The sequence below is a fragment of the Melospiza melodia genome, chromosome 3 (assembly GCF_035770615.1).
Source record: "Melospiza melodia melodia isolate bMelMel2 chromosome 3, bMelMel2.pri, whole genome shotgun sequence".
NCBI lineage: Eukaryota > Metazoa > Chordata > Aves > Passeriformes > Passerellidae > Melospiza > Melospiza melodia.
The window spans coordinates 46,832,149-46,969,605 of NC_086196.1; the positions used below are offsets into that span (position 1 = coordinate 46,832,149).

At 40.8% G+C, this 137,457-nt stretch overlaps 2 protein-coding genes across 2 annotated transcripts; one reads left to right on the forward strand and one right to left on the reverse strand.

Moving 5' to 3' along the window:
* Window positions 1-335: 335 nt before the first annotated feature.
* Window positions 336-25,630, reverse strand: GPR137B (G protein-coupled receptor 137B). The gene is made up of 7 exons (XM_063151601.1): window positions 25,123-25,630; window positions 16,400-16,449; window positions 11,375-11,597; window positions 7,403-7,556; window positions 5,343-5,467; window positions 2,423-2,547; window positions 336-940 (listed from the first exon to the last, which is right to left on the reverse strand). Exons 1-7 carry the CDS (start codon window positions 25,489-25,491, stop codon window positions 829-831), a joined length of 1,158 nt encoding a protein of 385 aa, XP_063007671.1. The 5' UTR covers window positions 25,492-25,630; the 3' UTR covers window positions 336-828.
* A 23,720-nt stretch (window positions 25,631-49,350) lies between these two features.
* On the forward strand, window positions 49,351-92,371 carry NID1 (nidogen 1). Its single transcript, XM_063151603.1, has 20 exons — window positions 49,351-49,557; window positions 56,015-56,314; window positions 57,436-57,665; window positions 58,308-58,735; window positions 59,622-59,771; window positions 61,011-61,262; window positions 62,389-62,589; window positions 64,428-64,673; window positions 65,637-65,780; window positions 66,841-66,969; window positions 69,775-69,918; window positions 70,674-70,796; window positions 78,453-78,677; window positions 79,305-79,477; window positions 81,455-81,581; window positions 84,871-85,042; window positions 85,816-85,973; window positions 87,268-87,391; window positions 88,598-88,710; window positions 90,158-92,371. The coding sequence occupies exons 1-20, from the start codon at window positions 49,351-49,353 to the stop codon at window positions 90,277-90,279; spliced, it is 3,768 nt and encodes a 1,255-aa protein (XP_063007673.1). The 3' UTR covers window positions 90,280-92,371.
* Window positions 92,372-137,457: the final 45,086 nt, after the last annotated feature.

The window sequence follows — 137,457 nt, forward strand, 5'->3', positions numbered from 1 at the left end:
GTTTATTTATACTGTTCTATGTATCCCTCCCTGGTGGGGTATTTGACTGACTCTTCCATGTAATATATGTAGCTCTGATTCATGGACATGATTGCATAGCTTTACTTTTTCAAGCATACAAATTTTCAGCTTGCTTTGCAGTTCACAGTGTTCCAGCTGGAGCAGATGCTCACCTCCACTCTTATGAGACTGTCCCTAAAGCTGCTGAGAAGATAAAATTTTCTTACTTTCTTAGAAGAATATAGGGTACAGATAACTTTTAGCCTCCAACTATCACACCACACTGAGTAAGCAGTGACATCCAAAGAGTAAATTGTGCTCTGAGGACATAGCAGTAACTTGAAAAGAAGTATTTAATTGGGTTGATATTGTTTTCTTACAGGCTTTTATGTGCACATAAAAATTGCAACTGTCATGCATTTGAAAAATCTATTCATGTGTTTACAGTATATTGATCGTAATAATGTATTTCTAACTATACACAGTGTAAAAATAAAAATACTTAGAAAATAATTATGCCATTTCACTTCATGAAATTTGCTCTTTTAAAATGAGCATAAAAATGGTTAAATTATACCTTCTAACAACTCTATTCAAAGCCAAAATACCATGGCTTAGAACAAGGTATTAATTGGAACAGTCTTCAAAGTTTAAATCATTAGCTTATACTTCTCCTTGAACTATGAAAAGCTCATGGCAAGGTTCTTCATTTATGTGTGCATAGGAAAATTTCTAAAAACCAAAAGGTGAAGAAAAGTTGCTAAGCTTTGTTTTTTGGAACATTGGCTGTAACATTGGAATGTCCTAGAATGCTGTACTTGATTGAAGTTAAATAGGGCTCGGCCGGTCTGTGTCCAGCGCTGGATCTTGTTGGAGGGATCCTATGTAAGCCATGAAGCTGTTGTTCTGATGGCTCCAGTCATAGTAGTCTGGAGAGAAACTGAGAAAGAAAATAGAAGAATTAGTGACTGTCAGATTGGTTCTTTAAGCATCTAGTTAGAGAACATGGGGGAAATGCAGTTATGTAGAGATAGTTCTCATGCTGAAGTGCAAAAATAAAATAAACCCCCAACCAGGGGTACAGTCAGCTATTTATTTTTCCAATCTGTCAATTATTTTGGCCCAAATGTTCATTATCTATTTCCTGATTCTCTCAACTCACTGAAGACCCCCCCCCTTTCTGATTTGCTGTTCAGGAAGGTGTTGGAAAATCCCAGAAATGGTGCTGCTCATCCCTGCCAAGTCCTGGCACTGCAAGGGCCTGTCAGAGATCTAAACCTCCTGTGTCTGGGTCCCAGAGCCCAGGACACGGTTTGCAGCTCTGCCATGCTGTCTTTTCTCCCAATGCATGTGGCTGGTTTGGCTTCCAATGGGAGCTGTGCATGTGTTACCAGTGTGGCTGGCTCCCTGATGGCTCAGTGTGGAGGACAGGGTGATACCAGGCTGGCTCAAAACCACCTCTAGCATCCTCCATGGGCTTAGTTACTATGTGAAAAAATAATTAATGCAGGAATAGGATGACTGATAACTGTAAATAGCGAGTGTGCAACTTCACTGAGCCATGGTCTGGGCTCACAGACAGTGACTACACTGTCTCATCTGAATGAGTGACAAGAACTAGATCTGGGTTACATTAATATATTCGTATCATAGTGTAGCTAAAGCAACAGCAAAGGGATAACACAACTGAGACTCCTTTCAGGGCAGGATAGAGTCCTGTCAGTGCCTTTCCTTCTCTGAATTGGGTGCTACCATTTTTCATGTGAACTGCTCCTTCCTGGACTGGAATCCTTTCCCAAACATCACACCTGAGCAGAGAAGACAGAATTTTTGTGCCAGTTCTGGGTTGTGTGGGATTTCAGCAGTTTGATGGACTTTTCTAATCTTTCACCATGTGGGAATGTTGATGGTCACTTCATTTCAGGTCACCTTCCAGATATTTAGCTATGTTACAGGGCAACCTAAGTTGAAAGGCCTCTCGCTACAACCATCACAAGATGCTGCCTGTGCTGTCCAGCTTTTCCCTGCTCTGCCTGAGCAGGGAGACAGCTGTTTTTCTAGGCAGTCTTTTTTTTCACATTTGAATGAGTAAATGGAATTTCTGAAGCCATTCTTGGAAGAAATAGAGGATGAAACAAAGTTCTGACCTGAGTTTTTCAATGAGCAGTACGTTGGTACAATTCTTAAATTATGTAACGATTTTCATTCTTGTGTCTTTATGGTGTCTACAGTGCCCTTGGACCCCCAGAGTCACTCAGTGCTGCCTGTCCACTTCAGCTTCCCCTTTTGCTTCCCCTCACCCTGTTGGGATTTACACAGCAATTGCAGCTAGACAATTCACATCCATCTTCTGTGGTGTGTCAGAGTTCCTGCTCCTCCAGTTTCTGTTTTGGGCAGCAAGAAGTTCACTCTTGTGTCTTACCTGCCCTGTGCCCCCTGTGGTGCAATATTCCAGGCCAGATCATCGTCACTGTCGTATCTGCGGGGATTGTCAAAGAAGTAAGACCTGGGACTGAAGCCGTGGCTTGGGACCATTCCTGCATTGGCCTGAGGGAAGGGAAACCTCAGTCAGGATTTGCAACATCTATCAAATAGCTGTTTATCAATTGCCTGGTGCCTGACTTCCAGAAGAAGTTGCTGCCAACTTACCTCACGGTTTCCAAAATAAAACATGCAGTTTTGCATTTGCTGAAGACAACTGAAATAGTTTTGCATTTACTGTTCATGTCTGCCAGCATAGTGATATTCATCTCAACAGCTATTTATTATCCTTATTTCTCAGCTAACACCTGACCTTCTTCTGAAGCCACCAGTCTGCATTCAACCTTTCTGCTGAATTCCTGTCCATCCAGGATACTTCATGCTTTCAGGCAGCTGACTTGAAGTGAGCAGTAGGAAGCAGCTGAGGAGCTGAAGGAAAGGTATGAAACATCTAAAGAGATTTGATTTTTACCTCCCACATTGCTAACACTCTCTTCTGGTTCCTTACCTCCCTTACCACAGGAACTGATCATGTTGAAGCTTGGCATCCTGTTTAGTGAACCCACATGTGAAAAGTCCCTTAGGCCCTCACCAAGCAATTTCAATATCTAATCTACAGTGAGGGTCAATTGTGCTGTGAGGGTCAAATCCTGAGGTCAGGTCCTTTGACAAAACAGGGAAAGGAGTGTACATATAACACTTTCATTTACAAAGCATTTCCCTGTGAATCAGAACAGAAAACATACAAGATGCAAGAAATCAGTTTGATTTCAGAAACAGCACAGAGGGACATCTAAGAACCCACTGAGCCTCAACCACTGATCCACTGCTCCCATCCCCAGGGAAGAGGGGTGCCTGTGGATAAGCCAGGATGACATCTTCTCCCTGGCCTTAAAAAGGACAGCAGTTTGATCTCTCCCTTTATTTTATGTGTTAAATAACTTTGACAAAGATGGAAAGAGGATTAAGTGCATCTCTGTCATGTCCCCATTTTGCCACATGCTGCTGTAAACCTGTGTCAGCACCAGAGCCAACAGACAGCTCATTCCAGGCTATAAGCACTTATTATTTCAGTGAATTGTTTAATATTCACTGAATTATTTAATATTTGAGTAATGCTGAATGCAGGATGCCTCTATTCAAACTTTTTGTTTCTGACGTCCCAAATGAACCATTAAACCAAAGAACTATTTCTCAGGATTGTTTATTAAAAATTAAAGAATAATTTTGATTTTTACCTAATCAGACTTGTTGTTATGATTTTTTTAACTAAAGGAGGGTTAGCTTTAATTCTAACCCCGAGCTTTCTAGCCAAGTAGCAGCCTACTGAATGCATTAGCCTAAAATCCTGCGGCCCTTGGTCTCCCTCTTGTGGCAACCTCACACTGAAGTTCAGCTTTCTTTTGCTACAATCTCTTCATTTTTTGGTTCAGTTCTACTTATTTCTGGTCTCCCAATAAATATTTGTCCTATGTGAAAAAAAAAAAAATCTATATATGACCTAAACCATGTGACAAATACTGTTTACACTAAAAAAAGATATCCATAAAAGAAGTGATACTGATTGCAGTACACAATTGCAGATACTGAGGCAGTATCACTGATTGCCTCTTCTGAATTGCATCTTTATGGAGATTTAAGGCTTTCTGCAAATTACAATGCAAAAATATGTTATACATGTTACTGCCATGCTCTTGTGAGAGAATGCTGCCTGTTTGACTCCATTTGAGCTCTTGTTTGCTTAGGATTCCAAACCTTCATGGGATTAGCTTTTCAAAATGAGCGATTAGATTACTTCCATTATTTTCATTCTCTCTGAATCTCCCCACACTATCCAAACTTGGCTACCAGGTCTAGTCTTATTAAGCCCACTTTAAATTAAATGAGATCTCTCTGTGGTCACTTTTTAGAAGAGCAGGACCTCTGGCCTATACTTAAAAACATTTCTTCTCTTTGCAGTTGTCCTGGTTAACAACTCCTAACCAGGAGTGAGTCTGAGATGGTTTTGTCATAGGCACTGGGATCCATCAGGTTTTCTAGTGCAATGTCAGGTACTGCTTCCTTGTTCATCTCTGCTTTATCATTGTCTCTGAAATGTGCACATGAGGATAAAACCCATCCCCTTATCTAGGTTATTCTGTTGTTTCTTTTACTTGTGTATTTACCATTTACATCCCTTTTGAATAATATTAGCTTTGGTTTAATTTGGCCTACAGAAACAGAGACATTACCTCAGTAATCCTAGTGAGGGCTGGTATTGCCTGTGTGCCTTTCAACCACCTCACCTGGAGACATTGCCTACAGCTACAAAAAATGCTTGTCCATCTATTAACTACTTAGATATCAAGGACATTTATGGAGAATTATCCTTACAACTCACACCTTAATTTCTGGTCCTCTGAAATAGCCTACAAGTCAGCAAGTGCTTATTATGGCCACTGGTCTTTGACTTGGAAAAACTTCAACTATTATTTCATAACCTTGTTGAGCTGTTAGCACACAAGCATTTTCACTGCTGTGTGATGAAAGATGCCAAGTTTGGATAACAAACTCCTTTTCCACCGATTCCAGTAAAATGCTGCATTATCTCAAAGGGAAGTTGTCCCTACACTTCAGAAATTTCCTGATTTTTTTAGATAACCTGCCTGAGAACCTGGCCTTTCTTTCTGGATAAACCTGATGAGTTTCTTTCAAGAGGAGTTAGCATAAAGAAGCAGGAAGTTTTGGTTGCTCTTATTCTGCCAAGGACACATTGAAAAAGAGAAGTCAGAACATAAAGAAGCAAAAGATCCCTGAGCAGCTGAGCCCCTCAGAACTGCCTGGACATTACACTAGCAAACACACTGACAAATTCCACTTACTAGGTCTTTTGTAGGGTTTCGGACACGGAAGAAATACACAACCAAGGAAGTAGGCAGGAGCTCCCAGATGAAAAGGATCACTCCAAACACTATGTAACCTGCATCTCCCAGCTGACATTTCAGATCTGCCTGTTGAAAAGTAAAAGAGTAAAGTGTTTAAAAATAAAGATGGCAGCTCATTTGAAGGTGCAGGAGGCAATGCCAGAAATTCCATTCTGTAGAGCCAGATCAATCTGGCTAATGATTAAAGAAAGGCATAGTAAAAAATCAATATGCTATCTTGGGGACATGATTTCCCTTTCCTCCTCCTGCTATCTTTCCTTCAGAAATATCAGTTTAATACAGAGGTCTTCCCAGCTTAAAAGCCTGGGAAGCAATCACTTGATGAAGTGATAAAATTCAGGTGATGAGAAACTAGTTTTCCAATCCCTTTCCTGCTGGAAATAATTGTAAAGGAACAGTCAACGGTCAAGGGCATTGCTTTTAAAAATGAAAGGCTTGGGTCTGTTCAAATTGGTGCACATTCTCAGGCTGAATAACTGCTGGCACTGCAGCATTAGCTGTGATCTTCTCTCTAGACCTCCAGCACTGCCCATAGCTACAGAGGGCAAATCTTGTCCTTTCATGTGTTTGGTAAAGAAGAGAAAAGGGTGCTTCTGACCTGAGCAATACTACAGTACATTTATTGGGCTGTAATTCTAAAAGTGTCTTTTGAGTCTGGTACCAGATTAAGTACCCACTCCTTCATTCCAGGCTCTTTACATATAGTTCAAATAACTTACCCCAAAATCCATGCAACCCTAATGTCACAAGCCAGAATAGATGTTCAAAAAATGTAGTAGTAACTCAAGGGCTGAAAAGCATTCCAGTGAGCTCCCAGTGAACAACCTCTGCCTCCAGAGGGCAAACAGGACCAAGTTAAGTCCGGCCATACCAGCCCCTGTTACTCCAGACTATAGGACTGAGAGAACAAGTTGTTTGTCCCCTGCAAAGGGTCACCAGGACCAGCAGCAACTCCTCACGGCTTAACAAGAGGGAAATTGTTTGATTTAGGAGAAAGTCAGAGCCTAATGCCCTTCTGCCTAAACCTCTGTGCTCTGATTCCGCTGGCAACACCTGCAGTCCTCTTCTCTGCACTGCAGCAGGGTTGATTAAAGGTCCCTTGACAGACCCTACTCAACTTACTCATAACAAGATCCTCAGGGCAATCCTATCCTACTCTTTACCTACTTCTTAATTAGAGTTTTACCTATTGCTCAACAGAAATTTGTTAATGGCTGCAGGTTTGCTTGGCCACCTGGGCAATACAAGGTCCTTGCATGGCTGGGAACACTGCTCTGGGTCTGCAGGTGCTTGCTGGTTGCAGGGGAGACAAGGGATTTTGAGACCAAAATAAAAGATACACATGATCCAGATCCTGGCCCAGAGCTGGAAAAATACTGGGACATAAATACACTCTTCAAAGCAAAGAAAGGGGCTAGATACTGAAATTTATTAGAATTCAACAAAGAATCTCCTGCTATTTCCTTTAGAGTTTTTATTACTGTTAGTTTGCAGTGTAAATTGTTGCTTGCAATTAAAGGTTGGGAAGAGTCATAGCCTTATCCTCAAACAACAGAAATTATCATGCTAATTCCAGAATTAAAGTAAATAACCCCACAGTCCTGGATGGTAGTGGGAGGTGTTATGATGTCTTAGAGCTGAGCATTTCAGTGGAATCAAGTACTTTTTTTCTGATTCTCTAAGTACATTACAGTGGACACAATACATGTTTTAAGAAAAGGTGCTCTTTCTTTTGACAACAAAATCAATGTAAACAAAAGATTGATTTTTAAATTTATTTGTCTTGTGGTTACTTTTTTCCTTTTAGGACAGAACTGGAATTTTTATCCTTATGCCGAAATGATCAGATATTTGTATTTCTGGAGCAAAACAATCTTAGTGCGTTGAATAAAAGAAATAAATAGGGTTTCAATATATTTATTCCTCCTGTGATAGCATTTAGGAAGTCAATCATCAGCTAGAGAATTAGGTTTTCTCATTAGCAAATATTTTCATACTTGCCTGATCTGACACGTTGTACCAATCGTAATCAAAAGAGTTGACTTTCTTGGTTTGGGAAAACGATAAGATGAACAAGTTGTAGCAGGCTCGTGAGGTATAAAGTAGTATAACAGTCACTCCTATGCTTGTCACCTGACAGACAGATGAGCCCTGGAAGAGATTTAAGCACAGGTTATTATTCATAGGGGAAGCTGAGAATAACTTTGCTTTGCATGGACTTCGAGAGTTGTCATGCTAGTCTGTCTCATGCAATTGACTTTTTGTCTTTCCTTCTTTGGCTAACATATCCTGTTTTATGTATATTCCTATATTTTATCAGCACAGTGGTTTCCAGGCAACAGTAGCAGTTCCAACCCTTAGCAAGATGGGCTGTGACTAATTTTTACATTTTATTGAACAAGTGCTATTTTCAGAGCAGTGAAAACACAGAAGACCCACACTTGGCATGCGGTGGAGCAACAGAATTCAGCCTTCAGCTCTGCACTAGCTACAGAGCATCCTGTATCAGATGCTGGCTAGCATGATGCAACCTTGCATCTTTTTACAACTGCTTGCTTTGCACCAATTTCACAAGTACAGAGCAGGTCATAACAGTCAGCACTTAAACACAGCACAGACAGGAACAGAACATCCTGCCTCAGCTAATGTCAACACAGAGGAGACAAAGTGGCAGCACAGCCTATGAGCTGAGTGACCATGGCAGGGCAGTCAGAGTGGCAGCTTGAGCACAAGGAGAGGAATGAGACTGCAGGGTGAAATTGGAACAGTTCCTAAGCCATGGAGAGAAGACTGGACAAAGCAGGGGAAAGACCTTGATCCAGTGGGAGGATTAAGTGTCTGACTTGCCACTATGTCAAGTGGACCGGGTCACTGAGAGGGGCTGAGACATCAGCACAGGAGTTGTAGCAGGAAGGAAGCATGGAAGGAAGGAATCCAGGAGCCATGGCTGCAGGGATCTGTGTGAGTCTGATCAGAGAGGCAGGCACATGTACAAAAATGGGACTGGCTTTGAAAGAAACTCCAAGTAAATTCTTTGTTGATGGCTCTGGAATAGTGCTTTGCGCAACTAAAGGAGGAGAGATGGGTAAATGTGCTGTGTCCATTTAGAGGTAAGTTGCCTTGCAGTCATTTGCTTCTCTAGCCCTGCCCTCTCCCTCTCCTGGCAGAGACTCACACCAGGAGGATGATTTCCTTTCATCTATGTGAGAGAGACAGGCTGAGAGAGAAGCTGCTTTTCCCTGCCACAGGACCTTTTAAATCAGTGCAGGAGACTGGAAAGTCTGCATCTTATTCTCTCTGCCCACACACTGCTTCCAGGTTTGCAGCTGAGGGTCAGAGGTTCAAAGCACTGTGGTTGGCAGAGTAGACACAGCAGAAGGACTAAAGTAGTATCAGGGGAAGTCATCAAGCCACCATGTCCTGAATTCCTGGATTTCAGGAGACTACCAGGGCTGCAGGGCTGCTCACCCACGCTGTTGAGTGTTAGCCCTGCAGCTTTATTGACCCAGCTCCTCAGTCTGCCCTCCCCAGTGAGCATAAGTTAAGAGAAGCTCAGGGAGTATTTGAAAAAGTCTGTGGAAAACAAGCTTGCCTGTCTTCCCAGTAAAATAACATTGGTTCAGTGAACAGCCAGGCTCTGAAAATACCCAATGCAATGTCTCTGAATTCCAGCTGATAACAGCCTGCAAACACCGCCGTTCACCAGGCCATAACCTGCAGCCATGTCAGGAGTGAGCCAAGAGACTGCAGCTACTCAGGAACTGAAGCCAGATCCATAGCAGGCAGGGGTGAAAGCTGTGGCAATACCAGCAAGCAGGAAATGCTTTAAAGAGGAAATGTTTGCTAGGCACTTCTCTGTTCTCCTTCGATACCAACAAGTCAGTGGTGCTGTCATGGAAACCGAGGGAGAGAGAGCAGAGAGAAGCTGCTGACTGGCACATACCATGTCCCAGCTCGGTGGCATTTATAGATTGCAGATAGCAGAAGCAAAGAGCAGAACGGGGCTGGTTTTTCCCTGTGTAGATTTCCCTACATAGCTGTCATTCTTTAACAGTTAATAGTTAAATGTGTGGAGATTTAACAAATTACCATCCCAAATACAAAAAAGCAGATAAAAGTGTCCTGGGTTTTGCTTCCATTCACTTCAAATACTTTAAATGAACTTAGTGGATCGGTGAAGGGAGAAAGAAGCAGTGAAAATAAATCTAGAGGAACAGTTTTTCTGTCACAGACCCCTGCAGAAAAGAAGGGGAGCCCCAAGCTGGTAGTGTGTCCCAGCAGAGAACCAGCCCAAGCCAGCACCTAAGGGCAGGGCTGAGGACCTCCTTGGTCCTGGCACAGCCCTGGCACAGAGCACCACGATGGTTCCCCATGCCAGGCCACGGAGATGAATGTGTTTTCACGTGTGGTTGGAAGATATGTACCAGCAAATGGGAAATGCAAATAAAAGGCTGCCAGTACTGGTGCCTTCCTACATGCACCACAGAGACTGCATTATCTCCAACAGTATTCTGTCATATCACTGCAGAGAATGGATTTTTCTTGTCTGGATAGCTTTTTGGCTTAACAGTAGCAGATAAAACCAGGATGTTTTAGTCACAGATAGTTTCAGTCATCTGTATCCCTAAATTATGTGCAGTCAAACCCTGCTGGAAGTCCTCAGAGGAACTCCCATCTCAGGTCAGCAGAGAGGAGCAAAACACTCTTAAATTCCCATTTCCACACTCAAATTTTCATCAGCTGAGTGTTCTGTCCTTTCCTGTCTGCAGTAATGTTAGAGAACCTTAGGGCTTTGTGAAATAGTTTGGAGTAAGGAAGGTTGGGTTTCCCACAGAAGTAGAAAACACAACAAAACCAAAACCAAACTGAAACAGACCCAAAGCCTCCTTTAGGTTAACACTGCTTTGTTACAGAGATTTATGCCTCTCTGATTTGCAGCACAAGAAAAACTTTTCTTACTAATAAAAATAATCCATTGCCAGTGCCCTTTGGTCAGCAAATGACAGGCTTGAAAGAAACAAAACTGAGCTGTGTTTTTAAATCTTCTATTCAGTCCTGAACTTTTAGTTGTTGTGCAGCATGGCCGGATTTGATTAAACAGGAAATGTACTTATTTCATCTGATTAGGTAAATGTAGAGAGGAATTCCATGGTAAGGTTTTCTTAATAGCAGTTGAACCTTAGATTTTAAAGGCTTTGTGTGGTAACAGCAATATGTTATTGGTTAAACTCATAATTCAAGATTAAACTGTCTTCTGCAAGTGCAAGGACTTTTTAAAGCCCTGTTTCATTATTTATAGATAGAAAACATCATCACTGATTTTATAATCAACACAGCGTTCTTACTTGATGCCACCCAGCTCCTTGACCACTGAATGCGTCCAAAGATATAAACCTACCAATATTTCTTTAAAGAACATCCTGTAGAATAATAGGAGACACCTTTTAATCCTTTCCCCCAGCTGGCTAAGTTATAATAGATTATCTTTTAAAACACATTCTCATTATCTATAGGAATATATACAAGAATATGCAAGTATATAAAGGGAGATTCATATTTCTCTGTCTGGCTTATCTTCAGCATGCTGCTACCTTAAACAGTTAACTTAGTCAATGATTTGACAAGCTGAAGGATTTTGAAGTACAGGCCACTTCTACATTGCAGTACTGAAATTAAGTGGTCGTCAGACAAGGGACCCAGAGAAAGCATTGTCTGCTTGAAAAGAGCTGTGAGAAACTCCAGCCAAAAAGTTATGCAAAATCTGTCTCAAAACCACATATTTTGGATCATTGGTTTTAACCAAAAGCTCCCTTGGTAACATTTAATATTTAATTCATGTACTAAGCACGATGGCCAGCCTAGCGCAGACTGTGAAGTTTAAGGCCTCCAGCTCTCAGGCTTTGTGGCTTTGCCTTGCACTGCCCTTGTATCTTAGAAGATACTTGAAAAGAACTGAAAATGTACCTTACCTTGGACTCCAAGTAAATGTTGGCTAAAGACATCTTGGAGATCTTATACAGGCAGATGGAGAGTGAAACAGCGCACAGCACAAACAATGTGTCATTAATTGCCACCCGGACAGAGACAATGATTTTTCTCTCTGAATTCTGTGTCCTCACCAATACTGCACATGTTAAATTCACCAATAGGAAGAGGAGACTTATGAAAAGAGAAGCCAGGTAGAGGGGCAACCTGGGAGAGTGAGAAGAAAACAGTTTTAGCAATATTGTTCAGCAAGTGTCAATCATGAGCTGGAAGTTGCACTTTGGGAAATGAAATCTGCCTCTGTTGGGCTGCCACAGCTGACAGAGTAACCAGCTGCCTGAGCCAAAATCAAAGTGCTCCAGATTGCTGGAGAGATTAACCTAGCCCATTTCAAACCTGTTTTTACAGTTACACAACAAGCTGTAAGTAAAGCAACTAATATCAAGCAGCAAAACACAGAGGACTGCTGCAGAAATTGAACAGCACAGTTCTCAAAAACTACTTAAAAAATACATGCAACTTTTTAGACTGTGCACTTCATACACAGCACAAACCCTCTGCCTAATCACTCCCAGAAAAAAACCTCTGCCTGGAATGGACTGGTTTTGACCCTGGTTTTACTATACCACCACTGCCATGTAAAGCATCACTGACTGTTAATGTTTGTCATCAGATATCAAACTAGGGAAGTGTCTAACAGCAGAAAAAATCTCCAGGTTATTGGTTCCCTAGCTTCCTTCTCTGTCTCTTTTTCTAAACAATTTGGTCATGGTCAACCTCTTAAAAGAAACATCAAGAAATTTAACTATGCATCTTGATTCTGGGTTGGCATCTTGCCATCTAGGCCAGGAAAAATGTGTGTTTACACCACCACAGAAGCAGACCTGGAACTGAAATGTGACAGACATAAGCCCAGGAGTTGGACTGTTTTTATCCAGCTGGTTTTTTTCCAACCTACCCAGCACTGATACTTAGAATATAAGCATACCATGTAATCAAGGTATTACATGGTATGTAATTTTTAAATTTATTATTGGTTGTAATTCTTCCTTATGCCTACACAAACCCGTGGGGCTTTCCATTAGGAAAAAAAAAAAAAAAAGAGCATGCTTCCATTTAAAGCATTTGCTTAGTTCATTATCATTGCTGACCAAGGAAATTACTGATAAGATTCATAATCTGCAGTCACTGAACAAGAGGTTTTGGCCCCAGCTTTTCATGCCTGTTGGGAACTTTGAATTTGGCATACAACAAACATACAGACTGTCCCTGAGGAATCCGGTTCCAATTGTTTAACAATACTTTACCCAATGAGGATCTTTTCCTTTCACACATTCATATTCTTTTGGGTTAGCATCAATGCAGTTACAAAGCTGAAGCATAGCTGGCTTCCTTTCAGAGGGCAGGAAAGGAGGAGATACACCTTTGAGATAGTTTAACTGTGTTACAGGGAGAACTGAAAGCCTACAAGCTTGTGAATCAGTGCCTTTCTTTCCAGCTATATCTGGCAGCGAGCAAGGATGCTGTTTTTTCCTTGCCAGGCACGGAAATTCCCTCTCAGCAGGAAGATTGTGCTCATTCTTAACTTCCCAGGGCAGGGCTCTGTTTTTAGGATAAGCAGCTGGAGGTAGTTCCTTTAAACCTCATAGTCTAATGCAGGAAGCACTGCACTCCTGAAGCTCCCCTCTCACACGGTTTTCTCTGTAATGGTGGTACATTTACAGCTTTTATTAGTAGCTCAGAAGTCTTTAAATAGTGGTCACATGTCTTCCTTTCCTTCCCCTCCCAAAGTCCCATCTCTAGTCCCCTTGTGGGGGCTTGTGAGGAAGGGCACACTCTTACATCTGCCTTGCTTCTGGGACGGCAAGTACATGCTCTCCTCTTGCTCACCTTACCCAGAAGGACCTTCTGCTGCAGCACAGCCTGCATGCTGGCATGCAGCATCAAGCTGGCTTGCAACCAGCAAGGCTGAGAAGCTTTCAGGACAGGCTCCTCCTCTGCAGACTTCAGCAAAAAAAACCCCCCAAACTAAAAAACAACAACAAAAAAAAATCCCAGTGCTTTCACACTCCCATGCCCACACACTCCCATATGTGCCAGGGTGAGCTGTCGTGGCCACTCAGCTGTGCAGCTCCTCACAGGAGGATCTTCCAGCCCCCTTCTAAACATGATGTGGCTGGGGAAATGGCTGCCTGATTTGCAATGCAATAGAAGCATTGTTGCTGAATTTATGGAAAAGCACTGATATAGATGCAGACTGTTTCTCTAGGGGAAGGGTTTTAGGGTCTCAGCAGATTAAAGGCAGAAAGTATCTTTACAATTCAACTACAAGTGCACCTACAAGGCATGAAGAAGCACATGGAATTTTATAGAAAACAGGAAAGCAGGGCAGGAGAGGCGTTTCCAGATTGCATCAGTGAAAGTGCAAGTGAAAGTTCAAAGGTGTATTGTGCCTAATCCCCACTTTGGGACCGTCTTTAAAGGAGCCTTGTGTAATCTGCTTTGGCTGGGGAAGACACACACCAGGCTGTTCTGTTCCTTCTCTGTCAGGCTGAATGCACCCATAAGTTTTTCTTTGAGCTGAAAACAAAACCTTAGATAAATGCAGTGAGATCTGCCTCATTTAACAAGAAAATCTGTTTGAAATTACTGTATTTTGTATGCAGTGCTTGAGGCTTGTGTGTAACAAGACATGCACACACAGCACAGTAAGCCTCATCCAAAAACCTGGTGACAGTAAGACATGCCCAAGTCCAGGGAGACAGGCAGAAGGACTGTTTAAATATGAAATTGGACAGAGACTTTTCCTAATATTATAAAGGCTGTTCTGAATAAAGTTTGCTTAAGATTCTGGATCCCCAATAGGATTTATAGGAACTTTTTTTTTGGCATCTGAAATTATTCCGATTTCTGAGACCTGTGTCAGTACCTCTCAGTTGCCCCATTTATGTTGCCATCATCTGTTGCAAAAATGGCAATACCGGGCAATAGGGTCTCACACTTAAAAAAGAAAATGGAGGGAAAAAATGAAAAAGTGAACATTCAGTAATGAAGAAAAATCGGATTCAGTAGGTGCAGATTAGTCCTGTAGGCCTTTAATCTTTCCATCATTTATCTCTCCCTCAGGATCTAAGCAACCTGATCTAATGAAAGATGTCCCTGCCCATGGGACATGGGATGGACTAGATAATCTTTAAAAGTCCTTCCCAGCACAAGCCACTATGTAAGTCTGTGCTCTTCCACTAGCTTGTTACAATTAAGTCATCTGTGGTTGTGCACATATTACATAATTTCAATTGCCCTGTGTAAGATAGGAAATTAGGTCAGCTTTATTAATATAGCTCTCTTAGACAAACTAACCACACTCCTGCTGCAATTGAGATGTTAAAATACAACTGAAATCCCTTACCAACATAGCTGAACAAGAAAGAAAAAAACTGGGCCAGATCCAAGAGTGATTTGTATTAGAAATCCAGTGGGGAAGAGTCAGGGTGGACATGGAACTCTCATGAGGAGGGTAGGCTGTGCATGAGTAATTCTAGCCACAGTACATTTGTATTTAGGAACAAAATGCTCCAAAAGCTACATGCAGGTCGCTAATGCAGTCACTTCACAGGCATTGACTAAATATCACGAGCTCCTGTGCTTCAAGAAAGACATTTTCAAGCAGTGTTCAGGAATAAAGCCTTGCCACAAGCATCACTAAGAGATGAGGTTCAAAGCTTCTAGCTCTCACCTCTAAAGCCATGCAGGGACCTGTCCACAGCCAGCCCTCCACCACCCTGAGCTGGCCCTGTGCACAGCAATCCTCTCTGTCTCTCTTGCCCATGTGCCCATCAGGGGCAGCCTCGTCTGCTCTGGGGGACCTGCCTGGGGTGTGCTCTGCCTGTCTGCCAGCCCATACTCCTGGATTTTCTTCTCACAGGAACCAGAGTGCAAAAGGGGGGTACAAAGCTGCAGTTCAGCCTGGAGTCCAGATTCCTGAATCAGCCATCACACTCTGCATTTCCCATGCTCTCCCCAGCCCACCTCAAGCCTGCTCTCACTGTACTGCCCTTATCCCAAACATAGTTCCCAAAACACTTGGTGCAGATGATTGCCTCACAAGCTGTATGAAAAACCAGTAGGATAACAAATTTCTAGAGAAGGACAGTGATAATATTTGCCCTGTTCATACAGTACTATGTTCTCCTAACAGTCAGCAAGTGACAATTCAGATTGCAGTTTAAATTATTCTGTTTTCCTATCCTGAATTCATATTGTAAATTCTTTCTTTAGAATGGAGACAGTCACTCTCTCTCTCCTCCTTCTAAACAGCATTGCCCAACTGAGGCTTTTAAGCATTGGCACAACAAACATTAATTTATTGAGTTCTTCCTAAGCTTTCTGGACATTACTGCCCTTTGGGGTTCCTTCAAATACATCCTGACAGCTTCTCCTTCACAACAAGATGCCAAATGAATCTCTCCACCTAAATGTAAATCTACCATAACCTCAGCTCTGTGGAGTCAGGGGAGGTTATCTATAAGCTACCAAACACATAATGAAATTGAACCCATTCTCCCTAGCTCTTTCTCTTCACAATTTGTCAGTCATCTTCCCAAAACTTTTAAGACTTCTATTACATTGACCTCACAGGTTAAAACATACCCACTCCCACTCATTCCGGTCAAAAAAACAAAACATCACTCTGCTTCTTCAGCACTGGATCTGAATTTACCTAGTAATACAATGTTAAGAACCAATACGCAAATCCCCAGGGTAGGTGTTTTCCACTTGCATTTGAAATATTTGCTTTTGAAATATGTGACTGTCTAAAAATGATCCCTGTGTTGAGAAAGGACACAGTCCCCTAAAGGTCATAGGAAGAAGGTGGCTTCAGAACCATCATCATCAAACATTGGTATACAAATATGAAGAGCTGAAATATGAGCATCACAAATTAGAAACTATATTTCTCAAGCAGTAGGCTTCTTCCCTCCCACATTGAATGCTTGCAAAGTTCTTACCTGTATTTCAGTAGCTCTGGGGAATATTTTGACTTAGCTTTGAAAATTACCTGCAAAACAAAAAAATATTGCATCAAACATAGTATACATGTCAGCAAAGAAAGACAGTGTGAGTCACAGCAATTCTATTTCTCAGGCCACAAGATATGCCACGACAGGTTTCATTACATAACAGATTTGCATGGGTTGCTTGCCCATGGCAGGCAAACTCTAAGCAAAGTACTAGAACCACTCAGCAGGTGATCAGATGCACTTGTACACAAACTGCCTACACTATTATTTTCCCTTACTCTGGTTTAGGAATAAGGTCCTTTATATCAGTATTAACAAAAGGATCAATGCCAGCATAACCATGCAGGGAAACTATTGTAGGCTCTTACATGACCTGACAGTACATGTCTCTCACACAGACCAGCTCACACCAGGCCAAATGTTCCCATGAAGAGCCTATCACAGTAACCTGGCCTGAAATTAGATATATACTTTCACATTCTTGTTGCATTGCCAAAGAGATACCATTGAGAGCCAAACTCATTATTTGACTCTGAGGTTGGCTTCTGCTGACTGTCTCTTCTCTGTACAACAATATGTGCTTTTACAGAGGGAGAGCTCATGCCCAGCAGCTGGCTTGCTGTACCAGAAAAGATAAAATACTGACAAAGTTTTCTGTAATGTAGCTAGGAGCCATCAGTCATAGTTGTTTAACCATCATCAGAAATTATACAAAAATATATTACCATGTTTTGTATCTTATTTATTAAAAAATCACTTGAAAGTACCACTGCTTTTTTATAAGCTAACATGGTTTCCAAACAACAACTTAGTTTACAAATGCTCCAAAACAAAAACTTAGTTTACAAATGTTCATTTAAACCAACAACAAAGCACACTGGTTACAAGTATTATAAAAACCTCATGATGTATGACTTATTCTGGGTAGTTTCCCAATCATTTTCTCCTCAAGTTTTGCTATCTTATCCATTTATCTTGGTTTTGCATGCCCTTTAGTTATGTTTGCATAATATTTGCTATAATTATTATGCTTTCCCAAGGAAACAGGACTTAAATGATCACAATGTGACTGTAGAAATGTGTCTGCCTGTCAGTCTCTTTATCTGGCCTCTACTAATCTTAAAATACTTCAGAAAACTGATGGGAAAATGTTTGAAGTATCCTTTATCATCCTTCTAAAAATCAATGACTTAAAGGGAAAAAGGAACTCTATCAATGTATCTAATATATGTCCTCTGTGAGGAGAAGCCTACATAATGATTCTACGCATCACCTAACAGGAGAGACTCTGCATAGCAAAATATTGTAAAAAATTCTCCAGTTATGGGAACAACTGAGAGTCAATCATGAGACATAGATCTGGAGAAAATCAGGCTCAACTTGTTCCAGATCTCCTGGAACAACTTGTCATTTAACTCCTATTCACCATAAACAGCTGCCTTGACATGGAAATTATTTTTGTGATGCTTCATCTTGCTTAGCACTAGCTGAAGCAGCAGAGAACACTGAGTTTTTCAGCAAACTGAGAATAAAATTGAAAGCTTGGGAGAAAAAACTCTGTAAAAATATTCTGCAACCATTGATACTGTTTTCAAATAGATAACATCTCTGATAGTATCCCTTAATGAGGAGTTTTGTGATTCATTCTCCAAATTCCTGGATCATGAAATCTCACAGAAGTTCAGGAAGAAGTTTTAGGTTGTTTTATTTACTTGCTTTTGAAAGGAAAGGTACAAGGGGCTTGCAGATGTTCTGCACTTCTGCTGTGCATAAAGAGTAGCTGTCACTTTCAGAGAAGGGATGAGGTTCAAAATACTTCTCAGATACATTTTGTACAAGATTTATTGCCTACCCTGCTTATTCTGAAAGGGAGGGAGGAAGCAGATTCCTGATCTCAATGAAACTAAACGAGTAATCCTCGTCTCTAGGGTCATTCCACAATCCTCACCTATTGTGAGTATCACTTATACACATTCTACCATTAATTATGACATCTTTCATGAGCTGCACTGAACATAAGAGTTCAGAGCCTCTGCAAAGAACTTCACATGACAAGCAATTTCCAGTGGGCAATGAGTTGTTCTGGTTTCACGAAACCTAGCAAATATCAAGTTCCTAAATACCATCTCCAGTGGTTCCCCAAAAATTTTCTACTCATCCCTCTTAAGTCACAAGGTACTTGTGACCAATCCAAAACCACTGCCCAACAAAATCTCCATGGATAACCTGGGTAAAACCAAATGTGATGCTCCTGCTGCAGATCCAACGGGATCTCAAGATTCAAGATCACCAAAGCAGCTGTTACTGTGGTTCTGCATTTGGTGAACCTGTCCCAGGTGATACATGTTCTGAAATTTTCAGAGCAAAATGACCATTAAGAAAGAAAATAAGTACTGTATCAAAAAAAAAAACAAAACAAAAAACAACACCCAAACAAAAGAAAAAAAAACAAACAAAACAAACCAAACACCAAAACTAAAGATAAAACCAACCCACCAAACGAAAAGGATGCTATATAGAATGAAAGCTACACTTTAAGGCATGGAGAATTCTTACCAATTCACTGCTAGGCAGGAGCACAGGCAGCCAGATTCTGCCACTTTTGCCTAAAAACTGATGGGGCTTTAGCTCATGAGTAGCCCTGCTGTAAGCAATGGGATTGTCACAGAATAAAGGGTTGTTCAGTGGGAGTAAGGATGTCAGGAGCTGATCTCAATATACCTCACATGTGTGGGTGCAGCTTTTTGCTTTTAGCATTTAGCTCAAGAGCCTGGTTGCTCAATGGCCCCTCCTCGCAGCAGTGTTGAGAAAACTTCCAGTCAATATCTGAGTCATCTAAGTAAGTCTTCCAGCAAACCAGAGCAAACCAGACTATTCCTAAGAATAGACTAAACAGCAAACAGAGAGCAGGCTGTTTTAAAAAGATCTTTCAGAGAGGCCCAAGATGAGCATGGAAAACGCAGTGAAAGTCCTTGCTAATTTTCTTATGTCTAAAGGGTTACTTTTTAGACGTAAAAGTATTTCCCCTTCTGCTTGTTCTTTGAAGGAGAAATATCCTGTTTTGACTCTCTGTTTCTGCCAAAGGGTTGGAAACCTCAAATGAGATTCTCACACTCCCTCCTCCACTCCCCTGAGGTATATGTCTGGCATATAAAACTGCAGCAGTTCAAAAGGACTCCAAAAATCTCTTCATACAGCCAGAGAAAATTCCCATTGCACGAACTGATGTAAACAGCTGACCTTAGAGACATGTTAGCAGGCCCCAGGAGTGGGGATGGCATGCAAACAGCTCTGGAGAGCTGCTGGGCAGCAGAGCAGGCAGACAGGGCCAGGCTGTTGTAGCTGATGGGGGTTCCAGCTAATCAGGAGCCACTTTGGCTCTATAGGTATCAGTGAAACAGCTGTCAAAGCCAAGACAGATATTCCCAAAGCAAAAGAAAAATAAAATCTCCCTGGAGCAATTTTCGTGTCCACGCTCTGATTTAGATGAACTGATGTGATGACTGGCACAAATCTCCCCTGTGCTAGCTGATTAATTCACTTTTACAGGAGCTACAGCTCAGCTCACCAAAAAGCCTCAGATATGTGGTAAATGCTTGCGTATGTCTCAAGCTGGCCCTCGGCACAGGAACAAGTTCAGCTTTATTTACCACTTCTCACGTCACAAACCCTATAAGAACAATAGCATGCATTTTCCCTTCCCAGTTCCTTTCATCACAGTCTCTCTCTTCCTCTGTCACACTCCATGCAAACTTCCCTTTGAAACCTGAAAATAATGCCACAATCTCATCATCAGCACATGTACCTTTCTTCAGCTGTGTATCTTTCAGTCCCAGGCCCACCTTCCCCTTCCTCTCCTTCTTCCATGTTCATTCTTTTATTTGGATCAGATTTCCCAAAACAGGCAGGTTTTCCTTCTACTCTCTAAATTCTACACAGCTTGTAAGGCCTACAGACATGGGCAATGTGACTCACTACCATCCTCAGTCTTCCACAAATTGGGAAAAATAGTCCTAAAAGGACAGGGATGATTCTGGGGGCTGACAGCCACAGTAAACTTCCAAGAGCAGCTTTCCTATCAAATTATTTTCTAAGTCAAATGACCTCATCCTTCATGTCAGATGCTGACAGCCAGCCAATCTGCAATTGCAATTTGTCTTCTGTAGATACAATAGTAAGGGCAACATTTTACAGCAAACATATTTGCTGATGCTTTACCATATGTAGTTAGACTCCTGTGTAGTTCTATATACATCTAAATATTGTTATAAATGAATAATAAGCTTTATAATATATGATTTATTAATTTCTACTAAAAAGAATTATCCAAAATAAAAAGCCCTCTCTGTTCTCTCACTGGTGAGAACTTTTGAAATGCTATCCTCAGTAATTAGAGAATGAGGAATTTTCTTAATTCTCCTCCCAGAGCTACCATTTACTCTGGTTCCACTGAAATCCATGAAAAGTTTCTGAAAGCCTTGTGCTGTTTTTACCTCACCCTGCCAGGCATGGCCAGCTCCCCTCAGAACTGCCTTACTCTGTACAACTTCTCTTCATTTGAAAGTCCCTGATTTTATCAGCACTGCCTGGGAGGCAGGGTAAGTTTCTCAATCCAGATGCCAAAGAAAAGGGAAGGTGGTTAGGGAGGAGGAAGGAGAGGCAAAATCTGCCTACCAGCCTTCTCCACCCATACTGTCTGACAGCTCTTTAGCTCAGCACTACTTTCCCTCCCTCCTGGAGAAGTTCCCAACCTGATGACAAAACCTAGAGCCCACCCAACTGTTTTCTGTGCCTGGCCACAGGGGAGGCCTGGGATTTTGAGGGAAATTTATAGCTCACGGTCTTTGGCCCTGACCTTGTTCTTTGAGCCTGTAACCCTCCATCCTAGCCTCTCTCCTGCTTCATTTGTTTTCCGTTCCCCAGGGAAATGCAAAGCCTCAGCAAACAGGACAAAGTGAAGCAAGTGCTTCTCTGCCCACCCCTCACATGCACCAGAAAAGGCAACTTATTTTTTTTCCCAGAGACTCTTTAGTCTTTTACTCACAGCACTAACTGTAAAGCCTGAGGACTCATTTCAGTGTCCCCTTGTCAGGGACAGGGAAGATTTGAGGACATAAATAAAGGAGTATCCAAGTCCTGAAATCCTCACATTTTTCATTAGCCTGGGATGCCTCACTGCAGGATCCTCCACTTCTTTCCCTTTAAAATGGAAAATATGTCATTTATCAGAAAATAAAACATAGGAAGCTGCATGTGTGAGGCAAATATCTCTATGAGATTTTTGGTCTGGAGGTGGAAATACACCTTGGCTCCCCATGTGGTGGATTAGGATCAGGGGGCTATCTTGGTGCAGAGCTGTTACTTGCTGGCGTTGTACTATTGTTTTACAAAAGTGCCACTGGATCTCATCTTCATTTGAGATTTATTTTGATGATCTCCAAGTAGCAGAGGGCCTCCCCTCCTGAGAGCATAGATCACTATTTTTCTTTAGAAGGAAATCAATACAGACACAGGATTAATAAATTCTAATACATTTACTTATTCCATTAAAAATCATATTCATTTTCTCCAGTGTGGAATCTCTGAGAGTAACCCATATTCTATAAGCCTTATCTGCAGCACCCTTTCTACATGCCCTAAGTAGGGCATTACAACTCTATCAAAGGACCCTGAACTTGGCTCTTAACCCAAAGATCCCATTTTGAGTCAAAACTATTTTGATTCTAACTTCTCTTTTGTTCATAGTTCCCCTCCTTTAGCAACCTGCTCCAACACACTAGAGGTTCTTCTGCTGCAGCTGCTGATGCTCAGGTCTGGGGACAAAACTCTGCTGTGCTGATGTCATCAGGGCTCATTTGTCCTGCTACACATAAAACACATCTGAAATTTCCTATGGCTTTGGGATATCTATTAAAAAAGAGAATAGTTGTGGCTAACTTTCCATCAAGTTCAAAGGTGCTTATTATTTGAAAAATGCCCTCTGGCACTTGCCAAATGAGTTATTTGTTTTGCCAGGAGGATTTGCAATATTTTTTAACCACTTTTTTTCCTCTCACATCAACATTTATCAAGTGCTTTCCTAGCAGTGCTACATTTAGGAATGGTAGGTGCTCTACAGCAGATAATAAAAACCTACAAATTCCAGAGATCCCATGGGATCTCCTCCAGTGCTCTGTACCTATACTATACACAGATCACTTCTTTCCCTCTAGCTAAGCACCAGTGAAATAGCAGGAGTTTCATGCAATGAGACAAAGCTGCAGACCCTTCTTGCCTGTCTTCTAGAGAACAAAAGGATAAAAGCTGTTTCTAAACAGGTCTGTGAAGTTTTAAGCCATTACTGAAAACAAAATTTTCTCTCTCCACCCCTTCCACACTAGTTCTTGCTTGTCTACTGTGGAAAGCTAGATGTACATTATATACAAGATGCTGAATTTCAAGCCAAACCACCTTTTAATGGTTAGAAGTAAAGAATTAATAACAGTGAATTAAAAATACATGCACTTATTTTGTCATGCATTCGTAAAATGGCTGTGCATGTATTTCTTAACCCTTTGTTTCAGCTGGGGAGATATTTGAGATTAAATTTCACTGACTGCAACTAGCTCTAGAGCAAACAACAATACTATTCTTAAGTCTGTCTACAGTGGCCCAAGGTATTTGAAGATTATGACGCACATCACAAACTCTGAAAGTCCCTTGCAAATATTGTTTCAAAAGCCTCACAGCAGGTCTTCAAGCCAGGTAACTATTCCACTCTTTCTCAGAGGGGCTCAGAGGAAGATCAGGAGAACTCAGGATGACAAAGCAGGAATTCTGTCTCAAAGGCAGAACCAACAGCCTTAGCTTTTTTTCTGTTTCCAACCACTGACTTGTACTTCCTGCACGCTATCAGACAACAACGCTAAAAATAAGTGAAAAGGACAAATGTCTGCATTCTGTGTGCTGCCTTTTCAGATCTTCTTCAGACAAAAGGAATGTTACATGGAGCACTAAGCCTCCTGAGTGCTGACACTACTGCACAGACTGCTGTGCCCCCCCTGTGCTCGCTCCAGCCCAGGCTCCTCTTGGCCAAGAGCCAGGATGCTGCATTTTGCCTCCAGGCTTCCACAGCAGCCCCACATGCGTGTCTGAGGGAAGAGTCTGACCCCAGGCTGTGACTTAGCCCCAGCACTGTGATGGGCTGGACTGTGTGCTGATGGACATTTGACCCTGAAAGCAGCACAGTTATCAAATGACCCTCACCATAGCTATGGGATAAAGCATAGGTAACCACATGCCTGAGTTGGATTTGAGTAGTATGCAGATGAAAGGTTCCTGTAATCCCTTAATATATCTCAAGTACCAGGGAGTGGAGCAGGATGAGTTAGCAGACATTTCAGACACTGAATCCATGAAAGCAAACCTAAGCACAAAACTGGGCATGTGGTTCTAAGTATTTAATACCCTCTACAACTCAAGTGATCTTCTTACAGCTGTCATGCTTACCATTGCTGCTTTTCCAGCTCTGGGATAGCAGCCCTTGCATGCAGCCTGATGTCTCCAGTCAGGCTGTTCAGAATTGATAAGGCTGTCATCCCTACAGAGCACTGTTACACACCATGGGGACTACAGAAGCACCAGCCCCAGGCACACAGCTGGTTCCAAGTGGGGCACACAGCAACACCCAAAGCATCCAGAGCACTGCCTGGTGTGCTCCAGGGCTGGCTGATGCTCTCCTAACTAACTGCTCCTGCACTGGGAAAGTGGACTTTGATCAGGGCCACATGAGTGCAGGCTTGGTATCCTGCTCCAGGCACTACAGTGGGAATGAGGAGGTAAAGAATTCAGTATCTGCCCTCCTGCAAGTTTCCTGTGAGATCTTAGGCAAGCCCAGCAGCCTTTCTTTGTCTCAGCATGCCAACATCCCGTCCTTCAGCCAAGTGCAAGATCACCACGCTCACCATAAATATTTCCAAGCAATTCTAGCTGCAGCAACCTGGAGCCCTGTGCAGCTTAACTTATCTGACTTCTTAGATGTCCATGGCACAGATACGCTCTAAAGACCTCTTCCTGAAATGGAGACACTGTTTCCTTTACTCCAATATACAGTGAATTTACCTTTACATCAGAGAGTCCTTGAAATAGAGGGTGTATCTGTGCACAACACTCAGCAGTTACTGAAAAGAGTCAAAGCTGTTTGTAATACAGATCCTAACAGGAATTTAGGCCCACAGTAGGATTCCATCAACAGTTTCGATTGTTATACACATAATAGAAACCTCACTGAGAAACGTCAGCCAACTTATGAAAAAACTGGGACTGGGGGTTTGTTGCTGGCAAAATTAGACAGTACAATTCTGACTGCACACAAAGATCAAGTCTGGTAAGACAGGAGGTTTTTAAAGTCTAACAACAATAATAGGGCATAATAATAAAAAGACATTTTGGGTGTCCAAATTCCAAGCTCTCCTATACATTTTTTCTCCGGTCTCTGAATTATTTTTATAGACAGTAGACGTGTTAATTGATATTCTCGCAGTGATCACTTCAGGCTCTGGTTTCATGGTAACACTGATCACTGGCATATAGACCAGAAGTTAAAATACCCAAATAAACAACTGAAATTTGCTTTTTGCATTGCCAAGGTACATTTGTAAATTACATTTTTCTCATGATGTTCACATAATAAGGCTTTACCATTCAGCTAGATTTAAATATCTGTTGCTTACCTGTGTGAAGTAAAGATTCATCAGGGTCAGGGTGAAAAACTGGAGGCAGACTGGGAAGCAATAAAGAAGCCAGAAGATGAAGGGGCTGAGAGAATTTGCTGTGACAAAGTCTTTGAAGTAAAATGAAAAGAGCACTGTCCTAAGAGAGGCCCAAAACAGGCACAGAAACAGAAAGACAGTTTGGTAACTGAACCTCTTGTGCCTGTAGTGAAGGACCAGCCAGAGCTGGACGTAGATGAACACAAAAAGCAGTGAATAAAAAACAGTATATACAATGGTCAGGCCCAGCTTCACATACGGAGGGACAGCTGGCGTCAGGGTCGGCGGAAGGGTGTCGTTTTTCAGTGGGTCCCACTCAGGGGCCTCCATTTGATATCGGGAATCGTCAGAATTATTTAAGTTTGGCTGCCGCTGTTGCCTCCTCCTCCTTCTCCTTTCATCTTCCTACAGCATAGGAATCAAGAAAATGAAAGAAAACAAGCTGCACTTCCTCTTTGGCAGCTCACTGTGGGCTGGTAGCACATGATCACAATTCAGAATGATTCATTAGGACTGCCTTTGTCAGCAATTGGCAGGGAACAGCTCAGAAAGCTGCTCTTTGCTGATGTCTCTGCACAAATCTTTGCCATCCTTAAGAAACAAAGAAATCCACCAGCCCCTGAACGGTTTGCTGCTAATTTTTTTCCTAAGGAAAATTATCTGGATTTTAAATTAGTTAAGTAATGTTCTATTTTTTACAAGAAACAAGTACCTGACACTTTTCCAGTGGCAGACAATAATATCTTCGTAGGATTTTTTTTTCTTGTTTCCTGTTTAACAAGTACTTCATTTAGCTGCATTTTGTTAGAAATCATTTTAAACACCTTCAGGTACTCTTGAAACTCAAAGTGCTGTATTAAGCTGCAACAGCTCAGCTTGCCATTGCAGAAAGCTTTGTGTTTATAAAGAGTTACACAATTGGCACAGCAAATCTAATATATTCAGTTTGTTATTTTTCTTATAAGATGCTTCATTAGAATAGGAGAAAAGGTACATCAGGACTTCCAAACCTAGCATATATAGGAACAAAATAAAACCTCTTAGACATCTAAATTCACCAAAGCATGCATGCAGTTACAGGTTCTTTTCTTCTTGGTTGCTTTTGTGCCATCACTCTGGAAACAGCTGACCGGCCACACCTTCTCACAAGTGTGCAGATATGCCCTTGGGATGAAATCTATAAATTAATAGGTGCTATGGCAGGCTGATGGGTTTGACTCATGGGGGTGAGAACTGAGAACTGAAACTGAGTGGTTTAGACATTTGAAGTGTGGTCAAAATGCTTCATATATCTCTAGGTCATGTAGAGCACCATGTACCGTACAAGAACAAGATTTTAAAAGCTACTTTGGTTATGGCTGGAGCACTGACACATTTTTCTCTATCATTTATTGTAAGCTGATTGCAAGGAGTGCTTATTACATGGACCAATCCCCAGGGAAGACCCCACATGTCTGGTGAGAAATTAAAAAAAGATTTCTGTAGTGGAAGGGTCCATGTAATGAACTAACACATTGTACATGATATGCAGAAATTGACACTATCAATGAAAATAGGGATTTCCATTATTAATGCCTTGCACTAAGAGGAGTTCAAAACTACTATTTTGTTGAAAAAGACAATTATCATAATTGTGCTTATTAATATAATAAAATATACAAAAGTTTGCATATCTATTTAAAAATATCTCAAAGTGAACCCCATTCTGCCCCAGAAATAGCCACCCTCAACCCTTAAAGCTCTGTTCTAAAATCCAAGGTTAGGTACTGAAACTTCAGCAGTTTGATTTTCAAGGTGCTGAGTAAACTCAGGTCTCATTGACTGCAAAAGGACTTGTGGGTTCCCAATGCTCCTGTAAATCTGGTCATTGATAAAAGTTTCTAGATATGATTTTAAGACTCTTAACAGGAGCAGGCAGCCTTGAAAATCCCAGAAAAACAGCCTACAGAAGCAGGGTGATACTCAGCACTGGGTGATGGTTGATTTGACTACATACAGAAATGTACAGAGCACAGAGTGAATATGGGAGAGATGAGAGAGGATAAGAAATGCCTAGGCACTAAAAATCTTGTACATCTACAGAGATATGTTAGAGCTTGCAGAAAAAGAATTATATGGCTTCAGTGCAAATAAACTTGGACTTAATTTTGAACTAGCACATACTCCTAGATCCTGCGTAATTCCTGGGGAAAAAAAATAAAAAGGAAAGGAAAGGAAAGGAAAGGAAAGGAAAGGAAAGGAAAGGAAAGGAAAGGAAAGGAAAGGAAAGGAAAGGAAAGGAAAGGAAAGGAAAGGAAAGGAAAGGAAAGGAAAGGAAAGGAAAGGAAAGGAAAGGAAAGGAAAGGAAAGGAAAGGAAAGGAAAGGAAAGGAAAGGAAAGGAAAGGAAAGGGAAAAAAGAGTAAAATAAAGAGTAAAATTTACTCAATACCAGGGTAGGACACAGAAAACTGACAGTTGCTGAAGCAAGTTTTTCAGAGAAGCTGTCTGTACTCAGGCTGTAATGACTCAAGTCATTAAGAATAGATGGCGGGAGGTAAAAGACCTGAACAGGAGTTTAGAAAATATGTAAAATATTTATAACAAATAAGACACAATAAATGATGTTTCAATACATACTACAGAATGCTCCATCTCCCAGATCAGGAAAAACATCTCCCATATATTGAAACATACTTCCTCCTAGCAGACAAGGAAAACAACTTCCTAGCCTTCCTAGTTCCACAGGTAGGCTAGCCTTGTATGTCTGTCAGTCCTTACAACCCCAGTGCACACATACACTATTGAGAGGCCAGAGTAGCAATAACAAATTAAGTGGGTTACACACCATGTCTCTGCTCTCAGCACAAGCTTTCTGACTGTGCTTGTGGCCATCATTAACCCAGAGTGGCCAGAAGCACTCTACTGCTTTTTATCAGTGACCTATAACAGCTCTTCACAGCTTGTGCTGTAGGACTTTAACCTGCTGTATGGGGTAAAGGCTTCCATTGCATTCCTTCAGCAAGAGCCACTAGGATTTTAACACTGCCACATGCCTGAACTATTCTATAAAATGTACAGAGGAGCAGGAAACCATTTCCACTCAACAGTCTGCTGGTTTAGTGCCCTTTGGATGTGATTGCCAGCTCATGCTTTGTGTGTTGTAAACAGCTAAAGAAGAAGCTGCTGCCTCAGTCAGGTGTTGCCAAGGGACAGCAAAAACAGTGGTCTCACAGACTGTGCCCCAGACAAGTGTCCTTGACATAGGTGAGCAAAGGTTGGTTGTGCAACTCTGCATTGCAGCATTATAAGAAACTTCTTAATGGACCCATCTTCCCATGCAGCTCTTCAGTGCTTAGGAAGTTCAGCCACTTCTTGGTCTTCAGCAGCCCTGCTGCTGTCTGTGGATGTTGGGCAATTCCAAATGATCTGTTTGTGTTATTATTTTCTTTCTAAGAGCCATTGGTCAAAGAAAGAAACTTCACTGAACTGCCAGTGTTCAAAAAGTTGCTTATCTAGGCGGTCCCACTGCTCTTTGACTTGAAATGAACAAAAGTAATTTACATAAAGTGTCTGGGTTCTGCAAGTTGAACTGCTGCCCCTGCTCCTGTGCAGAGGTCTGAGCTCTCACCTATGATGTCACTTGCAGTTAATGAATTTGCTGGCAAGACTGTTAGCACTCTACAACTATAGACTCTCATTACTGTGTAGTTCTAAAAATCTTTTAGAAAGGGTTTTCCAGAAAAATGCACTTCTGAGAAGGGAAGAAAATAAAGGAATTTAAGATTTTGTTAGATATGGAAGCATCTTAATATTTTATTTTATACTATGGTGTCCAGAAAACTTGTCCTTAGTTACATGGGCAAGTTTTTAAATTCTTTTGAGGCTTCATGACTTCTTGGAAGGCTTGTGTTTCTTATAACTACCAGGCTCTCATGGTTCAAACCTGGACCTCAAAGTCTGTCCTTCCTCAAAAGTTGCTTTCTCCCAAAGTTATCTGCAAAATTGTGAGGACTGTCTATTCAGTTCTACCCCAGCTGAGATATACCAGTAGAGGTTGTCAGATAGACAGGCCTCTTGCCAAACCAAACAAAAATAAACTGGTATTCTTGTTCAACATTTTCTTTTGCTCTGCACCCCATGAGGCCTATGATTACAAAACTCAACAACAACATTTTGAAGCAAATAATTCTTCCTATTTCTACACAAAAAAAATCCCAAAACAGACAGAAATCTGATGCTGAACAAGATCTGCCAAGTATCTGGTGGGGAGTGGGAGTATTAATTAGGCAAAGGGTAGAGATACCATGGAATTCATGATTATTTAATTCTCCCAAGTTTGTCACAACACTTACACCTCCTCTTTTTTCATTTTGTGACCCACAAAATTATGAGCTCAATTCCATGCACTCCACTCATTTCACTTGAAATAATCTTTTGAATAGACAAATTCCTCTGAAGCCTTGTGTAATGTGACCATTAGAACAGAGAAATTTAACTATGTGGTGTAAGCACACACCTTCTGCATCTAATGCCTAGGCCAATGCAATGTGCTGCATTACATGACAAGATGTCACATTTCTTGATGAGACATGGTGGCCAGGATGCTGAAAAAAATGGACATTTTCTTTGGACGGGTTCAGCAATCTGATTTAACTACAGGGCAAGCACCTAAACCAGTGCCTGCTCAACATGACGGATGAATTAGCTAATAAATCCTGAACCTGTAATTTCTCGTTTGTCTTTGGTTTCTGAGAACCTTGTTGGAAGCTTTTTCACTGCTACTGCATTGCAGAGCATACGTAGTTAGGCTTGCAAAATACTGCTGATGGGATACTTCTGTCCTTCATTTGGAATGGGCTCATCTCCAAGTCATGGTCTACGTCACCATCTTTGGGATCCAGCGTCTCTCTGCCATTCAACATTTAGTAACTCTGTTAAAAGCCAAACAGAGGGCTGGGAACCAGTTTTCTCAAGGGAAAAAAATGTCCTTTCATTGCTGGGCTTTCTCTGTGCCTGGGCATGTTACATTTCACTATTAATCCTGACACAGACCTCATACTCAAAACATGTCTAAATAAAACCCTCATAAAAAATCAGGATTTATTATTCTAATCTCATTTAGGTCATACAGTGGCGTAAAACAGTACAAATTCAGGGCCTTAACCCATAATCCTTGGGGCAGCCAAAGCTTCCATTGGCTTCACATAAAGTAATACTTACGCTTTGAGGGCAGGAGCTCACCACACAAACTAATCAGAGTAATGCAAATACCTTTAAAGCAAGAAAAGTGGTTTCATAATTTCAGCCCATACTTGACCAGAAGAAAGTTTTCCAAAATACGTTACTCAGTGAATAGAAGATTGAAAGGGACAAATTCTGAAAACAGAAGCATCTGGATACAAGTGCCTGTGTCTCATTTTTGAGCTTTTTTTTTGTCTCTATTAGGCTGATTGAATGTTGATTTCAGGCTGTCCTGCAGACTTCTCCATTGTGCAATATGCAATAGGAGCAGTGTGAAGCTTGGAGTTGTAGTTTGGATTCTAGACTGGTAAGAAAGTCCTGGACACCCTGAAATTTCTGTCTGTGTTGCTTGTTCCTTGAGATTTAAAGCAAGACTCAGCAAACTGAGATCTAAGATTAAAAAGAATCAAAAATGATTTGTTGCTTTTCACTGTTTAAATCATTCCTTGCAGCTTTCAGTTTCCTGGATGTCTCCATAACCCAGAAAGACACTTTGAATCCTTGTTAGCTCAAGCAGAATATATCCTCTCCTTTGCTAGCCTTCTTCTGCTTTCCTTGACTCACAGTTTACACTGTACTTACTCATTTGCACCCATTCCCAGCCTCCAGTGGAAAAACCCATCAAAAGGGAACTAAAGCAGTTGGGCATTTCCCTTCACTGGGGATTCCCTTAGACAGATCCGTCAGTTGTGTATGAGCTGGCTGGGAAAAAGATGTGGATTAGATGTGTACTGATAAAAGAGGAAGGGAGATTTGAGTGCTAAAGTTTACTTGGCCCAGTGCTGGGCATTTCATACTACCTGTGACATTTCCTAGCAGGGAACATGTCCTCTTTCTTCTTTTCACAAGAATCTTGACAGGTAAATAACAAAAGTCCATTTGAAAAGGGATTATTTTAGCCACATCCAGGAAAGTGAGTTAATTAATTTTCTTCCCTTGGCTTCTGATACTTAGACAATATGAAGCCTCTGGCTCACAGCTAACAAACCCCTCCATGTTAGAAATCACCTGATTCAGCTCTGATTATCTGTTCATTCAAGCAGCTTAGAATTCAGCTGTGGAAGCAAAAGTCCAGAATCTCGATTACGCCTTCTCAGTTTAAAGCCTCAAGAGGGTTTTTAACTCCAGTGTCCTAAATCTATGCCAGTTAGTGCTGACACCCAGGCTAGCTCAGAGGAAGATGAGGGTTATGTTGGGAAGTGTGCTCACAGACAGGCCTGAGCAGCTTGGTGCTCCCTCAGTTTCTGAAACTGCGTTACCACGGCTGTGCTCTGAATGTGGCCGCTGCAGAAATGGCCTGTCTGTGGACAGCCAGAAAGGCTGTCCTTGGAGCATTGATGAAGACAGTTTTGTTGGTGAAGGACTCCAGTCTAGCCTTTCTGGGATATAAAAACTGGGTGGAGAGGGATAGCTACTGTAGCTGGAAGCAAAGGATCTTGTCTGCCACTGTAAGGTGATGTAACTGAGCAGAAGAACAGAATTCCTGAGATATGTGTCAAATTCACAGCTCAAGAGATGCATTCCTACAAGATGAGCTTTCTTTGATCACTAGTGAATCTGTACTTAAGCACATCTGGGAAGACCCGAGATACATTTGTGTTTCCTGGGCTAAAACCAAGTAGTAAACAAACCTTTTGCAAGCAAATTTGCTTCAACTTTCGACAAGTCAGATTGAGCCAAGTGCCCTTCCTTGCCCTGCACATGGATCCCTTGGATGCCGTATCCCATGTGTGACCCTCGGGTGTTTGTGCTGGGACCTCCCTGCTGGCAGGGGACTTGTCCGAGCTGTCAGTGCACACCTGAGGGCAGAGCGCTCCGGCAGCACCTCCAGTTCCGATTAGAGGAGCGAGACAGAGCTGGCACCTAATCTGCCACAGGCTGCCATCTGCTGCCCCCAGGTCTGCTGTGTCTCCACCCGCTCCGAGGGGCATCTCTGTCAGCGGAGAGGAGGTGAGGACACTACGGAGGAGGCTCTCGCCTCAAGCCACCGTCCCTCTGTCCCCGTCTGCCAACAGGAAGGGACAGGGAGGGCTGGCTCAGAGCCCCCCACTCTGGGAGCCGCTCCGTGTGGCCCGGAGCCGTGGGAACAGGGCCAGGGGTGGCGGCAGGAGGGCAGTCCCTGCCTCAGGAGCGGGACAGGGAATGCGGGGAGCGGTGGGGCGGCTCCTGCGCACCCCTTTCCTCACAGCGGGGCAGGCGCAGCCACTGCCCTCCCGGGGCCCGCCCCAGGCCCTCCCGGGGCCCGCCCCAGGCCCTCCCGGGGCCCTCCTCCGGCCCGCCCGGGGCCCTCCCGGGGCCCTCTCCCGGCCCGCCGGCGCCACCGCGCCCCCTCGTGGGCCATGAGAGACGGGAAGAGCTTCATCGGCTGCTCGGCGATGGGCTTGAATTCCGGCTCTGTTAGGGTGGGGCTTTCTGGTTTGGGGTTTTTAGTTAGTTGATTTTTTTCTTTCTCTTTTCCCTTCTCCTTCTTCTTCTTCTGTCCACCTGAGATGGACACAGAGATTGCAGCTGCTTGCTTTCCCCTCCAGCTCAGCGTGTGCTGAGGGCAGCGGCTTTTCCGCAGTGCCAGCCTGTTTTCTCCATAAAGCTCCCCTGCAAGAGGAATAGAGGTTCTCACACAGGTTCATGTCCCCCAGCCAGCTGCATTTAGCCAGGCGGTTTCCTGTCCCGACCGGCAGCTTTTCCTTATTTATCCCTGTTGCACAGCAGTAACCAGCATTGTCCTGATTTATTCTGCAGTGTTTACTTGCTTGTGGACTGTGCCTCAGTGGCAGAAATAGACTGAGGTTTATCTCCTCGTCCTTAACATCATTAAAATACATTTATGTGAAAAAAATAGTATCTGGCTTAAAAAAATGTTGGTTTTCCTGGGGGAAAAACGCCAAGGTTGTATTGTATGTCCATAAACGGAACTGCATTTGTTTCAAACACTGTAAAATAAAAGATGATCTTTTCATGAGTGCAATAATCATGCCAGCAATTTATGTTTGTTTTATCATGCAGAACATTGGGTGCGTTAGACTTCAAATGGCCCAGCTGAAAAAATTGCCCTAGTGGGTGGAGTAGAGCGGTAAAAGTGTAAAAAAGAGAAAATAAAGAAAAGTAAAAAAAAAAAGAAAAGAGAAAGGAGAACGTTTGAAGAAACAGAGTTGCAGATGTTTTTACAGGAACGACATGAAAGAGAAATTCTGCTTGGAGACAGTAAGTGACATTTTGTAACCTCTGGGGTTTTTTGTAAAATTCTCACGAGCAAGTTGTTTGATGATACCATCATGTGGATAGCAAAAACTCTGTCTTTTTCATTTCTTTTCATAAAACTACGTCTATGTAAGTTTATTATATTAAATAAGCATCTTGGCGATTATTGTGGCTTAACCCCAGCAAACAATTAATCATCATTTTTGTACTAAATCCAAAACATAGCACTCTATCAGCTGAGAAGAAAATGTACTCCATCCCAGCCAAAACCAGCACTACCACAATTATAATTTCTTAATAATAATATTTGACAATAAATTTATAATAAATGATAATTATAAAAGAAAAACACATTATATAGCTATATTAATGTTATCCTTGATATATTACTAAATATAATTTAAATTATAATTAGGTAATAATTTATAATGTCTTAGCATTAAGTAACAAGATATTAACTACTTAAATATTAGGGCATGATGGAATTAAGGTTGTTGCTGTGAGGTTTTGGACACCTTTGCAAGTGTTTTGTAGTTTTACCTTAGTGAAAGTTTTTCCTGCAGGGTCTTTACTTAGGAGGACAAAATGGTAACACAATGAATGTTTTAGGAAGAGCCAGAATTATTAAAATGTGATATGGTTGGCTGTAAGGTTTAACATATATGTGAGCTGAGGTTTGGTAAAATGAGGGTTTGCATCAAATCTCTTTGTAAGTACAGGGAGAGCTGAGAAATTCTGGAGAGAGGAGAGGTTAGAAACTATCCAGTGGTACATGCTGTGAAAGGAGAGATTTAACAGCTGGGATGGAGAGCAGGCAGTATTTGGCCTGGACATACTTCTATCACCTCCAGCTGTGCTGACTGTGGTTTATTTTTGAGTAAAATACAGAATATCACAATGGCAAATTTCCAATCCTTTTATAGAATGGACAACTTTGCAGTAAAATGACTTCAATCGTGTTTGCTATTAAAATGTTCTAAGAGGTGTGTTCCTGCATGCAGCTGTATTTGCTTCATCTTAACTATGTCATTGCAGAGAATGTTTCATCAGAAACTGCTGGGTTTGGGGCTATTTTCCACATTTTGTTGCCCCATATTTTTTTAAGAAGTAATGACAATCTCAGCTAAGGAAAGGTGGTATAGCCATATGATTAATTAATAGAAAAAATATACAGAATTTCAATCTACCTTAATGAAAGAAGCTGAGCAGCTGAATTTGAGTTTTACTAACTGGTATGAAATGTTTTCAGATTTGCATAACATAATCTATAGTTTTAAATGCAAGAGATGCACTAAAGAGGCCTCAGCCAACAGCGTCAGTGACAGCTAAAATCAAAAGCTGGGACAAAAGTGATTGGCAGTTCTTGGGACTGCTTGTCCCAGCATATATCCTGCTAAGTATTGGGGGTTTTGAGAACTACAGGTATAAAATTGTAGTCCTTCAAGGTATATGGCACTTGGCCATTTATTTTACATTGCTGTGTGTCCTGTTGTTCTGTGCTAAAAAAATTTTAAAGACATGAAGGAGAGAAAGAGAAAGAAAGAAAGAAAGAAGGAAAGAAAGAAAGGAAGGTTGGTTCATATCCAGGACTGCATCTTCAAAGGTAGCCTATGCAAGCCTCTGTCTCTCAACAGGCAGCTTTGGTTATAATTTGGTTACAATCGTACCAAATCTGTTTTATTACATTTCTCAATAATTGTTAATTAAGGGTAGCAAAATACAAATGTCACAGATAATTTGCATTAAAAAAGAGTGTAATTTGGTAGCCAGAAGACAGTAGGGAAGATGCATGGTCAGTTTCCCCCACAGGGCTCTGTAAGTGAGTAACACAAGAAAAATTCAGTCTTCCAAGTATTTTCAGAAGACAGACTAAATCTAAATAGTTTTTATTTATTAAGTTTACAGAACTTAATAAAAAAAAAGTAATTTCTATTTAAAGCAAAATGAAAACATGAAGCTAGTTTTCACACTGCATCCTCTTTACAAAACCCTTATAGCAGTATATAAAAAATTATTTAAATGGTAGAAGGCATGATATATATTTTGGAAAAAAACCCAAAATTTGCTTTCTGTGCTTTCTCCTGAAAGACAGAGAACATGGAAAAATATCAGCCTTTTAAAATTCACCATAAAACCTGAGATTACTAAGGACATATAAATGTTTCTATTAATTTTTGAGATAGATAGCTATATATGCAAAGTAATTGAAAATCCAGAACACTCAGTACTAACAAATTCTAACCTTTCAGAGGGATTTCACTGATATAAACTTAGCAGTCTGAGTGTGTTAGCTTTCATTATATATTCTTTGCTCCTATTACCATCAACCTAATTTTTAACATTTTTAAATTTAAGCAATTTTATGAGGAGCTTTTAAAAATTTGCCTTGCTAATACTAGATCAGTACATTTTTAAACTCCTAGGAACCCACACGCTGACAATTTGTTAAAAAAAAGCTTGAACATTACCAGAATTGGAGTAAGTAACTTTACTAACAGTGCCACCACTTGTCTTTTTGAGCAGAGACGCTTAATGTTGATTTTCTCCCCCCACTTAGGGGAGAAAATATGACTCCTATCTTTGTTGAAGTCACTATATACACATCTCAGTCGTTTTTCTATGATATACTGGCTAAAGATCTAATCCAATGAGAATTCTTACACATGGTTAGGGTGTCCAGATATTTGTGCTAAGAATTACTCCAGTCACTGCAGATGTATTCAGTATCTAGCTACTTACATGAACTTGGAGAGGGTATTTCAAATGCTGTCTATCCATTTAAATTCCATATAAATATCCACATCCATGTAGTTACAGTAAGGAAATATTAATGACCTTTCCCAGTTTCAGTCAAGGTGGTTTTGGTTACACAATTGTGTAAGAGTAATCAGAATCAAATATCCATATCAGCCAGCTCTTGGAACCACTGCTGCTCTGCATGAATGCACATATGCTAAACAGAAAGCAAATATCCCTCTCACCCCCTCAAATTATGTCACCTGATTATGAACTGATTTAGGTAGACCATAATTTTCAACCTGGACCGTTACGGTTTTATTATTGGACACCTCAATATAAGTAGAGTTTCTGTAATTGCACAGAATAAATGTTTTTAAATCACTAATGTGATTGCAAGGTGATCTTAAAAGAAAAAGAGAACAAGTTAAAATATTTTGAATGTGCTTAATCAGTCACTACTTCTAAAGACATTTTTTGCAAGCTGCCATGCACACAGACACCAGGCCTTCCTCAGTGCACTGGCATAGGTTGTGCCTTTATTTTGTTTCATTGAATTTTGCACATATCCAATGTCCAGAAATCTTGGAGGAAAATAAATGGCAATAGTTTATAATAATTTTAATAATTAAATTAAAAAAATTAAAGATATTAACTTTTAATTACAAGCTCCAAAATAAGATTGGTAATTTAACTAAAGTTCTAATTAAGATTAGTCTGTTTAGGGAATACATATTTTCATATATTATAACACTGTTTATGGGTCTTGTAATTAGCACTAAAATTAAGCATTCTTTCTGTGCATAAGGTTTACAGTCCCTGACCTTGCTTTTACGTCGTGTGTGTGCCTAGTGACTGGAGGGAGCTGGGGGCCGCTTACAGAGGGCATGACCTATTAATAAGTCTAGTAAAAAGGCGTGTTTCTCTAGATTTACCGTAACAGGTCTAGCAGCAGCTCCGATCAGCCCCTTCCCTGCGGGTGCCTTCACGGCAGGGCCAGCGGAGGGTGCTGCTGTTACTGTTCTGCACCGAGCACGATGGAAAAACCACAAAGCCGAGGGCAGCGTTGCGCTGGGAGTACCGTGTGCCAGCGTGGGGTCCTGTGGCTCCCTCCCAGCACGGCCTGTGCCAGCTGCCACCCGCCACAGCCCCGAAAATCTGTGAAATGGTCAATGATGAGTGACGGTGAGCACCGTCTGTGACCGCAGGGGGTTGGGAGCGTGAGGGGAACAGCTTCCCTAGAGAAGGAGCCTGCAGCACAGGGCTCCAAAAGGCTGGGGTAGGCTGTGGTTGTCTCACTTTCAAAGTGTAAGGCTTGACACGCTGGCAGGCACAGCCACTGCACTCAGTCTGTCATGGCAGGGGGTTCAGTTTTCTTGTTTCTATTTTGAAATATCTTTGTGGAACTGCACAACAGAGGTTTACATCCTTTAGCATAGAGCCATAGAACATGCTGAGTTGAAAGGGGCCTATCAGGATCATCAAGTCCAACTCCTGGCCCTGCACAGGAAATCCCAATAATCACATTGTGTTCCCGAGAATGTTGCTCAAATGCTTCTTGGACTGTGTGAGGCTGGTGCTGTGACCACTTTCTTGGGGAGCCTTTTCCAGTGCCAAACACCCTTTGGGTGAAAAAGTTTTTCCTGATATGTAACCTAACCTTCCCTGACTCAGCTTCATCCTGTTTCCTTGGGTGCTGTCACTGATCACCAGAGTGAGGAGATTGGTCCCTGCCCCTCCTCTTTCCCTCATGAGAATGTTGAAGACCACAATGAGATTTCCACTCAGTCTCCTCCAGGCTTTGGCTGGATAGTGCATCCTTTGTGGTGAATTTTCACTTCCCCTGTGATACTATAGATTCTTGGCTGTTCACAAGCAATCTTGATGCCAACTTTTCAAAGTCACCTTTTGGAGGTTGCAAAGTATAACAGTGAGAAAAGTGTCCTGTACTGTATCCCACTCGTGTTGAACAGCATATGCTTGAATCTTTACTGGTTGGCTTTACAGTAGGAGACCTCTGCCAGGGAAAAAGCTGCTGAAGCCTTCAGCTTCTGCTTTGCTATAGCTGCAGTTTACCAGCTGTGAAAGTCTGCCACACCAAGTCTTTAACCCTCACTGAATAGAGTCTGAAGACAGAAATAAACTACTAGACATAGGAAGCAGGAGTCAAGCTCGACAAGGGATAACTTCTAAACACAGTGTTTAATCCTTTTAGCATCTGTGCTGTTCTTGTGCTGTTCTCTTTTTGGTTGGAACTAACTTCACCCAGTTTTTGCTCCTTGCACCAGTACCAGGGCCCTTCTTGTGCTTAGCAAGACAGGCCTGACTATTCCTTTCATCTCTTCAAGCGTCCTTCGTTATTACTGAGTGGCAGCATTTCTCTTTTATTTAAAACCAGCAGATGCTCATTTAGAGAGTTCACTTGTCTTAGCCGAGCACTGCTGGAGGTAAGAGAAATCTTTGATCCATTAGAGAGATCCATTTTATCCTGCAGGGTGCCAAGACCAGCAGGATCAGCAGACCCTGGCTTTCATTTGGCATGGCTGGGAGTGCACACATGGTTAGGCAGCAGTCCATGTCTTGCTTCTTTGCCTGCAGGACTGGATAGCCCAAGTTGTGCTTTTCTTCATTACCAGCCCCCTTCTTTAAGTCATCGGGGCAACTTGCACAAACAAATGCTGGTTGTGACAGGCCTAATACTTGTATCCTCTCACTTGAAAGACTCAAATTCTCTTTTGCTTTCCCACCATCCTGCTCTCATTTGACTCCTTTCTGACGTACAGGTTTTATTCTCCCTGGTTGTTCCTTCTTAATTGAAAAAAGACCTGAAAGTATGGGATAAGATTACTGAGTCCAACAGGCTTCCTCTTAGTCTTGGGTCTGGCTCTGCCACAGCAGGAGCAGCTGAGAGCAGCTGGTTCAGATATTGGGACAGTAACTGAGTTGTTACTCTGCTGAAGCAGCACATGCAACAAATATTTATGTCTGGTACCAAGAGGGGAAAAGCATGTTCAGAGAAGATCGGCTGTTTGGAAATGAAAAATGTCCTGACCTCAGGCAAGGCTGAGCAATCTGGAGGGATTGCTGTTTAAGTCAGTCTGAAAACTGTAATACACTGTAGGGAATGTTCAGAAATCGTAGAAAGTAGAAAAGTTATTACCATTAATGGCAGTGAAATAATAAGGATAATGCACTTGTAAGTTCTTCTGTACATGTAACTTATGTGCAGTTGAATATAAGCCCCAAGGCTGCAAATACTCAGGCAGAAATGTTCCCAAGTTTTGGACAACACTTAGATGCATGAAGCATGCAGGGCATGCTGATGAATACCTGGGAAGAAGCATCAGCAAGGAAGAAAACTAATTTAGTCTTGGTTGTACTTTGCCAAGCAAAATGGACACGATGCTCTGGAAACTTCAAAGGTAAGGTTTTATTCAGACGAGAATCATACAAAACAGAATTTCCTCTCTAATTGTCCTACCTTTGTATTTTGCTGTCCTTGAAGAAGACGGTTGTTTGAACAATACTGCGCTGTCAGGGGTGGCTTTATGCTCTTGAATTAATCTGTTTGTTTTACTTTACTCTGAAGCATACATCCTGTTTTCAAAGTAATGGCACAATTTACAGAGAACAGAAACAGCTTGCAGATAATTCCTCTACCACACAGAATGAAAATTGTTTCATAAGTGTTTGTATCTTTCCCTGCTTACTAAGCTGTAATTTGTCAGTCATATCCTCCCCAATGGGGCTGAATTTGGCAGCCAGCAACAGAATCCTTTGTTACATATTCACTGTAAAAAATTTGACTCCTAATTTTTCTTTGGGATGGTTTTTTCATTAATTTTTGCCATGTGGTAGCCCACAGAGAATCTCAAGTTGGTGAGCTTTTTCTGAGGCTTGTGAGCTTTAGGAATAACTGCACAACTTCACACTCTGCATACTCATAGAGTGGATAATTAGCTGAAATTGGATTTTCTTGGGTAGAAACATGATCTGCTCCACTTTAGAAAGCTGCTTCTGATTGCTAGGAAACCTTCACTGAGTTTCCTATGTGTCTTCTGATTTGCCAGGTGGACGAACTGTATTTCTTTGATACCTGAATTTTTCTCTTTGGAAAGTGGAATAACAATAAATGTTTCTTAAATCATATAAAAAGGTCTTGAAATTTGGAAGGGTGGAGACAAATGGAAAATGCTGTTGAAACTCTTACATCATGATTTTGAGAATATTGTATCGTGATTGCTGTGTGAAAATCTGCTTTATGTTTTATCACTATTGCAGGGAATAAGCCACAGGAAAAAAAATTATTTTGGAAAAGACAAAATCCTGGTCTGAGTACTTAAAAAACTGAATTTTATTTACTAAATGGAAGAAACAAGAACAGCAGATTTCCCTCAGAAAGAGCACAATACTCTTGTTTGTTCAAATGCTGTGGTTCATTCTTCAGAAGTTATTTTTCCTCCTCAGATGATAAAAAGGTTAATATCCACCAGAAAATCAATAATTTTGTTAAAACTTCTGTTCAATGTAGTACATATTTTTTCCCAATTATTTGTTTTCAACAATTTATTCTCTAATTATTTTTGGACTATACAAGCTGTGACAAGTTGAATAAGGGTGTCTAAATGAGAATTTTGTATTGTATTTAATGGCTCTAAGGATGGATGTGTTGCTGGATAGGATGAGCACTTTAAGGCACAAATGCATTAAATGCATAAAATCATAATCAACAATTATTATCTATTTCAAATAAAAATAGAGAATTAAGGACCAGACAGTTTTGTTTTGGATAATACCTTTTCTTTCCTAAGTTATTTCCTCAAGTTTAGCGGCCTTACTTGTAAATAAGTACAACCCATGCTGGCAGAACTGTGCAACTGAGTAACTTTGAAAGATCTTCGCTGCTGGAAAACATTCAGATGTTTTTCATGCAGGAAGTTTGAGGGAATCATAAAAGATTTACAACTAAAGGGAAACGGGCGTGAGTTTCTCTGAGAAAGAACTCAAGGAATGAGAACTGGTCAATGAGCCATAAAGAGGGTCAGCCTTAAGATCCCATAAGGTTAATAAAAAGACTCTTCTGAAAAAAGATAAAGAAGGAAACTAAGATACAGATAACCAGTACAGTGTTAAAGGCCCTTGTGGGGAAAAGGTAAAGGAGAAGGAAGTTCAGGGAGCTCAAGGGAGAGAAGGCGGGACAGGTGAGGTCGTCTAGTTGGAGGTCCAATAATGACTGCAGAGCAAGAACCAGTAATTGCCTGAAAAGGCTTTGGTAACTTTTCATTTGCTAGTGTAGCTTTTACATTTTTTGCTGGTTTGATGTAGCTGTTACCTTTCTTTTGTAACAGTCTGCTGTCTCTCCCCCTTGACAAGGTTAGAAACCCACCTCTGACGCAGGTGCACAGGTACCTCTGTACTCCTAAATGAGAGATGGCCAAGGATCTCCCTCATGCACTGAACACCTGAATATCTGCCCAAGTGCTAGCTGATCTCCTGCCCACCCCAAAAGGCTCTTCCCATGACAAAACACAGAGTGGTCTGGCAACAGTTTGCTCCAAGGATCACACTCAAAAGGCAGACACAATCCGCAACCAGACTTTGTTCTTGTCCTTTCTCATCCTCCAGAGCTAGCTCAGAGGCTTTGCGACTTCAGATACCTGCACATTCCCTCATGTCACAGGCTTTGGTATGTGACACACCCTTAGTTTTGTGCTTTAACTAAACCACTGCTGGTCTCTGTAATGGTTCATTTTATTTCAGACACACTGAACACGAGTGGGCGAGAGGGGGAAGAATGAAAAAAGACGTGTCTTAGGGCTGCAGTAGCCCAGCAGATGTTGAGGGCTAAATGCTCTGCAGGGTGGACACTCCAGTGAGGTCTGGGGTTAGTAGCTTGGACACAATCCAGTCCTTGCTACTTGGCCTCAGGGAGCACCCTCTGTCCCTCTCTCAGCTGGGAATGTATATACATAAGGACTTTGTTTCTAGCAACCTCTTGTAGAAAAGACTTTTCGTGCTCTCACCCTGTCACTTCTCCAGTGAATGAGTTATTGCATCAATCCCAGGGTTTGCAAATCAAGCCTGTTTTTTTCCCTAGGGCAATGCAATTGTTTCTGTGCTGAGTGACTTTAGTGCAGATCCCCGTGTTTTATTGTTGCTTTGTGGCAAAACTATAGTGTTACATCCTACTCTAAAACACTAAACTCTGGGAAGAAGTGAGTGGGCCATTGCTTCTATTAGTCTGCAGATTCCAAGTGAAGTGAACAGCAATATAAATCCTTGGGTCAGAAAGGATAAATAGCTGTAATTCATGGAATTACTCCTGGGTCTTTTTGAATCTGGACTGTTTCAAGTCAGGGTAAAGTTCACAGCCTTTACACAGTTTAAAAAAGGAGCAAAAAAAAAAATATCTTCTTTCAGCATTGAAATGTTTGGTGTGTTACAACCATCTACATGTTCTGTGTCCAATATTTTAAACATAACTTGCCCCCAAGCACACAAATTAGGTCTTCAGGTTGAAAATGTACAGTCAGTTCTTGAATTCACACATGTCTAATCTAAGAATAAGTTATTATACTTATGTCACCTCATAGCTAAAATTTCAATTCAAGACACTGGAAAACCTATGAAGAATTAAAAAAGAAGAAAAATAATTAAAAAAATAAACTATGAAACTACTGAATTGATATCCATCAATTTTTTAACATTTTGTGTGGAGTGATTGGCAGAATTGTCACTCCAAAATTTTGCCTGTTGACAATGTTCTTGGAGTCAAAGGTTATGATTCAGCCATTCTCAGGCAAGTTTTACCTTTAAGCACACACATCCACCCCCTCACCCCACCCCCTCCCCCCAGAAAATTATGATTTATTATCACAGCTAAATTTCAGTAACTTATAAGAAGCTTTGGGGTGTGCTGACTGGATTCCAGAAGGCAAAAAGCCTTTGGTGTAGCCAACCTTGAGCAGCTGACCAGGAGACATAGGCAATGTTTACATCCTCTTTTTTGGATGAAGGAATATTCTTTCCCAGTAGACCTTAACAAAAAATGAAAACATTTACAAGCAGCCTCATTAAAGGAAATATGAATACCTAGTGTTCATCTAGCCAAGCATGGAATTAGGGGGAACTTTGTTCTTCCTTTCTGCAGGGCTTTCACAAATACATCTACATGTAAGGATAAACCACAACCTAATTTTGAGACCATGCAGTTTATGAGAATAGGTGTTATATTGATTAAATATTTCTTCCCTAATTTGGTCCTTTTGTAAAAAGCAGTAATTAAAACTGTTGGCCTTGGTTGCACCACTGCACCACCTATCCTGAATGAAAGTCAATTTCTGTGTTTTACTCACAGTCACTTAAGGTAATGATAGATTCTCCTGAGTGAATTTCACAAACTTGGGCAATGGTTTCCACTCCAGAAAGATCAGTTTCACATATAAGATGTTTTCCTTGTAAAAAACATCATTCAATAATCATGGGGGAAAACAGGTTGTCTTGTCTGAATTGTTGTGAACATTTAGACCCATCTGAGAAATCATATACTCTTTCTGAATGACAATTGTTGCAAGATATATTATTCTAGCAGGCAGAGAATCCAGGCAGAGCCAGGCTCTGTGAGGCTGGCTGGCTGCTCTGCAGACACAAGAAGCTGATGTGAGAGAGTTGCTTGGCTGTCACAGGAAAGACTGTGTCAGTGTTTCAGACTTTACTAGCCTTTCTGAATGTTTGTAGAAAAGCTGAGGATGTAACCATTTGTTAGAGAATTTTCAGCCTCCACAAGCATCAGATCTGTGCTTGGCCTCTCTTTACTTTCTGATTGTCATCTAGAAGCTTTGCTGTTGATACTCAATGGGCATTTATTTTTTATGTGTTACATCTGCACCTGAAATTCACAGTAAAAATCTGGATGCCACATAAAAGAGAACACAACATTTATCGTTGCCTTTGGTTTGGGTGCACATTCAATCTGAAACAATGGTTTAACTTGAGAAGTACTAAATACTAGTACAATACTAAATACTTTGCCAGACTACAAGGATATGTATTTTACCTGTGTGTAATATCTCTGTTCCGAAATCTGACACAATTATCAGTGGGTCAGAGTGATTATTTCCTTAGTCTTGGAGAAGATAGGTGGCAAATGATACCTTTTCCATAGCTGTCTTCCTGTTCCATTCAAACTGGTTTTCCACATCCCATTCCCATTGTTTGAAAAACAATGTTCCTACATATTGTAACTGGTTTTTATGTGTATGAGAAAATGATTGTACATTTTGTCTTCCTGTCTTCGCTGCATTTTTTAAAACTCTGAAGTGATTTTTATTGTCTGTTTGGAGATTTTTATGGCATAAAGCAAAAACCTTTAGATAATAACAGAACAGTAAGAGTTGAAGTAGATGTAGTAGTTACTGCCGAGCTGAATATTTAAATAGGAGACTAATTATATATTCTCTGGCCCCGTTACAATTCTCTCTTACTACAGAGAAGTTCTGGAATTCTTACTGGATTAGAGAATCTGTTCTGGAAAGAGATCAAACATTAGGATGTAAGAAGGATATTTTGAAAATATATATATTAAAAAGTCATATTTTACATATGACTACATGTCAGGTGGGAGGATTGTAAGGCTGGTTTTTTTTGTCTAGCCATTTTACAGTGCTGATATTTTTCTGTTCCATTTTCCATCTAATTTTTCCTAGATATTAAATTGGGATGAAAAAAGTGTTCATAACTCTGTACAAGTATTACTTCTTCTTTGAGGTTTTTTCTGTCCCCTATTAAGATAGTTACCAGCTCTAATAATGAGAGATAGAAATAAATTAAGAGAACCCCAGAAATACAAAGTATCTCCTTGCACCAGACCTAGGAAGGGTCTAAGAACTTCTGTTTCTCCTTGCCCTGCTCCAGGGCAGGAATCTGCTGCTGCCGTGTACCATTGTGTTACAGCAGCATAGCTCTCCTGGGCTGACCAGGTCACTGGCCAAGGGTTAACACATTCCCGTTCTTGCCCAGCTCTTCTCCAGAACAGGATATGAGTTTCCAAGAAGATTGTCCTGCAGATTTGCTGCCCTTTTGTTGCCCTGCAATAGTTCTGCATGAGAGAAAAAGAAGGGACTCTACAATCTGCTATATTCTGCTCTAATGCAGAGGCCAAGAATTAATATCGCCATTCATGTGAACCTCTTCTCAAAAGCATCTAAGAGTGCCTCAGAATTAGTTTCTTTCTGTAGAGACTTCTGCTACAAAATGCATTTTTTTTGAAGATGCTCAAGAGTTATGTGCCCTGCCTGGTGATAGGGGCTCATGTAGAGTTACAGAAGGAGTCTCATTGTGTTCCACTCTAGTGAACAATGAACATTAAGTTCTAAAACAGAGTGATTTAAATTTATGATGTGCACTCCATGATCTTCCTGTGAGCTTTGCCTTTGCTTGTGACTCTCTGATTCCCATGACCTTGTCTCTCTAAAAAATGCTCCTTCTCAGCAGACCTCAGTACTATTCTTTCCTGCCAGTATCCCAAATACTCAGTTGTCTCCAGTTTATGACCACATGGTTACCCTGTCCTTTGATCCATCCACTAAAATGCTTTGTTGTCATTGGACAGCAGAATATCATCGTGGGAGGCCCAGGGCATTACTTTCCTTACTCCAGTCATGCCAGCAAATGGAAGGCTAGCTCTGTTTTCTCTGTTAATGAAACCTGGGGAGGGGCTTGAGAAGGTCAGGCTTCTCCATATCTTTACCCTCTTTTCCAAATCTCCTCACATTTAGACAGTGAAGCGCTCAAACATACGTGTGCATGTGTGGATGGATAGAATGTAGGAAAATATAGTGCAGAAAGTAGCCTCACACCTGAGGAGTTGCAGCTGTACTAATCACCAAAGATTAGGAGCAGCCCTGCCCTTAATAGGCCACAGCTGTGTCCAGTAAGAAGATGAGTGCTACAAAAGAGTGGGTTAGCTGGGTGAGGAGAGTTGGAGTGTGTTGGCTGTGCTGTGAGGAGTTGTCAATGAGAAATCACTGGGGAGTTATGGAACTTTTGCAATATGATGATGTCATGTGTGTATATCTGTGAGCTATTTTAGCATTGTATGAACATAGAACCTCAAGTCAGATCTGTTGGACTGTCTCAATTTGTTGTTAAATGCAGGATTATTCCTTAAGGTCTATTGCTTAGTGATCTGATCAACCTAGTGTGGACTTCTCAAAGATTTCTATCATTCTGCTTCCACTATGCCTCATCCATGATTTACCTGAAAATAGACCCCATGGTAAGGAAGCATTTGCTGACAGATGGTTTCTTTAGTTATTTCAGTGTCCTAGTCACCTTTAATAGTCAAACTCACCCATTTAATTCCTCCATCTGTTTGGTACCCCTCTTCAGATATTTGAGTTGAAGATGATATGTATCTTTGAAGCATGATCTCAATCAAGTACATATGTTCAGTTCTTTAGCAATTTCCTTTTGTCCCCTGATCTTTATTTTTGGTTTCAGTCTGAATTCTTTCCAGTGGTGAATTTTCTGCGACACCTCTGATCTCACAAGCAATCTCTGGAAAAGCAGTGTCATTATACACCTTCAGAAAAAGTCACCTCCTTGTAACAAAATGAACCCAGGTTTGTTGTGCAGGTTCTCAGTGGCTGCTCAGGGAGTACTGTTGCTTTGTAAACTGCTGCCATATTGATTTAATATCCAATGGAAATATGGAGTTCTTGGTTTTTACCAGCTATGAAAGACTTTCTGGAAGGTCTTCCTCAATTGGAACATTCCAGTTTGCATTTAAATACTTTCCCTCTATTTTTAAATCTTGCTGGAGTCTTTTGCATTCTCCACTCTGTTTGGCGTTACCAACCAATATCTCGCAATTAATTACAATATAAGCAAACGTGCTTTTCCATCCCCTTTTTAGGTCCTTACTGAAGATGCTAGAAAGGACAACGGGAAGTTTATTTACTTGTCTTAGAACTAACAGTGTTTAAAACTCCTCACAGTGGAAGCTGTATAGAAGGTAAACTTGCAATTACAACAGAAACATTGCAATCCTCTTAAGGTAAGTATAGACTAAACAATCTCAATATGCTGACTAATGGACAAAGGGTTTACCCTAACATGGCTATTACCCCATGTTTTAAACATGCAGATGAAGATACTTAACTCTTGAGCCTTCAAATCTATTTCACATTTACTACACTAAGCTTCTAGATTCTCAGTAGTCCCTGCCCTTCATCTTCTGGATATAATACTAGGAAATCATATAAATTTGACAGGAAAATGTTACCCCCTCAGGATTTTCTTCTTGTTTTGGTTATGTTTTCCTTTTGTTGAGTCTCACTGTTCTAGTAAATGTGGATGTGGAAAACATCAAGCCAAATAGAAATTATTCTCTTGTGAATGTGCATATGTTACCGTGGGGGTTAATTAAGGCTTTCTCTTTGCTATGGAACTGTGTTGCACAAGAACTGGTTCTGCAAATTTGGAAATAGGCTTATGATGGGGGGCAGGTTTGTAATAGGAAGATGATTTTGTAGTGAAGGCAGCTGGTGGTATGCCAGGGCACACAAACAATGTAAGAACTTAGAGTTGTCTTGTGGTTGAGCATTGATTTGTCAGATGAGGAGAAAGATACCTTAGCTGGATGTTGAGTCATCTTTGTCTGTACGTCTGTGCTCAGATATGGAGGTGATCCAGCCAAAAGGCTGCTCTTGTGGCAGTGGTTAGCCACATATTCCTGGATATATAAAGCCATGGATTCCATGAATCCACCGGTTACTGTCTTAGAGGCTCTGAAAATCTGGAAGGATGTTGCAGGTGAAAGTACAGCGAGTATCTCAAGGAGAGCAGACTCATCTTCCTCCTGGACCTGCATGCTACTTTGTCTCAGTGACTGTTTTCACTGACATACAGAACCCTAGTAAATAGATGTTAGTAATAATGGTGACTAGATGTGTTTCCCCTTTAGGCTGGCATGGTTATAGCTCTACCCAGGAATGTCTTGTGCTGTTGCAATTTGCCAAATGCAAAATCACGCTTTCTTACAAGGAAAATAAGAAGCGCAAGCATTTAAAGTAAAAAGCCATGCAAAAAGTATGTGGGTAACATTTCAGCTGCCTTTCTTAGATGGTTATCTGTTGTAAACCTTCTATGGACATATCACAGCATATTCTTGACTAGCCAAGATTTAATCCCTAAATACTGCTGTCCTCGCTTGGTAGCTTTAGGAAAAATATATGAAATATAACCATTCTTCACTTGCTTCTGAGTGTTCCAAGGAAGCAGGACTACACTATAAAACAAGAAGACATAGTCAGAAGTAAAATAATTACATATACCATATTTTTTCTCCGTATTTCATATCATCAGCAATTTTTTTTTGTTTGTAGATTTATTTTACTTGTTTTTTAGTTTTGTTTTACAACCAATGCAATTCTGACATGGATGGTGTAAATTTATGAAACACGTTCCAATTCATTTATTCATTTACCCCCGACAATGAGCACCTGGTATCATAATTATTTCAGAAGACAGCATGGGGATTCATATTTTTATTTCATGTTGATTTTGGTATTTGGTCTCGGTGCTCTGGCTGTTGGGAAGTACTGCGGCGGCTTGAGTCCCTTTGAGCAGACATTTTCCAAGCTAACGCAGAAACCCCACTGGCTCTGGCGGAGAGCCGCGGTGCTTTGAAAGCATCTGCCGGATGCCTACGACCCCGCACCGACTTAGCGCCGCGAGTTTCGCGCCCCAGAGGCGACACTGATCCCGAGAGCGGCCGAGCGTCCCCATCCCCGCGCCCCCGGAGCGCTCCGAGGGTCGGTCCCGGCGGGCTGCCGGACCCCGCTCTGCTCCCGCGGGCCAAGCCCCGGGCCGGGAGCGCTCCCCGTGGCGGATCCCGCTGCTGAGCCCCGCTCGGGGTGCCGGGGCCGCCGCTCCGCCCGCCCCGCGCAGCCATTGGCCGCGGCCCCCCCGCTCCGCCGGCCCCGCTGCCCGCGCTTATAGCGGAGCTGCCGCGGGCGCCGGGAGCCGCCGGGATGCGCGCCCCGCCGAGCTGCCCGCGCTGGGCGCTGCTGGCCCTGGCGCTGCCCCTCCTGGCGCTGCCCGCAGAGCCGCTGCAGCTGCTGCCCCACGGCGAGGAGAGCGGCGATGCCGCGCTGGAGCCCGGGGACGATGTGCGCTCGGCGGCGCTGGAGCTGAGCGCGGCGCTGCACTTCTACGGCGCGGCCGTGCGCTCCCTCTATGTGAGTGTGGGGCCCCCTTTGGCTGCCCGCGGGTCGGAACCGCTCCTGGGCACTCCTCGGGGAGCTTTGGGTGGGTGCGCGGTGGTGCTTGTGGGTTGCGTGAGTGCCGAGGTCAGAGGTCGGTCCAAAGAGCTTAATTGTTCCAGTTGTGTTCAGTCAGATATCGGGCCGTGTTAATTCCCTTCTCACACTATGGCCGGGGCAGATTTTTCTAGGTGCACAGCCTCCGCTGGGAGACAATGCAACAGATAGTAGGAGCGCAAAGAAAATGCAATCGATTAGCCGGAGTGAATGCCATCCCCAGGCGCTTTCTGCACTTATGCAGAGTGTTCAGCGCAGAAACGTCCTCGTTGTGGTCTGCTTTGTGTGTTTCAGCATGCCAGAGTCACAAAACTGAAATAGGGTGTCCAACCAGCAGCCTAACCTGTTGGAGACTTGCACCTCTAAGCGCTGGGAGACCTTTCTGTTCCGCAATGTCTTGGGCACTCTCAGGTGTTCGTTGCTTTGATTCTCTTAAAGCATCCTTGATGGTCTTGCACAGGCCATAATTTCTCTGTGAAGAATATGTGTGGCCTCCTTGTTTACAAATTTATAGAGTGGAAAAGGTTGAGGAAATATGTGGAGACAATAAGAGTGATCAAAGAGGAGGAAGTCCATATCCACAGTAATTGCAGGCTTTGGGCTGCAAGCACATTTCAGCCTGTGTGCGTGTCTCACAGCTGGATCTGCATCCCAGAGTGCTATGTGCATGTGTATAGCTGATGGAGGGTGTTCAGTATTTGAAGGTGGGATTGATTTAAAACAGATTGTCTGGGGCAGAGCTGCTCAAAAGCAGCCATAAGGAGAACAGTTTAAAATGGCAGCATGTCTTCTGAACACTGCAAGGGTACTGCACACTTTATCACTGCCTCTTTCCCCTTAAGCCCCACCTAGGTTAGCAATTGAACATGCTGAGTAGCATGTTTAGAAAAGTTTTGGTAGGGAAGGCACAATGTGTTTAGTGTATTAATCTGATAAATGTCATCTCACCTCCCTGGCCAGATAAAGCAGTGTGGTTTAGTATCATGGATCTAAGAGACAATTCAGTGGATTAACCTACATGGAGACACTTGGGAAACTAGAGCTCCATGTGATTGCAGTCATTCAAAATTTGATGTAGTTCCCATGCACTTGAATCTGTTTCATGGGTACTCACTCAAGCTATAACTTGCTTGTGCTACGCTGAGGTGTATTAGTGCTGACACTTAAGTTACACTCCTTTTCTTTGTCCATACTGCCACTACTTAGATAAATCCTGACATCATATCTGAAATCTAAAATTTTGAGGGATTTGTGTGGAAAATGGATGTTGTTCACTGAAGCTGACTGAAATAAAATATTAGGCGGAGTTCAGACTTCAGTTTGACCCTTAGTTCATTGTCTTGCCTTCTATACTCTAATTTGGTCACTGATTAGTCAAACCACATAAAAAATACACTTTTAAAAGCACAAAAATATTGTTGAAACATAGTGGACTGTATACTCAGCCACAGAGAAGCAAAGATAACAAGTATCATGTCAGGTAAGCCACAGAGACAGGACAGAGTTTTCTAAGAGCAGTAAATTGACTTACCAGTCTAGGTTTCTTTAGTTTAATGACCCTGTTACTTGCCCCGCCCTCAAACAGGAACAGTTCTAATTAGTTTTTGCCTGAAAGAATAGCCATGCAGTGTCTATTTCCAAATCACTTCCAGGACTCTGCCAGCATCTCTCAGTACTGAGAATGGGCAGTTTTAATGAATGGCATTTCAGTATCGGTCTATACACTATGCAGAGGCTTTTTCTTGCACTGAACTTTGTGCAGGCATTGCAGAACAGAAGCACAGTACAGACTTCATGGGGATAGGGAGAGGAGAAGCATACCTGTTAAGGAAATGTACTGAGCAGTTGTTAATGCATTTTCACAATACACGTCTTTATTGTATATTTGCAATGTGTATTTATGAAGCTCTACAATCTTGCTTGGCTGGAGTATCCAATGTATTGCTAGTTGGTAGTAAATATTATCAAGCTGATACAATTGACATTTAGTGCACATAATTTTCTGTAGAAATTTTATGTGGATTCTTTTTCTACCTTTTTTAACAGTTGAGAAGCTGAGTTGTTTAAGGTGGCTGCACACATGAATAGAAAGGCAAGGCATTCTGTGAAGTGATTGTTTAGTACCAAGTTGTCATAAAATCCCTGGCAACAAAATCTTCTCTCACAGACAAAAGAGAGCACTTTTATTTCAGATAAGTGGAAACAGACTTTCACATATTGTAATCTTCAATATGGTGCTTTTGTCTGTAGGATTTATAGCGTTGAACTCTATCACTAACCCGTACTATTCCATTTGTTTTAATAGCACACTTCTATCAAGGCTTTTTCAGTTTACACTAAAACTTACTGGTGCGGAAAAATTGAAGGATTAGGGGTTACTACCATGAGAAAAGAATTGAGAAACCTCTAATGCAAGCTTGGTTCAATTTTTTTAATCCTTACTTTTATTAACTCCTTAAATTAATAGTTGGTCATGTTTGTATGGAAAGATTTGTTGCTTTAAGTAACTTCACTTTATTATAAAAATAAATTCAAATTTTCTAAACATTTTTTTATGCAGAAATAGTCAAGTCCATAAAACGCCTAGTCATTGAACAGGGAAAAAGTGCCTCATTTTTTAGAAACTTTAATTTTTTTGTTGTACATACAGAGATACAATTTTTCTTTTAACAGAAATACTCCTTACTTTGAATTCTTCTTCTCACTTGGTTTTCAAGGTGGACCTATAATTGTGTGTGTGCATTATTGGTTCTGCTACAAACCACAAATGTATGTTAACTATGTGTGTAATCCAGAAGTTTAACATGCTAAAAATACATCTATGTTAGTTCCTGTCAATTTAAATAGTGTTATACCCTAAAAGGAAAGACTACTCTATAGCTTGTCTTTAGACAACGCCCACCTGAGGCCTCTTTTCCCCCCTTTCCCTTTTGACAGGAATGATGCTTTGATGGAACACAGTACTTACCCCAAATTACTTCTCTTTATTTTGGGATTCACACTTAATCCTATGTTTGTGACCTTGAAAGAAGCAGGGTGAAGTTAAAGGAGTATTCACTGTCTTTGTCAATATAAATGTGTTGTTGAATCTGAAAGCTAAAAACATTTTTTTCATTATTCATGAATATCTTTTTTTGCTTTAAAAATCTCTGCACAAATTGAGAAGCTTGTTTATTTATTTTCATGTGATGGCTTGCAAATGTTTTCTGGGTTATAGAAACATTGCCTTAAAGCTGAACTGTGTCACTTAAAAACTTCCTTTAAAAATGAGGTTTGCATTTCCTTAATAAATTTACTTTTTACATTAAATTTTTTAGCAAATAGGAAAGATATAGCTAGATGCATGTCACTAAGAGGTGAAAAGAGGAGGGCCATTTCTTCTGGCTTCTTCTTTATTCTGCAGTCTTAACTATTCCTGATTGTATTTTTTCTTAATGCTATTTTAATCCCTGCCATAAATGGGGGATCATGAAGCTGCAAAATCTACACACACCAGATCTGATGAACACCATGGAATTTGTTTAAAATACCTCAAACTCCAGTCATCTCTCACAAGAGGATTTAGGAGAGGGCAGGGCTGTTTGTGTACAAAAAAAAAAAAAAAAAAAAAAGTAAGAAAGCAGAAGGAAAACTTTAAACTTCTACTAAATTTATGACTTTAAAGAGGGAGTGCATCTCTTTGCTAGAAGTTCTTAGCAAGCAGACTGTAATGTCCACCACTCTCCATCCTGTCTTCCAGTGGTATAGTATAATTGGTGGGTTTTTATGTTCAGGTCATGTTTTAGCTTTGCTTTACAGGAATATGAAGCCTTTTCTAGTGTGTACAGATGTTGTAGGAGTTCTGGGAACTTTTCTGGACTAGATTTCTCTTATAGATCCAACTCCAGTTGTAGGGTCTATAATTAGGCAACCCATGCTGTCTTTTTAGTTTTTTATTCCTCAGATCTATAGCTCACCTATAGGGTCTGTGGCCACTGTCAAGTCATGAATGAGTAGTATAAAAATTTTCACATTCAGCTTCTTCTCCCCCTTTCTAACATGACCTGCTTGCCCAACATGTTTGCACAGATTATTTACTGCTTTTATATACATTAGATATACTGTTCATGCATAAAGCCAACTCACCTATTTTTTTACATGATCTTAACTTTTTAATATTTTACACTCTAGCTACAAATGAAATTGTACATCTGCAGAAAATACAGTCAGCATATGTCGAGCCACTTTTAAAATAAATTCTCATCTACTGTGGGAACTATTTGCCAAGTTTAGCTAAGGGTTTGTGATAAGCATTATCCAGTTATACACCAAGCTGACTGACCAATGGTCTGTGACATGCTCTGACCCTCTGGATAGCCAAAGGAGAGTTCAAGGTACAGGTGTTTCTTGTGTCTGGAGGAGTGCTCTGTACCATGATCATACTACACTTTTTCTGATTTACTGTGTGTAGCAGCAGTGGTGGTCCAGATTTTAAAGATGTTGCCAAGGCGCAAGTAGCCAGCATCCTTGATGAGCTTGCACAGACCACAATTTCTCTGTGAAGAATATGTGTGGGCTCCCACTGGCCTCCTTGTTTACCAAATTGAGTGGAAAAGGTTGAAGAAATATGTGGAGACAATAAAGAGTGATTCAAGACAGAGAGCAGCTCTTAGCCAGGGAGTGCATGAGTAGACTGGGGGTCTTCATTCTGGAGGAGAAATTACATAGTGGGAGAGACTGGGTGGGATTTTTGTATGTCCCAATACAAAAATTAGGGCCATCAAATGAAGGTGGAAGCCAGACTGAAAACAAACAAAAGTAGGAGACCTGAGTCACAAATTCGTGGAGTTCCTTTTTATGGATTTTGTGGATGCACAGAGTTTGTATGTGTTAAGGGAAGACTCAACAAATATGAGAAAGACATCCACTGAGGAAAAAGAGTCAAAGCACAGGGAATCCCTGGATGTGGATGCAGTTGGAGGCACACTGGAGAAATATGTGCATGTCTTCTTTTGCTGAATCTCTAAGTGGCAGGCTACTAGGCTAGGTGGCCTTGGAGTTTGAGTCAGCAGCCGTTCTGACCCACTTCTAGGCATTTGTAAAGATTTTATCATGTTGACAGTATCTTGACTGTGCAAAGAGATCCAGCAACAGTTTGTTCTTCTTGGACTTACAAGAATCCTTTCTGTGGGAGATTGCAGTTTTAATTTCATAGCTTATAGTGACAGTTCTGGGACCTCTGTCCCATTTTGAGTCCCTTGTGTATGTGGCAGCAGCTCTAGAGTGAGCACCTGGCTGCCTGCAGGTGTGTCCTGTTAGCAGGTAGTCCAAGACTTGGAGGTGGATTTGTATGTGTCTGAGTCAGTGCCAAGCACAGCTGGTGGAAGGGCCAGGCACAAAAAGCTGTGTGTGAGCGCTTTGTGCAGACCCTCAAGGCCTGACACCTGCAGTCTTGCTCACTGCTGGTGTGTGTGTGTGTGAGAGCCAGCTCTGGTTTGCCAGTGGAGTTTGGCTGTCACACTTGGATGTGCCCTAGCACCTATGTATGTATGTATTTGTCTCTGTTTTAGTCAGAGGTGGCTGACTGTGAATCCTCATCTCAATAATGGGTTCCATCTCTCTGAGTCAGTACCTATGCATTTGCAGACCAAGAGTTTCACTTACATATGTAAATTCCTTCCCCCAAACCCCTTCAAGTATTAGACCCATTTTCCTATCAGAGTGTGTCAGGGCACTCAGCTGTAAAGGAATTTAGAGTGTGGCCTATATCTGCTGTGGAAATTCTGTCTCTTGGGCTCTATAGCCTCTGGTATAAGAGCTGTGCTCTGTGCTCGCAGCATGTCTTCAGAGGGAGCAGCAGCTTGTAATCCTTGCAGAGTAGCAGAGAAGTTCCTAGGAGGATGGCTGTGGTGAAGTGAAAACCAAAGCAGCCTTGGCCAGGCAAAGAGAAATCTGTGTGTCTTCCCAAAAGACTTCCACCCAGGCTATTACAATACGTAAGCATGGAGCAGTTTTTTTGGGTTGGCATTTATGTGTGAATTGATTCTTGGCTCAGAAATTCTATCAGCTTCTGAAGCATTGGTGGGAGGGTTATGTATGTCCCTGTTAGAAGAGACAATAGGTGTCTGAAATTTAAATAGCTAAAATCTTTATCTAGGTAAAAAAGGCTGTTCTATCTGTACAGTTGACCTCTGTTTTTGGGCAACTGAAATCTCAGGACTCCCGGCATGGGATAAAAAACACACAAGCTTAAAAAACCACAGTGACTTTTTAAATACAAAACTGACTTTTGATTCAATTTCTGTTGGAATTAAAATTAAAATAATGTGATCTAGAGCACGTGTGGGAGGCAATTGTATGAACAGTATTCGTGTTATAATTTTCATCTTTTTGTTAGATTACCACTAATGGGATTATTGCAGTGAATGAACCCGCAAGTGAAGAAAAATACCTTGGTCAATTCCCAGTGAGTTTTGGGGCTATTGCTCCTTTTATGGCTGACCTGGACACAACAGATGGACGTGGAAATGTGTACTACAGAGAAGATTCATCCTCGGATGTCTTGCAACTCGCATCAGACTATATCAAAAGAGGTTTTCCTGAGGCTGCTTTTGATCCCAGCAGTGTTGTTATTGTTACCTGGAAGCATGTGGCTCCTTCCCAGGCAGCGGGAGAAGATCATGCTTTGGAAGAAAAGGTGAATGTTAATCAGAGCTTTAAGTCATGTTGGACACATGCTCAGCTAAAGTGTTACAGTGTTGTAATGCTAACCTTTTGCTTTGAAGACTTGAAGTTCTGTGTGTTTAAATTAATTCTGCAGACCTAATAATGTATATCATTGTCAGAAAAGCTGCAGCAAAATAGAAGTTTCCACAACTTTTACTTGAGATTTATTTTAATAATGTTTTATTAATTCAAAAGGTAATGCTTGAAACTACATAGCTGATTTAGTTGTGTTTCCTAATGACTATTACTTTGAATGTTAAATGTGTTGTGATAATAACTGAACCAGAATATCCTGACCTCTCTCTGTGAAATATAATCCTGCTGGCTTGTATTTTTCAGAAGACTTTAGTAATTTTGACACCAAACTATGTAAAATCAGGTAACTGTATGGACTAGTAGGATCTTAAACCCATTTGAATAGATGATATTGCATTTAGCAAAAGTTCATGTTTTGTAGCTAGTATTGCCTTAAGAAACAGCTAAAGGTCATTTTTATTATTACTCACAAATCATTTTCCCCTTTTTAAGCCATGCAGGTACTATCCTGCAAGGACATGTAACTTTGTATACCATTATCAAAGTTGATTATAAAGTTTGTATTATAGTTATCAAAGTTGATGAGAACATTACTTAGCACATCTTTTTATGTCAACATCTAATTTTTTTTTGCTGAACTTGGCACAAGCATTGCGTTTATAGTAACAATACTGTACCCTGATAGCAATGAACAGCTGATGTCTGAGGTGCTGTCCCAGTGGTTCCTACAGCAGGCAGGAGTGTTCCTGTGGGAAATTACTTGAGCAACATGAAACTTGAACTTCAAACATTCTGTTTACAGAATTTTTTATTTAGTCTAGCACATCACTTCTGTTATTTTAAGGAAATGAAATAGCATCCTATAGCACTACAGAAGTTAAAATTGTTATGCTTTGGGCAGCCTATCTGACTATTTCCTACAGATTTAATTTGCTTTTGATAACTTTTTCTTTTTAATGAAAATTCTGATTTTCATTTTGCATTTAAAAAGAAAAAATTACTTTTTCTTAACTATTTTGATGTGAGTAAAGGTGTGTTAATTTTTTTTTTCCACAGAGAAACACATTCCAGGCTGTCTTAGCCTCTTCTGATTCCAGTTCCTATGCTATTTTCCTTTATCCAGAAGATAGCTTGCAGTTCTATAGCACATACTCCAAGAATGACAATGAAAATACTCCTGCTATCGTTGGCTTTAGTCAAGCCTCTACAAACTACTATTTTTGGGAAAAGCCAGGATCCTACAATGTCATTGCTGAAGATGAAGACAGCATTAGAAACCTTGTCAAGTATGCTTTTTTCTTTGTTTAAACTCCTCAAGAAAACATCAGAGTTCCATGGTTTTCTTAATTGTAGCATGAATCAATGAGAACTAATAAGATCCCATTAGCCATTGCATGAGAAGTCACAAGATCTGCCACTGATAAATATCCACCCTGTTGAGGACTTTGGTGTAATTTGTTAAAATCCATATTCCCATTGTTACTGGTAGGAATTCCAGTATACTTAGTTCTTCTGTAAGTAGTACCACTTAGACTTCAGCTCTTCATAATCTATCCAGGGCAGGTTGTTTTTGTGAGTGGTGTTTGTGAAAGAAAGAGTGAACTAGCAAGAAAGGGAATGAGCTAGAAAGTTTTAGTAAGTGGTAGCAAGATCTTTGTGGCCCTAAAATCTCCTTCTGATCTCGTCCTCCTTGGAGACAAGAAAGTTAGAAATTCTCAACAGAGCTCTGGTTGAGGAGAAAAAAAAGTGTTACCCAAACTGTCAGGGGTTTTCCACAGCTGAATAAACTGTACCTGTAGGTAAGTATGTAATGTAGGTAAGATCATTAGACAGTTTTGTCCTGACACTTTTCAGTGAAGGATAACATTGTGTGTAGGCTAGAAATACCACACAGATTGTTTTATTTGGCCTGTGCTTCTATTTGACAGAAGCAGCAATGCTGGGAAGCAGGGCATCTGGGTGTTTGAGATTGGCAGCTCATCTGACAGTATCGTGCCTGCCAAAATCAGCAATATTTTGGAGAGCGTAGAGCCCAGCGAAGAAGACCAGGAGATGACTTCTAAGCCCTTTATGTCTGACTATGGTTCCACTGAAATAACACAGCAGTACATCACAAGTAGCACGGACAGCACTGAAGAGGATCAGCACCTTGTCACATACAGTGTTCCTCAGCTCGCTGCAGAAGACTTTCTGACTTCATACCAAGATGTAACAGGAACACCTTCAACTGAGTCTTTTTACAGTCCTCAAAATTTCCCAACAGCAAAAGCTCCACCTCGCCACTTTCGCATCCAGCAGTTCCCCCCACAGCCACCTCAAGTCATAGATGTGGAAGAATTTGATGAAACTGGAATAGGTAAGGTCTTTTGTGCAGTTGAGCTCCTTCTAACCTGGACAGGTTGCAAAAAAGACATGTGAAGGAAATTGAATTACCAAAAAACCAATGTTTCCTTTGCATTCGCTTAATATCTGAAAATCTGGACACATCATAAGTTTGTGTTATTTATTGAGGTGGTTAATTTGGATGTCACCTCAGATGCAGTTTTTGCCAGTCTAGTAAACTAGTTCCCTAGTCAAGCTCACAGACCTTTCTCAGATGTGTTACTGAATACAGATGATTTAATAAAGGTTGGGAATAGAAGCTGTTGTAATTTTTTTTTTTGCTAGGGTTTCATGGCCTCAAGTCTTAGAAAGGTGGAACTAGCAGTTCCGAGTTCTAATAAGGCATTTTTAGAAATTTCAGAGGAGTGTAACTGACAGCCCAGATGTTAATTGTTTCCTGAAGCAGGTGTGAGAATTGTGATCTTCACTAAAAAACAGGGTAAAACAGTTAGGATTATAGGGTGCATCAGTTGCTGCATGGTCCTGGGTACTGTACTGTTATGTTTTGTTCTAAAGTCCCCTTTTTGTTTTGATTCAGAAACAAGGACAAAATAAAATTGTGTTTAGCTTTGACAGGAATTTTAACTGATCTGTGTTAATGTAGATCTGCTGAAGTCAGAATTAAACAATTTTCCAACTAAATAATTCAACAGCTGATGCCCTGAGGTTTACTACAAAATAGTAGGTAGTTTTCTGCGTATTGTGAGGTTAACCAATACCAATTGCAGTAGTTTGCTTTCCTTACAGAGAAAATAAAAATCTGGTCAAGTGAACACAGAGATACTTTTAAACTAGTCCAGCGATATGTGAATACCACAGTAACTGCGTGAAATATAAATGTCTGGTCTTATTTTCCACAGTGTTTCGCTACCACACAGATGTCCAAGAGACCTGTGCTAACAACCGTCACCAGTGCTCTGTTCACGCTATTTGCAAGGATTATCCCAACGGGTTTTGTTGCAGTTGTATTGCTGGCTACAAAGGAAATGGCAGACAGTGTGTAGCAGAAGGTAACTGCTTTGAAATTTAGAAACATAAGCAACAATTACGTAGGGAGCTCTTGAATGAGGTGACCTGTATTCAGTTCCAGAAAAGACCTGATAAAAACTTTTTGAAAGACTTATCACTGGGATATAGTGAAAGGCATTTGAATCAGTGAGCTCTACTTTTTAAAATGGTTTTTTGAGTGAAGCAAATTATTTTCAGTGGTCAATTATAGGCTTTATGCATTTTAATGTGACTTTTGAAAAAATAAACTTCTGTAACTGACATAATTTAAAAGAAAACATAGCGTCCAGTGGTATTTCCTAGAATTAGTAATGAAGTTCCAACGTGTTATAATCTGATATGGTCCTCACTCTAGAAATGGACAGTTCAAAGTGATGAACGAATTAACTTTGATCATTGAACCAAAGAGCATGGCTCCTCTTTGATTCTTAAGCTGCTTTACTAAAGGGTGATCTGCCTGATTTCTGTTAAATACCCATTTAAACTTTGTTCCCGTGTAAAATCCATAAAGGAATTTCTTATGTATACACTTGTAATCCTCATAGTGATTTGGCTCAGAGCACAGATGCATTTCAGCAACTCAAATAGTTTACTGCAAGACTGTGGTTTATAAACCAGGAAAGCAAAACCTAATACTTAATCCAGTTTTATGAATTGAAAGCTTTCCGTAGAAAGAAAAGAAGGATCTGGTGATAATGAAATTAAAACTTCCATGTAGGAAATTATAAACAGGAGAAAATTAGCAATCCAAAATAGCTACTTCTGTATAACACTGACAGTCTTCAAAATGGCCAGTAGTTCAGAGCCAAGAAATGTAATAGATTAGAATAACAGGTAAATTATTCTAATGCCTAATGGCATTAGTCTCTTAATAGGGAATAAACAAATTTGCGTTCAGTGTGTATTGATATGAAGTGTGATCTTAAGGAGTTTGTCTGCCACTTATTGCCAGATAACTTCATAACACTGTTACAGTGTATCTTTGCAGACAGAATTTTCAACGAGGATAAAGAGCATCTCTTCAGGCAAATTTGACCATTTAATCATCCACATAAGACAAGACACTTGCATGTGTCTACATAAGCAAGTGAGCACATGGCAATTTCTTGTCTGAACTCTGAGTATTTGTTTGCTGTTTATTTCAACACTAAGCACTGAACATTGCAAACACTCTGGACATGTTCCTTGAAGAGTATGAGAATGCTGTTATTTGGTTCTGATGTGTTGTATTGATTTGCCAGGTTCTCCTCAGAGAGTCAACGGCAAGGTCAGAGGAAGAATCTTTGTAGGAAACAACCCTGTCCCAGTTGTGTTTGAGAACACTGACCTCCACTCCTATGTTGTGATGAACCAAGGGCGTGCCTACACTGCTATCAGCACAATCCCAGAGACTTTGGGGTATTCTTTACTACCTCTCGCCTCTATTGGAGGTATCATAGGATGGATGTTTGCTGTGGAACAGCAAGGATATAAAAATGGATTCAGCATTACTGGTAACTTCTAAATTAAAATAATGTTCAAAATTACTATGCTTTCCTCTATCTTGATAGAAAAGAAATCTGTATTTAGAATCAATATAGGGTGAAAACACACATCTATTCTGAGCTGCAAAATGTTTTTTTTGTAATCAAATTTCTCACTGTTTTTTCTTGTTTACAATATATAGACAGTGGCCCTTTTAATTTACTGTCAGTGTACAACAACTAAGTGTGTTAGAGAGAAGATTGACTTCAGTTTCTCTTCAAGAAAGTGATTTTTAAAAAGATCTGTTGGGGGAATTGTTACTAGAGTGTACATAGCTACTATAAAAAGCTTCTCCTACATCTTCAAGAGCTTTAACTGGTTAAATCTCTGATTGTACCAACAGAGCAAAAGAGAAACAGTATCCTGACCTCCTGAGGGTCTGAAGCACTTTACAGAAACAGCTGCTGCATGACATGCAAATGACTCTGTTAGCTAGTTTGAGGGAAACCCCTGCTCACAATTCGAGCTTTTCATAAGAGATTAAGGCCAAATCTGGTTGGTTATGCTGCTGTGAATTCAAGCTGTAGATTCAATCTGTCCTAGCAGAACATGTGTTTCTCTTGAAAATTTGATCCTTTACAGACTTGTAATATGAATTCAGTTGAACACAACTTTTTGGTTTGGGATTTTCTTGGATTTGGTATGTTTGAAGCTTGTTCTGGAATTTACAACATACATTCCACTTGGTTTTGATTTTCAAACAGATGTACTGGATTTTGATTTTTTTTTTTTTTAACTCTCTGGGCTCCTAATGGAAATTTTCTCTAAAATGTCCTTTTAAATGGTAGGATAAAGCCTACTGCTATTAGCTTAGTCAGAACTTCTTTTTAGTTTTATTAAAAAGAATGCCTCAGGGCAAGGATTTATGATTTATTATGTGCAGTGCTTAAAAAAAATTTGCTTGCAGTATCCAAGTATATTATCAGTATCCCCCTGAAAGTTATTTCATTAGAAAAACAAGATATTAGCAATTATGCTACATCAACATTTGCAGACTGTAGTAATTTATATTTTATCTATTAGAAGCAATATTTGGAATAGAAGGAATTGGAAACCTCTATTAAGTTTAGTGTTAAACCAATTGTCTTTCTTTAGGTGGTGAGTTTACACGGCAAACAGAAGTAACTTTTCTTGGCAACAATGAGAAGCTGGTTGTAAAGCAGAAGTTCAGTGGCATTGATGAACATGGTCACCTCACCATCAGCACAGAAATGGAGGGCAGAATACCTGAGATCCCATCTGGGGCATCAGTCCATATAGAGCCCTACACCGAACTCTACCACACCTCTAGTTCTGGTAAGGTTCCATAAGAATGAAATGATGAGAAAGTGCATAAAGCAGAGATTAGGACAATCTGAAAAACATTCTTTTATTACCTTTTTAACAAGTGTATTTAGGACCCTTTGACTTTTAGGAAGTTGCATTTTGTCCCTTAGGAAAAGGTTTCAAAAGAAGGTGGATTTTGAGTGGGACAATGCAAATATTTCTAATATTTTCATCAAAAAAATACAGATTTAATTTTCTCTGAACTGTTGTTTGCAAAACACGCTTGATTTCCCTTTTTGCTGACCTTTTATTAATGCTGTTGATGGCAGTGTACAAGGGGTACACTTGGGGTAAAGGTTTTTTCTCTAAGTCCACAGCCCTTTAGCCCTGTACTGGCATATAGCTTTTTGTGGTAATGTCATTAAGTGACATTACCTGTGATCTTTGTGACATTAGCTGTGATCTTTGATGAGACTAAACCCATTGTTTACCACTATGTCTCTCATGAACTTCGTTACAATGACTCTGGCAAGCATTTATCAGTGTTATTTGAGCTGAATTTTAACAACCAATTGGAAATTACCTCTCAATTCCCTTATCAGTTTCCCACATTGGCTCTTCAGTAGTCCTCTCTCAATTCCTTTATCACAGATCCTAGGTTTCCTAAGAGAACCATTCTTCATTCACTATTTACTGGGCAATCTTGTTTTGCTTATTTTGCTTTCCTCTTCCTGGATAAAATGATGGGTGTTTCAATACAGAAAGTGGAGAAGTGAGGTTGGAGTGTTGCTGTTGGTCAACCAGCCCAGCTGTCAAAAAGATGAATACTACAGATGAAGCAGCCTGTGGTGCACCCACATGCACATGAATTCTGGAGATACTGCACTTTTTTCCAAGGGTGCATTTTGGTTGCTAGAGCTAGAAAATAGTGTGGTTACATCATCACTGCCTTATTCTCACTAATATCTGAGTTTGGTACCCAGTGATGAACCTGCTTGTGCTTTGCCTGTTGTTTTGGACTGGGAGGAGGAGGAAGTGGAAGCAGCAGGAAGCTTCTGCTTTGTGCTGAACAACTTGAGAGTTTGGGCAGTATCTGCTTTACAGAACAGTTGTCTACTTGGCAGAAATGCTGTTCCCATGGAGGTAAAGTCAGAGGCTGGAGGGAGATTTCCTTCAGGCTGGATTTGGTTTACCAGGACTCGAACAGCTGCAAATCTGCTGTCCTGTGGCATATCTAATGGACTTAGCAGAAATCCAGCTTTAGCCAGCTGCTGCAAGTGAATTGATATAGGTGTGTTCTGGTGTCCAAACAAAAAATACTGGTGTTCTGAGGACCTTTCCTACAGTGGGAAGATCCACAAGCCCAGATCTTTTTGAAGAGTTTTGTTCACAATTTTTCCTAGTATAGAAAACTGTTGTGAAGCATGCAGGAGCTCTCAGACATGCAGCTTCTTCTGGTCTCTGTTAAAATCCAAGGCTAGTAGCCTACAATAAACTAAAAAGTGGGTGTAGTTTAGGCTAGTGAGATCAGTCTCCTTAGCTTGGAGATCTAAAAAGAACCTAAAGCAATCTGAGTTTGCTGAGTTGAATTTTCCTTTCATTACTTAGAAATCCACAAAGTAAAGTTGAAATTTTTAAATATGTCAAAATATATCAAATTACTCATTTCTAAAAACTGTGAGCCCTGAGAACAGAGTAAGTATACTCCAATGCTTGTTCCTTGTCATGGAAATACGTCCCCTTTTGCAGCTTCTAGCCTTTGAATTTCCCATTTGCACTACACAGACTGCATCCCAAGTCTACAGATAGCATTTGACAGGGTGCTTTTGGTCTCTGCTCTGATGAGTGTGTTTGCTGTCATGTCACAGTGATCACTTCATCGTCCTCAAGGGAGTACACGGTGACAGAGCCAGAAAGGGATGGAGTGGCTGCCACCTACACGGGTGCCTACCAGTGGCGCCAGACCATCTCCTTTGATGAATGCATCCATGATGACACCCCCCATTCTGCTCCTGCCACTCAGCAGCTCTCGGTGGACAGTGTGTTTGTCCTGTACAACAGGGACGAGCAGATCCTGCGATACGCCATGAGCAATTCCATCGGCCCCATCAGTGGTACGTATTTTATATGGGTATACAAATTTTGCTTTTTCTCTTTTGTAAGCAATTAAGAGCAGTCATCAATTTTTTAGCCTGCCCTAGATGGGTGTTAATGAGTTACATGAATTAATTTCATTATTTAGTAGCAGTCCAGATCCACCAGTGAAGGAGAGAAATGGAATTGTTGAAAATTTGTATTTTTACTTGAGAATTTAAGTGATGCTGTGTTGTTGAAATTCACTGGGGTTTATGTCTAATTCCTTGAAATACTCTCAATACACCACCTTGAATCTATTCACACTTGGATGCATGGAGAGTGTTGTTCATCTTTACCTAATTTGTAGTTCCTTTATTCATTTTTTAGGGCGGGACATTGTCCCCCCAAAAAGAGAGAAGAGGGCAAAAGAGGGGAATGAGATTTACCATGGATGAGTTTCTATAATTTATCTTGAAACATAGCATTTGTCTTTGAATTGTAGGCTGCTTTTGAAAGGTATTTTTTAGATGAGCTGTCCAAGCTTCCACTAATAACAGAAAGAAAGCAAAGAGATTATTTGAAAATGCACACCAGATGAGTATAAAACCAGGCTGTGTTCACTTTTGTTTGTTACAAAATGAAGTTCCGCTAATTAAATGAATAAACCAAGCTGTTAGGAATCGTGTTTTGAGTCTTGTGTCAGTGACTGCAAAATGAATTTTCTTTCTATCTTGTTCTTTAGAGAGGTTTTTGTGGCTCTTTTTTAACTCACTAGTCCTCTGTACAAGTAACAAGGAATACAGGTGCTATTAAATACATATCTGAGATATCACCTGCAAGGCCCTTTCTTCCTGGTGCAAAAAATGTGTTTCCTTGTTTAATGTGCATTATGAGCACATTAAACCTGGAAATGCATTAAACCTGGAACCTCATTCCTGGCCTTAGCTGGGTGCTATTACTTGGACAGAGTCATCAGGGCTAAATATGGTCTCTCTTGGCAGATGGTTCTGCTGATATTAACCGGAATCCTTGCTACACTGGCACTCATAACTGTGACACCAACGCCGTGTGCCGTCCAGGAACTGGGAATCGTTTTTTCTGCGAATGTTCGATTGGCTTCCGCGGAGACGGAAACGTTTGTTACGGTATCAAAGCACTTCAATACATTGCAAAATGAAAGCTAGTGTAGAATTTATATTACTTGAGGTATATTGATCCTCAGGACTAGCCATTCCAGCAAAATGAACTGCCCTGAGAGGCTGATTTTAAGGTTAGAGGGTTGCTGGGCTATGTATCTCAATAATCAAAGTAAGCAGGTTTGACTGTCTTGAAGAGTATGTTTTCCTATCTTGCAAAGCATCTTTCCCACCCAGTTCATCTTTTTATAAAATATGTGGGAACTTAGTTGTGAGAACTTTACTGTAATGCAAGTTTTGGTTAAAATGAGTCAACTGGGTTAAAAGTTCTCAAGGGAGATGAGAAATAGGAAATACACATGCAGAGAGAGCAATTCATTGAAATAATCTTTTTTACAATCTACTTTGAAAATCCATTTCTGTTCCAAAAGACTCATATTTCCCAGTTCATTCTACTCTGTATTCCTAGTGTATTTGGTTTTTGCCTTGCAATCAAATCACAGCACTAATATGTATTTTCAAGAAAAACGTGCATTAATGAAACGTATTATCCCTATTACCTAAAAAAGTTGGGGGGGGCTTTTAAAACCCAAAGCACAACTCTCCTTCCACTCCAAACTTTTAATCAACTTGCTAGTGAAAACGATGGCATCACTCTGTCCTTTCCAGTCCTCTGATGCTGTGAGCTGGGCAGCAGTGGATTAGAGATGTCTATGGATAATGAAGCCTTTCCTAGAGTTCATGCTAGTAGTTATCATTGCTTCTGCTCACCTAAGGTTGCATTTTCTTTGGCTTCTCTGTCTTCTGCAATTTCCTGTGGTATCTCCTTCTTACTCTATGATAGAACTTCTCCTGCTTTGTTTTCTTCTTTTTGGTGCAGAGTAACTGAGGTCACAGTTACCTCAAAATTTATTTTCAGGTTATTAATATCTCTTAAGAGGCATGCTCTGTCCAAGCCATGGCCTAAGTACAGGAGACTGCTATTAACCTAGAGTTCCCCAGTTTCTGTTTTTCTGGCATCCATATTAAATGCATTTTTGTAATAACTGAGATCCTTTCAACACCCTAGATATTGATGAGTGTTCAGAGCAGCCAGGGCTGTGTGGTAGCAATGCAGACTGCAACAACCAGCCGGGAACCTACCGCTGCGAGTGTGTTGGGGGATACCAGTTTGCGGCAGATGGGCGGACTTGTGTTGGTGAGTTTCATGTTTCTGAAAAGCACTGCCCACCAGCCCTTGGGCTGTGATCCATCTCACAGGGATAGAAAACACTGCTTCATGATCTATGCTGATCTTTAGCGTGAGTGGGGTTCAGGACTTTGTACTGCAGCTCATGATTACCGGGTTTTCCCGTGTTTTCTAGGTGCTGTGCTTTGGACATTTTGGGGATTTGTGTTTTGCTGCTTATGTCTAATTCAGAGTTCAATTTAACAGATGAGATTTCAGTTACAAATTCATCCCTTGGACAAGATAGTGTACAGCTCTAAACCAATGTGTCTTGGCTATTGCATCTTATTCTGAAGTGATAATTTATCATGAGAAAAAAGAGTTGTAGCTGCAGATCACTTCACTGTTAAAATATTTGCAATTTGGCTCTTAGCTCTTTTTTAATGGATCATTAAATATCAAATTCAGTAGTTGTCGCCTAAACTAGTTTATTTTTCTGTAATTTAACAACTTTTTTTCTGGAGGAAGCCTGAGTTAATCTGTATTTGCTAGACTAAGGTTCTCCTAACAAGGGATATATTTTCTTTTTCCTCTTTGCCCTGTTTTTCACTCAAGAAAAAGTTTTTCACTCACTTTTGGAAAAAGGAATCCACAAATGGTAGATGGAAGAGAGATAATGACAAATAACAAAAAAGGAATAGTGACTCTATCTCTAGAGCTGCAACTGTCAGGATAGGATGGAGATTTTTTTTTTTCTTGTTAGAATTTTTCTTTGCAATCTGTAATTCTGTACCAAAAAAATCTATTCACACTCTACCAGTATGGCTGGAAGTTCCTTTTACTTTTGGAAAGAAGTGATAACAGCTGAGGATTTTTTGCTTCTGTTGTGACAGCTTTGTGGTGGAAGTTTAGCTACCCTTTGATCAGCTAATGCATCCAGGTCATTGCTCATTATAGCAAAAACTGTTTTTCAGCAAAGAGTGAGGAGCCTTCATCTTACAGCAGAGAGATGCATTACTTTCCTGGAGTTTGTGACTTTGCATGCTGTGTATTACACTCTCTCACAAGCCAAATTTCTCTGCTCCAGTATGAATTACAATTCATGTCTGTTCCCTAAGTCACAGTGCACCCTAATTCTCTTTCTCACAGAACAGTCAGAAAAAGCAGCTCCTTCTACCAAGGCCACTGGAAGGGATAGGGTGAGATGTGGAAGAGCAGCTTTATGTTCCTTCCGTTATGTCCAACACTGAAGTTTTGTGACTTGGAGCTAAAAGGGAACATTCTTCCCTCCAGCCATGACCTCACCAGCTTCACTCTACCAGTTTCCCATGAAGCTGATGTTCCACTTTTAGCAAGTGCTAAGTAATTCCTTGCCCAGCTTGAAGGATTTCAGTTTGATTCCTTTCTTCAGCTAAAAACAAATTGCATTTTTAAGGCTAAAGAGAGGGAAGATAAACTCTAGTTTCCTAATTGATTGAAAATAAATGCCATGATAATCTTTTCACGGTCGAGGGTCTTATAACCTATGAAGAATATGAACTCCAAAAGGGGCAACAGCAACCCTCTGTGCTTTTGCAATTTGCTATGGGATAGCAGCTCTGACTCAGCTCCTTTGGAACCAGCCCTTTTTTTTCATACCAGCTGTGTGATTCACTAAGTAGCTTTATAAGAGAGTTGTAAATAAATCTTGTCCTCCTCTTTGTAGGATCAGAAACAGAAAGACTTGGAGACTCCCTTTGAGCTCCAACTCTTACCTTATTTATTTATAATACTGTTTTTAATTAATTTCTTTTTAATCTGAAACTTACTTCATCAAATAAAGATATTAATGATTCTAACAATGATGTCATTTTCTCCAGAGAAACAGACAAAATGAGTGTTTTCAGATATGGCTCTGATAGAAGATTTTTGTTATTTCCCTGCTGACACTGTGGTAGTTTCCATCTGTGTGCTGTGATGAAATGAACGTTGTAGACTCATGTCTTGGCCCCTTTTCAAATCCTTGTCGTAACTGTGTAAAGGCAGCCTCAGTGTTATAGCAGCCTCTGTTAGAGCAGCTGGAACTCTATTCCTAGATGTACACACTAGACACCCTATTTTCAGGCCCAAAATTTTTGTAGTATTTTACCTCTTCCTGTTTCCAGTACCATGATTTCCTTCCCTGTTCTCTGATGTTATAGGTAAGCATAGACAGAGCTCCAGCAATTTCTTAAAACAGTTTATGTGCAAAGTAGTGCAGTGCTTTGAGAGCCACAGCTGTGAACATGAGAAAGTTATGAAAAGCTGCAAATCTGGTCCCAGATCTCTCCAGTAGTTGACAAATGTTTCTATCTCCCATTGAGTGAGTCACAGCTCCTATTTGTTGCCAAGTGACAGCAGCCCTGGGTCAGTACTAGGTTAGTGTAGCAGGTCATCTAAATAATTCCCAATGCAGTGAACTGGCCACTTAGCTAACATGTGAGTTAGCTCAGTGAGATGCCTTACATTTCTTCATTCAAGAGTCCTTTTCACAACCAAAGCTGATATGGATATTGGGATCTGTCACTATGGTAGCTTTTCTGCCCCTTTCTATATTAGCAAGCACCTGTGAGGTGCTGAGGACAGTCAATTCATTGTAAAACATTAATAAGATTTAACACCACTGAAAGGGGAGATTTCAGAGGAAAAAAAAAGGAAGAAATCCCAATCCCCAAGCAAAAACCCCTCAGTTCCTTGTTTCCTTTCTCTCCTGTAATCTTTCACAGATGTTGTTCTCTTGTATGAACTTACTATGAGGCTTAGACTGAGAAGGAAAGTTCAGATTTTCATCTCCTCTCTAACACATTTAACCTGCAGCTGTGGAGCATGAGGTAAACCACTGCCAGATGGGCACACACAATTGTGACATTCCTCAGCGTGCCCAGTGTGTGTACACCGGAGGGTCTGCCTACATCTGCACCTGCCTCCCCGGCTTCTCCGGAGATGGGCGAGCCTGTCAGGGTGGGTAGCATCATTTATTCTGGGGCTTTGATACTCTGCATTGCACTGCTGGGCTGCTCTTTGCTGTGTCCTATGTCTACTTGTCGTCTCAAGTAAGAAATTTCTTAGTCTGCGTTCCTGAGGCAGAAATTTTTATTAAGCATTTCTCTTTTCCTCCTCTCACTTTTGAATTTACTCTTCGATGTTTGATTCATAGAAGGTCCAAGATGAGACAACTGCAGGAATCTGCAGCTGCAGACCTTTGTCTGCTGCAAGTGTTTGCACTGTATTGGTTTAAATTACAAACGTGGTGAAACATAATACTCTGATTATATATTAAAAAAAAAATTGCATTCTGTTTCATGTCTGTCTGAGTGCAGTGGGGGAGCTTTACCTAATTGCATGTTGGAAACATGGCTAACCAAATCCTACTTCTCTTGCTATGTTAAGTCATTTCTTCGGGAAATATGGACATGTATGTCTAAAATACTGTGTGAGTTAATAATGTCTATTACCCTTTGGGGTAGGGGAATCCTGGGATTTGCTGAGATAGAGGTACTAAAATACAGGCATGCTTCCCCTTCCCCTTCTTCAGCCCCCTTTTTTTATCTCCCTTGCATTTCTCTACTAGATGTATTTCCCAAGAACTGTCTGTATGTCTAATCAGTTACCCTAAAATAGGAGCCTGAAAATGCGATAGGTTTGTACTTAATTTCATCACTCTGATTTGTCCATCAGAAGGAGCAGTCACCTGAGATTGATCTTTTCTTTTACAGATGTAGATGAATGTCAACAGGGCCACTGTCATCCAGATGCTTTCTGCTACAACACTCCCGGGTCCTTCAGCTGCCACTGCAAGGCAGGTTATCGTGGGGATGGTTTCCGATGTGTGTTAGGAGGTAAAATTCTATAGTTCTTGAAAGTTGGACCAGAAATATAATTTGGGATTTGGAGGATATATATCTCAATTTTGTTCCCTTCTGAAACACAGTGCCTACTTCCACATTGCTGTCTTTGTTCTTCCTAAGTCTTTCAGGTTTAGGACTTTACCAAGCTTATGTCAAAACTGTATCTTGACTGCTATCACTTTTTCATGATGTCCTGTTCAATGTCCCATTTTATGCTTTGTTTATTCTATCCCCAGCAGTTTTCAGCCCCAAGCTGATACTATCTTTTGAAGTTGCCTTGTGTAAAGGTTTGACTGTGGGGGTGATTTGGTTTGCATACTCAGTAATCGCTTACCATAAAATATCTGGAATTGTTGGCAAATGAATGCAATATTTACAGGAGAAAAGTGAAAAATGAGACCAAAGTCACAAGGCTCTTGTCTGCAGTAAGATCTAGATGCCTACATGCCACATACAGCCTGTGGTCTAGAAAGACGACAGTTTCCAGCTGGCACTTACTTGTTTCTGTATTTATCCAGATTATTCTCTATTTAGGAGGAAGTTCTTTACCCTCACACTTGTGTTTCTCCATTGTACTTTGAAGCTTGAGGTATAAAACTCATCTTGAAGGTGTGCTACAAAAAAAAAAAAAAGAGGAAAGAATATTGTAGCACAAGATAGTGTTGTTATTTTAGTTTCATTCAAAAGCATGGCAAACCTATGGGACAGCACTCAGGTTTTGTAGATGGTGAATATTTCAGCCAGGAAATAAACCCTAACTTCTCAGTATATTCAAACCAAATTCGTCTTTTCTAAGATTCTTGCTGGTGGGCATTTCTCAAGAGACTGAAACTCAAACTGTGCAGTCAAGAGAAACAAGAATATCCTAGAGCCAGAAGGAGAGAAAGGGTTTGGGTGTCTTGGTTGGGTTGTTTTGTTATTTTTTAATAGTGGAGGTGCTTGCTTCAACGTGCTTGTCAATGTGGCATGATGTTACTACCTGAGGCTTAATATTTTTATTTAGCCTCTATATTCCCTAATTCTGAATTTCTGACCTTTTTTTTCCCCACAATTGCATGCTCAGCTTTTGAAATCAAAAGACAAAGGATTGTATGGAGGAGAGAAAAGAACATCACAAAGATGATTCTAGCTTTAAATCATATTTACATGACAGTTCACCATGTGCACAGTAACATGTTATGTGAAATCACCCAGTGCTTGTAGATTTTTATATCATAGGTAAATTCCAGGAGGATTTCTGGTGTTTAATTCTGAGGCATAGCTTTCACCACTTTGTCCATCTTTTAATATAATTTTTAACTAACATTTCTTGCACAGTTACCCATGTGTGTTTTCATTTTAGTGCTAGATGAATGAGGAACTAACTGGTGTTTATGACCTGTGTCAAAATATTTAGCTAACTATCAAGCTGATAAAAACAAAATGATTTCTACTGGAGAAGAAACTTGATGTGAATAGCTTGAAGCAAATCAAACCTTAAAGCTTCCAGTTCTTCAGGCAGAAATGTAGAGGCAAAAACATTGCTTTCATGTCTGCCACATGCCCTTTGTAGATGAACATGTGGTTTGGTAGACTGATATTTGCAATCTACCAATTAACTTTATTAGAGGGACACAATTAATTTCTTCTGAGTGTATGTGATGATTTGCTTAAGTAGAGGGTTGTTTTGTTATTCTTAACACCTTTTCTTATGCAGTGGTTAGTGTGTCTACTCAACTGCTAAGCACATGGTATTATTTTGTAGTTACTTTATTTCCTACTTATCCTGTACACTTTTTCACATTCTGTGCTTAACATAATTGTCTTGAATAGGGATTTTTCCATGTCACAATTTTAATAACAGTAACAAAATATTTTTAAGAGTTTTGTCTCTACTGTTTTAGTGGGTGGAGATTTGCTACAAAGACTAACGAATATGAAGACTAACAAAGCTGCCAGGCTTTGTTAGTCTTCATATATGCCTCACTGATATTCTTTTTAATACAGTTTTGTATTACCAGTAGAAGACAGGCTTTTAGAAACACAGTATCAATTATCTCTGCTCATTAAATGTTCTGAAAAAAAAAAAGAGTAGATAAGAAGTCTCACTTTTGCTGAATTGTGACTGAAGTATAAAGTATTTGTGTTGCTCAGCTAGTCTGCAGCAATGGCAATGTTTACAACTTAGTGACTGCTCCTTCTTAGAGTTAATAGAACAATAGCTGCCCTTGGGGTGTCATCTGTTGCTAAAGTTTTAGTGCTTCTAGAATGGATAGATCCATCAGTTAATCATTGCCAGGGTCTGAAGCCTCACAAAAGTAGTTGAGTTTACTCTAGCATTGGAGTTGCTTCAGAATGGAGATTGCAGAGAAGGCTGTATTGTATTCAGCTGTAATTAGAGACCCTTTCTCCCCCTTTTTACACACTAAGGTTTTGAGGTTTTGATCTAATAAGCTTCAGTGTAGTAACTGAAGTTTTTCCTGGTTGTAAATAGCATGGAAAGTTTCATTCATCCAAATACTCAGTTCTTTTTGCTGTTCTCAGTTCCAACCCATGTGTACAATTACTTGCTTGTTTAGTGTCTTTATTATTGTATGAAACCTACTGTTAAGTCTCAATGGCAACTGTTGAAACAAGTAGACTAACAAGAAAAATGGATTTGAATCTCAGACATGGGAATGTCTGTAGGAGTGAACGGGCATGTTAATGAAAGAGTTAATGATGCTGGAATGTCCTGCTGCTCCCAGCTATTAAGGAAGCCTGTACTTCATTATTTCCTCACGCTTCATTTTTCCATTTCAAAAAAACCAGATGTCTGAGTGTTTCTACCCCTGCAGACCCCAGACACTGTTTACTAAACAGAAACAAGCCTGGATTCTTGGAACTAGGAACTGTTAAGAGCTGTTGTCTGATCATCTGTGTGCAACTGGTTTCACATGAGAAACACACTTACCAGGGCAAAACTGTAAGTGAGGAATTACAAAGGAAAATGAAGGGACAAAGGGAAGCTTTTTCATTTGGGTTTTTAAATTTTTTTTCTCCCGTATCTGAGGACAGCAATTAAAAATGTCAGTATAAGTCTTTGAATAAGAGAAGTCCATACATTTCAGTTTCTCATCCTTTTATTCAGCTTCCATCTTTTTTTAAGAGAAGTCCATAAGTAATTTTCTACATGGCTGCTACAAAAGCAATCATCTATGGCTAAAAAATTCCTTGAGTATTTGTATATGGCTTTAATTTGCTTTTTTCTCCATTCTGTTTCTTTCTTCACATATGTGAGAAATATGTACGTGTATGTTTTTCATCTCATTTTTCCATATTCATGCTACTACATTTTCATTTTTATCCATAATCTATTTCAGTGACTTTTAAATTCCAGGTTTCTTCTGGTAATTCATTAATCAACTGAAAAAAAAGTTTAATACTCAAAAAATACAAATTGATTCTTCTGAAGAATGATCATTTAGCTGAGGTTCAGGATGCACCATTCTATGTATTTAGTCTGACTTGTGCTGTGTTCCACAGTACATAAATTCTTCATTGCACCTTAATTCTCTCTGTTCTGCTCTACAGCTTCTGTCTTAGGAGCATTTTTCCGTACACTCATTCAATTTCTCACTGTTCTTTTGAACTGTGGTTGCCAGAGCTGGATGCAGCATTTCTTAAATCACCTCCCCATCCTAATACTCTTCTCCGTGCCTGTATAGTCCCTGTGTATATGCTGAATTATTTTTTATACCCTCTCCCAATCCTTACACCACCGAGCTATGATCTGCTGATAGCTTTTTTGGGTTGTAATTTGAAAGATAGATTAATCTTTAGAGGCTTGTCTACACAGTTTATTCCAAGAAGCATAACTCTACATTTACATCCTGTCCTTCTCATGTGGCCTGTTTCACATCTACAAATGATGCCAGCTATGGTTGTATATCTTCCTCTGGAATCCAAATGATGGAATTAAATTTCTTAATAGGGAAATTTGCAAGCAATACTAAAGCAATATGGGAATTTACCGAAGATACCACTAGTTCATGACTCTTGACTTCTGACTCACATTATTTCTTTCAGTTTTTAATTATTTGCCAAATTAAGTGCTTTGTTTCAAAAATCATACAGTCCTGTGGGCATAAATAGTGCACCATAGGAAAACACAAAGCTGTTAGGTCGGTGTATTACCTTCAGCAGTCAAGCATCAACTGCAGCAAAATGTAGAGAGAATGGGGTTTTACCTAATTTTACAGCAAATGCTGATTGGTAATGTTTAAATTCATACACTGAAAAATACTGTAACTTGATCCTGCTGTTAATGAAAAGCTGATGTTCCCTCTGCTTATTTTCATCACCAACAATTACCTAGGTCCTGCTTTTACTGGTTGTTTCTTCTCTGGCAGAATGAACTAGTCCTGGTTGTAACTATTTTTATCATCACTGACATGATAATTTGCCTTGCATTTCAAATATGGGTTTCAAGAATGGTAAGAACTTCCTGAAAATCAGGGCTAATTATCCCTGTATATGGAGCCTGAAACAGGTGTGGCTTGTTTTCCATTTGCTACAGTCAGGTGCAGTAGGTGTAACAGCACCATTACACCAGGTAGGTGTTATTTGCTCTTGGCACTGCCAGTTGTATTTAATGGACTTTTTCTTCATGCCAATCACAAGATCAGAGAACTCTCCTAATCCTAATTGCTCTGTATCTTTAAAGAGTCTTGACTGGATGCAATACTACAGTACTTACATTAAAGGCAGGCTCACTAAGAAAGAACGTTTAGGCTGCTCTAGTGAAGGAAATTTACTGGTTCTTAGGTTTGTGTCTGGATGCTGGCTTAAGAAGTAGCCCTGGTGCTACCTAAATATGTGCCCCTTCTTGTTACTCATTTTGTTCAACTTCTGCTGTTAGCTCATCAAGGCAGGAAATGTGCTTTATTTGTCATGTCAATCTCATCTTTCAAACTCTGTCATAGCTAGACTAATTTCAGGAAGTTATTTAATGCTATTGAAAACTTGCAAAATCAGAGCATCTTCTCCTACTGTCTCTGACTAAAAGGTATGGCAGTATAAGCAGTGTAAGCAGACTATTTATCCCAACCCACTGTCATCTGTATCCAATATTATTGTGCCTTCATTGTTGCACAGGCTACAACACTGGATTGGGTTTCAACTCACATTTCTTTAGGTGCCTCTTAGCTGTAAACATAGTAATCCTGGCCGTGATCCAGAGATGAGAAGAAATAAATGGAGAATGGATTCCAAGTGCTTGGTTGAACTATCCTTTAATTTAGTCACTTGTCTGATTTATAAGTTTTAATACTGGTTAAATTCTTATTAGGGACTCAAAACATAGTGTTGAAAGACAGGTTAAAATTATTGACTCAGCATAGATGAACATGGTAACCCTGGCTTTCTTTCTTTTCAGAATGTCTGTTTGACATCGATTACTTATTGTGCTTGATACTGTTAATAAAGTGATCACTAATATAAGGGATTTTCATGAGTAAAAAAGTAGTAAAATACACATTTATTCCTAAAAGTGAGTGAAACAGGGTGTTTGCAAATATTTTTATTTAAGTAAAAATTCAGCATTGATTTGTTTTTTAGAAAGAACCAACCATATGCTTTCAATGCTAATATTGAAAATTATTTTGTTTGACAAGTGTCTTGACTTTAGTGTTGTTAAGTGCATAAGTTCTCTTAAAAAATACAATCAAAATTCCCGAGTAAAATCTGCAGATATTAATGTGAACGTTGTCTTGAAATTAGAACAGATATTGGTATTTCAAGTTGCTGATAACACTAACATATTTTGTGTAACCACTGGGTCCTACCTGGGATTGTATACACCCTCCTTTCCATAATTCACATAGAATATTGAGTAAAAAATGGTAACCTGTTGATATATACCCTATTTTTATGGGTTTCTAATGCAAAGAAGAAAAGGAACGGTTTCTACCTTTTTAAAATATCCTACTGAGGAGGAGTTAATTGTGTTTCTCAAAGCTGATAGGAATGAAATTAGGATTTTTTTTTTCTGCACTGGACAAAAATATGCATGGGGAGTAGTTTACCAATACTCAGTGTTCCCCCTGTTTTCTTCTGTGAACGCTGCCTTTAATGAAAGTTTAGAATAAAAAAACCTGTGGCAAAGCCATCTGTTTACTGGAATCAACATTTTTTTTACCTGCATACTGCATAGGACACTGAATACATGAAAACAATCTGAGACAGATAATGGAGGCTTTCCCACAGGGCCTGGTTTTGTAAGTTGATTCAAGGCTCTCCACCACCCACATTAAAACTGATGCCAAATATTGCAGTTGTTCAGTGAGCTGTTCTCCAGTCATTTATATTTCTCTAATTATGTCCAGGTGCATGAAATTTGTCCAAAGCTTTTGCTTGCATAACTAGTTTAAATATCAATAAAAACCTCCCTTCTTTTTTACAGAACAGAGATTTACACCACAACAGTCTGTAGATGCATGGGATTAGCTTTTTGCTCAGCTGGGGTCAGTCTGGTCTGAGCCACACAAAACTAATCCCGTCCTAATCCTGGCAGTGTAAAAACAAGTAAAGGAGTAAATGGAATTGTAGTGTTAAAGACACTTCAGCAGACAGTTTGGGCTAAGTATTTCTAAATGTCTGTAGAAATCATTGACAGGGAAAGGATACTCTCCCATAATTACATCTTTCTCTCCCAGGGATCTCAAGTGTGTGGTAAAACCAAGCCAGATTTCTTTGTCTGGAGAAGGAAATATACTATTTTTATTGTGTTCTTTTAATTTCATTATGTTCTTTGGCTTCTAGAAGATATATTGATCCAGATGACTTTCCCTACTGCATGATAGATAATATAATAAGAAGGTGTAAATTTTAGTTCAGACTATTTTTTAAAACTGAAACATTAAGAGCCAGATCCCTGAATGTCCTGATTTGACATCTGAAAACATTCTTTCCTTTTGTAGTCTCTGCAGTAATATATATGCATGTGACGTAGCCTATGTGTATGGTATGTTTCTCTGTGCTTCACCACGGAGTGGACAACTTTTCCCTCCAATTTCTTTCTTAGATCCAGAAGAATCAAATGAGTGCTCAAACTTCATAACCAAACTTTAAAAACCTAATATACATCATAGCAATTAATTGCGTCATCTCCTAAGATCTGTAGAGAGTTTAGCATCTGCCTCATGTTGTGGTTTTCTCTTGTGGCTTTGAAGGGAATCTCAACTTTTAGCATTACAAAGAAACCTTCAACCACTGTAGGGTCTGTCTAATTAGTCACATTTTAGGGCCTATGGATAATTGCCAGTGAGTAGACAGCAGGGTCAAAAGTCAGACAATGTTCTTGCTCATCTGCTTCAAGGTGTTTTCCAACTTCTGTTTATGGCCCTTCAATGAAGGAAGATGCAGGGGACCTGTTTGTTCTCTTTCTAACTAGGCAGTGAAAGATAAAATAAGTTTAAAGCAAATGTGTCACACTTATGTAGGGCAGACTGGTTGAAGCTATTCTGAAGTCACATTCCTTCAAGGTTTGTAACAGAGTCATGTTCCTCTAGAGGTAAGAATTCTTGTGTGTAGTTGGTCAGCGTATGCTAACTGTTAATGGACTGTAATTATTAACCAAAACAGAAATATTCACTGGGGTTTGTTTTGTTCTCTTGGTTTTTTCCCCAGAAGTAGAAAAGACCAAATGCCAGCATGAACGAGAAGTAGCTCTTGGCAGTGGAGGTGCTTTCTTCCCAAGGGATGTAAGAGTTGGTCACTTCATTCCCCAGTGTGATGAGCATGGGAATTACCTACCCACACAGTGCCATGCTGGCAGTGGATATTGCTGGTGTGTGGATAGGGATGGAAATGAGATTGATGGCACCAGAAGCGGTCCAGGAGTCCGACCACCATGTAAGTGGCTGAAGCAGTTGGTTCTTGAGAGTATCTCTCCATCTGAGTGCACTGTCTCTCAAATGTGGGGCTTAGTCCTTCCCCGAGATACGGCACTGACTTGGAGCAATGCACGTTTCTGCTGTCCCATTGTGGTATGTCTCGTGCCCTTCAGTGACCCCAACACACGCTTTTCCTTCAGCCAGAGTATCTGGAAGCTGTGGTAAGCTTCTGAATAAAAAGGTGGTTTTCTAGCTTCTTCCTTGCCTTGAAATGGTGAGAGGCCCAGATAGTCTCTGCCCTCTGGGAACTGTAATGGCTTACTTGCCTCAGGAAATGAAGGATGTTCCTTCCTACATCTTCCTCACTTCAGCTGCAAAATAAGATAGATTTTTTTAAACATTTGAAGTAAAGAGCAATTACAGAGGCAAACATGAAAAGACCTATTATGTCAATTGCTCCTTCTCTTTCAGCCAAGGGGAAAATTTCAGAAGCTTTCTGCATCTGATTATAGTTATTAATGTCTGCTTATAAGGCTGTTTCCTTCTTAGAAGTCTGACTGTAATTGTGTCTCTGCAAATAATAAGGAACCTTGTTGTGCTGTACAGACTGATTTTTTGCCCATCTGTTTCCTTCTCTGCTAACAAGGTCTGAGCACAGCTGCCCCCCCTGTTGTTGTTGGGCCCTCTGTTCGACCAGACACGGTACCTCTGCCGCCAGGAACGCACTTGCTTTTTGCCCAAAGTGGTAAAATTGAACATGTTCCACTAGAGGGAAACAGTATGAAGAAAAATGGTGCAAAAGCACTCTTGCATATTCCAGTAAGTAATTTACTATATTAAGTCCATATTTTTTAGAAAATTTCCTGACAAAGATGAAAGCTACTGTTTGTCTGCATACCTCGATAATATAAGTTGAAAACACAATTTTTACTCTTCATTAAAATTTCAGTATCCTGCTGATTTGATGCTGAAATTTCCTGATCTGACTAGTTAAAAATCTTAAACCTAAGGTACAGAAAAAAATAATTTCCTTTTAAAGAATGGCTCACAATAGATGACAAGACAAAAATCTAATCTCACATGGCTCCAGCAGCACATGCCTTCATATAAACTACTGTCTATTCACACTTCTATTAACTTTCTGACTCTGGTATAAAAGTTTAGGAGACCTACAGTATCAGTAGGTGGAGAGGCTCCTTTTTCCATTCCTACTCCCTCCAAGTTTTTTCCTAAGTCTTAATCTATTCCTGGCTTTTTTCAGTCAGTTTTCTCCACTTCTTGGCTACACATATATTTTTCTTTCTTCTTTTTCTTGCTTCCTTCCCCATGTGTAAGCCCAGTGGGTGGTAGATCTTTTTCCCATGCTTGTTACTACCATCTTGAGATCTTTTTTCCTAGAAAATGAATTCCTGATGCTGAGAAGCTCTCTTTTCCACCACCTGTGTCACATGCAAGCCCTTTTCACTGGCAGTTTCATCACATTCATTTGTTTTGCCCAAGGCCTAGGATTTTTTTTCATTCCAGTGTTGCTTTGTTTATAATAAATGGCAATATAAAGTAGCATACTGATCTCTTTTTTTTTTTTTCCTTATATATTATACTGAGTAGTTAATAAATCAAATACTGGCTAAATTGCACAGATTCACTTCATTAAGTAGTACCATAAATTGCTGTGAGGTAAGGTCAAAATCAAGGTTTTGTCCCTTATGTAAAGTTCTGCTGCAATAACATAAAAAAAATTTAAAAGCTGTATAAAAAATGGTGTAATAAGGCTGAATGTGACATCATTCTGAATACTTGTCACCTAGTCTCATTAGTTACTTTATCTAACTTAAATTAATTACTTAGAATTATCTTGAGGAAAAAACTTCCAAGAGATAAGTTGCAATTCTTTCTTGAAACTTTCAATTGAAAAGAAACTTTAGGTCTGTAGTAGCACTGTTGACTTTGTGTTGTCTGTGTTGTGTATTTGCAAAGTGGTACCAGAGGTGTTTATACTGCTTTGCAACCCACAGAATTTATGTACAGTGATGAATAAGTGCATCTGTTTTAATTCATGGGTTTGGAACATCTTTCTAAGAAGCTGTGTTACAAAAGCAGCAACAGTGACGGACTTGGGAATCCATGTGCAATTGTTGCTTTACCCTGATAGACCCTTTGATTTGCCTGGGGGAGGGAGTTTGAACTTTCAACTCAAACTCTAGTCCTACCTTCCTTCTGCCTGCAAAATTGCATATAAATATTTCTTGTTACTTAGAATATTGTTTCCACCACAATGATTTATGTAGTACTTGTTAAAGCTAAATTTTATTTTAAACTCTTACTTCGCAGAACTTTTTGAGTCAAATGGTGCTACATAGGGAGCATAGCCATAAGGCATGACTTTGATGTTAGTGCAAGCCAGATTTTATGGAAGTCATTATTCCCCCTTAAAGGGAAATAATGAGAGGAAAAAGGTACAGGAAGGGGTGACACAGTAAAATGTCAATGTGAACCTTTTTTAGATGGGTATGCAGGTGAAGCTGTAGAAGTCTGACAAGCTCTTCAGTGTATCAATGCTTCTTTGAAATAATGGTGAATGATGTCTGATAGTTAAAAGGGACCTTGAACTTGAAGTATTTTTCTGAGATATTTGGCAATGTTGCCCAATTATTTACTTGCCCTTTCCTCCCCATTTCCCACCTTTCGTCAAGAATTTTGTTTCTTCAGGCTTGAGACTTAAAAGCATAAGTTAATACTGCTGATGAGTAACTGTTGTTTATCCTAAACTGATCTAATTTGTCTGTTTTCCGACAGGACAGAGTTGTTATTGGAATTGCTTATGACTGCGTGGACAAGGTGGTTTATTGGACAGACATCAGCGGCCCCTCGATCAGCAGGGCCAGCCTGCATGGTGGGGAGCCAACAACCATAATCAAAACAGGTAACCACAGAAAATTCTTTCTCTAGGAACAGTATTAGACTTGAATTTAGTAATATGTACTTCCTAGGTGTTGCCTGAGCTAAGAGTTGTGTTTATTCATTAACATGGAATATCAGCAGAGGGTGTCTTTTTAAAAACTAATGTCCTCAAGATCCTAGAACACCTGTGAAGTCAAGGTACTGGAAGAGGTCACCTTTACTTTGAATTCTTTGCAGACATTGTTAAAAAACTTATGATATTATTTTAGAAAAATGACCAGCCAGTTATAAAGGTCTGCAATAAATTTGATTTCGTTTTCTTTAGACAGTGATTCTCTACACATCCAGACTTTGTGCTTTGGAATAGTAAGTTTGTGAGATTCCAGTCAGGCTCTTAGGGACAGCAGATAGATGGGGGTGGCTTGGATCCTAGCATTGTCCTAGGAAGGAAAAAGGGAGAGCTTAAGGCCATCCCTAACCATACCAGCAGTTATGGAGCTTCATATTTCTATACCACATGATGGCTGAGGTATTTTGTAAGACTTCTTTTTCCATCCCAAAGTATTTAATATGATGGGGACTCAAACCTGCAGTGCAGTCCTGTGCTTGCCTGTGCAACTTAGAAACTCTGCAGGGGAAAGATTTTTGCTTTAATGATTTTTGTTTCAGAATCTGCACTTTTAAAAATGAGGAAAGGTACTGTTGCAAAAAACTTTATATGGATATGAATGTCTCTCTAATGAGAGCGTGTGTAGGCATTAAAATTCTTGTGTAAAATGTTGAAAATTATTTGTGAAGGCTTTCAGCTAAATTTGATTGATTATTTAAGGTAATTCAAGGTGTTTCAATGCCACATGGAAACCTCATGAGTTTTATCTGCTATAAAAAATATTGTGTGTATGAAGCTTTCTCATGAATTCTGTTGTTCTGTTGGTTGCATAGGATATGGATACTTTTCCTGAAGAGACCAGGAGAGGTGTTGCACTTTAGTTTTTGTATGTTAATGGACATTTCAATAAGGATTCAGATCAAAAAGTATTGATATTCAGCATTCAAATGCAAATCTTCTATGCAGACCCAAACTGAAACTTTCAAATTTCATGAAATAGGAAAATGCCTCCCCCTCAGAAGACTTATGAGAATTTTTTTTGTTTTGTTTTGATCTTTACCTTCTTCCTCCTGTGAGCTCCAGCTGCTTTCTTCAGTTCATGTGTATTTCTGTGGAATGTACTACATTTTTGGTTGGTTTTTTATAAAGCTCTTGCGATCCAAGTTGTGCTGCTTTGCAGAAACACTATTTAATTGTGGAGCCCCATCCAGTTCTCCTTTATCCCTGCAGCTGTGGAGGCTTTCTCAGCTCTGCAGCTGTGGCAGCAGGTTAGGAAGCAGAGCTTTCCTTTGCAGTAATTGCTTAAAGTCTTATCAGCTGTGCATGTCTGTAAAAACCTGCCCTCAGGGACAGAGGGCTTGATGGCAATATTAGCGGGAACATATTTGTGCCTCTGGAAAGACTGGTGATAAATGAAGCTTTGAAATATTCCCTTACCCCTCCCTCCATGGGGGATAGTTTTTTTCTGGCTCATTATCTACCATACAGAAGAGACATTTACTTTAAGACTTCTCTAAATCTCCCACATATAGCTGACATAAGGAAATTGAAACAAGGAAACTAGTCAGGGAGCAGGGGCTCCTGGGAATCAGTGACAGCAAATCTTTTGCCTGCCTCTTCTGTTTCCTAAAAGAGTCTGGGAGCTCCTCCATTACCATTTAGTCAATAATTTTCTGATCCCAGTCACTGGGGACTGTTGTACTTAAAATGTGGCCACCCTCAGCAGACTCTGCCATTAGCAAGGAAAGAAGTAGGATCATTTGAGGGTCTGAAGTATATGTGAGGTGGTTTCTTGCAGCTGACTGGTTTAGCTCCACAGAAGCACTTAGAGAAATAAAGACTAACAATGTGAAGTCAGTATAACTGAGTCAAAGTGTGCCCAAGAGCCCTCAGAAGGAGTAAAGAAATGCCTGATTAAAATTTACTTTCTTGCCCATCACCCCTCCCCTCCAGCCATGAGCTGTGAGTCAGAAACAATGAGATACATCTTGTTTGTTCCTTTCCACTTCTTCAGCAATTAATATAAACTTAAAATGTCATGTGTGCAGATCAAGTGCAATCCTCTTGAGTGGGAGAGCAGAGGATGCTTGAACTGTTGTGCAACTGTTACTCACAGCAACACCACGGTAGCAAAGTCTAGAGAGCCCTAGGCTCCGATGTTCTGGGCCAAGTGCCTTTTCTCCAGAAAGGTTGCTTATGTCACATAATGTTTGTTTAATGGCTGTCAGTGAATAAACCTGAGAATTAAAAGAAAGCTAATGGGCTACATTCCATTCAGTGTGCGGATCAGCATTTGAAAGGTGCTTTTTTTTTAAACAGCAGGCTGATATAAAGGGTCGCTTTGCCGCTTTTGGGGAGTGACCATGTAAAATTCTTTGCTTTTTTTTTGGAGCTGAAATTGAATGAAAATAGACTTTTTTTTTTTAACTTGTGTTTGGCTTCCTTAAATTCCTCACAGCCTGCCTGCTCTTTTTCAATGGAACCTTGAAAAAAACAGAGCAGTTTCTCATAGTGGCTGAATTAAGCTTTATAATTTTTTTCGGCATCCAAGTTAGAAATTACTGATGCTAGAGCAGTAAGGTCATTATCTGCTATTTCCTGTTGCTTTTGGAACAACTAACTGTTCAAGAAAAACTGTGCTCATACTGTGCTAAAACGTGTTCCAAAAAGAATAGCTCTGCAAAAACAAAGAACTGGATCTAGATTGCATCAGTTAGTTAATAACATTGTCTCTAGTGTTTAGAGTGTGATTTGTTTAATTGCTGCATCACTTAGCATAAATTCAGTTGTCAGAGGGGTGTCATGTATGCTGGTACTAAGGAAGGAGAAATATTAAGGGTTATAAAATCCATTTTATGGCCTTCTAAGTATGGTAGAATAAGATTTTGACAGTGTCTGCTGTTCCTTTCTCTGTTATAAACTCCTATGTTTGCCCCTCCAAGTACAATTTCTTTGTGTGGCAAGTTTGTTCCGCATGGAACTTCTCATTTTATGTCTTTATGAGAGTTTTGTGTATTTAAACTTCCAGGTAAAATGCATGTTCCTCTTCCAATTGATATAAAGTAGCTTTTGTTGGACCACAGCCAGAACGCTGAAGAAAACTTATTTCTTCTAAAGGTTATACTTATGCAGCATTGAGGCTGACAGAGTGTATTGGGAATAAATATAATACCTAGGAATGTTTTTCTCTGTTCTCCTGCAGACTTGGGAAGCCCTGAAGGGATAGCTGTAGATCATCTAGGTCGCAACATCTTCTGGACTGACTCTCAGCTGGATAGAATAGAAGTGGCCAGGCTGGACGGGCGGCAGCGTCGCATCCTTTTTGACACTGGTTTGGTGAACCCCAGAGCAATTGTCGTGGATCCTGTGAGAGGGTATGGATGTGTTGTCAAGAAACATGTGCAAAGCTTGATTCTATTTATCTGGTTATTTAATGAGCTGTGCTCCATGCAGAACCCCAGTGTTGGAGTAAGGCTCTGGGTTCAGGTCAAGCATCAGGGACTTCCATCTTATAGTAAATTGTGTGTGTGTTAAGGAGTAAACAACAAAGATTCCATTGAGGGGCCGTGCATATTCTTAGGCACAGAATGTACATCCAAGGGAAAAACATCCTACCATTAAAAAATGGCTATTAATAGTAAAACATCAAAGAGTTAGTGGCCCTCTCTGGGGATCTCTGCTGAGGATAAACTATTCTGATTCCATTGTTGCTTACTTGGTACACTGAAAAGAAAAATACTGTTTCAAATGGGTCCCAAATGTATGCCAAATACCCTTGCTTTAGCCTGAGCAGACATGATGGGAAGTGAGATGAAGAACTCGAAATGTGGATGTACATTTTGAGCGGTCCTCAGAACTGTTTCAATTTAAGTCTTTTTGGCCAGCATTTTGATCATAAGCTAAACAATGGAAGGAAAGCATTTCTTCCTATGTCAGTGCTTGCTCCTTTTGTTTTTGATGGAAGTATTTTTGCTACGCTTTTACTGCACTTTTTTGACTTCCATATCAAAGTGCAATATGGCCCTTCTTATTTATTAAAATGATTTAGGGGCTGTATGTTACTTATGTGTTCTTAGCACTTTCTTAATTACACCAATCTTTTGAGATAAGTCCCTGTCTTAACTCTAGCCTTTTTCTTCTTCCTAAGAAACTTGTACTGGACTGACTGGAACAGAGAAGCTCCTAAAATTGAAACTTCATACATGGATGGCACAAATAGAAGAATTCTTGTTAAAGATGATCTTGGGTTACCAAATGGACTGACATTTGATCCTTATTCCTCAATGCTGTGCTGGGTAGATGCAGGTAAAGGAGGGCTAAAATATTTCTTTGTAATAATAGTCAATCCTGAAATTATGCACAGCCATAGCTTCTGGCTTTAATGATTTATTCATTGCTGTTCACATGAGAGTGTGTGCAAGCTGAAGGATTTCAAATCTGATCACAAAACTTTCTAGGAATGCAACAGATCTATGTCTTTATGTCTTGTATGTGGCTATTTTTTTTTTACTTAGTGCTTGGGGCTTTGTAGAAGTTCTTAGTTTAAGACTAGGGAAAACCACAGATTTATCTAATCTGCCATCCAGAATGTCATCCTGGCACTATTGTTCTAAGGCCTGTAACCTGAGGCCAAGTCTGGCTTATATTTGACTGAAGCAAGTCTTGAAAAAGCAATGCACACAAAAGATCAAGGGATCAAAGTTCTGCCACAAACCCATTGTTAGTTTTGTGACAGTGATTAGAGGGGAAGTGTGCTTTTAATTGTCATTTAATTTTTATCTTTTGGGATCTTTCTGTCTTTGGCCCTGTAGACTCTGGCAGGGATGTCTTCCTGTGGAGGTGCTTTTAGCCTTCAGGTCACCTTTCAAATTTTGGATGAATTAAAATAGCCAGGCTCTCTTTCTCACTATAAAACACTTTGTCCAACCTTCAACCTTCTGCTATCTCTAGTTACTTTCTCTCTCTTCCAGTCTTGTTCTCACATTTGCATCTTCTCCTTTTTTGTCTAATTCTGAAACACTTTACTTAGGAAAAACCTCCAGGTGTTTACTGTTTACATTCATTAGCAGTGTTCCCAGCCTGCAGTAGCTTTGCAGGTAGACCTTTTTGCACCCTATTTGCATCTATGAGTTAGATGTTCTTCCTGCAGTCTCACCTTCATGGCCCAGCCTAACAAGTATTTCAGGAACATGCTCACCAAACATCTCAAAAATGTCTTCCGGAGGAGGAGAACCAAGTGAATGGTTGAAGTATCCCTCCAGAATGGAGGAAGCCTTCTGTCAGCCTCCACACCAACCCAAAGATTCTGGAATCCATGGCAGGAATCTCAGCTTGTGAGCATTGGCCATGGCTGCCTGGGACATCTGTGTTTCTTTAACTTCAGTGGTGTGCTGAGTAGCATTAGCACTGGAGTATTTATCCATTCAGTTTTTGGCACATGCACACATGTGACACGGAGGAAGGCTTTGACTAAGCGGCACACTGAAAGATTTCCAGGACTTTCCACCCTGTTCATGCTTGCATATTTGTGCTTGTCTTTCATCCCTGATGAGAGCTCTCTTGTTCTGATTCAAAGGCTTAATTGTTTCCCTACATCCAGGTACCAAGAGGCTGGAATGCATGAACCCTAATCAGCTTGGTAGACGAAAGATTGTTGAAGGGATTCAGTATCCTTTTGGTGTTACAAGCTATGGGAAGAATTTATATTATACAGACTGGAGAAGGTATGTTATCTGCTAAAGAAATTATGGAGTACTTTTATCTTTTTTTTTTCTCCCCGGTAGGAACTGAAGTATATGCTGCATTTCTCATGCCTGACCTCTCACACATTCCTGTTTTGTTCCTTTCCTGGCAATAGCTGATGCAGGGTGGAGTGGATATGTAGAACTGACCTATTGATGCTGCCAGTTAACTGAGTTTTCACTTTTTAGCATAGTGATTTGTCCTTGAAGAAAATGCTTTTAACACTGAACATTCTTGGGAAAGGAGTGGGCAGTAACTTGTTTCTCTTACAGCAGCTGCATTGTAGAGGGCAGACATTTCATCACTCTCAGCTTTCTATGCCCTTTATTATATGAATGTTCAATCAAAACTAAGGGGGGAAAAGTGTTCCTATCTTGATGACACTTTCTTTATTGCAAATGCTCTAAAATGTTGCCATATGAACAAGACTTAGAGGTTTACTTTAACTTCTGGAAAAAAATCCAGTCCCTGCATTTTAAAATAAATATTTGTACTTGATATAAATGGTTTTATGGGCTTTATCAGAAAACTCACCCAAATGCTTCTATCAATTGCAGAAGCAGTAGCTACAACTGTGGGAGAATTTCCAAGTTAGCACTTCCCAGATGTTAGTTTCTATTCTAGAGCAGGCTTGAGGAACAGAATGCTACAGGTCTGTCATTTGACTGCCCTTTTATACTTAGGAAGGAAGGATTGCTTATCACTAGCTATATTCCTTCTGGAGATCAGGCTCCACCTAAAACACATAATTTTCTGTAATTTTTATGCTTAATAGCTGCCATGTCAGCTATACCACAATACTTGTCAGAGAAGCAGAATGTGAAAAATGTGCCAAAACTACTAACACATGCATCCCTCCAGTAGAGGTACATTGTCCTGTACTGGAAATACCTTCAAAATTATTAAGGTGTCTCCCTGATAAATTTCTGCCTAGAGTGAAGGTCATAACATACTAGGCTTGTCCAGGAAAGGTGATGTCCCGGAGGATTTTACTTCTGGTATCTCTTCCTAATTGTAAAAAAGAAGCGACTTCAGATTTTTCTCCACTTTTGGTTTTGTTTTGTTTTTTTGACTGGTTGTTTGGGGTTTTTGTTGGTTTTTGGGGGGGCTTTTTTTTGTGTTGTTTTGTTTTCCCCTATACTTTGACTTTCATCTCACTTCTGTATATTTTCTTCTGCACATGGCAGGGATGCTGTTGTAGCAGTGGATCGCACCATTTCATTAGAAAATGATAACTTCCAGCCTCACAAGCGCTCACGGCTGTACGGAATCACCACAGCCTTTGCTCAGTGCCCAGGAGGTAATCCAGATGACTCTTGATTTTATACAGCTGTGTAACACTTTACTGTATAAATGAGCTTAGTAGCAGCTCCCGTTTATAAGCTGTGAACTGATTTGGGTAGTGAAGATTTAGGTTAGTGCTTAGATTTCTGTTTAGTAAGAAATGAAAAGACCCCTAGTTTCTTTTCCATAAAAGCAGTTGTTGTAGTTCCCACATGAAACCAGGACTGGAGGGGCAGAAGGGGCCTGTTCTACCCTTTGTCAAAGGATGTGTATGATTAAGGTGGGCATTTGACCTGGCAGAAATGCTAATGTATCATCTTCTAAATTGAATGCTATATTCATGGCTAGGACCTTATTCACTTATTAAGTTTAAACTACAGAAATATTGTGGTCTTGCAGATGTCCTTAATAAGATCCAGTGTTTTTCAAAATGGAATGTTCAGAAAACAGCAGGTGGTAGAGTGGCTGGACTGAGCTGGCCCTTCTGCTCTGTTGAATGTGAAGTTTTCCAGATAGGCTATTGAAAAGAGGAAGAGAGGAAACTGATACCCTTGAAATATAACTTGGCTTTTATGAAGAAGTATCACTGTGCAATCTCAGCAAATCACAAGAGAAAGCATTTGCTGTTTTGCATTACAATATGGCTGTAATTATAGGAGTTGTGCTATTTTTACTTTGGGTAGTTTCTCTTCAAATTACTTAATGTATGCAGTAAAAAACAATTTAGTGGAGGTTTTGGCTCAGAGCTCAAAAATAGATACATATGTCATAATTAAGAAATCAGTTATATTGTTATTACTAGTTAATTCACTGATCCATTTTGGTAGGGAGTGTAAAATTTAACATTATTGTGTGCTCTGAGAATATGCTTATACCTATAATATTCAGAATCTTGGTGTAATTTCTTTCTCTGTCTTATGTCTGTTTCAAGTGATTTTCTGGATGGATGCCTTTCCTCTCTAATGCACTGCTTCTGGCTCTGGCTTCTCTTTCATTTAGCTCTTTATTGTTAACACTTTCCCAACCTCCCAATTCATTTGTGTTTGCTTTCATGGATCATTCCTCTGTCTTTGTACGATTGGTATCTGAGGATGATGTTCTGTAGCATTTTGGATTTTGTCCCCACATTGCACTTCTCTATTTACTCACTCACTTCTTTTCATTCTATTATCTGTGACCACATGGCCAGTTTATGAAGGGTATTTTAGGAACAGCCCACTTGATTCATGCTGCCTCTTTCACTCTGATATCTTGATCTTTCTTTTATGTGAATGTCAAGTTGACACAAGGGATACAGTGACTCTTATCTCCCCAAAGCAACGTTTTCTTCCACTCCTAATCTCATGGCTTGTTTCCCTAGTGTAGCAGTAAATCTTAACATCTCGTGAGCATGTCTTTTTCAGATTTTATTGTGGGTGTGCATTTGCTTTTCTCTAAGGTTTTGCATCTCTGTTTTTTTCCAGGACATAACTACTGTACGGTGAATAATGGTGGTTGTACTCACCTCTGCTTGGCTACCCCAGGAGGCCGCACTTGCCGCTGCCCTGACAACACAGTTGGAGTAGATTGTATAGAAAGAAACTGAGCATTAAAACAAGCTTTAGAGCAGCAGACACCTTTTGCAAATGTGCTGTAAACAATTCACTCCTATCAACACAATCAGGCCCTAAAGATAAGTGCTCCATGCTGCTGACAGCAAGCCACTATGCACATATGCAGACACACACACACACAGAGGCAGTTTTTGTAGCTGTTAAGTAAGACAGAGCTGCCCAGGTTGGATCCAAATTCACCTTATTTCTTTTAAAATTATCTCTTTGCTTTTAAACGTAAATGTGGAAGGCTTAGTTGCATCTGCCCCAGACAAGGAGGATGTGTCTCTTGGCAAAATTGAAGTAACAAAACACAGAACAGAGTAACGAGAATGGAACTACTCAAATCCTGAGACTGAATTGTACCTTGGAGTGAGCAGCAGTTTTCTGCAGAAGTGATATGGTTAGCCCATCATATATGTGGCTGGGATTTTCTCTAGCTGAGAAATAATCAGAAGGTCCCAAGGTTGAACAGATGAGGGGGAATACCCAGCAATAGCACATATTTACTGCCCAACTGCATTCCGTCTCACTACCAGTCCTTCCACTTCAAAAACTTGAATCTCAACTTTTGACTTCTGTACAACAGAAGTATTTTATCCATGTGTTGTAAGGATTATAATTCTCACCCTGGCTCATGTGATCCTTTTCTACAGCACATGATTTATTATAGATAATCAACACAGTTTAGTGGATATATTTGAAGTTTGAATATTTGTTAGATTTTAAGCGATTTATCTTTTTTCTGTTTGAGGTGGATTCCTGAGTAGTTCCCTAAAATCCACTGAACAAAATTTAGATATTTTGAACAATTGCTGACAGGTCATCAAAGAATGGATGTTGATTCATTGGGACACAAGTGGTTTTAAAGAGATAGTCACATTTGTTTTCTGAGAGGTTTTAAAATAGTATTTCTGTGTTTGATCCTATAAGCTTCAAAGCGGTCTCTGAATTCTATCTTAGCAATCTTTCTTCTTTAGCAAGCCATGCCACGCCTTTTTAGGGACCATAAGAAACCATGGCAGTTAAAATCTGATTTTCAAAAAGCTCACCTCTGGTTTGGTGCTTTAAAGAAAAAAAGATGCTGATGCCCCATTATGTGCCAGTGTTCAGTAACAGCAAAAACAGTGATCTGAAAATCAAAGTGAAGTTGATGTTTTCATCATCACCAGTAAGTTTGGAGAGGGAAAATCTAAACCCATACTTATATGTCAAATTAGCAGAATAAATCTGGAAGTGAAGTTTGGTTTCCCCACTGTGTTGGGAAGGAAGCTTGCCTGCAAACTAACCTGTAGCAGAGCAAAACAGGGCTTGTGAGGCTCCTGCCAGAGCACATTTCACTGTGTGTCATGATCAGAGCAGTAAGCTAACATCCCCATTTCCTCACTCCCTCTTCAGACACAATGGTGACAGTTTTCAACAGAGCCAGTTCTGAGTCTTAACTGTGTGACTTCTTCCTCTTAATTGTATATTTATCATAAAATAACAAAGCATATAAACATTTTAAAGATCTTTTTGTATAACTTTTTATAACTCATAATTCATTCTATTCATACACTTAATCAGGTATGTCTTACTGTAAATATCAAAAATTTGTTGAAATGAAGGTGCTTGATAACTCTTTCTCCAGAAGTATTCACATATCTGGTGAAATATTAAAGTTTACACTCTGTACAGGTATCTGCAGTACAGTCAATAAAAATGGTTTGTTTTTATTTTCTATAAAAAATAATGTCATGCCTGCAGAAGGAAGTGATATGTGGCGTCTCAAATATATTTTCTTGTTGTGTTCTGGATTTTAGCTAACTCATATGGTACTTCTCTTCCAAGATGCAGCATCACAGTGGGAAAAAACTGCTTTTGGGGCTTTTTTTCTGGAAGCAGTAGGATACTTCAAAGCAAATACATATGAGAGTGCTTGAAGAATACAGGGCCTTCAATTCAGATTGTTTTGGCTGAATCTTTTTGCTGCTTGTAAATTCTTGTTAACCTTTGTCAAGTAAGCATAATTCGGTTATCCCATACTTCAGACTTTTAACAGTGAAAATATAGAACAAGGACAAGAATAAAATGGGGTAGAATTTATCCCTATGCTCAAATGGTACTGGGTTTCTGGGTGATAGGATGCTTTGCAAGGAGAATACTACTGGGATCCAAAGGGTGGCATTTGGAGTTAGAGCAGGAGATTGTTGGTGATCTGTTCTGGGGACTGCACATGGAATTTATGCATTGATTTATGCTTTTTAAAATTTATGTTTCTTCTTGCATTATGATGGTTGTTAACTTCCTAAACGCTAGTCAGCTAATTCTATGCAAATCAATCAGCAATGACGAAGATGTCAAGAAAAATATACCTCAGCAGAACTTCTAGTGTTGATGTGTGAGAGTCTGAGTAGTCTGTAGCACAAAGAGAGAAACAGTATTACTGTGGACTGAGTTTTTAGCCTCAGGTATCATATCTGGGAGTAGGTAGCACTAAACGAGGGGAAGCTTCAACAGATCCATGTCAGTGGTGTAGATGTGGCAGTTTGCAAAACTTAAAAGTCTGCACAACTTTAGCATTCCAGTCCCTAGAAATGAGGAACTTTTAAAAAGCTCTAGCATGATGTTTTGTTTCTCAGCTAATGCTTCTGTTAAATTCAACTGTTGTAGCTCAACACCAGTGTGCAGCAAGGGCAAAGCTGTTTCCTCAGGGAGGGGAGGCCAGTAGAAGCTGTGGCCTTTCCAGTCATGGATCAGTCCCACTGTACCCCAGGTGAGGCTGACAGTGCCAGTGAGGGTAGCTGGGTTCAGCCAGGGGCCAGAACACCAAGCAAATCAGCAGTGGAAAGAGTAGGTCTGATGTCAAGCTGGGAAAATGAGTCGGGATCATAGATCACAATCAGGTTTGGGCATAGTGACCAGGATCCGTGATCGCCAGCCAAGTGCACTGTGGTGAGACAGGCCCACAGCCACACTGGGAAGTTGGCCAGGACCTGAAGCAATGGAGCTCCTGGCTGTGGCACGGCTCAGGCCAGGACCAGGGTGAGAGCCCCAGCTTTAAAGCAGTGTTTAACAGCAGAGAAAAAGGGTTGCCTTTGCTGAGAACCCCCAACAGAGCTGTTTGAGGATGGGCATCTGCTGAAGTTCCCTCAAGTTTTCTTCACACCTTTTGTTAACTGGCTGGCCTTGAATAGCCAGCTGTGCTGCTGTTGCTTGGGTGGTCTCTGTGTGTTGGCACTCCAGAGTTCTCTATTCCTCTATCTGTTTGCTTTCTCAGTGAATCTTGCTAAATCTTTGGCCTCTAAAAATGATCAGTGGTGTTGAGTTCCTTATTTTAATCACAGTCTGACCAAGAATGTCAACTTTTGATGACATATTTAGCATTGTCCACTTGAGGATATTCTTCCTGTGTCTATCATGTTTTTCCACTTCAAAGTTCACAAGTATTTTGGATGCTGAATATGTGAAGTTTTAGTTTCCTTCTTCTAACCCCAGAGAGTTAATGCTATCTTTCTATAAGACAGGGTTTTCTCCTACTGACCTGGGTCTAATTCACCTACTCTGTCCTTTTTTTAACTGTTCTTGTTCAACTGTTCTAGACTTGCCTCAGGAGCAAGTCGATTTCAGATATATTTTTACATTTTGTTTGAGGTTAAAGAGATAATGGAAATGGATGTTATATATAACATATTATATATAATATAACATTAGTTTATATGTCTTATATATAACATATTATATATGTTAATGGAAAATTATGTTATTATTATTATTCTTGGCTGGGACTGGTAGTCATATCAGTCTCTGGTTGAAGAAAAGATTCTGTGTAACTGCAGTTCATGGGGTTTTTTTGCTACAAAAATCTGTAGATTCCCAGGTTTTCCAGGAATGAAGAGCAATTGCTTCAATGTTTAAAGAAAAGACAAAATACTTCCTAGAGCTATTCCAGAGGTAAGTTAAATGTTTTCTTAAATGCATCTGTTCAGATCTTGCAGCACACATGAAAATACTTACTAATAGGATTATTAATTATGTTTACCAATCTTATAATAGTAGCAAAATAGTGAAACTACTGAAAGTAGGAGTGGCTTCCTTATGGTTTAATTGGATGGTTTGGCTACCTTTCCATCTGAAGGGTGTTTGAAAACCCCAACTTTACTCACTTTTGAACTTGCAAATAATCTTCCTCATGGTGAAAATTCAGTGTGGCTTTCTGAAGCTCAGCATCCTGACCAGTGTGTTGTTCCAGGCTGACAAACAGTTTACTCTGCAGTTATCCACTAGCACAGTTTTGTCACAACATATTAGATTTTTAACTTGCCTGCATATGATTAAGAATGACAGATGATTACTAGAGGATAATGGTCCCTCCATGGCAGTGTCACAATGCATCAGTTTAACCTATGGTTAAATGCAAACTGGGGGCTTTTGTGTAGTATTTAATAATGTATTCCTTGGAGAATTTTCTGGGAAGGAAAAAACAAAAAAAAACAAAACAAAAAGCCCCAAAACAAAAGAAAAAAACACAACAACAACAAAAAGCCAACAGGATGTGAAACAGGTATGGCTGTAGGGAATACAGTTGTGAGAAGACCCGTGCTTGCCCTCTCTGTAAGAATGAAATGTTGCCTCCAGAACCTGAGTGCCCAGCTGGGGTGTGGCCGGAGATTGTTTATGAGCTGATTGAATCACTTTCTTTGTTTAAATTCTAGCCTAATTGAAGTCTGTCCTTTATCTTATTTATAAGTTTAGGACAGCATGACAGTAAAATTGGTGAAAGGTCAGTGTATTGCATCCTACAAATGTACATAGTGATGATACTGATGAGTCTGGAGTTTTGCATGACACACGAAAGGCTCAGCTGGCAGTGGAATGCAGTGAACGAGCTTCCCTGCTGCTCTGTGGCAAAGCAGATGGGACTGCAGTAACTTAATGGGGTTTTTGACCAGAAGGATTCTGGAGCTGATGAATGGGGACAAGCTGCCATTCCCACAAATAACCAGGATATGCTGTGTTTCAGCCTTTGGCTTCTGATTCTTCAGTATTCACCAGAATCCATTTGGTTTGTGGTGGTGGTGCTCACTCCAAGCAGGCAGTGTTTCCTATTCCATGAGATGTCTGGAACACACAGGAAGCACACAGAGGAGCAGTGTAGTGCAGGGCCTTTGGCATGAGGAAACTGGTCAGCTGTACAGATGTCAGTGGGCTGTGGCACATGGTTGTTCTGGATCTTACCCAGTAACTTGCACAGCAGCATTGGGGAAATCTTCCCAGGATTATAGTGAAAGGGAAAATGTTGTGGAAGGCAACTGAAGGTTTTATGGCAGTGGATGCAGAAGTCTGGGAGGTGGGGTAAGCAATTAGCAAGATGATGGTTGTACTGTGTACTTGGGGTTTTCAGTCAGTTCAGCTGGGTGGGAAACTCAGATGCAGAGTAACTGTGTTACACTGGATTTCAGAAACCTTTCCAGTTTCTTCCTTTCCCACTAGAACCATACTATCCCAGGCACTTCAGGCACTGTTGATTTTAGACCCTGTTCTGTTTGAAGGCAAAACCCAAGAGCAGGAGGTGTTGTTTTTCACATCTCTGTTCTCTGCAGGTAAGACACCTAACCAGATAAGCCAGAAGACAGTAATAGTCCTTCCAGATCCCAACCATAGGGAGAGCAGGATACTGACCATAACTTCCCTCATTTCTGACACAGCCCTGGTGAGCCACTGCTGGCATTTCATGGTGCAGCTGCTCTCTCAAGTTGGTACTCCCAACTAATACCCACCTACACCACCTTTTCTAGGACTAGGTCCTCTAGCTATGACTGTCTGTGCATATTAACTGTACAGCAAGTGTGTTACAGGGACCTCCTTTAATACCAAACAGCAGCAAAGAACCAGTGTGCTAAGAAGCTCGTAAACCTATCCAGCAGCTTGAATCCAGAGGTCCCCACTGATGCATTTGTAAGCATGAGATTTATCCCCCTGTGTTGAATTACAGTCAGTCTTATTAGTGATTAACATTTGAGAAAATGTATCTCGTGTATTTTTAAGGGATGGCACTGTAATTGATAATTTATTTTTAGTGGTCTGTTGTAATTTCAAGCATACACGTATGAGAGATGGCAAACCACACATTTCATCCTCTTCTAGGCAGAGTATCCTGCCAGGATTTTGCTTCCCAAGTAACAGTGTGACCATGGCACTGATTTCTTGAAAACAGTACAAGACTGATATACTGCAATCAATTGCTGTGCTTATATGATTTCTGTAGATAGATTTCTGTACTGACAGGCCTGTACACTGGCATTTTTATTTGATCTTAACCTGAAGAACCCACAGGTTTTGCTTTATAGGCGTTTCAGCCTAAATCCTGACATGTCTGCTAGATTCTGTATGGTTACACTCAGCTAATAAGTCAGAGGATGACTTCTGATATGGTCTTCTGTATCTATTAAGTAAAGTGTATTTATATCTGGGCCAAAAACCTTTGGCCTGATGTATCTCCTCCAGACAGACATGTCTGTGCTCTGTCATGGTAGGCAAACTATCAGTAATGATAGATGTCTGTGTTCTTCATGTGCTTTACCCTAGCTGCCTGTGGTACCCATCTCTCTGGTATGTTTTGCTGATTAATTTTATGCACCTGGAGCCTGGAATTCGCCAGTAAATATGTTTTTAATGTTACCCATTGATTAAGACAGAAAGGAGGAAATTGCTTCGCTTGTGGGATTTGTGTCCTCCCTGTGAAAGTTCAGTCCTCACTGGGTGTTCCCTGGAATCCAAGCTTTTCAAGGATAACTTGGTGGTACTCATACTTATCTGTTTCTTACTTTGTCTGTTAGTTTGACTGCCTGTGAGAAATGACATTAGGGTCTGAAAACCTCTGTAGACTGCACATTTGTTCTGAAATATTATTCTATTACTCGTGGAGCAAGAAAATTTAGCTTCATTTTCATTCTCCGGTGCTGTGACAAATTTATGTTCCTGAAGTTATGCAATTCTTATTTCTTTCATTTTGAGCTTGGTTTTTACTTTAATGAAGAATCATAAAAGGAGAATGAGCGTGTTCTTATATAAAAAACCCTTCTTCAGACATTATTTTAATAAGAAACAAATGTACAACAGTTAAACACACAGGAAGAGTTTCTTTCACAGATTTTTATCCAGAATATTTTTTTCTTCTAGAACCATAGCTTTTATACACATGACCCTCAATAACCTTGGCTTCAAAAGGCAAATAAAATTACCAACACACATGATACTATTTCTCCAGTTTGTTAACTATATGCATTATTAGAAAATTCGTGGAGAAATTTTGATTGTAAGGCAGCTCTGTAAGGAGCATGTCAAGTCTTCAGCTCAAAGCTGGTACAACTTCCATGTAAGAGCAGATCGCTTAGGACCTTGTTTAGTCAGCTGCTGAAATCCCCAAAGATGGAGATGCAACAGCCTCTCTGGGCAGCATTTCAGCCCTGAACCACTTCAGTCCAAGTCCAATGGGAAATTCCTCTAATGGGACTAGTGGCCATTGCTTGTCATTTCCCCAAAAGGGTTTGGTTCTAGGCCCTTCCTTTAGGTGGTGAGAAGACTTTACACCAAGCTTGCCTTTAGGGCGTATGTGTGTTGGAAGCTGGGAGAGTTGGTGTCCTTTATTTTCCTGGTCATTCTGAAAGTATGTTATTCTTCATGGCTGTTGGCATTTCTGTCTTGTATGAGCCCTATTCCAGCACACAAAATAGCTATTTGGGCATTTGCTGGTCCTCGACTGAATTCTTAGAACTACAACCCCTGTCCCCTGAAAGGAGAGAAGCCTTGAAAAATGAGAGCTGTATTCATACCCCATGTGAGAGGGGAATCAATCCACCAAACTTCAACTTTAGAAGGAGTGACACAAACACAGGATTCTTCCCTCTGTCAAACTGCAGCTGAAAGTCTTCTGGATACAGGAAGGCAGGAGTACTTAGAGGGAGCTTCACTGGGATGGGTGCTGTGAGACACACAAAGAGATATTTGTTCTGAAGTTCTGCTGGGCCCTAGACAGGGTCAAACTATTGAGCTGTGTATGCACCAGGTGAAATTTGGACCTTGTGGTGACTGACTGTGCAGGAGGGAATATGAGGGTCTCAATGCCACAGCTCTGATGAGTAAGACCCCTTCTGGATCTGCTCCTCATTCCTTTTTCACTGAGCACTGATGGCTAACAGCGTTATTCAGTGTCAAGAGACATTCTGTGCCAAGTTACTGTCTGCTTATAAATATTTGGCACAAGGCAATATCAGCAGCTTTAAGCTCACTGGTGGGATGTGAAAATTTCCACAATTTAGGTGGTTAAAAGCAAGGCTATTGACATAGGTATCAGGTGAGCAGTTCACCTGTCAGGCTGCAGTCTTGAATCATGAAGGTCAAGAGCACAGCCCTCAGAAGTTGCTGCAAAGATACATGTGCTGCAAATGCAGGATGGGGATTAAATCAGTAGGACAAGAAGGACCTTAATCCAAATGATTGCTATTATGTTGAAGTCGGGATTAATGTTGTCATAGGAAAGGGAGCCTTATGAAACACATTTAGATTAAATATTCATTTCAATTACTAGCAAGGCATAATATGAACAAAATAATGATTTTAATATAGAAATCTGAAGTACAATCATGGGTTTGGAAAATGAAGAACTATTGCTGTAGTTCTCAGGCTATGCTGGAGATGAGATCTCATATTCTGTATCTCTCTGTATTTCAGATTCTGCATTTGTTCTGCTCTAGGTTGCCATTGGTCTCATGGAATGTTTAGAAGACAGTGAGTCCAGTCATGAGATGCCGAAATATTCAGCAAAATATTTCTGAGTGCAGTATACCTCAGAATTTATTCCTTACTGCCAATGTATACCATCAAGTTGTAAAACATGACTAATGTTTTAAGCTTTAAGTACTGTATCAGTGTAATCAGCTAAATAGCCATCTAGCTACAGTTTATCATATTCAGGTTAGCTATAACATTGCACATGGCTCAGGTATAATTTTCTTAACGCAAAGCTGCCCAGTATCACTTAAATTACATTAATTTCTGATTCAGCATTTCAGGTGGCTAGGCAAGTCACTAATTCCAAAGGGAGAGCCTTCAAGTACAGTTTTCTGTTTGTTTTCATGACTTGAGAAGCTTCCCAGAGTTGTGCAAGAGAACAGTGTTTTATTCTTTGTATCTTGGATCAGTGTGCTGCCTTGAACTCCCAAGATGCATCCAGCTGCAGCTGCCTCAAATGGAAAATAGATTGGACATCAGAGAAGTTTGGGGTTTTTTTAGGCTGCTTGTAATTGGATCCCACAACCCTATTACTTTGCTGTGCAGTCTCCTTACAGTGCTCAAATGGCTGTAATTCTTGTGTTTTAGAGAAAAAAAAAAAAGAAAGCAAAATTGAAGTAATTCTGTAGAAAATGTTACTTTGAATTAATCTTATTGCCAGGCAGCTGTTGAATGGTTTCAAGTGTGCTAAGTTAAAAGCTCCAGATGTGTGGGAGAGACTACATGCAACCTGACTGACATCAGTGAAAAGAAATTGTGATGGGTGCACTGATTTGTAATATTCTTGTAGAATAAGAGTCTGCTTTGTGCTTGTATGTGCAGCATCACTGAGGAAAACCTCAAAGAGGGCTCTCTTAAATTATGGCTAAACATCCCTGAACTCATGAGTTTCATCACTGACTAGACTTGCTTCACACGCAGCACAGGTAGCTCCCAACACCCTCAACACTTGAGCTGATCAAAGAGTCTCAAATACACTTTTTAAAAACTCAATTTTAAATCACTCCATTCCCCATTTTGATAGCAGTAAGAGGGATTTGTTACTTTTCCACCACGGAACCATACTTTGAAACTTGCATTGCACAGATAAGGACCCAGCTCGAGTCACTTTTCCAGCCATTTTACTGCAATTTACACTAGCTGAATTTTAATGCTCCTTTTCTGTTACTTCTGTCGTGCTTAAATGAAGTCTTTGAAGTGTATTAATTCAGCAAGTAAAGAGTTAACGTGGTTTCCTTGCCCGTGAATGACTGAGGCCCCCTGGTGCCTTATTTATCAGCAGATCTGGGAGCAGAGGGAAGCATTGCAGTTCTCTGTCCTTGTGTTTAATTACATGGGTAAACCAGATAATGCTCTTTGCCATTACACATTCAAGTGTGGACCCCACATTTCTTCCGTGCTCTCATACCCTTTTTTTTTTTCTTGCAGCTTTCCTCTCAAAGGAGAGGTAAAACACCACAAATACCAAGCTGCACAGCACATGCAGGAAGGGTTTCATTTTTCTTCAAACCGACCTTTATGGTCCTCTGATGCTTGCTAAGTTGGACAGTGGTGCTGGTTTTTGCCCTCTGGACTTTGCATTACTCTCCTTTTTGTTCTCCCCCTTACTTTTAGGAAAGATATTTTGCATTGCTCAAGCCTGGCTCACATTCCCCTGGTTCAGTTAAGGTGCTCTGTAGTTTGTTGTTTCTGCTTATGCAAGAATCCTCATCAAAGACTTCATCTTTTCCCATTTAAAAGACCATACAGAGATCAAAAGTAAGACTTGAAAAGCCAAACCTCCTTTGAAAATACCTTACCCAAAACATCAGCAAAAGCTGTAAGCACAAGAATTCAGCGAGTCTGAAGTTTGTTTTTTGATTAATGCAGCTGTGGTTGCAGCTCGGGTAACCGGACACCATCTAGTGGCAGAAGATCAAAAATAATCTGATTACAATCACGTCGATCCCTCCTCTAGGGTTTATTCAAATGCTCATAGAGCTCTGAAGGTTCTTTCTGAAGATCTTTGTGTCCACAGACAAAAAATTTGCTTGTTGTACTGACTCAAAACCTCAGGAAATTAAATGTCAGTTTCTTGTCAAATAATCTATTATTAATTTGCAGCCCTCAAGAGGGTATTTACAATTTGAAATTATTTTCTAGTGCATGTAATCAATCAGTATCTTGATTAGGAGTAGTCCAATGTGTGGAATTCAGTATAGCATTTAAAACCAATTAGTTCCTAAGTGTGCATAGGATTTTTATTTGAGTGTGAGTTGGGTGTTGGGTTTGGTGTGAGGTTTTGGTTTCTTTCCTTTTGTCAGCTCTGATTTAAAAGCATGAACTATTTGAGTGTAGTGTGTAGAACAACTCAGCAAGGAAAGTACTGCTTAGTATTTGCAACACATGTTTAACCTAATATTTGCTTAAAACTTCATGTGTTGGTTGTTCTGAGGTTATTGGATAGTGCAGTGCCTTAAAACAGCAAAAGGCAATTCAGTGTTTATTTTGGATATGGTTTATGCAAGCAAACATTTGTTAAGGCTTTAGTGCCATTTGCCCATTTTTTGTAAACAAAATACTACTTTTTTTCTTCTTCTTCTACACTGCAAATAAGGTATTGAGTAACTCATTTTCTGTTGGCTAGCACAGCATGATGGATGAGCTGTGGAGGTTCTTGGCTGATAGTGTAGATTCCTTGTCTTGGTTTGTTTGTAGCATAATAAAGCCTAATTTAAGAATAGAGAACAAATCTCAGCCTTCATTATTGAGTTGTTATGTACTGCTAGTAGTTACTAAAGCTGAGAACTTAGTACTTTCTTCTCTTGAGATCTGCAAGGTCTCGGGGATAAATACTTGTCAAAATAAGGTAAAACTGAAGAATAGTAAAACTGAAACTCATTTCCTTTTCTCTCTAAAATATGTATTTCTTGCAAGCACAGGAAGCTGATACAAAGTCTATGCCTTTCTCACTGGACCTATCTCCCAACAGAAATAGATGTTGCCTGTCAGCAATGTATTTCCTTGACTTCATTCTATGACAATCCTTTTCTCTTCAAGACCTAAGTGAAAGGCAAGGTCACTGCTTGGAAATGTCTTAAATTGGCATTTAATAGCAAAGCTGCTGAGAACAAAAAAGAGCTGTCCTAAAGAACAGACCAGCTAATTCAGAGCATCCAAACAGGGAAGAGCAATTTAGGAACTATGAACTCCAGTCCAAATACCATGTTTGAAGAGGAGCTGAAATTTGAAACTTCACAGCTGGATCTCATTCCCTTTTATGAAAAGACCCTTAACTTCTAGCAGAGCTTTAGGCTTTGTGCAGAAACTTTGAGACACTAACCTCTGTCTTGAAGTAAATGTTTTAGGCAGGTTATGCACATAAAAGCAGAAGGAATGAGGGATCTTGCATCAACAGTCCTGTATGAGAAATCCCAGTAGATGTAGCCCTGCTTTATCCAGGGTCTCAAAAGAACCACAAGTAAAATTGAGATCTGTGTAGCTCATGAAGTAAATTTAAAACCTTTATGAAGTATAGCTCAAGCATAACTTTAAAAATTCCAACCCTTAAAACATAGCTTTACATTCCTTTACACAGGAAACACAAATGGTTTAATCAATCCCATTAGCACTAGGAACAAAATATCTGCAGCACCAATGTTTTATTTTCTCCTCCCTCACTTTTTCCTGAGGCACCTGTGAAAGCCCATCCTCAGCCAGTCCTTGCGGGACCACCCAGGGACCACATCAGCACTGCGCCCAGACTTGCTGCCAGCACTTTGAATGACCTTTTCTACATTCTTGGGAAGTATTGATACACCAGCAGTCTTACACAGCTGCCGGTTTTCACACACCCAGCCACCACCATCTCTCTGTCTTTCCAGCCCAGCATCAGGAAGCTTGCCCTAAACCCATCCTCCCTTCATAATCTCACTGGCAGCTGCCTGGTTTTGTGCAGCTCTAGCAAAGTTGTCTTTGATGCTGCTTTTGGCTGAGAAGCTCAATTGCTGGCATTCCCTGTTATTTGAAAGAACTCAGAATTGTGGGAAGCTGTGATTTGTTAGAGCTAACAGCCCTGGGGAAACAGTTTTAAGGCACAGGTATGAAATATGAGTAGCATACTTCAATTATGGATTAAAAGTAGCCACTCTGAATTTAAGAGTATTAGCACCTACTGAGCAGAAGTTGTTAGAGAGGAGAAAGGTTTGGTGGCTAGTGCCTGTCAGAGTTAGAGGTCAGGGGGTCATGACGTGGGTTAAAGTTTTGCAGCATTTGTTGGGGATTGGATAAGGATCTGTCTGATTCCTCTGCTCTGTGATCTCCTGTGGGTGCATTTTCTGCTTGAATGGTGTGCAGAATTGCAAGCTGTGCATGGTGAAAGTTTTACAGGCTTGAAAAGAAATAATTGGCAGTTTCAGAAATATTATGTGTCTTAGTTCTTATGCAAGTCAAGTGTGAGAGCGCTGAGCATGCCACGTTCAAAGCTTAAGCACAAAGTTCTGCATTCAAAGCTTTTCTGTTGATCGTTTTGAGACAGAAAGAAAATGTGACTTGCTCATTTATTTCACTCTAAAATTGGGAAAATAAGAGCTCCTCATCCCGTGGGTTTGTTGCCAGGATCAAATTTAGACCATGAGTATGAGAAGCGCTTTGTCAGAAACAGGGCAGATGCAGCCTTGGTCCTATGTGAGGAGGTGCAGGAGGAGAATAAAGGCTGCGTAGACCTGCCCATGATGGCTGCTCCATTGGTAGGGACAGTCATGAGCCACAGCTCTGCTGCCTGCTCAGTGAGACTGTCTGTTCCTCACTTAGACACAAGAGACTCCTGAATGAACAAGCTCTCACACGGGTTGTGGGGCTAAGTCCTGACTCATGAAGATGGAGGAGCAGGAGATGGGAAATTTTTGGGTCCTTCTGCATTTCATTGAACCCTTCACAGCCCTTCTCTAAACTAATGATTGGGAAACGCCTTTGTGAGCATACCTTTGCTGCCTAGAAAAAGGATCTCAAACTTAAGGCAATGAGGAACTTTGATGTGGTTTGATTTAAATTCTAGCCCATATGCATGTAAGATAAACACATCAGAAAAATTACAGCACCATCCATGGAGGGTTACAGGCTTAAACAAGATGTGTGATAGGTCGGTGAGCCTGAACAGCAGGCTGGAGCTGGGCCAGATGAACAGAAACCAGGTAAAAATTTTGTCCCTTGTCTTTGGTGCTTACCTCTGTTATTGGGTTGGAGTTAGCAGGATGCATTAGGGAAGGCGTTCTTTTAAATTGTACCAGTGGTGAGTTTGGTGACTTGCAAGAGGAAGGTTTTTCTGAGGTAACCTGGGAGGCAGTGTGAAAGTACAGGAAGAGAAGTAGGAAATCAGCCTTCTTCTAGGATAGAACTAGCCTGTGAATGTTTTTGGAGCAAGGACAGGAAATACATAGGAGAGGCAACAGGAAGTTTTAGAAATACATTACATTACTAAACAGTAATCATCCCATACCCATACCTCACTACAATCCCCAACTAGTGGGCTGTGATCCTTTGTTGGTGAAAAGCTGCTAAGTTGCAAAATCAGCTGAAACAAAATGTCAAGAGTTTTTGCAAAGAATTGTCTACTTTTCTTTCAAAGAAAGTTGAGGTTAGATAGAGTTCTGCACTATTGCACGTTTTCACCACATATTTAAGCTGGTGGGATAATTAACATTTCTTTTGTACTTTCAACTGTAAAATCTGCTAACTAGCAAACAAAAAGCAAAGGGGGAATTTCAGTCAGAGAAATATTTAAGGTCAGTACTCACATGCCTCATCTCAGCATGAGTGCTCTGCAATGGCATATTTGTGGTGGGATAGAATGTAAGAAAACAAAGATAGTGCAGAAGGTAGTCTCACACCTGAGGGGTTGCAGCTGTACTAATCACCAAAGATTAGGAACAGCCCTGCCCTTAATAGGCCACAGCTGTGTCCAATAAGAAGACAAGTGCTGCAAAAGAGTGGGTTAGCTGGGTGAGGAGAGAGTTGGAGTTTGGTTGTGCTGTGAGGAAGGAGGAGTCAGTGCTGTGAAGCGTTGTCTGTGAGAAATCACCAAGAAGGTATGGGACTTGTGCAATATGATGACAACACATATTCACACTGATAAATCAGGGAGCAGAATCAGATGTAAGATTTTTGTCTTACAGCAGCACTTTTTGTGGGATGTTCTTCATCGCTGTGTTTTGAGGGGTGTTTTTAAGCACTCCCTGTTGTCTGGTTTCTCAGGGTGAGCATAGCATCAGAGTAAAACATAATATTCTCAAATTTTCAAAAACGTGTATTGGTTAAAATGTTACAATGTCTTTAGCCTAATACGTGTTCCACACCTTCTAGTGCAGGGCCTGAAAATCAGAGTAGAGGTAGAACAACTTTGATGGTGCTGTGTTAAACAAGGAGCCCTTCTTCAGCTGAAGCTGTGCCCTAGTGTCTGCTTTTTCCTTCCTTCTTTCCTTTCCCTGAGCTGGTTTATGTTGGTTGTGTACAGTGGCTGAAGGGTCCTGCTCCTGAGAGCAGGCAGAGGGTGTCTGCCTAGGCAGCTGATGGCCACAGCTGTAGTTTGCCCAAAAGGACCAAAGCCACTTTGAAATTTGGATCCATCTCACAGATCAACATCCCAGCTGGCTGCTTAACCCTGGGAGGGGCAGCTGAGCTCCAGAGAGCAGCAGGTTCTACTGAGGCAGTCCTTCAAGGTCTCTGCTCAGACACAGATTTAGCCCTGTGTGCTGCAGGAGGGGTGGGTGGTTTGGGCAGAGCTCTCCGTGGACAGACAGCCAATTTGAATAAAAGAGCAATGGCGAGAATCGATGCCGCTGTTCATAGCGGCCTAGGGAACACCGCTGTCAGCCCGAAGGTGCTGCAGGAGCCGTGCCTGGGTAGATGCCCAGCGATGCCTTTGTTCCAAACCTGCCCAGAAAACGTGAGATGAGGTTTGGGAGCCCAGCAGGCTGCGTGGAATTTGTCCCACGGCCCTGTGCGGGAGCAGCAGGTACCACTAGGTGGTAGCGTACGGACACACAATGCCTTCCACAGCTGGGATCCTGCCAAACCTGCAGCAGGGCCGGCCAGGCTGAGCTTGGAGCAGGGCGAAGCTGGACAGGCTTTGGACCCGCAGAGCTTCTGCTGTGATTCCTTGACGGCCGAGGAATGTAACTTTGCGCGTTCCCTGCAGAACCTGTGGTGATCGTGAGTTTGAATGGTAACATCAGGAAGTACAGAGGGTTCAGAAAGTAAAATGTAAGTAGAATATGGAACAAAAGAAAGATTAACAACCAGATGGGAATTTTTTTTTTCTTCCCATTGCAAATAAAAGAGCAGCAGAACAAAGAGACAAGCCATAATCTAGCCAAAGATGCTGATGAGGCACCCCTTGGGATGGCACTGTCCCAAACAGACTTTGTGGGTGATTGCAGAAAAACTGTTCTGAGGAAGCTGCTATCATTTTATCAATCTGTCTCAGAGCTCTCAGCAGCTATCTTGCTACTGAGATGACTCTGCATTAAGACATCTCAGCCCTATGCAGTCTTTAGTTTATGGGTCCCTGAAGAGTGCTGTGCTTCACGAAAGCTCTTCTGAAAAGCTGAACTGAATTAGAGTTTAGTTCTTTTCTATCATTGCAATATATCAATATATATTGATAAAAACTAACAGCAATTGCTGTTAGTTTTCTTGAACAAAGACATTACAAATGAACCTCAACATTGACAATCTGGGAGACTCAAACAGGCAGAAAGGAACTCAGACCTGTGAAAAAAAACTTTGCTCTGTACCAGCAACTGCCAGCAGTAACCTTGGGACTAGTTAGTGATCCTCTCATTAACTAGCTCCCTGTGGAAACAAAGTTCCAACAAAGCAACTTGTGAAAATGGATTCCAGTAAATGCTCAACAAACCCCAAAATGTTGATTTTTCTCCTAGCACTGTCAGTCAGTCCATCTGCCTGGCTGCGCATTGGGACCAGCTGCCATGTAAGGCCACAAGTTACCAACGTATCCCCAGCCTTGGCAGAGCATGGAGCACCTGCCCACAGCCAGAACACAGGGGAGCATTGGAACCTGTGGGAGAAGGTTCAGGTCTGTGGCTTGTCTGATATCACTGAATCTCTGCAAAATGTATTTTTCTTGTGTTTATCCCCCTCTTGTTTTTTCCAGTCATAGGGGGGGAAAAAAACACCAAAATCTTCCTTAGGATAGGAATTGTGATACCTTTTCAGGACTGACCACTGTGCCTTTCAGGAAGCTGCTGTAAAGAATGTTGTCCCATCTTTAGAGAGCCTTTGCCTTTCAAGTCTCCCAGGATTTTCCTTTATCAAGGAGGGATTGTCAGGATGGTAGCTGAGCCAATTGAATGACAATGTGGTTAAAAACCCCCAAAATATTTGAAAACATCTTCTAGAGGGTCATGCCTGGTCCTTAAGCCAGGGTTTGAGTCACTGTGAGGTGGATGGCCTAGCTGTTTTCCTACTCCAGTGTTTCAGGAAGAGGTTCCAAATTCTGAGCATAGTGATTCAAAAGAACTTTCTCATGGAGTAGTTCTGGGCATTACAACATGCTTTATTAATGAATGAATTAATTGAGCCCTCTATGTTTTCTATTATAGTTGCAAAATAATGAGGGTAGTTACTAGTACCTTGCAAAAAATAATGACGGAAGGTTTCACTACAATAATAGGGTCATCTAAGTATTTGGACATAAGAGGTGATACAAATTGAGAATATCAGAGATTTTTTTTAAGATTATCTCTACACTATTGTGCCATAAAATTTCCTTCTCTATGCAAAATAATTTTTATATATGATACTTTGAAATAGCCATGTTTTTAAGCCAAGAGCTGAATTGAGTACATATTTCTAGGCTTTATATTGCACAGGCTTTAGCAAATTTGATATAGCATTTAGCAATTGTCTGGGAGCTTGGAGAAATCTTCCAAAACTGAATCCAATTGTCTACCATTGTAGGCAGCCTTGTTATATTATCCTTTTAAAGGATTTATCAAGCTTCATCTTAAAACTGATTAGGCCTTTTCCAGTTACTGTTCCTGACAGGAAGCCTGTTCCAGTGCATCACTTTATTGATGAGTAGAAATAATCCCCAAACTCCAGCCTAAATTTGTAATGTGACTGGTTTACAGCCATGTGTCCTTGTGCCAACATTATGCCATTCTTAAGCCTTTCTTTCCCCTTCTTCACTGTCCCTTTCCAGTGATTTTACAAAAAGCAATTATATGCCTTCACAGACTTTTTAAAATGAAACAAGCTTAGCTGGTTTAGTCTCCTCTTATAAGATAGTTTTAAATCCCCAGCATCTTTCTCTGCATTCCCTCCAACTTGAGTTAGGTTTTTTCTGAACATGGGGACCCACTGTGCTGTGTCTTGTCCTGAAAAAGCCTCATCCAGGCAGTGCCTCACAGCGTGGCACTCTCACACAGGGTTTTCTCCAAGAGTGCTGCACTGCGTACAAGCTTTTGGCACCCAGTCCCTTCATCCTTCATCACAGGCATGCCCAGCTCAGTTGAGTGTCCTATGTCTTTACATTCCTTCTGCTGAGAAAGCAAACTGCAGGGAAAAAAATAATTAAAAGAACTGGCACAAAAAGGGAAATTGATCTTGCAGCATCTTCCCTTAAACAGGACACGTCAGACAATCCTTTGAGCAGTGTGAGTATAGACTTTGTCATTTCTAAATTGGTCAAGCCATAATAAGAGTGTGGTTTTTTCCCTGATTAAATCTTTCCATATCCCAGTTCTATAAATACAGGGGTAAAATACTAGGTGCAGACTGTGGTTTATATTTGATAGGATTTGGAGTTCTTCCAGTGTGGCCAGATAATGTCCGATGACAAAGTTTTCCCAAGTAATTTCGAGGCATGTTGATTGGTAACCAGAAAAAAATATAACAAAGGGTCCCAGATACCTGCTACACAGTGCAGGTATCATTTTATTACAGATAAAATTTATTCCATGATATGATACTTTTTATTCCAGATTTTTTTTTTAACGAGAACATTTTAGGCCTACTAATGTTATTTAAAGGAGAAAGCCATATCTGAGTTTTGCCCAAACCTGCTCTAACTTAGCAATCTTCCTGGAACTGGGAAAATGCCTTTCTGTATTTGCTGGATTCTTAGTTTGTGACAAAATGGAAGTAGAGTGGAATTCTCACCCATGAAGAGTGTTTGGAAGGACACCATAAGTTCTTGTGTTAGAGATGTCCTAGGAATAGATACAGCTTTTTTGAGCTTAATTCTCATTTTTCCTATTCCAGTTAATATTGGTTGGCTCCTTTGGAGTAACTTCTCACTTACACTGGTACACAGTCAGAATACAGGAATATAGAAAGGACTCCAGGGAGAGTTCTTACAAAACAAAAAGCAAATAGTATATTTTGTTCAGTTCCATGTTTTTTCAAGATAATGTGGCTCAGTCCAAAGCAATTATCAGTAAAATATGGCATCCGGAGCCATTTTAGTCCTTGAGTCTATTTTCTGTTCTTTCTATGTATCATGTTCCAGATTTGTTGCATTTCTTTCTTGAATTGTTTTGTTACTTTATAAAAGTCAATGAAGTGTTAAAAAGATAAAAAGCTGTCCAGATGCTGAAGCTCATGACAGCTAAGTAGATCAGCTTGATCATTTTTTTAATAGCTGTTGAGCCAGTCAATCTGTTCTGCTGCCTTGCTCTGTTGAATAAGGGCTCCTTCATTAGGCTACACTGCCTAAAAGGCAAGCTGTACAGGGGACAGACAGGTGTGTAGCTGCATCTTCCTCTGAAAAATTATCAGGAGAGTATGTACAAGAAAGGCCTTCACCAGTAAACTGATCAGCTAAGAGAAACATTGTCAGCCTGGGAAAAATCACATAATCCTCATTCCCTTTCTCATTTTTTGCTAAATATTTATTATTAATTACTGTTTTTATTGAATTGCTGCTGTCTGGTACAAGATAATAAAGATGAGTGCAAGGTTTTATCAGAACCCTATTTTTCATTAGGCTGCACCTAATGAGAGATGTTATTGCCTCAGTATGTCACAAACCATATGGAGAAAGTGTCCTGCGAACTGCTTTTCTCACCCACCAAGGAAAGTCCCTCAGGAGAAGGGATTTCTTGAGTATGAGGCATATAAAGAACCACTAATCCAGAAAGATTCTGCTGCAAATCCCAGAGTTTAGTTTCAGGATTAGGTGTTCTGCTTGAGATTTTGCCCTCATTTTCCATCTCTCTGATTTCTGAAGTCCTTTTACTTTTTCCTGCCTGCAGTCTCTCATTCTTCCTTCTGGAATCAGAAAGCAAGAACAAACTTTGCATTTGTTCTATGATCTAACAGCTTGGAATTGCCATAGAACTTCTACTGTAGCTAATGATGGGACAGACATCTCAGTTGCAATACATAAGGCTCATGCTCAGTACTTATCAATAAAAGGATGTGATCACTCAAAGATCTTAACTAAATCACAAGCAGACTCATGCTTTATAGATTTGAAAGTATAATAAAGGTAAGTCTTTGCAGACAGGACAGGTTCTAGCCATAAATTTTAGGCCAACAGACTTCATAACCACATAGGCATTGTCCTTAACAAAACCTCATTTCTGTTTTGCTGGATTTATACATTCAAATTTTATGTTTCTTACCTCATTGAATTCTACTGAACAATTAGCACAGGTAGAGTGTTTTGTTTTGTGCAGGTCCAAGAGTAAATCAGGGCTTGGGGGGGCCTTTTGGCTGTCTCTTTTTCTTGTACGTAAAGTATAGAAGAGATCCTAACAATTGCATGTTCCGATGGGGGACTGGAGATAAAATTAGAATGCTTTTTAAAATATGCATTTTACTTGAAATAAATTTGAAAACTCAATGTGTTATCAGGAATTGCCCTTCACTGCCCTATTTTTGGAATTTGTGGAAAATACCAAGCCATGTCATTTAGGCTGACAATTGTTCTGTTTCCTCAACTGGAGCTAATGAAACAGTGGCAGATGTTTATAAAGCCTCTTCTGCAAGCTCATTATGATATATGCAATAATTAGCTCTCCTGGGAATGTATTTCTCAGCAGCCTGCACAAATGACTCAGAGCTTCAGTGGAAGCTCTGTGCGGGGAAGTGGGTGCCTTTATGTAATCTTGAGAAAGAAAAACACTGTCATTCCTGCTTAGAGAAGACAAGCTAAATCTATAAGTACAGCTGACTATTTTTATGTCATCCTCCCATTTTAACCACTGCCATTGAATTCTGCCTGGCCTTATTGCTCTTTCAGAGATTCCTTCCTCCCACCTCTCCTGTGGTGTTTGATCTACTCGGGCACTGTGACCCATGTTTTCCTTTTAGGCACATCATCCCCTCTGATGGCAGCATCGCTCAAGAGGCAGAATTGATTCCTCTGACTGTCTGTAAGAGACTTTTCTTGTCTCCTAAAGTCCTCTCAGTAACAGGCAGCAGTTCAGAGTTTCATCCTCCTCCTGTGTGCTCCTGCTATACAGGACTGCAGCTGGGATGGTTTTAGCAGGCCAAATCCTGGCATACGTTGGTGTGAGAGAGCTGAGTGCTCTCACTGTGTTTTGTTTAGGTTTTGGCTGTTGTGTTTGCACAGTGCAGTTTGTGAGGCTGACATTTTGTGCATTGTATAAGCTCTGGATGAGTCACAGAGGCAAAGATTCACGGGAATCTTTCCAGTAGCTTCAATAGGCTTTGACTCGAGCCTCTAGCACCCTCGGCTGGAACAGATGGTGTGTCTGCAGGAGATGGATGTGATGCAGGCAGCCCGATGGACATCGTTTAGGGCTCTGTGATGTCACTGACACTGATTTGCACCCAGTAGTTAGTGAAACCATAATTCACATGGCAATATGGAGAGGCATTCACAAAGCCTCTCCTAAGTGTTGCCATACTGAGTGCAACCCTGTTGCCCCTTTATTCCATTGTTCCATCCCTGACAGTGGGAAGAAGCAATAGATAGATGGGGGGTAACTCATTTGTATTACAATCTTCTCTCCCAAGCATTAGGAACTGGGACTGGTTTAGCTCCTAAAGCACTGGGGGGCTTTTGGTCTTTCCACCTTCTCGCATTATTTTTTAAAAATTCAACGTGGAGGGGATGAAACACTTCAGTAGAAATTTACTATTTGTAATTTCTACACAGAGAAAAATGGAAATGTTAAAATTGACTTCAAAGGTAGTACAGAAAAATCTGCTTACCCATGACACAACCTTTCTGAAGTCATCCAGTGATAGAGGGAAAAAGCCAAAAATGTATGCTTTGGGGTAATGGGAAACTTTTAACAGTTGTGGAATTATCATCAGGTATTTGCTGTCTGTATAGAAACAAGATTACCCCTGTTACTAAATTTCCATCCTAAGACCTGACAGCAGGTAATCCCACAGCACTCTCTCCTGCTGTGGGAAGGACACACGTTGTAAAGACTTGTCTCTAGGCAGGCCACACACACAGTCACTGACTGTCTTTGAAGGGACTTGCAGTGGCCACTTCCTTTTTGCTGTCTTACTCTGAATGCTTTTATTTAACAGTAAAATTCTGGAAAGGGTGAAAAACTTCACCACTTCTTAGTCTGGGGAATTCAGCATTTCCCTTGTGCTGGCTTTGTCTGTCAGAGCTACTGACCCCCAGGCCAGCGTGATAGCAAACTCTCAAAAAAACAAAATTCCCACAGGCTGGGAGGGATCAGAAAGCTCTTCTGTTCTGCCTTCTAAACCTTAGTGGTGATTTAGATAATTTACTTTAGATACTTTAGTTGAACTTGTAATTTTCAGTGTGAATGGAACTGGGGAACTTTCAGTGCAAAATAGCCAAGCAGCCATTGATCAAGACGTAGAATGCAAGAGTAAAAATTTAAATCTCCATGTTTCAAAAAGCATATGGAGGTGTCAAACTGAGAACTAAAAAGCAATTTCTAGAAAAATGAAAAAAAAAAAGTTGCAGTCAACCACTTTCACATGGTATAATTTCTTCTTAAAACAACCATTAGCACGAGGACCTCTCTCAAGCTCATGCTCCAACAGGCTCATGTTTCATTTTTCCTCCTGAGGCAAAGGATGGGGCAGAATCCTTCTCACGGAGAGTACAAACCTAATCTTCAAATGAACAAAGGCTCCATGACTCACAAGTTTTCTCCTCAGGTCAGGTCAGCCACTGCCAACAGCTTCCTCTGTTTACAGTCTGCTGCCAGGGGGGTGGGTTGGTCATGTTGCTGCTCACTGTCATGCCACTTATGAAAAGAGACTTTGTCTCTAAATAAAATGTTTGTCTCTAATAAAATCTGTAAAGTGATTTTAAAAATTCAGGAATTTAGTCATCACCATCTTTAAAAGAGAAATCTTCAGAGATTTGGATAGCCTTCTAATATTTAAAAGAAAACAGACATTTACCTTGTATTGTCCCAAATATTAATAGAATGCTTATCATCTTTAGGGAGGAAAACAGTGAATGGCTTTTGTTGTCTTTGGATGACTTTTGCTAATTGAAATTATTCATAATTTGTGTCTGCAGCAGGTATCACATATTTTAGAGTTCATTTTTTCTTGGAGAAAACTATTATATTGAACTGAAAACATGAGTTTGAACAATATATATAACGTGTCTGTCTGCATTTATGCCGTCAGACATGCATTTAATAATGATGTGCTGAATCACAGAGCTCTTTCCTTCATTTATGAATGCCATTAAAAATTTGGCTCAGTACCTTATGGAAAAACTTCCTTCCTGAGCAGTATCATGATTTGCCAGTAGCTGAAGTTTCAGGATTTTTCATACATTGCCTCAAATCTAAAAATTCACATTTATTATGATATTAAACTGAAACCTCAATTTAAAAGTGTGTGCAAATCTACTTGCAGGTAGTGAGGAGATGTCAGTGATGGTATACCCAGGTATGGGGCAAACAAAGAGATGAAGAAAAGAGTTACTAGCTGTGAACTCACACGTTTTTATTTAAAAAGTGGTCTTGGGGGATTTCTTCAGCAACATGTGCCTGTATCAAGGCACAAAATGCTTATAGTGGCTGTGAGAAGTTGACTATCTACATAGAAGTTGACTATCTATATCTTCTCTGTTCCTTCTTTAGAGTATTGGACTGCTCCTTCTGCTTCCTCTTGTGGCTGAGAGCAAGCTGGCTCACAGATAGTCCAACTCTGTGTGCCCATTACTAGAGATAAAATGTGAAAAAGGAGAGGGCTGTTACCCCCTTTTTGCTCTTCAATGACAGAAAACGAGTTCATGGTCAACATGCAGATGTGCACACCACAGAAATACCATGGCCAGAAAAAAATACTCGTCAAACTCTACTGAGCTGGAGGAGCTTGTTGCTCGGTATGAAAAAAACCCACAAAAATATATTTTTTTCTTTGCTGGGAAGAATTTATTCAACATCTAAGCAGTAATCTAGATGCAGTAATTAGATTAAACAGAGCTAGATTACTACTTCTCAACTTGGACACCCCTAAGACCAGATAAATAATGGCACCTTTAGCCCTTATGACCTGCCTAGAGCCATTGGACTTCCTCTCCATTGTCACTGCACCTTCTCACAGAATTCTGACTAAGCACTGGGGGCTATGTTTATTATTATGTTTATAATATGCCACACCTGTGAAAGCAAAGTCTTCTAGCATTTCAAGGTTTTGTTTATACTTTTTCAGAATTTGAATTGTTTTTTCCATCTATGTTATAATGGATGGTTGAGAGCTTGAAGAAGCTTTCCTCTTTTTGTGAGCCACAGCCTTTGTGTGCTTCCACTAGAACAGAACACTGAATTTCTAATGGTTTGACATCTGAAAAGAGACAGAAGGCAACTCTTAGGATCTGGTGGTGGATTTCATGTACATTGAATCAGTCAGTGTCATGATTTCAAGTGCTGTTCACAGGAGTCATCCATAGAAGCTCTTCATTTTCCAATGCATGTCAAGTTATACATGGTGCCATGGGTCATATATCGTGATACTTTTCTCTTTTGCATCAATATATATGACATCTTTGATTTCAGTACATCTTGCAAAGTGATTCTTTTATAAGGCAGGAGTATAAAGCTGCAGCCTCTCCATGCATCACAGAAATTGACTGATTAGCAGAATCAGGTTATTATTCTACTTCCTTAAATGTTCTGTGTAACTCCATGTGTAGTGATCAGTCCACGTCCAAAAGTTTACTAGCATGACCTACAGCGTGTATTTAAATATTATTTTTTGTCTGGGACCTTCATAATTTCATTTAACAGTGCTCACGCTGTTGGGCATAACACATTTAATAGGATCATCTGTTGTGCAATGTCTAAAACCTGAAGAGTTAATAGTTCACAATAAGTAAAAATGGAGTCCGAAGCCTGTGGATAAAGCAAGTACTTTTCACTGCATATGGGAAGAGAAAGAAGAAATCTTATGCTTTATTAAAATAGGTGTCGTCCCCACAATGTACTTCATGCTCAAGAAAGAAAGCTCAGCGAGAGCACTGCAGAGCCTGCTTCCATCACAGCACTAATCCAAATAAACTGCTGTCCACGAGAACTCATCCTGAGTTAGCTTGTCAAATCTGAATGTCAATGCAGTAAGACTCCAGAGCTGCACAGATTTGCACTGCAGAGCAGCTCAGTTTGTACCCTCATGTTGCAAACACGTGATGACAAATCTGCCTTAAAATTTTCCTCTCTCCCTCCCTGCTGCAGCTGATTCAATGGGTTGTGTGATTGGACTCTTGAACTGTGTCTGAGAGAACCTGTACTGGTGACAGCATCACCTTCTACAGGAGAGGAAGGGATGACTCTCTGGGTGCAGGAAACCTCTTCAGCTGGATCTTTTGGTGATGGAACCACTGCCTGCTAGGTCTGTGAGGACAAGCCTGGGAACTCATAGATAGCTGCAAGATGAGCTGCTGTATTCTGTGCTGTTCCTGCACCTCTCAGAAGAGCATTCCAAGCACATCTGTATCTCTGCTTATCACTGGCCCCTCTGGACTGCACTCCCTCTCTTGCACTGTCTTTTGTGAAATCCCAGAATAAATCATCTTGTGTTCATTTCTAGGGCTGGCCACTTTTTACCAACCACAGCTCTTCAGAAGCTCCAGGAAATTCAGCAGCTGTGAGACTTTTCCTCTGGGGCTGACGGCAGCAGGCAAACACACTGAGTCACATTTGATCAACTCCTGCTCTCTGCAGAGGCTGTCTAAATCAGTCAAATGAAATGAAGTGAGTGACTTTCTGTTTAACTGGTGCACAGAGAGCAGAATTATCCTCATGCTGGGTTTAAAGGCACAATTCACAGTCAAAGGTCTTCCTACCTCATCAACAATTTTCTAGAAATCTGGTTGACAAAATCTTGTGCTCTTGTACTCTTTCCTCCTTGTTTTCTTTTTCCCTCTATCCAGCCAACAACAAACTCAGTGGGAGTTTGCACCATTACAGGGTTGCATACCTGGAGTAGATGTTTCTTTTTGACATCTTTCATTGAAAACTGTTCTGTGGTTGTCTTTTTTTTCCCCTTCCGTTGAAATAGTAGAGGTTGTATTTATCCCTGCAAGGGGATATATTAAAGTATTCATATGTTTGTCTTGAATACTTAAAGTATTCAAGGGAATGTTTGTCTCTCTTACTGAGTAGGTTTCCTCTCAGTATCTTAGCAAGGTCACTGGGAACTGTCAGAAGAAAATATTCTTGGGAAAATTATAGGTCTAGTTCCTTCTCTTCAATATCCCAAAGAATGGCATCCCCTCTTGTGATTACATGTTATTCTTTTTTACTTTGAACAACTAAGTGTTTTTTACAAGATAAAATTTCTCACACTAGTTAATGCCTAATATTATTTGTTTGCTTGAGAGTAAAATGCTAACTTTCTTTGCTTTCTTTGCAACTTGCACTTGTAGAATATCCTATTTCAGGGGTTAGGCTGGCAACTGGAAGCAAATGTATTTGTAAAACAAACCCCAAGTCTGATGAGTGTGTAACAGAATCGTGGTAGCAACATAAGCTGTTGTATCAGAGCATGTGAAAAAACTGTAATAACCTCCAGTTCTTCACAACAGAGTAGCAACAGTGTATTATGCATTTAAGATTAATTTCCCTTTTGAAAGAAAAGTAGGTCTCCTTTCTCTTTTTAATACAGAAAAATAATGGGACTAAAGATGAGGCAGTTTTTCTAGACAGTCTCCGAATCAGGACAGGGATCTACAAGGGAGGTGGTGGGTTTTTCTTGTACACAACAGGTGTATCAGTAGGTGTTTCATTCCAAGTAAATTTGAAAATTCAGAATTGAAAGCTCATGCAAATATAAAAAGCAGTAAAATCATAATTAGCTGATTTCTTTTTTGCAGAAAGCAAATTCACAGATTTCATACAGAATTGGTAAAAATACCCAATATCCTCCCCGGCAGAGCTACCTATAGAAGCTAGGAGAGATCAAAGCCAATTTACATTATTAGGCAGAAATCAGGAAGAGGATGTATAATCGTGCTCATGGGTATTTCTCTGTTTAAAAAGAAACAAAATAGTATATTCAGCACTTTAATTCTCAAAATAATTAGGAACATTTTTATATTAAAAAATACTATTTGAAAATTTTTCAGCCTGTAAGATCAGGGGGAATTTAAAACTAAGAGTTCATAAAAGCCACCAACCGACAAGGTCTCTAAGCCTCTGATTTTAGTAAATAAAAAATTAGGTAATATCAGCAAACATCTTTCACAAGCTTGCTTTTAAAAGCTGCAGTCCCTGACTCTGGGGACAAGTCATTGGTCCTTTGAAGGCTGAAACAGTTCTTTCTGTCTACTCTGTGATGAAGGGGGAACAAGTGGACACATTTTCCCTGTGGAAGTTGTCACAGAAATTAGGTCAGTAAGTAAGGGTTGTGATTTTGGAACTTACTTTATTTTTAAATATGTTGACTGTATTCTAACCCTGCTCATTAGAGGCGCTTGAAGAAAATGTGACTCACCAGCTATATGGCCTTATCTGAAGAGATGGGATTTCAGAGGTTTTCAGTGGTTGATCTGCAGTTACTACTGAGGCATGACAAAAAAGATTTCCTGGAATTGTGATCATGTGAGGGGAGGGAAGGATAGCCTTAGATTTTATTATAGTGACTCACCTTCCCTCTGGAACAGACATGAAAAAAATCTATTCTCATCAATACATCCTGCACCAGCTAAGACATGACTGCAAAGGCTGCATGAGCAGACCACTTCTAAAATTACATTAAAAGCAAGATATGTCATTGACATTGTGAGATTTACACTAGCTGGCTAATGGTGTTTGGCTGAAATTACCACTATAACTCAGTCATGGTGTGCAAAAGAATTGAGTGAGTCAGCCTCTGTTCAAGGGAAAATGAAGGTCATTATCCTTCAAAGGACTTCAGATTTGAAACCTTCTTGGTTCAAAAGTCCCCTCAACCTAGGCAGTAGCACAGGCCCTATAACAGCTCCTGGTTCTCTGTAGAGGTAGCAGCCATGTAGGAGCTGGTGCCTTAAGACAAAAAGGGGAATTGCAGTCAGTGTTGTCAGTGCCTGCCCTCACTGGCAGCAGGAAGTAAAGAGAAGATAAAGGTGCACTATTTTCTGGTACATTTAGCTTTTAAGTAACTGGAGCCCAAAGAGGCATGTTCTTGCATGTATGTAGTTGCTGTGGATGGAAAACCTGCTGACACCTGCACCTCCTTGGAATCAATAACATGGCTCCCATTGCTTTCAGTGGGAGCAGAGGCCAAAGCTGCAAATCCTATCGGATAATTATGAATCAAACAAAGAGTTGCAGTATACAGTAAAGCTCCACATGGCTGTGGTTCAGAAAAGTACTCCATGGTCTTTATTAGGGAAGTAAATCACGCAGCAGCAGGAGACATCTTCAGCATTCTAAATGCTCCTCAGGAAAACTAAACTCAATTTTGACTGTGCAGATTTATGTACCTGATGCCTTCATGGAATTTTTCCACCTTTGAGGACTGTTTGTGATTGTTTCCTTAAAAAAAAAAACCAAAACCAGCCAAACAAACAAAACCAACAAAAAATCAAAACCCAGTTTTCTCTTATTTTAATATTTTCCAGTGTGCATTTGTTTCCACAGCTGATCACTGAAACCCCAAGGAGGCAACAGCTGCAGTGAATGAACAATCAGATTGCCCAACTAATTAATGGTTTTAAATGGACTTGGGTGTTTTTTTGCCGCTCCTTCTTGTGATGTCAGTGCTGATGAAATTGTTAATAAATTCTTAATGAGGAAAAATGTTACATAAATGTTGGGTAAAGAGATTTCGTTTATATTCAAAGCACAACATGTAGTTTAAATGTACCGTGTATAGAATCAGAGCTTCATTTAACTCATCTCAACCTACCCACTCTGTGCTGAGATGAATATATCCTGCTTCTCATTTGATGTGTCCTGTTGTGTTAAATGTACCACAGTGATCTAAAATTGGCAGATTCTGTGGGTGCCCAGGGTTGTTATCAGAACCAGACGCTGCACGCTTGCAAGACATGCCTCCACAGAGTGCCTCTACTTAGAAGAACAAGAATTGTGTAAAATGATCTCACTTCTCCTTTAAAAACAGGTTTCTAATCCATTTAATCCATTCCTTGCAAATAATCAACTGAAAATACAATTTCCCTGTTAAAATTGACAGTGCGTTATTTATTTTTTTTCTGTAGCATTTCCTGGTTTATTGATAGTAAGATTATAATCAAGAAAGAACAGTGCAGTATGTAAAGAATTTTTTTAAATTAGTTGGAAATAATTACTTTTAATAATTGCTAAACAGGATGCCTTCTTAACATAATTTTTTGAAACATACTATTTTTTTTCCAACAGCTTTCCCAAAATTGCATTTTAAGAGTGTGATTTTTAAAGACAGAGTGTTATATTTTAGAATCACTAACCAAAGGTTAAAATCTTCAAAGTGGAATTTTAAGGAATCATATATTTGTGGTAAAGTCTCATTTTTTTATAAAATAGATATGTGTCATCAGCTATCTTTCTGGTGTAAAATTCTGCTGTATTGTGTGTGATATTAACCAGCCTCAGAACATTGAGAATTATTAACTCCTCTTCACTGCCATGGGAAGAAGGCTATGTAAAATTATGCTTATCATACCAGAGACCCAAAAGCCATGAATCAGTCTTCTTATTAAAAAAAATTTGCTTTAAAACTCATAATGTTTCTGAAAATGCTGAATATTAATTTATTTTTTAGCCTTCTGTTTTCTGAGACTTTAGCACTTTCATTTTCTGTGTTTCAATCTGCAACTCTGAGGATATGAGTAACTTTTAAAGGGGAAGTGGAGTTTCTTCACTGACCACATAAATGCAAGATCTGGGTTTTATGAAAGACAATTAAATATTATGAAACCAGGAGTGAACCAATCCAAATTGACATGGCTGAGACAACAGCCCTAGAACATGAAAAGTACCGGGTGCTAATGAACAAGAAAAAAGGGCAGAGATTTAGCTTATTTACCTAAAGTGAAACTATTTGATGATTTCTTACCCACTTACCACATGTGCCCTCCTCACAACTTTAGTTTTCATTGGTGTTTTGAGATAGAAATTTGGTCCTTATGCACCTCTAACTCTGAGGTTACATTTTCTTTAAGTGCTGTTGGTGTTGTAATGTGCTGAGTATATGCAGTTACAAAGGTACACATGCTTCTTACTTATATTCAGGGGCCAGAGATGTGGATCAGAAAGAGTATGACTTTTCCTCTGTTTTGGCAGTAATATCCCAGCTGTTTTCATTGCAAATGTTGGAGCAGTGCCTCTGTGACTTCAGTAGGTAAGCTCTGCCAACCTATTACCTGAGTTGTTTGGTGTGGACTTTGATTAACTTTGTACAAATTTAACTTTCTCCTGGAAAACCTAATTGTTTGTTTTCTGTTGTTGCTACAGTTGTGGCTAATATATTGAGATCTAGATTAGAAAAACGAACATATAACTTACTGTATTATGCAGATTTTTGTTTGGCATCAGCAAGCTGCATTTGTGATTACTGACAGCCGAAGCAGCCAGATGTGTGCGTACGTGCACAGTTCTTCAACCACGTGGGCTTTTGCACAATAAATCCATTAGTGCTGATCGCTTCCCTTTCTCCAAAAGGCCCTGCTTTTCCACTTCATTTTGCTATCTCTTTCTCTAAATCAGCAAATAGCTTTTAGTAAAATCCTAAAGGGCTGGACATTTGTGAATTATATAATTTAACGCATTAGTCACAAAATTGCAGACGAATTTGTTAAGGGTGACTCATGACTTTATTGCCTGCATCTTCTAGATGTAAAATGGACCTTTATCACTTGGGTTTTCTTTTCTTGACTTCAACCTTCTTCATTTTTTTCTGAATGACAAATGCCTCGCCTGTTTTATGGCTAGGAACACAGACTGTATGAAAAAGGCACCTGCTTGCCCTCTGAGAGAGAGAGACAGGGTCAGGAACCATATGTGGTACAGTCGCTCGGTGGCAGAACATCCTCCTCTCTTGAAGGCAAATTACAAGTACATTTATGGAGGTTTGTCATCTTGGACTTGAAACATAGCCTGCAACTTGAAAGTCAATGTTCTTTCGCAATTGGTGTGCTACTTTGGAGTCTGGCAGCTGAGGGTAGGTAGAGAGAGAAGTGATTTCCCTGTGACCCCAACTATTTGTTTCACACCAATGTTTACGAAAGCGTTTGCACATTTCTCAGCACCCAAAGCTGTACATGGCGACTAAGCTGTTGCAACACCTCCCTGCCAGCAGAAGGAGAGGGCTTCCTTCTTCTCCATGCCCCTCCAACTGCCCAGTCCCCTGCTCTCCATTCTGCTGTCCGCTGCTTGTGTGCCTGAGCAGGGAGCTGGGCCAGCCATGAGGGCCAGAAAAAGGAGGAAGGATGAGAAGGCTGGAGCAAAGAAGAAGATTCCACTCCCTTTTGATATTAGTGCCACAGCCATAAGGCATATAGATTCTCCCAAAGTTTGACTTTTCCCTTCCCTGGGTGGTTAGTCCATGAGTCATTGCCACACAACACAGAAAAACGTTTTTGAGGACTTGGGAAATGGATCTGGATGATCATAAGATATGAAAGCCTGTATTGGTTCCTCCTCAGGGAAGAAGTAGTCACAGCTTTTTTTCTCAAAACAGTCTCCCCAAATATACCCTTAAGCAAGACAGAATGCAGCTTCTTCATGAGGTGGGTCCTCAAGACAAGGTCCACAAGTCAAGCTCTTACTCATTTCCACTGACATGCCAAGGAGTCTTTTTTAAGGCACATACCTTCTAGGCAAATAGTGCCATCAGAAATAATTGTAGTGATGCAGCTCTTCCTTCCAGACAAGCCAACATTTGTTAATTCACTGGACATAGTTGGCAGTGCCCTTTGATTACAGGGCTGAGTCAAAATTCAAATGATGTCTACAAGAGCAGGAGTATCCATGCAACAGACTTTGCTTTTCCCAGAAAAAGCATATCTTTCTGCTTTCCCTCCCTCTAGATGTGTCTTCTTATACATCTTTGCTTACCATGGTATGTTCCTTTAAAATTTGAATTACTGAAATCACTTCTTAGTTATTGGACCTTCTGTTATCTCCACCATGATGGTATTCCCCTTAGGAAAACAGCTCAGTCATCTCTTGACAGATCTCTTCATACCAGCCTGCCTGCCCTTGGTGCTGTTTGCCATAGTTTGCTTTCTACAGTGAAAGCTAGTGATCAACTGATTTCTGACCTCTTCCCTGTCCAGCAGTACACAGGAAGCTGGGGAAGCACAAATACAGTTTATAAAAATGGTACCAAAGCCCCTCTCTACCTACTGAGGTTTTATGTAGGGGTACAAAAAGAGTTGCCCCAGAAGTATGGAAATCTTGCACAAAGAAACGGGTTAAGTATTTCTAGTTCTCATGTGCAAATGGAACAACATTCCAGGAGTCTTCAACTCGTCACCTGCATCTTTGAAGACTAGGAGTTTTTATGGGCTTTGTAAAAAGGATGATTTTGTCAATGGTTAGCCAAGTCAGTAACAAGACTGGGAAAAATGTTAATGATATATTTACCCAAAAGTGCAGCTAGAGCAATTTGCAAAATGAGGCATGATATCCACATGGATACACAGACATATCCCAGGGAAAAATGGGCAGAGTGTGCAAGCTTCCTGACTCACAGGGCAAAGAATACAATCAGGGGAGTATCACTTCAAATTATTCTTTCCAAAAAACAGCATTATATAGGGGTAAAATTCACTCCAGTTGTGGTGGACTTCATTTCATTTTTGCCTGCCCACACTTGGGATCAGAGCAATAACTTGTGCCAAAGAGTCTTTGACTCAGGAACACCCAGGCTCCTGCATGTTGCTGTGCTGATTGGACACTTTTGTTATGCAAACACTAAATGATGAGGAGTACAGGCAGAAAAGAGAACCGGTTTGCACTGGGATGTGGCCCTATGGCGCTCAGTCATCTCCTCCATTTCAGCCCCACCTCTGAGGAAAATGGCTTCTTTGCTTATGGATGCTGCCTAAAGCGCCAGTGGCTGGATATTAATGCCTCCTTTGTTCCCTGCCTTTGCATGAGACCAGCTTCTCAGGGACAATCCCACTCCCTGTGCCACTTTTGTGCTTGCCCTGCCTCAGCCTGTGCATTGCAGCAGAGTTTCTGCTGCATCAAGTTATGGTTTCGAGAGGCCTCTGAACCACCATGGGCATCCTCCTCTGCAGGCTGGGGAAAGGCTGCCACTGTCTCCCACCTTTCACTGCCTCTCTGGGGCCTCACTGACAGCAGCAGCTGCTGGTCTGTTCAGAGGGAGCTTTCACATCTGTCTGTCACCACGGTGAGCAGGGACTTGGGCCCAGTACCCTGGAGCTCAGGAGCTAGAGAGGCAAGTGCATGTGTAATGTTTCTCTTCTGTGGCACTTTCTCTTTTTCCTGAAAATAACTCCGTGTTCTCCTCATACTATAGCCCTGGAGTTCAGATTTATGGAAAGGAGTTTCCCTTGCATTTTTAAATAGTTTTAGAAGCTGTTTTTTATTTCCAAGGAAGAAACACTCGACTTCAAAGAATATATTTAAGACAACATCACTTCTCTGATCATCCTTCATGCACTGGATGTACATAAATATTTTCAGTCAGAAAAAATGCACAGAAGGTTATTAATACAATGCAAATCTTATTAAAATGATCTGTCCCTTCGTTTTGTATTACAAACTGTGTGTTTGCTGAGTACTTTCTCTTTGCATTAAGAGGCTCAGTATTGCAGCTTGGCTTTCTGCCACTTTTCATTGCTTAACTCCTTTTGATATTTAGCAGCTCTTCTGTTTATTAGGTTTGTATTAGTTTAGTAAGGCATCTCCACTGGGCACTGTTAAATCTCTCTCTCCCTCAGCACTCCTCATGCTTAGTGACTGCTTTCTCCTTTCTCTGCAGCTCCAGTTAGTGAACTCCCAAGCTTCTCAGCCCAAAGTGTTGCACACAGTCAGTGCCACAGCCTGCAGCAGTGCAGGGGAATGTCCTTGTCACAGGCTGACCCCACAGCCCACTGCTCTTGTACAGGAGTCCAGATCCCATGGTGGCATCTACACAAGTAAAGGGCAAGCCTGGACACTGGAAGCTTTGCACATCCCTGGGGGTGTGCAGGCAGGACATGATTCAGCCCTAACCTGAGAGACACTCACATAAACCTTTTGAAGAGAAGCAACATAAAAGCACCAACATCTGTGTAATATGTTTATATAATGAAGCTAGAAAGTGACTGGGTATCAGACTGGCAAAAGGGAGAGATGTGGATTCTGCTGAGGCCTGGAGAATTATTTCTGCCACCTCCTGTGCTCTGTTTGGGCTTTTAAACTGAATTTACTCTGTCACGTACACAGTTTCTATGGAAGCACATAGATGTAAATATTTACTAAGATAAATACACCAGCTTTAATAAACATCTCCTCAATGAAACCTGTCCATCTGGTATAACATAATACAGATATTAAAAGCAGGGGTAACAAGTAGAGATTTCTCCTTTTGTGTGTCACAGTAGATGTCAACAAAGTTTACTGTACTGGCATGACACTGTTATCTATACCATAAGTGGTCTCTAGGCTCACACACTGCTTGCACAGTGGAGATGGAGGAGAGGGGTCTTTCCTCAGGACAGCTAAACTTAAAAATGGGAATTCAATCCTTAAGCATGACAGAGATGACCTTGGATTTTTTCAGGAATGCTTCTAGAGTGCCTGGGAACTCCATTTATCTGCCACAGAAAAACAATGGGCTGCAGGAGTCACTGCCACAGCCACATCTACCGAGTGTGTAGCTCACATGGGCAAAGCTCCCACAGCCCAGGGGCTCTGCAGCTCCTCACTCCCCTTGATCTCTGCAAAGTGACAGACCTGCTCTGCCCATGTTGAAATCTCTCAGCCTCCACGGAAACTACCTGAAGTGGAAAGTTCTAAAGACTTTCCAGGAGCTACTTGACACTCTGCAAGCTGAAGCTGTAGCAGTTTGTCATTTATTTATCTTTCATTTGCATGCTGGCCATCTTGCTGAACGTTGCCTGGTGCATTCTTACACTAAGGTAAGGCTTCCCTGGATCATTCCATTGTTAAGGTGTGGTGATGACACTCAGTCTTTGTGAAGGTTCACCTGTGTGGTGAATATATGGTCTGCAAAGCCCAAACTACTTTCTTTCCCTCCCTCCCTCCCTCTCTCTCTCCCTCTCTTCCCACCTCCCTTCCCTCTCTCCCTCTCTTTCTGAAAGGCTGTCAAATGCTGCTTCTCTGCTGTGCACTGTCAAATAAGGGTGCTTGTGAAGAGACAAGCTTGAATTTACAAAAAAATCTGAGAAATGGAGGGAGGAGGCAAAAAAAGAGCAAGAAAACCTAACTGCCTGCATATTGTAATTTGTCATTGGTATTCTTATGTTTCCTTGAGACCACTGAACCCTTTTAAAAGAATAGAGGTACAGCTTATGACATCTGATGCTAGCAACAAACTGGAAAGTTTGGAAACTGAATCTCAGGCCCTGTGCCTACTGAAGTCTGACTAATGTTTTGTGTCTTTGTTACATTGACTTGATCTCCAGTTCAAATTACAGCTCAGAAACTGAGACCATAAAGAGATAAAAGAGAAGTTTATCTCTATCAGACATAACCTTTGCATCCCTTGTGCCTAGTCTCTCCCTGCTGAATTGGCATAGCTTGACAGGATGTGAGTGAAAAAGAAAATAAAATATTTTCAGATATTTTATCTGTACAAGAACCATCCTCCCTCAACTTACCCTACTTTTGTTTTTCTTTTATTTTCTACCAACATTTGCAAAAGGTGTTTCATTTTGCTGATATTTCTGGGAGATTTTTTTAACAGACCAGTTTTATATAAACTCACTGCGTAGCAGAAATAATGCATATGATTTAACGAATGAGTCACATGCAATAAATAATGAATTATGGATGGTAGAAGTCAAGAGAGAAGTCACAAGCCTAATGCAGCATTTAAATCCTGTTTGCAACATCAAATGAATGTGCTTAGATTCAGTTCTTTGCATATTTGCCAACAAACTGGCAACCTTTCTGGTTTCCATGACCCAGAAAGGAATGTCACTGATTTCCTTATGTTTCTTGCTTTCCATACCTTGCTTTCCAATCTATTGAAATAAAATTTAAAACAAAAAAAAAAAAGAAAGAAAAAATAGGAAAACACAAGAAATATAGAATCAATAATTGTCCTTTAGGTGAGACTTTTGAAAGGGCAGCCATTGGCCAACGCACAGACACCACCACAGCTGCCAGGAATTGCCAGCATGGCTGAAAGACTGAACCCAGAGAGGAAGGAGCAGGTGCCTGTGAGAGACAAACTGCTGCAGCCCCTCTGCCCCAACTCTGCAGCCCCTGCACCTGAATGAGGCACATTAAAGGCCCTGCTTATGCTGGGCTTGTCTTGTGGTTAGAGATACAGTTTTACTTTCCAAAGTCCTCATTTTGGCATTTCTCACAAATGTTCTGATCACACATATTAAATTTATATGTGGGCATGGATAGAAGAAACACAAAGCACATTTTGGTTAGTTGCAGTGGAGCCTGAGGCTTGGAATAAAAGTGTCACTGCAAAATTTGTTATACCCCTACTTTGTGAGCAAGATTGCATCTTTTATGTATCAAGCAGTCAGCCAAAATAGTTGCTTGCTTTTGCACCTTCTGGCACAGACATTGGTATGCTTTTGATTCTACACAATCTTTCTCTTCAGGATCACACAGCTCAACATCTGCTCTGCACATACCAGCCTCTCTGACCCCACAGGCAGAGCTGGCTGATGCAGGGAGTGCATTTAGAGCAAAAGCAGGGAGGCAAAGCTGGCTGGCATGGCTCCTGGACTGTACTGTGTCCCTGACTACCTCCTCTGCAGACTGGCTATCATGCCCAACCTCTTGCCATTCCTTTTTCCCAGTTCCTTCGCTTCCAGCCAGTTTCACTGCCTGTTCTTTCTCCTTGTCCATGCTTTACCTTCTTCAGCTTTGGTTTCCTCCCCCAGATAAAATTGTGATGGTCTGTTTTCTCCTCTCTTGTTCTACTTTTTACAACCTGCAGTGCAGGCCCCTTGCAGCACAGACTGCCTCACTGTGAGTTTGTGCAGTGCCCACCACACAAACGTCCTGATGCAATCTGAACCCTTTTGGTGTTGCTTAGCCAGCCCAGCCACTGTATGAGGAGAGCCCTGCCCTCTGTCCTGGGGATGTAACAAGGTGATTTTGGCCCCTATTCTCTTTGAAGGCCCAGCTGAAGTCACATCTCATATGAGAGCTGCCTGATGGTGAGTATCATCTCCAAGGAGTAATTAATTCTGTGACAAACTTCCTGAAGTCTTCACCTCTCTCTTTTACCCTCTCACTCTTCTGCAGCTCCATGGCTTTTCCACCCTGCAGCTCCCACAGCCAGTACTGCAAGGTACTGTGTATTTTCTTGTCCATGCCCTTACAGGCTTGGTGGAAGCCTCAGGTATAATTTCCTCACCCTCCCAGGAGCGATGATGCTGAGGTGGCACAGGTGGAGCAGGGAAGAGACGCCCCATTTCTCACAAGCAGGCAGAGCTGTCCCAGGCTGGTGGCCTCTTTCTGCTCTGGCTTGTGAGGTTGTTGCCTGCTGCCTCCTCCTCTGCCTGAGGCGAGGGAGCTGCCTGACTCCTCCAACAGCCCCAGCCGGCCCGGCTTGCCAGGCAGCCCTGGGAGACCCGGGCTGGCAGCACCTTCCCTGTGCCCGCGAGCTGCAGGGCTGCCGCTCTCACCCAGCTCCACGTGCTGCCATGGGCTGCTGCTCATCGTCTGCGGGCTTCTGGGCAAGGCATGGGCTCCAGTGAGACTAACCAGGCTTGCTTGGGAGCCCAGCATCAGCTGAGGAGATTTGGAGGCTGCCCCAGGGCTGTAGAGGCATCTGGCCACATTGCAGGGAGCTGAGCAGGGTCTCACCACTCCAGCTCAGGAAGACAAAGCAGAGCATTTGAAATTCCCATGTGTTCCATGTCCATTAAGTCAAGCTAGGTGATGTTTTCCTGCTAACACTCTGTTAATGTGTTGGGATTTGGGGAGGTCATATGGCAAAAAAAGAGTGCTGGGAATGGGTCTGTGAGAAATGGTCCCAGAGAGCTGATGCTCACATAGAAAAGACAGAGGGATGTCTCCTTCCCATAGGCCCTTTACAAAGCACCTTCTGCAGGTCCTCTGCAGGGATCTTGCTCCAGCTTGCCATCCTACCCCTGCAAGCAGCTGCCTGGCTCCTGCAGTTACCCAGCAATCGCTGTCACTTCTCCTCCCTCACTGTAAGGAGACAGGAACCTGTGGAACCTCTGTTTGCAAAAGCAGCTCCTCCTCCCCTCTGCTTCAGTCCAGCCAGCAATCAGAGGTTGCCATAGGAAGTAATGTGGGCACTTCTACCACGTGGTTGATCTTTGTGATTCTGTGCCTTTGCGAGGCAGAGTTTCATCTCTGAGCTGCCCATGGAACCTGCATGAAGCCCTGGCTCAGAGCAGTCAGCAGCTCATGAAGGTGCCTGCTAACAGAAGGGCCATGGAGAAGTGAGTCTGGCTACTATTTTTAAGGATAGACATTATTGTCAGTGAACCACACTTTGTGTGCAGCATCTGTTCCCACTCATGACATGATGTCCCTCAGCCTGTGGCCTTATTCTGTAGTGTAGGAAAATGAATACTTTTGGTCAGTACTAGTCAGCTGGTCCATTCCTATTTGGAGGCAAATTTCATGTGTAAAATGAGTGTATAGTTAGCTGACAAAAAGGAAACAAAGGCAAAACTTTACTACACAGAATGTTTTTGTTGCTGAAAATGATGCAATTATAATGAGCTCAATTCATTAGCTCTCTTTTAAGTCACACACCTTTGTGAAGATATTGAGAGATAACAATCTGCATTTTAATTCAATTTCTAAGTGACTTGGTTTGACCTGTTCTGCTAGAAATAGTAATCCTGCTCATGAATGCCATCTGCCCATTCAGACTGCTCGTGTACCAAATAATATCTTAAAGGCTGGAGCTTATGGCTTTAACTATCACATGATACACAGTCCCATGCCTCTTAATCAGAGCATCAAGTGATTTATTCAATGTGCTTTTTTATTTCCTGCCACGGCCTGCCCTCTCAGAAGTTTCCAACAGCTTGAGGCAGCCAGAATTCATTCTTAGGGCTGTCTACTTTCTGACCAGCACTGCTGTTTATAAGCAGCAGCCTTTTCTGCTTTATCTTGCTGTATTTGTTTGTCTCCCAGTAAACTTCTCCCTGCAAAGTAAAAGGCTGTGGTAGTGGGAGTGGAACAAGACGATCTTTAAAGTCCAATTCCAACCCTATGATTCTACAATTCCCACACTGTCAGACGAAGCACATAATTCTGCAATGAGTGCAGCAAGGTCTTCTCTGGCTCCAAAGCCTGCTTTAAGAAAGAAGATAATTTATTTGTACCACCTGGCCCAATGGGACCCTGAACCAAGGCCAAACCTCAGGCAGTACTGCACTGTAAATGTAACAGATTGACAAGATTGCATGAGTCACACTACACGATGTTTCTGTGTCACATTGCTACACAAAATCTCAGTCTGCAATGTATTTGGCCAGTGGGGGTTTTTTGTGTTGGTGCTGCCATGACCTGAAAACAGCATCTCGTAGGTGAGCCATGGGGGGGTCAATCACTAAGCACTGAATGCTTACTCCAAGCTTGCTTTTAAGACAAGCAGCCACACTGATTTAGACACAGGCAGAGCATTCATTTAGTCAGGTTTTCTGTTGGAAATATAACTAGTCCTAGTTAACCAAAATTTTATATAAGCACCAGACTTTAAATCCAGCATTTTTGGGTTTTATTCTTAAAAGTTCTTACAATCCTGTAAGCTAAGGAAGTCCATAACTCACTCTTTCCTAGGGCAAACAGAGACCAAAACTACTGAGAAAAATTTTGAAAAGCTTAATGTTGATCTCCTGACTTGTAGCCTTTGATTATAATCACAAGACCGTCCTTTCTTCTGTTTAAAACAAAATTAGTCTGAAATGAGACAAAAATGTCTCTCTTTTGTTGGAAAGTGTTTAAATATTCAGATTAAGGATATGTGTTGCTGTTTCTTATTATTTTAGGTCACAGAGGAGTTAAGGAAAGGAACTTTCTTAGCACCTTCTTTTAAAATGGCTATCTCCCTGAATGCAGGCATGATCATCAAGATGATTTGATTCTAGCCATTTTATTGCAATGACAGCCTCCATCTGTGACTGAGTTCACTGTGTTTCTCTTACAGCTGTGGAGGCAGATTGTAGGAGCTGTTACACTGTACGCAGGGCTGGGAGGGAGGCTGTGGTGAGAGCACTGGAGCACAGAGCCAAAGGTACCATTCCTAGCCTTTCTTGCCTCCTAAATTAAATTCTTCATTTTTGTGTGTTAGGTGGAGCATTACACTGGAGCTGAAGCAGCAGAACCCCCTGGGATGAGTCATTTGTATATCCTGTGATTGTGGTTTTGTTTACCATCCTGCCAAGATAAAGATTAAAATCCTTTGAAGGATGACTAAAAATCATTATATGTTGCTGCTAAAAAAACATCAGCTGTCTACATTAGTGTTATCTTCTAATTTTTGTAATCTTTCTCATTCATCTCTTAAAGATTTTGTGTTAACAGGAACAGACATCTAGCTTTCTTAAAAGGCCAGCATTGCTGTGACTGGCTGGGACAGCGTTAGTGCTACCGAGGTGAGGCTTCTGGGGACATCCAAAGTATAAGAGCAGGACTTCCTGAGCATGTTCAGGACAAGCAGGATGTGTTAAAGCAGCTGGTATATAGAGTGCATGCCACAGGAGAGCCTCTGGTCTCCAGCATCACCTTATGAAAAATGTGTATTCAAGAGCTGAGCTGGTAAGGCATCAGCAGTGTAAGAAAAACTGATCTCACTTGTGCACTGTAGAGGCATCATTCCAGATGCAGGAGTCTTTCTTCTGTCTCCATGGTGTCCGTATGAGTTCTGTCTACAGTCATGGTGACTTGGACACCAGTCTCAGGCACCTGAAGCAGCAGCTTTTCCTAAGTTTTCAAACAGGGACCCCCTACACTGTTGTACAGTGGAGAGGATGGCACATATAGTCTGCTGGGCTACTCCACTCAGTCCCCTATTGCCAACACCAGTTTAAAGTTATTTTTTAGAAGACAGATGAAGGTGACCAGCTTTCGTTTCCTGGTCATTTCAGGACTTGACAGGACTGTGTAGGAAGAACCAAAGCCTCAAAGACCACTCCTAAAATTCATGATGTTGTCATCAGACACCTTCGAGCAGCAGCCTGCTGCAATGGCTCCATGCTGCACCTGAAACAATTCTTTGTGACCTCTTTTAGATACAGACTCTGACCAAAAACTGATGTTCTTGGGTCTTGGAGAAGACTAGCAACTGTAGAACTGCTGGAGGGAGAAATGAGTCTATCTGAGTCTTCATCAGGAATTTGGCACCGCTGCACCTCAGCTCTGCCAGTTTGAAAAGGATCACAGCGGTGGCCATCTGGAAGCTTCTATTTTAATCTAGGCAGTGTTGCCCAGACAGTGGCTGGTGGCTGGGAGACCTGCAGTGGGCATTGCTGCAGTGTTTGGAAGCAGAGGTGAATGGTATACAGCAGCACTCCTGGAAATGCTGATAGATGAGGTCCCCAAGAAACCTCAACAGGAACTTAGTCTGATCCTCTTCCCCAACAAGTCCTGAAGAACCATAACCTAACCCAATCTGTGGCAATGGAGATGTCAGAGACATGTAGGGCTGGGGCATGAATATCACATGAGGGGACACACTGCACACAATTATGGTCCAAATAATCTTTTTCTACTGAACTACACTGGAGCTATTGTTGCTGTCTTGCTGAGCATCTGACTGAACAACTACAGCAAACATTGGCAAGAATTTCTTCTGACCATTTGTGTAACCACATGTAATATTACTTGTGATTTTGATTCACTCTTTTACCAGGATGAAAGTTAGTAGAAATTGCTGAAGAAAATGTGTGAACAAATTACTGTAACCAATAACTGACATCTGATACCAGGTTTTCCTCAGTTTCCTCAGGAAAGGAGCTGGAATGCATGAGCTAAGTGGAAGTTATTTAGAGATATAATCACAAATACTGTAATGTCCAGTCAAGAAACCAGTACAGAGAAGATGTGGTAGCTGATCAGGTAATGGTAATTTTATAATGTGATATTTGCAGTGAGTATCTGTTAAAGGCAAATCTTAACAGACACCTCTGATTAATTTTATTTTTCAGCCAAAACATACACGTGGGAACAGTACTGTTTGTGAATGTAATTAATACACTTGTGGGAAAACTAAGCATTTCTGTAATAGAGCGAGCCAATCAAATACTTAGTGCAGTAAAAGCTGACATGTTATGTGGTATTTAACACTTCAATAATGTTTTGATATTTAGTCACAACTTCATTCAAAATTAATATTATGTATTTTGTTTTCTCTTCGTTGCCAGTATAAAATGCTTCAAAAGAAAATCCCAAATACCCTGGATTGTGAAGTATGCACAGTGCTAAGCTGAACTAACAAGAATACCCTGCAACTAAAAAAAGAAAGAACAGTTTTCTGTGCATCAGGAATAACAAAAGAAGCAGGAGCTATGATCATTATATTAAGCTGTGCAGCCAGTTGCCAAGTGCTAATCAATAGACACAGATTTAGAAACAAACGTAAGTCCTTTCCAGTAACAGAAGTAAGCAGAGGGCTCAGAAATAGCATAGCAACAAACCTGCTGTGCCTGGAGGAAGCCATTTCCATCACTCAGGCTGCACTGCCGTCAGCGGTGACACACAGGGGCCCTGGAAATGGCACTGCCTCAGCACTGAGTGCAGGCAGCACTGAGGCTTCTCTGCCCCCAAATCACACACACCTGCCTTCTTGGCTGAGCAGAAATGTCTGCTTAAAATTGTACTCACGGTGAGATTTATGTGCTACCTGGCCTGGAGCCAGCAAGTGACAAATTGACTTTGTACAAGATGCATAAAGACTTGCAAGCCTGACGCTCTCACTCTCAGCCAGAAGAGCATTTCCAGACTTTCAAGTCCTGCAGACTTCTGGTCCTTCATCAAGTGCTTGTGCTTGTCTTCCAGTGTGGTGGGCATACACTCAGGGTGAGCAGGATTTCAACTCTACCCTGGCCTTGGGCCTCCCAGAGGCACTCCTGCTCAGAGTGTGCCTTCTCTGCCCACAAGTCACCCACCTGAGAAAAAAGACCCCTCTCCTCACCCCCATACAGCTGCACTGGCCCTGGTGCCCCCCAGCAGCCTCAGTTCCACAGGCTAATGACAGCTCAGGAAGTTAGAATAAAACAGGCTTGCACAAGTTCCTGACAGACCTGAGCCTTGCTTAGACAGCACCTGACACACACAGCTCTAGATTATCCTCACAGCCCATTTCATCCTCATGAATCTAAGTTTTCTTTGGTTCAGATCCATTCTTTAGTGAGTCTAGAGGAGTTCTTTTAAGGCTTTGTCTTCTCTTGCCTTCAGTGGTGAGGAAGGGAGAGGGGCATTTTCAGGGTTCAGTTCATCCCACATATCTGCTGGATGGACAGAGTTGCCTTCTGGAGGTTAGTATCTCTCCCCACTTACCATATAAGAATTTTTATTTCAACAGCATGTCTAATTTATAGTAGGGAGAAGTAAGTTAAGACAAAGATCAAGGTCCATTTATCTACTGCAGATGTCTGATTTCCAAGCAAAACTCTAAATGCCACCAAATGATTGAGAAATGTCCAGACAGATGTGCAAACAGATTTCCTGGTCACCTGAAGGTTCTACAGCACCAATTCAGGAATTGCTTTAGGTCTCTGTGTCAGAGAGAAAATTTTGCTGTATTTCATAGTGTCTTGTGCTGCATTTTGTTTCCTTGAAATTCAGAAGAAGCTTCCTCTTGGTGTAAGAAAAGAAAGGACTTTTACATCTGGAAAATTTCCAAAAGCTTAGCAATGCTGAGAAGTCAAATTAAATAGTGATTACATGTTTTCAACAGCATTGCACTGGCAGTGACCTGTGTCTTCCTTCATACCAGCTGCTCCTTACACAGAAATTGCCTGAGTTACCACCCAGACAACTATAATTTTGTAGTAAATCCTCTGCAGTTAAGGTGGTATATCTGGTGACTATAAATACAGACTCAAGCATGACAGAACTGCACTTAGCCAGGATCTGTGCTGTTTGAGTGTGTGGTGAGCTTTGCCTTCGTGGTGAGGCTTAAGAGGTGTTCATGCAGACTGAACTCAAAAGGAATGGCACCATCCTTCATCTTGCAGGTGCAAGTCCCCCTCCTGCCTTGTGCTGGCAAAGTACTCGTGACTGTGCCATCAAAGAGATCAACAAGCTGATCCAGTGGAAAACTTGCCCTAGAAAACCAGCAGATTGTTTTTCATCTGGGTCAGTGGGCTGATCCATCTGACTGCAAGATCAGACAAGCATGAGCATTCCTGTTCCAGCACCTGAGCTTAGTGAAACTGTGCCCTGAGATGTAGCTGTGGCTATGCAGAAAGTAAAAAACTAATATGCCCAGCAAATCCCAAGTCCATATTATACAGGAGAAGCCATAAAGGTAATTCAGTGAATTAAGACTAGTAGGTAGATCAGCATGGTCATATGTGTCAGGAAAGCTCAAAGAAGCAGTCACAACCATCAATTCTTCATAAACCCACAAATATTACACTGACAGCTTCAGGGAGGTGGGTAAAGATTTAGTGACTTTAGTGTTTTTGAAACCTTAGCACACTCATAGTGCTGAGGCAGATCACTGTCTTAAAGGGTTTGTGGCTCTGGATCTCTTCACATTTTGCTGAAATCTGCTCACCAGTATTGGCCCTAAGAGGGCTGATGCCTATGCAGTTGGGATTGCACACATTTAGATCAAGTGATTTGGTATTTTATAACAAATATAATTTCTTCAGTGTGACTAGAATGAGGGGATCCTGGCCTTGCCATCCTTGCAGTTGGAAATTCAAAAGGAGACATCTAAAACTGTACACTCTGAAAGGTGTATGTAGACTTTGGATTGTGTGGTTTGAGCACCCTTTTCCCTTTTATTTTCATTTTTTGCTATTGTTGTGCTTGGAGAAATGACTTCTTGGAGACCAGAAACAATTTTTGCAGATCAGCTCAGATTGCTTATTGAGAGTCTTTTTGGCAGAACAGGACAGAGTTTTGAGTTTTTCACTCAGCAGTCTCAGTTCATTAATGTGGCCTTAAGGCCACACTGTTCCCTCTTTATATGCCTATATACAATACTCAAGCAAACACAATGGGATGGCACATTGGAAAGCTTTTAGACTCTTGCACCACTTAGCACAGTCTTTGTAGCTGTCTGCACTGTTTACTCATCCTCCTGCACCACTGACAGTAAAAGCCTGCAGGAATCCTTTTTCTTGCCTTCCTTCCCTATATGCTTTTTTTTTTTCTCCAGCAGCACTGCAGACACAGCAGCAGAACCAACTCAAAGAAAAGCAAACCAAAGCGACTTTGGAATTCCAAGCCTCTGCAGGACCAGCTGCTTGTGTGAAGCTGAAAAGGAGCCAGAGCATACCAGCAAGGAAGCTGTGATTTCATCCAGCAGTCTGACAGAAAACCCAAGGTTCCACTGCAGCAGTTTGTGCAGATGTAGCAACCTCCCTCTGGCTGGGTCCATGTCAAATGCTAACAGAGGAGCACCCAGGAGGTGGATGCCCATGTAATTCTGTGCTGCTCTCCCTTTGCTTTTTAGTAGCAGGTCTCTGAGGAAACCAGGTATGCTCTCCAGGTTTTTAAATGGCTTTTATTCCTTATGGTGATGTCTAATTTCTAAGGGAAAGGGAGGCTGCAAGGAAATGGGGAAAATGGTTGAGAGGAAGAAAGCTCCCCAAGGAGGGTCATTCTTCTTGCTGTGGAGTGGTGGTAGTGGTGTGCGAGGGTGGGCAGGAAAATCAACTTGAGTGGAGGTGGCTGGGGCATTTGCCTGGGGTGCAGCTTAGCAGGGAAATCTCTGGTGAGGTCTGGCGTGAGGACTCAGGGAGGATTAGCACCTGAGTCACACATGTTTTGGTGTTTGTGGTTTGGCATCTGTGCATCAGCTTGTATGCTAGGTCAGCAGGCAGGGGAGAAGCACTGATCAAGTAGGGCACAAAGTTTAGGATGGTGTGTGCTGGGTTAGGAAAACACTAAAGATTGCATCAAACCCATTTGCACCTGTGTGACTCTGGAATGACTCTGCTGACAGCAGTGGAGTAATACCAACAAAACTGTGAACGGGATTTTGCTTTATAGTGTGAAAACGAGAAGATTTGGCAGAGGGCCTGGATGGGTGCTGGGAGGTAGTCTCTGAATGTATGTCTCTGAAAAAGTCTGTGCCGATTGCTGGAGAGATGTCTGAAACCCTCCAAGCATGCGTCACCCTTCCCTTCACAGGAAACAAAGAGGCTGCTGCACTTCAGACAGCCTACCCTCTGAATTATTCAATGCAACTAAATAACTACAGAGCTGCACTGAGTTGCATAAAACTGCAAAACTGGCTCACCCCCTTGACTTGAATCAATAGTATTGTCTCTTTCTGATCAGGACATTATAGTAGTAAATCCGTGGCTTGAGACAATGCTTAACACACTTGGAGGGAGACCTGAAAACTTAGTAAGAGGAGTGTGGAGGTGAACTGACAGAACACTGTAAGAGAGGGTCTTGCTGAGGAACAGTCTCCTGCTCCTTGAGAGAGTGACCGTGTCTGAAATAGAGCATGTTTTGTGCCCTGTTGTGTCTTCAGGGCTAGTGCCTGCCCAAAAAGGCTAATCTGGAGACAGAGAAGCAGAAAAGCACAATGGCTGAGTGTTGTTACAGAGACTACTTCATGTGCTGGGTTTATTCCAAAACAGGCAATGCAAACCCTGCATACCATCCATGCTGGCTCTCTTGCACCCTTTCGCTTGCCAGGATCATCAT

What these genes read in the sequence shown, in the direction of transcription:
- GPR137B (XM_063151601.1), bottom strand. Translation starts at nt 25,491, where the DNA reads ATGGAGGCCCCTGAGTGGGACCCACTGAAAAACGACACCCTTCCGCCG. An exon ending in TGAATCTTTACTTCACACAG is followed by an intron (nt 16,450 to 25,122) that starts GTAAGCAACAGA and finishes TTTGTTTTGCAG; the next exon opens with GTAATTTTCAAAGCTAAGTC. An exon ending in GAAACCCTACAAAAGACCTA is followed by an intron (nt 2,548 to 5,342) that starts GTAAGTGGAATT and finishes CCCTTCCCTCAG; the next exon opens with GCCAATGCAGGAATGGTCCC.
- NID1 (XM_063151603.1), top strand. Translation starts at nt 49,351, where the DNA reads ATGCGCGCCCCGCCGAGCTGCCCGCGCTGGGCGCTGCTGGCCCTGGCG. An exon ending in AGATGGGCGAGCCTGTCAGG is followed by an intron (nt 69,919 to 70,673) that starts GTGGGTAGCATC and finishes TTTCTTTTACAG; the next exon opens with ATGTAGATGAATGTCAACAG. An exon ending in TTTCCGATGTGTGTTAGGAG is followed by an intron (nt 70,797 to 78,452) that starts GTAAAATTCTAT and finishes TTTTTTCCCCAG; the next exon opens with AAGTAGAAAAGACCAAATGC.